This window comes from Saccopteryx bilineata, chromosome 4, assembly GCF_036850765.1.
Source record: "Saccopteryx bilineata isolate mSacBil1 chromosome 4, mSacBil1_pri_phased_curated, whole genome shotgun sequence".
NCBI lineage: Eukaryota > Metazoa > Chordata > Mammalia > Chiroptera > Emballonuridae > Saccopteryx > Saccopteryx bilineata.
In genome coordinates, this window is record NC_089493.1 from 268,667,389 (window position 1) to 268,811,567 (window position 144,179).

Below are 144,179 nucleotides of genomic sequence, written 5' to 3' on the forward strand. Positions count from 1 at the left end.
TGAAAGCCAGATACTTTCGTATCTATTTAGAGAGTAAAGACTAACAGCCAGATCTCATATCCAAGACAGTAATCCTTTTTTTTCTTTTAAAGAGAGAGTCAGAGAGAGGGATAGATAAGGACAGACAGACAGACAGGAACGGAGAGAGATGAGAAGCATCAATCATCAGTTTTTTGTTGCGATACCTTAGTTGTTCATTGATTGCTTTCTCATATGTGCATTGACCGCGGGCCTTCAGCAGTCCGAGTAACCCCTTGCTCGAGCCAGTGACCTTGGATCTAAGCTGGCGAGCTTTTTGCTCAAGTCAGATGAGCCCACGCTCAAACTGGCAACCTCGGGGTCTCGAACCTGGGTCCTCCTCCGCATCCCAGTCCGACACTCTATCCACTGCGCCACTGTCTGGTCAGGCATAGACAGTAATTCTTTAATGGCTATGAAGCATGGACAATAGGGATGCTGGCAAGCCAACAGGCATAGTAAGAACTCTGGTCTTGAAACTAGAAAACCTGCACCTTTCACTCACTTATCATTTGAGTCATTTATTTTCCAAACATCTTTTTCTTTTTTCCAATTGAAAAAAAAAAAAAAATAGCATCAATCCATACTAATCGCTCACATTGTTGGGAGGCTCAAATGGGAAAGTTATTAAACTCTAAGTGCCAAGTGAAAGTAGGGACACCTTACTCTTTAAAAGGAGACCATCTCTATATGGCAATAGCAACTTAAGCATTTACAATCACACAGAAAAATTGTTACCACTCCCTTCCTGATCTTTGACTTTTTTTTTCTTTCTTTTTTTTTTTTTTTTTTTTTTTTTTGTATTTTTCTGAAGCTGAAAACGGGGAGAGACAGTCAGACAGACTCCCGCATGCGCCCGACCGGGATCCACCCGGCACGCCCACCAGGGGCGATGCTCTGCCCACCAGGGGGCGATGCTCTGCCCCTCCAGGGCGTCGCTCTGCCGTGACCAGAGCCACTCTAGTGCCTGGGGCAGAGGCCAAGGAGCCATCCCCAGCGCCCGAGCCATCTTTGCTCCAATGGAGCCTTGGCTGCGGGAGGGGAAGAGAGAGACAGAGAGGAAATGGGGGAGGGGTGGAGAAGCAAATGGGCGCTTCTCCTATGTGCCCTGGCCGGGAATCAAACCCGGGTCCCCTGCACGCCAGGCCGACGCTCTACCGCTGAGCCAATTGACCAGGGCCAGCTTTGACTTTTAATCTGAAGATCATTTTAGACTGAGGGAACAGTTTTGGTATAACCTCAGGCAAGGTCCCCAGTGTTAATATTTTGTATAGCCATTAGCAAAGCTAAGTTAAGAAATTACAATTAGTACAATAGTAATAACTAAACTGCAAACTTTATTCAAAGTTCCCTGGTTTTTGCACCAATGTTCTTTTTCTGTTCCAGGATCTGATTCAGAATACCACATAGCATTTGGTTGTCATGTTTCCTTAGTCCTCTCCAATCTGTGACAAGCTTTTCCTGACCTGCCGACTCAGTTACTTTGTAGCTTGTCCCTCAATTTGGATTTGTCTTACCTTTTCTCAGGTTTGTATCAAGAAGGATATTAGCTAAACTTTATCACTTGTTCAAGGTGATATCTAGGGAATTTCTTCACTGCAAAGTTATATTTTTTTCCTATTCATTTCAGAGATACTACTTTTGGGGGACTTACTTTGAGATTATACAAATATCATGTTTCTTCTTTAACTTTCACACATTAATTCTAGCATTCCTTAGTATATCATTTTCTTTGTAATTGAGATATACACTGCTCACAAAAACTAGGGAATATTTCAAAATGAATATGAAGCAATAAAAAAAAGAAGCATTTGATTTTTTTATTATTGAACAAGAACATCAGAAAAGCAAATGACAAGTCAAGGAAAGTTGTTTGATTATGCAAATGAGATGAAAAACCAAGTTTTATTTCATTGGTGAAAATGCACTGTACAAAAGGCTGAAAGTAAAGGAGTATCTGCATGTTCCCTGATCCCCTAATTTTTGTGAGCAGTGTAATTGATATAAAACATTAGTTTCAGATGTGCAACATAATTGTCTGATATATGTAAATACAGTTGACCCTTGACTAATACAACATAGTTGAAAATCCTTGTATAAGTTTTGACTCCCCAAGAACTCAGTTATTCCTTGGTATCCCCTGAGATTTCAGTTCAGAACTTCTTTCCTCCTTTCTTTCCTTTCCTTTCTTTCCTTTCCTTTCCTTTCCTTTCCTTTCCTTTCCTTTCCTTTCCTTTCCTTTCCTTTCCTTTCCTTTCCTTTCCTTCCTTCCTCCCTCCTTCCTTCTCTCCTTTCTTCCTTTCTTCTGTCTGTCTTTCTACTATAATACATTTATATCAGCACAAACTGAAGGATATTTGCTTTATGCTTGGGTTTTTAAAAATGATTTCACTTACATGTGGCACATAAAGAACAAAATAAACAACAAACAAAAACAACAAACAGAATCATAGAAGCAGAGAAAAAACTGATGGTTGCCAGAGGAGAGGGAGGTTGGGGGGATGGGTGAAAAGGTGAAGGGATTAAGAAGTACAAACTGGTAGTTACAGCATAGTTTCAAGGATGTAAAGTGCAGCATAGGGAACATAGTAAATAATATCATAACTGTGTATGGTGTCAGTTGGGTACTGAAAATATTGGGGGCATCACTTTGTAAATTATATCATTATCTAACCACTATGCTGTACACCTGAAACTAATACAAAATAATATTGAATGTCAACTGCAATAGAAAAATAAAATTTAAAAATATGATATACTTTGGGTTTTAATTTAATCCCAGCTTTGGCTCCTAGGTGCTCTTTCAGAATTGGCTCCTGTGCCCTTTCAACATGCCTGTCTTCTGCAGGTTTGGGTTGCTTGTTTAGTTGGCTGGAGCCACCTTGCGTCTTGCCTGCTCTAGCTGCTTCCCCACAGGCTCTCCATTTCACCAAAACATCAAAAACACGTTGCAAAAAAAAAAAAAAAAAGTAATTTATGTTGTGAAAGACGAAAGGTTCCAGTTTTTCATCAGATTCCCTCCCCTTCACCACTTCCTCCCACCTGGAAAGAAGCACATAGTCTCACAGATAAGGTGTCACTGGACCACCGCTGTGCGGTAGGCACTGGGTCCAGCAGGCGGAGTGTCAGCTAATGCCATTCCCTGAACTAAAGGAGTTATCACTCCTATGGAAATGATTTTAGCAGCTATGCTGCAAGTAAACAGTTTATGATAGCCAGCAATAGAAAGCACATCAGATATATATATATACTTAACCTCGCTCAGTCCATGGAGAAGATCGGCGGACTCTAGATTCTGTCCTCTGAGACAGTAACTAGGCACATGTGGTAGGCTAAATAATGATCCCCAAGGGATGCCCACAGCCACCGAGTAAGATATAGGCTGTGTGTCTGTGTTAGTGTGTCCATACCCACATGCACCTTTAGGTGCTTCCTAAATAATAACCCCTGAACCCTGTAAATATATCACCTTATATGGTTAAAGGAGACTTTGACTTCCAGAACTATAAGAGAATAAATTTACATTGCTTGAAGACACTGCATTTGAATTTGTTACAGAGGCAGTAGGAGACTAATACAGCATATAAGCTTGCTGATGGCCACAAATTATTATTTTTTTTGTCATTTGTTATTATCTGTGAGTCATCAGGCAGATTTAGAATTGTGATTCTGTATGACTGAAAGACGTCTGCCGTGATGTCAGCTTGAGGAAGACAGCTCCATTCACAGTGTTGTCCAATGGAACGGAGCAGGAAATCTTAAAGCGGGGCAGGAGCGGATCCAGGAGAGTATGTAAGCGTTCTGTGAGCAGGAAGCCTCGTGCTGCTCATGATATTGCATCCCCAGTAACTCCTCTCTGACAGCACCCAAGGCCCAAACACAGCATCAAAAAGAGGAGCTTTTCATTGAACACCAGCCAAAACTGGAGGTGAATTATCTGTTCTATTTTCCCCCATCACCCTGATTTCTTCTTTTAACCCTTTGCTGGGCACAGAATGAAACTCTGCATGTGGCTAAGCTAACACAGGAAGGCTTTGGAGGCTCTCTGTCTTTTCCCTCGGTCACCGATCAGCCATGCCACACTGGCGAGGAAGGGAGGGGACAAGACCTTTACACCTTTCTGATGTCCAGACTTCTATGAAATGCCAACTTGCCTCATTGGATATCTGCTGCCACTGAGCTCTGTGTTTTCTTTTGGTTAAAAAAAAAAATCTGGTTTGATATATTGTAATACATAAGTGCCCAAAGTTTCAAGTCCCCTCATCACAAAATCCTTAACCTCAGTAAATAAAAGTAGACAAATCCGTGAGGCTCTCACAGCTGACTCTATAGGCAAGAAATTCTTCAGAGAATGGAAACAGCTTGCCTTCATTTTTGTCCTCATGTTATAGAATTTCTCCTGCCTTTTAAAAAACTGGGGGCTGTTCACCTTTAAAGATCAGATCACCAGTGTGGTTTGATGTGGTTCAGCAGCGTGCTTGTCATCCAGGCTGATGCCCTTTGCCTGTTTCAAAGGCGGAGTGTGGGTAGCTCTAATTCCCATCCTCACACTGAGAGATCAAATGCAACTACTTCCCGAGGAAATGAGAATAAAATAGGCAGCCCACAGATGCTTCTGTGTCCCAATTATATTCCATTTTCAGGTGGTGTTCTACTGCTAGAAATGATAGAAAATCATGGCGTGTTTCCAAATCTTTGCAGTATGGGTCGAATTCATTGTTCCTGAATTGTTTTAAAGTGGGCTTGCGTTATGAAGGGCTTTTTAAAATAGCCACGTAGCTGGTCTGCTTGGTTTGAGACTTGGTCAATTGGGAAATGTTTTGTTTCACCAACAGTGTCACCAAATCAACAGCAACATGCACCAATTTGAGTTCTAAAGAATCATTTCTTTCAAAGGAGAGATGGGAGCAGCAACTATTAAATATCTAAAGTGTTCATGGAATAGTTCATGCATGCGCTGTGCTGGTATTTCACGTGTTTTCTTTTCCAAGTACAAGACAGGCCTGCTCTTCTCCATTTTAAGTGTAAAATAACAGAAATGTACTTTATTTATTTTACTTAAAGAACCTCTTGCTCTTTTCCAGGAGAACTGGAACAAAAGTTCAGGTATGACTAACAGGCAATGTGTCGTGATGAGACAACAACAGATGCTTTGGAATTGGATTAAAATCTTGGCACAACCAGTTATTAGTTCGATGGCTTGTGCAAGTTACATAACCTTTCTGAGATGTTCATTCACTAAAATGGAGATAATAATAACTAACTAAGAGGGCCATTGTATTGTCTGTGTGTGTGTATGTGTATCCATACACACACGTGTTAAATGCCAGATCTCTGTAGGTGTTCCAGAAATGATAACTAATATTCTACAATTAAATAAGTAATTATTGACCACCTCTTACTTGGCAAGAACGATGTCAGGCACTGGTACTCTGTAGGACATAACAGCTGTCATTTTTAATTGTGATTTCTGTCCTAAAGCAATACAATAGATTCTTGCACTGCAGCTTATATTTTCAGAGAACTCTCTATGTGCAAAGACAATGTTTTAGGCACTGTAGGAAATTTAAGTGTCACATTGCTAAACCATAAACCAAACGATCATGGTCCATGATGATCCTATATTACTATACGGATGTAGCAAATATTCCCAGGAAAGCAGCCTGCATTTCAACTATCTGTTTGTTGAGTCTTCAGAGTGCAGGTAATCCTGCGGATGACCAGAGACATTTCAAGGGGTATTTAACAAATACGGTTTTGGAAAATCAGTTTATTATTTTATTCTGCATTCATGTTCTTTGCTAAAACTGTCTTAATTGAGAACTCACTTACAGTTAAGGGAATATGGATCCTCAGTCCCCCCTTCCCTTAAATACTACCTCTCTCACATTTTACAAAAGAAAGACAAATTTCTTGCCCATTCCCACTCATACTATATAAAAGAATTTGCTGGGGGTTTGTACAAAGGAGAATTTTAATTACTCACCTTGGGGTTAAGGAAATATGAGATCTAACAACTGAAAAGCAAGTCCTTTCACAAGGAAGGTCATTTTTGATTCTTTGCTTTCGATTTGAGGACTCAATTACTTTGTAAACAGGAAGATCATTAAAATTAGTTTTTGATGGTATCGAAATGAGTGTTTTGCAGATAACCTGAAAAAAATGGAGTGTCATTGTTTTCATTTATTTTTTTTAAATTCTTCTCCCATCTACTCGTTTATGACACAAGTTTTCTCAGCACTTAAGTAAAAATTGAAAATGGAAATAAAATTTATACCAATTATTTCCATTTAAAGGATGAGCAATATTTATTCATAGACGTATGATCTAAATGAGAGCTTTCCTTATTGAGATGTGATTTCTAATACAATTTTTATGTTGAGTAATGATCACTATATGTTAGATCAGGGGTTCCCAAACTACGGCCCGTGGGCCACATGCGGCCCCCTGAGGCCATTTATCTGGCCCCCGCTGCACTTCCGGAAGGGGCACCTCTTTCATTGGTGTCAGTGAGAGGAGCACATATCACTTGTTATGGCTAACAGTGACAAATATAGAACCGGATATTGACCATCTCATTAGCCAAAAGCAGGCCCATAGTTCCCATTGAAATACTGGTCAGCTTGTTGATTTAAATTTACTTATTCTTTATTTTAAATATTGTATTTGTTCCTGTTTTTTTTTTTAACTTTAAAATAAGATATGTGCAGTGTGCATAGGGATTTGTTCATAGTTTTTTTTTTAATTTTTTTATTTATTCATTTTATAGAGGAGAGAGAAAGAGACAGAGAGAGACAGAGAGGAGAGAGAGACAGGGGGGAGGAGCTGGAAGCATCAACTCCCATATGTCATGTTCACAGTTTTGTTTTATAGTCCGGCCCTCCAACGGTCTGAGGGACAGTGAACTGGCCCCCTGTGTAAAAAGTCTGGGGACCCCTGTGTTAGATATTTATATTATTTGGGTAAATTGGATATAATAACAATTCTTCTGTTTGTAACTCAGTCCACATTAAAAAAAAATAAAACTAGGGCTGTAGAAAATGAAAAACAATTGAAACTTAAATATCAAGGAAGAGAAGAGCAGCTTCTGAGATCCAGGAATTGTAAGTGGCTTGGAGTCAGCAAGAGCCAGTCTTGGGCTGACAGCCAGACCATGGTGGCCTCCTGTTGGGCATCAATAGTCTTACTGCCACGGACATCAGAGTGGGGGTCTGGTGCTCTATGCTCTGTGACAGTGACACAGTGAGACAAAACAACACACACACAAACAAAAGTGTCTTAGTTCAGGATCCTGCAACAAAAAGATAGCATAGCCTGGGAGACTTAAGCAGCAAACATTTCTTTCTCAAGCTCTGGATTCTGGGAAGTCCCAGATCGCAACACTGGCAGACTGGATGTCTATTGAGGACCTTTTTCTTGGTTTTCACGTGGCCATCTTCTTGTTGTACCCTCACAAGGCAGAGAGGCAAGGGTGGCCCCTGGGATCACATTTATAAGGAAAGGAATCCATTCATGGGGGGTCCAGCCTCGTGACCCAATCATCCTTCAGAGGCTCCACCTGTTAACACCATCACACTGGGGTTTCAGAATTTGGGGGAAACTCAGTCTATCTATAACAGAAAGTTACTCTGAAAACCACAGAAATGCCAAACATCATCCTCTCCCATCTAATATGAGTGAGTGCCTGTTGCTTCATTACCAGTTATAGCTTGAGCCATGCTCTCGTCTCCTCTCCTTCTAGATAAGATTTATTTATTAAGACAAGCAATCATAGGCGTGCCCCACTTCCCAACAGGTTTCAGTCCATAATAAATCTCACTTGGTTTAGGCCTCCTCAATTACCGAACCAAAGTCCAAATCCTATGTTAAGTTCTTTTTTACACCCTCTTGCTGAGATACCCAACACACCCCCATTGGGGAAAACGCTCCCATGCTGCAATGAATGAGAAGCCCAGCTTCTTCACCCACTGGTGTGCTCCTGTCCTGTTTGGCTAAAGGGCTTTGCCAGAAAGGAATATGTCACCAAGATTCACTCATCTGAAGGCCTCACTGCCTTGGCTGTGAACCTGTACCCAGCACTAGTGTTCACGCCTGGGACCTTCTGTGTCTCTACCTGTTTGACGCACCCTCTGCACATGATGGGGAGAGAAATCTATGCTAAACTGAGTTCCAGTATTTTGTTAAATATGTCAGCATTGGGTTTATTTTGTTTCCCGGAAATATATTTCCATCTGACTTTTTGTTTATCTGATCAGACTTATAGTGTTCTTTGGTTAAAACTTTTTGTAGTCTTCTAATATTTGCTCCTACAATCTGTCTGCTTATCAACTGCCTGGAGTGTTGTCTGTCTATAACAGGAAACATCTATAGAGAGTTGTATCCATGATGTCAACCAGAGAAACAGAGCGAGTACGAGCTACCCATTTTAAGAGGTTTATTGCAATGAATTGGCTTATGCAACTGTGGTGACCAGCTAGGCAAGTCCAAAATCCAGACTGTGGGCCACCAGGAGGGCCAGAACTCTAGACACATGCTAAAACTTTTGTCCATAGCAGAATTTCTTCTTCAGGGAAGTGTAAGGTTTACTTTTGAGACCTTTCAACTGTTTGAATCATAGGCCATCCAGATTAGCTATGATAATTTCTTTTCTGTAAAATAAGTGGTTGATGATTGTTAATTATAGCTACAAATTATGGACTTGAATCGTATCTACAAAACATCTTCACAGCAATATCTGGCTTAGTGTCTGACTGAAATAACTGGGGGACTAGAGTATAGACTAGCCAAGGCGACACATCATATCAACCATCATAAGCAGAAGATAGGACTAGGTCTGAGAGATTTATCCCCAAGCCTGGTCCCAGGGGTGAGGAGTTCATTGTGTCTCCTGAAACTGGCCTCCTTTTGGACCAGCTTTGATGTGGATCAACATTTGAAGACCTTTTAAGGATGTATCCTCAGTCTTGTCTTGGTGTCCCTGAGAACTTTGTTTACTTTTGTCTGTCTGGAGTGGAGAGGTTTTGTCTGCTCTCTGCCGATGGCTGGGTGATGACTAGCCTCTGGCCAGGACCCAGAGCCACAAAGCTACACAAGCACCTTCCGAAGGACCTCAGCAGTTCTCCCAGGCCCTCGTCCGACTCTGCTGGGCCTTTCCCAGGCCAGCTCCCGCTCGCCCCTGTGTTCTCACTGTCGGGCTGACACATGCGCTTATCTCATAAACGGGCACAGTTTCGCCAGGGCCAATTCCAAATTGCAGTGGCCACTTAGAGGAGCTTTGGACAAGAATGAGAGCGTTTTTATGAAAGGTAACTTCGAATAAAAAGTGAAGCTATCCTCAAGAGAAGATGATCTGTCTTATTTGTCTAAAAGAGAGGGCACTTTGTTGAACCCAGGAGTTGTCCTCTCCTTCCTTTTAGTACTGGGGAATGAATAGTTGCTGACTTTTTCATTGTTTGGGCTGATCAAACTGTCAAGTGTGTACAAATCCTGTCAAAAGCAGCTGCATGCCACTTTCCTCAGTGAGTGTCTATGTCAAAATCTGTTTCTCCACATCTAAGCTGTTTCCTTTCTGTAGAGAAATCATAATTAGCCCTTTAGAGTGATCATTTCATATTTGTCTAAAGCCCACTGTCTCTTCTCTCTCTCTCTCTCTCTCTCTCTCTCTCTCTCTCATTTTCTCCCCCTGCCTCCTCTACCCTGCCTCCCCTTTCTTGGGGGGAAAAAAAAGGTTAAAAAAATTTTTAAAGTGTCCAGTTGTTATGTCAGTACTCTACAAATATGTTGTCCAGAGAAAATTATTAAATGGTGTTGGTTTTTCTGGGTCCTGGGAAGTATGTATATAACAACCTCAGCTACAAAGGCCATGAGGTAAGAAGAAATGGCTTTAACTCCAAGATACAATAAGAGCTTCAGGACCTGGCCGGCTGGCTCAGTAGTAGAGCGTCGGCCTGGCGTGCAGAAGTCCCAGGTTCGATTCCCGGCCAGGGCACACAGGAGAAGCACCCATCTGCTTCTTCACCCCTCCCCCTCTCCTTCCTATCTGTCTCTCTCTTCCCCTCCCGCAGCCAAGGCTCCATTGGAGCAAAGATGGCCCGGGCGCTGGGGATTGCTCTGTGGCCTCTGCCTCAGGCGCTAGAGTGGCTCTGGTTGCAACATAGCGACGCCCCGGATGGGCAGAGCATCGCCCCTTGGTGGGCAGAGCGTCGCCCCCTGATGGGCGTGCCGGTGGATCCTGGTCGGGCGCATACGGGAGTCTGACTGTCTCTCCTCATTTCCAGCTTCAGAAAAATACAAAAAAAAAAAAAAAAAAAAAAAAGAGAGCTTCGGACATGATTCAGTCTTTAAAATTTAGTTTACCCTATCAAAATACTGAACACAACTTTATTTGTATAAGTACAGGACTAAATGTCTCATTTAAAAATTTCTCAACGGCCTACATTGGTTTTATGAGTTACTTAAGTTACCACTGTCTCCATGGCTTATTTAAAATACAAAAATTATGAATATAAAATTATATTCCCTTAAATGAAATGATAATCATGAACATGTCTTTAAAGTGTTTAATTTTATGGAACTCTTACAATGTTACAAATCTTAAGCACTTAACGTATTTGCACAATTATTATTTTTAGAACCACAATTAACTTTAAGAACTTAAACAAATATTTAAATTAATAAATAATCATTGGATGCCTGAAGAGCTTCTAAATAAGAAACAATATAAAACACTGGTCATTCGCCCTGGCGGGAGAGCTCAGTTGGTTAGAGCATCATCCTGATATGCTAAGGTTGCAGGTTTGATCCCTGATCAGGTCTCAAACAAAAATCAACCAATGAATGCAGGAATAAGTGGAACAGCAAATAGATGTTTTTCTCTCTTCCTTCATCTCTTTCTCTAAAAAAAACAAATAAAAATAAAAATCAATAAACAACAGAAAACAACTATTGGTCATTAAACATAATTTATCCTTACTTCTTAAAATGTCAGTAGAGTAACAAATTGCAATTTTTCTAGGTGATATGTATTTACTTTCTTCATTATGTTTTTCTTTTAAAATTACTAAAATGTTATAAGTGTTCATAGAAAACAATGCTGAACAGTTTTTAGTTTTCTATAATTTAGTTTCCTCCTTTTTCTGAAGAAATTAAACCTCTTTTAGAGAACTATTCATGTCTTTTTCAGAACTTTTAGAGACTTCTTTAGATATCCCTGATTTTTCCTCCCCTTTGTTTCCAAGTGAGAGGAGGGGACATAGAGAGACAGACTCCCACATGCTCCTTACTGGGATCCACCCAGCAACCCCTGTCTGGGGCTGATGCTCTGTCCATCTGGGGCCATGCTCACAACTGAACTATTTTTATCACCTGAGGCAAGGGCTCCACAGAGCCATCCTCAGCGCCTGGGCCAATGTGCTTGAACCAATCAAGCCATGGCTGCAGGAGGGAAAGAAAGAGAAAGAGAGGGAAGGGGAAAGGGTATGGGTGGAGAAGCAGATGATTGCTTCTCCTGTGCGCCCTGACTGGGAATCGAACCTGGGATATCCATATGCCAACACTCTACCATTGAACCAACTGGCCAGGGCTGGATATCCCTAACTTAATACTGTTTATTGATGCTTCATACTTATAAAGAAAAATTTGTGAGAGACTGTTATATAGACTTATATTTACCCTTAAAATGCAAGCTTCTCACAGAAATTAAATCAGTTTAGATGCCTAAATTAATTGCCCTTGCTCAAATTCCTACTAATTCACAAATTATAAAAGAACAGATATGTATACCATAAGAAGTAAATGGCTTGGATTTAATCCATGACTTTTAAATGACTTACAAACAAAAAACCTTCCTGCCACTACAGAAACCCCTATGAAATGGATATAAAATTGGCTCACTGCTATTGTGGTCAGTAATAATTACATTCCTAATCAACCTTGTACCCCACTAGGATTCCTCTGAGTGAATATCAGGTTTATACTAGCCTCCTTCACATTAGCATACCCAGTGAGTATGGAGGGTAATCCATAGAGATGACTAGATATTTAAAACTAACGCGGCTCCCAGGATCCTCAGGAATGAAGCAAGTAGTGAAGACTCCAGCATGGAGAAACGAAGCCCTTTTCATGCATTTCCTAAGCTTTAATTCCCACAGTGACCTGAACCTTGTGGTGGACCTTAGCAAATGTCATAAATAGTACAACATCTGCTCCAGAGGCCCAATAAATGAGTCTAAAGTAGTTAGCTGGGTTTGCCTGGGACAATCACACAGAACTTGGTTTCTTCTAAGCATGCAACACCTATGTAAATACTACAGAGAAAGCAAAAAACTCTAAGCCTAGGGAAATGAAAAGGCCACCTGGGTGTCAGAAACAGGCCCTATGGAATTCTGGGATATATTTACATTGCCTGGGTTTTATAATCTAAGCTTCTTGCTTTGAGACCTGTTACAAGGACTAATAATCATGTGGGTTCTGGTAATTGTCTGTGTTACAATAGGTCGATGAATCCAGTCTAGAGTCTGAAATGCTCCTGTGTGCAGTCACTGTCACATTAGATGACCCAACAATTCATTCTATAACAGAAGGAGAAGAAGAATTGACCTTAGAATAACTACAGACCAGATTCAGGGGACACCCTTGTGATCTTGATGGACAAAATCTCACCAATCTAGATGTCATGAATTAATATCCTGTGGTCTTTAAACCACAGGGAACCAGGAAAGAGAAAAGCATTCCCGACATGCAGGGACAGGTCTGCCGCTTAAGCTAAGCCCTGGCGTTGTTAGGCAGACGCTGGCTGTGTTCACAGTTAGGTCACAGTGCTCACCTCTGGATATCAAGTCTCATGAGGCACCAACATCAGATAAAGTTTTCTGCAATCATGAGGAAGTGAAACAATAACCAAGATCATCTCATAATTTTGTCTAAGCATAAAAGAAAAGTCACTGCACAAATCACAAAAACACAACCCCTGATCCCTCCCAGCTAATATAAATGACAAGCTGGTTCTTTACCATTAAGCTTTCCCCTCGCCCTTGTCTTTACTTCTCCTACAGAACACCAAGATAAAGAATTATAGACTTCCCCCACTGCCTGATAACATCCAAATTCAGAGCAAAACCGAGCTTCCGTATACTGTCCCCAAAATTACCTAAGCAAAGCCCAAATCATAGAATAAATCCTTCCTAACATTCTCTCGCCGAGGGGCTCATGGCTCCCCAAGGTGCGCGTCCTCCCTCACTGCAATAAGCAGTAAGCCCACCTCGCTCAGCTCAACTCCAGGTGCATTCTGGCTGGCCTTTGGTTCCAAGGCATTTACAGTTCAAATTTTTGCTGCAGAGAGAAATATTTTGTAGTAAGATGATTAATAAAAGCCTTTCGAGCTCAAAACCGTTCTATTAGGATAAAATCCTGTGCGCGGGGCAGAGGATAAAACCGAAATGCAGAAACAGTCAACGTTCTTACTGGTAATGAAGAACTTGCTGGTGCATTTTTTTAAGTGGGTGATGTTATGTATCATAATGTTCTGATAAGCAGATTCTATTGGATCCTTTTGAAAGAAGGTAGGAGCTTCATTTTTTAAAATGACAATATTTTTATAGTTCACTAGAAATAATGATTCTGCAGCTATTTATAGCCATGATGAAAATATTTAGATATTAACTTAAAAATGTATAAAAGATGATAAAGAAATCAACCTATCTGCAGTCAATCAGTTGAGCATCAGTAATTTAAGAAAGTTAGCACAACAAAAAACTTTACGTCTCTGCATATTGACAGATACTCAGTGGGTCTTATTGGAAATACTTTGAAATCCACATTATCAGCGTCCATTTCAATCAGTCTTGTGAAGCTGGCTCACTTATGATTACAAGGACTGTCTGTATCCCCTCTGCTGATTGTCATAAGGTCTCCTGTCCCTTATGTTAGTTTCACAAGGCCCTGCCTCCCCAGCCGGTCATGAAAACGTCCTGGAGTGTAAAAGAAAGTCTATAATCTTGATGAATTAGGGAACTTGGTTATGTTGGTCCCCAGGTTGCATTTGGTTGGGCTCACCTCTTCTTCCTTCCGACGAGGACTTTTAACACACAATATCTGATTTTAAAATTGCAGTCCAGTTAACAGGGGCATTGGTTTTTCAAATAATTGTCTTAGGAGATTCATAAACAGAAAGGTTTAAAGACCTCCGTGCTACTTTGTAAGCTGTTTTATTTGCCACTTGGGCCCGGATCCAGCAGAACGCCTGGATGTCGGAGACCCTCCACAGAGAGCCAGCGCAGGACCAGCGGGCGGAATGAATGAGGGATTAACACGGGGCTGGCGCTGAAGCTCTGCCTGTGGGGGGGAGGGGTGAACAGGAGACCTAGGGGGTGGGGTGGGGGGGTGAGGACAGATGCCAAACCAGAGGGGTACAAGGGAGGTGTACAAAAGTGTGACTAGAGCAGGAGAAAAGAATCATTTCCTTTTCCCACCAAATGAAATCTGAGGGTGTTTTATTGGCTAGTGAATTCTTTGAAAAAGTTGTTTCAGCTTACTCTTTCTGAATTCTCAGCCCCCCGCCCCTTCAATTCGCCCTTGAATACAGTCACAATAAGACTTTTGTCTCCTTCGTGTCGTTGAAACAGCTCTTGTCAGGGATATTCACGGTCTCCACATTCCTAGATCGGGGTCAGTTCTCACTTCCTTTCTCACTGGGCCTATCAGCAATGTTGAGGCAGATCTTCTGCCTTCTTGCTCCTAGAACATTCTCTCTCTAGTCTGCTCCCACCTGATTCAGCTCCACTTCTAAGCCTCTTAGGCTCATTCCTCCTCACTTCCCCACCGGTAGACGTTGGGATGTCAGAGTTCAGCTGTGATACCTGATGGTCTTCTATACACAATCATTGCTTTAGTGATCTCATCTGTTTTCTCATGGCTGACGATATGTCCAAACACTGATGACTCTTAAATTTTATCTCCAGCCCAGACATCTCTTCTGAATGACAAGTTTGATGTCTATCTGTCCCCTTGGCAACTCTACTTAAAGGGCCAGTTCAATACTTCTGTCTGAAACAGAACTCCTGATTTCTTTCTCTCTTCTGTCCCTCAAACATGCTTTCCTCCCGATCTTCATTGAAGTAAATGTCAACTCCGTTCTTCCCATAGCCAAGGCCAACAATCTTCAAGTCCTCACTGAGGCTTCTTCTTCCTTTGTAACCCCCCCCCCCCACACACACACACACACACACTGAATCCATCAAATACTATTGGCTGTCTTTTCATAACACATTCAAATCAAACATTTTGATCACTTCTGATGCTACCATCTTCTTCTGGCCACATTCCCCTCCAGATGACATTATTGCAAAACGCCCCTCTAATTTGATTCACTGCTTCTGCCTTGATGTCACAGATTATTCAGGAAGAACTAATGCTCACTGATGATTCAAATATGTCATCCTCAAATGGTCAGGGGCTGAACATACACATGACATTTTTTTTTTTTTTTTTTTGCTCAATTCTCAGTCTAATGCAGATAGCACAGCTCCTTGATTTTCATTTAAGGCTCCATTCCTCTCTTATTCCCCAGTAGATGTGAAAAGAGAAGTAAAGTCCTAGGATCACATGTCACCAGCTATGACAGCAGTTTTTCCTAATGGCATGTGGAAGATTCCTGTTGGCCTCAGCGAAGGGGACCTCTATTACACTTTGCTAGGTCAGCACCTGCTTTCCTTTGTTCTGGCAACAGGTCCTGATTTTGCCTCAGGAAATACCTTCTCCCATTGTCTCAGTCAGTTCAGGCTGCTGTCACAAAATGGCATAGACTGGATGGTTCATAAAAAAGAGAATTTAGGCCCTGGCCGGTTGGCTCAGCGGTAGAGCGTCGGCCTGGCGTGCGGGGGACCTGGGTTCGATTCCCGGCCAGGGCACACAGGAGAAGTGCCCATTTGCTTCTCCACCCCACCCCCTCCTTCCTCCCTGTCTCTCTCTTCCCCTCCCGCAGCCAAGGCTCCATTGGAGCAAAGATGGCCCGGGCGCTAGGGATGGCTCCTTGGCCTCTGCCCCAGGCGCTAGAGTGGCTCTGGTCACAGCAGAGCGACGCCCCGGAAGGGCAGAGCATCGCCCCCTGGTGGGCAGAGCGTCGCCCCTGGTGGGTGTGCTGGGTGGATCCCGGTCAGGCGCATGCGGGAGTCTGTCTGACTGTCTCTCCCCATTTCCAGCTTCAGAAAAATACAAAAAAAAAAAACAAAAAAAACCCAGAATTTACTTTTCCCAGTTCTGGAGGTTGCAAAGTCTAAACTCAGGCCGCCAACAGGTTCATTGTCTGGTTCTTCTATAGAGGATCCATTTCCTGGTCCTTTTTACAATATCCTCACATGGTGGAAGTGGGAAGGGAGCTCTGAGTCCTCAGGGCATCAATCAGAGTCAAAAGATGACTGCATGACCAAATACCACCCCATTGGGAGAAGTCGGTTTCAACATATGAATTTGGGGGGACACACACATTCAGTCCATAGCACACATATTTAGTCACATGAATTAGCTAGAGCTGACTCCGACCCTGGGCTCTAAGATTGGGCATGCCAGCCAAGGATAACCATTTTTTCATTTATTCAATAAATATTATTGAGCATCTACTATATCCCCTAAGTTCTAGGGTAGTAGTAATAAACAGCAAAAACAAAACCCCAGCTCACGGGAGAATCCAGTCAATGTTTTACCTGTATGTGTGGGTTATTTCTTCCCTCAGAGGAAAGCCTACCTAAAACTGGGTCAACATATGGGAAAGTCCAGCTGAGATTTGCAGCCATGCAAATGTTTTTGAGCACCAGATTCCAGCAAGGCTAAAGCCAAGTCTACCTCTAAGAGTTTTCCACTATGGGAGCCACAAATGCCTTTTTACTCAAATCAATTTGAGCTTATTTTTGTCCCTTGCAGCAGGAAGAAATTCTGGCGGCACTGCCCATTAGGGATGTTGTAAAAATACATGAGGTAATGCCTATCAAGCAGGCCATATATGCTAGCTACAGTGAGAGCACTCATTTTCACATCAGCTCAAATATGTAGAAATTAAGTAAAAATTATTCTCACTGGATAGGATCAGGAGGAAGTGGGAACAGGACCTTCTTTGAATTTTAACTGTAGATTTTTCACATACTTCCAACCCTACCATGTTACAGAATGACAAGGAAGACCTTAATCACCTTCAACACAGAACAGAGAACTGGACTATAAATACCACAAAATAGAGATGACCTCTTTTATTGCAGGAAGCTCCCTAGAAGATAATGTTGCTGAGTAACTCTTAAGTGGGTCCATGTTTAAGAGAGACTAAAACATACCTGTGAATCTGCATAAAATGTTTTAAAACACTTGTCATAATATATTCATTTATATATGGAAGGTAATCGTTTACTGATTGGACCTAGCAAATGGGAAGAGATTAAAATTTTCATTCATATATTTAATTATTTATCAACCTACTTTTTTCTTCAGAATTTAGAGCATCTGAGTGGATACCAGCCCAGGAGAGAAACTCATGCAAGATACATAGGAACTTCGGTTATATTTAAAATGCTCTTGATCAAGTTATTTGTTAAGACAGTCCTTAAATTTTAACTACTAGTTAATTAAAATAAGTATAGCTCTCATAAGAATTGATATTATTTCTCAGACTCACTCTCAGCAAATATATGTCCCTATTCCAACCACTGTTATCAAGAAAGTTGCATTTAAGTATCCTGATATCGAAAGACCACGAGGAGACATAATTTAAATATTTACCCAGTTCTGCCCTGGCTGGGTAGCTCAGTTGTTGGAACATCATCCCAACATATCAAGGTTGCAGGTTTGATCCCTGGTCAGGGCACATACAAGTCACCCTGTTAAATTTAATTTTCTAAAAAAATAAAGGAAAAAAATATGAACCAATGAATGCATAAATAAGTGGAATAACAAATCAATATTTCTCTTTTTCTCTCTCTCTTCCTCTCTCTCTCTCGGTCTCAAATTAATTTTTCAAACAGCATTTAAATATTTACTCAGTTCTTTTCTAACTCTTGATATATTAGAATCCCAGCATTGTGTTCACTAAAGACAAAACGGATGTCAGTCTGCTCTATTCCCCTTTACCAGGGCAAATTCAGCTGTATTCACCCCAAGCCATGAAGTAAATATAATGAGTACACATAGACCGGATAATAAATAATTACTGGTCAGAAAAGGAATCGATACAGAAGGCATTAAAATGTTTTAGCACTGAAGACTCCAATCATGACTTCTGAAAAACAAAAAAATCTAACAGAAACAAAGAGCAGAAACAAAGAGCAGGAAAACGGACAGTGTAGATCTTTGGAGCTGCCCTCCTAGCACAGATGTGAAATTGCTCAGAAAAAGGCACAGCTGGAAATGTGGGAAGGCCAAAGCTTCTCCCAAGTATTACATAATTATAAGCATGCTAATATGCAAGGTTAGGCGCCAGCGAGCCGGGGCATCATTCCTCATCACAGAGAGAAATGAGTTTTGCCATGTTGGCATCCTTTGTGCCCTGCGAAGGATTGTTGTAGCGGCACCTTTTGTGGCCCGCCTGGGCCCCCATAATTAAAAGGTTGAATTAGTCATGTAAACAAATTATCTTCAACAAAGGGGTTTACAAATGCTCGCTAATTAGTTTAAATTCCCCGAAGCTTTCCACTGTTTTTAATTCAATACCACAGTGTAAATTCTCCAGTTAGGAAAAGTCTAATAGGAATTGGCAGAAAACTAAATAATTGATACTGTCAGCAAGTGCAGCAGCAAGCACTCCAAGTGTTATTGTCTGCCTGCCGGTAAGCGGGATGGCAGTGATTTCCAGAGAGGATAAAGCATGAAGTTTAATGAATTAACAATACGAACCGTAGACAGCAGCACTCCACAGCCTCTCCATGGGCTCAGCCTCTAGCTGAGAAAAATTTTAAAGTACAGATAAATAGACATACCTCAGGCTTGGAGTGTAATAGAGCATCATAGAATCCAGCGCTTTAATGACCGGCTTAGAAACGGTAATGAACTAGCGATATGACATCAGCAGCTTGTTAACTATCCCTGAGCCTTGCTCTTCTTATTAAAAGTACAAACAAGGTAATGAGACCAACTCTAGGGTCTCCAGAGTCTTACCGGCCATCCCTGGAACCGTTAATACAGAGGACACAAAAACATCTTAGCACTGAAGAAGATTCTGAGAAAGCAGAAGTGGGGCTCTCCAGCCATTGTGTTTCAAAAAGTCGGATGGAAACCATATACCTAGCCATCCTGAGAGAGTCTAGACCAAATTTTCTAAAAGGGGGTACATAGACCCCCCCAAAGGGATCTGGTCATGTGCCATCAAGGCGGGTAAATATGCAGAATAAATGTGGCAAGTATTCCTGGAGCACAAATTTTACCCGACAGTTTAGATACACAGTTCACCCTGGAACAATGTGGCTTTGAACTGTGTCGGTCACCTGAACAGCCTGGGTCAACTGAGAAAGGTCCATGTATAAGTGGACCCAAGCAGTTCGAACTCATATTGTTCAAGGGGCAACTGTACGCTTATTTACTACCATTTTGTTTAAGTTCTTAAAAACATTCTCGAGTAATAACTAAGGCATGACTTTAAAAAATCATGAAATTAAAAGGCTTATATTAAAAACGGTAGATGGTAGATTGCTATCCAACCCTTTCTCCTACTCCAATCGAAGCAACCATTTTAAAACAGTTTTACTATTTCTTTTCCATTACTTCCATTTTTTAAAATAAGATATATCTATCACTTTTTATTAATTTATATTAAAACATAATGCAGTAACTTCCAATGCTGATAGATAAGAATTTCGTTATCTCTCTTTTCTCTTTTTATCTTTCCAGTGCCTTATAGAGCAATGTTTTATTAAATCCAAATCCGTATTCAGTATTTTTATTATTGTGGCTATAATTATCATTGCTGAGCTCAGCAGTATACTCTAACCACTTTTTTTTTCTTGTAACAATACTCCTCTTTCATATTTAATCCTTCTTTTGCCATTGGCTTAGTTTTCCTTGAGCCTGAGGCCAAGCCTTTTCATACTCTACCACACCTCTGAGATAATCTCTCAAGCAAGTGTTTACAGTTCTCTGCCAGTTTCATTTGTTCTGGGGGTGGGGGGGAGGATAGCCCTTCTGGAGCGCCTCCAGCTCTAGACTGAACTCATTTTTCCTTAGACTTTCCACATCACTGTCATTGTGGACCTATTCTTGCTTGTGTTCCTGGTATCCTTTACCTCTCTCTTGTGTGGAATACTCTGTTACCCACTTTGAATAATAGTTTGGCTACACACAGAATTCTAGGTGAGATATAATTTTCTATTTGGTTTTTGAAGGCATAGTACCATTCATTGCCTTTTAGTTTCCAAGGTGCCATTTTAGAAGTCTGGTAACTTTGTTCCTCGCCCTTTAATTTGCTTTCTGGAAGCTTAGAAAATATTTCTTTTAATCTTTTTGTTCTGAATTTTGAGGATAATTTGCTTTACATGTCTTTTCTTTCTGAAGATTTGTCGACATTCTTTCTTTAATCATTCCCTCTGCACTGTCTTCTTTACTCTTTCTTTCTTTTTTTTTTTTTTTTTTTTTTTTTTTTTTTTGTATTTTTCTGAAGCTGGAAACGGGGAGAGACAGTCAGACAGACTCCCGCATGCGCCTGACCGGGATCCACCCAGCACACCCACCAGGGGCGAGGCTCTGCCCACCAGGGGGCGATGCTCTGCCCCTCCGGGGTGTCACTCTGCTGTGACCAGAGCCACTCTAGTGCCTGGGGCAGAGGCCAAGGAGCCATCCCCAGCACCCGGGCCATCTTTGCTCCAATGGAGCCTTGGCTGCGGGAGGGGAAGAGAGAGACAGAGAGGAAGGAGGGGATGGGGGGTGGAGAAGCAAATGGGCGCTTCTCCTATGTGCCCTGGCCGGGAATCGAACCCGGGTCCCCTGCATGCCAGGCCTACGCTCTACCGCTGAGCCAACCAGCCAGGGCTACTCTTTCTTTCTTGATCACCTTGAATATCTCATCTCCTATTTGATTCTCTCATTTTCTTATATTTTGTTTCTTATTTTACTTCTTTTTATCTTTTCTTTTTTCTCATTTCTGAAATTCTCTAAAGTATGTAGCCCAACTCTTTTTTAAAACTGAATTTTAAAATCTACTTTTAATTTCTATGAGCTCCTTATTGGTTCTCCAATTGTTCCTTATTAGAGCACTCTTGTAAAGCCTCAAGCTTCCTGTATCTTGTCATCTCATTGTTGAAATTTAGTACAGTCTTTTTGGTGTTTTCCCCTGTTTGTTTGTTTTTTTCCAGTTTGCTTTTTGCATATAGGAAACGTCCCCTAAAAGTCTATTGATTGTTGATCATCTGTTCTTCTTTAAGAATGAAACATTGAAAAGCAGGTGATTGGAAGGTCCACAAACATGGGTGAGACTTTTCAATTAATTTACTTTGATATTGAGTGGTCAGCTGATACTTTTGTTCAAAATATCCTCCTATACCCATATTGGTATTTGTATGCCTTTACTCTGAGAAAATTCAATTTCGCTGGATGAACAGCCCTAGTCTTTTATTTGGGGGTTATATGTCTGGCCACTAGCCTCCTGAAGATTGTTGAAAGGTAATAATTGGACTTATTTGGAGAGGCTTACTCAGTTCTCCGGATGCTTCCAGTCCTAGAGCTTCTCTAGCTCAGTTTCTCCAGAGAATATGGCTCTCCTGTCCCACAGTATGAGGAACACGATTCTCTCCCAGCACACTGGGGCTCTTGAGGCACCTATTAACTTCGTATTCCAAGGTCCTGTGGGTTCATCAGTAAGAATCAGCTTGCTTTTATAGGTCCGTCACCCCTCTGTCCTCACAGGTGTTTCTTTCTACAAGAAGGTAGGCTTAACAATTCCTCCATTCTGTTAGTCAGGAATGGTGATTCCTCCCTCTGTTTTCATGTCTCTATATCTTGTGATCATAAAACCCATGTATCTTTATGTCCTTGCTAGCATTTACCCCATATAAACACACACTGGACCATATAGAGACAAGTTATTTAAGTATTTGGTTGAAATATAAGTTAACTTGATGATGCAAGACAATGCAATTTTGATAGGAGAAAATACAGTGAAGTTTGGAGACATTTTTGCAAAGATGTGTATCCATGGCTTTTAATATATTTATGTAACCATTAAACCCTACCTGAAATATTGAGGAAAGCTTGGAATTTCTCCCAATGTTTGTGACACTTTTCTCTATTAGCAAAATTAAAAGTAGAGATGACTTACTATTAAATTTATGAAAAGAAGAGATGGTTTTATGCAATGAGCTGAGTCAGTTTTCCTCGTCTTTAAACAATGCTTGGGCTGTCTTTAAGGGTGCCTGCATCATTGAACTGTACTGCCTTCAGAACCAGACCAAAAAAGAACTATCGTCAGTTGATGGGTCAACAGAATGGACACCTGCTCAATCAATAGCCAGGTGCCACTTAGCCATTCACTTTGTCTAAATTCAACCAGTGGTTTTGCAGATAGCAGGCAGGTTGACATAGTTAAATGACCCCACCCAACTCTGTCTCCAAAGGCTTTTTGTGTTGACTCAGGGGGAAAAAAAAAAGGGGGGGGGCATGTCTTGCTTTTTTAAAGGGGAAAACACTAAGAAGAAAGAATTAAAGGAAGCCTCATTGTTTAAACACTCATTTTAGTTTAAATGTCTAATTAAAATTGTGGTGTCTTAATGATTTATCAAATTTAAAAGCAGTGGTTTTTTCTTTTCTTTTTTTTTACCGCAAGTGATCGCAGTTCAAGGCCTGCTAGCCAAGCATGAAGTTTCGTTAATGAGAAATATAAGCTGATAGTCAGGCCTCTGGATACTGCTATTAAAATGTACCTAATCATGTTCTTTAAGCAGAATTGGATAATCACAATGAACTGACTTTTTCACTCTGAAGACGAGCCTTTCTACTTGATAGATTTGTTCATAAGTAATTTAACTTGGAGTTAATTGATACAAACATCACTGTCACAAAACTTTAAAGTAAAATAATAAAAAAAAACAGCCTCTAGTCATTAAGTATTTTTTCTTTGGCCTTGGCTCCGCATAAACTGAAGTTTTTTCTGTTCTGCGATAGACGGTTACGTGTAGATCTCCCTGTGAAATGCGTCCCAGGCTGCTCCCGCTTAGAGTCGAGCTGGCTGCATTGTTGCATCCTGTTCTTGCGCCCCGTTGAGCCTGTGTTTCCACGGGAGAACTCACCTGGCACCCCTTCCCCGTGTGAACAGTGGGCTCTCACGTTCTAAGTGAGTAAGAAATGAAACAGTGTGAAGGGATATGTAGATGACAGATCCCATGGCTCCGCCATGACTCCCTGCCCCTTCGAAGGACAACAGCCGGAGAACCGGAAGTTTTCAATCCAGCTACAACATGAGGGTTAGGACACGGGGATACAGTGGAAGAAGGACAGTGGTCATTTTGGTTTTACCTTCAGCATCACCAGCTGGGGCTCCCTTTAAAATGTTCTGTAACTTAGAGGGTATTTACAACTACGTAACAAGCCAAGTCAAATTATTAGAACTCCAAGATAGATGTGAGAAATAAGTACGAGCAATATTGTTTACCAATCAAAATTGTGTCCTAATTAAAGGAGAGCAGATTAAGTATATAAAATTTAACTTATATAGTATATTTTACTCTATTAAAATTGTGTTTAAGACCCTTTTCCCTGAAATAATCTGTGGTTTCATCGATCCATTCCACAAGCAGTGATTGAAAATCTGTTCTACGCCAGTCCCTGTGCACAGGCTGGAAGTGCAGGATGCCTGAGACACAGGTCCTGCCCGAAAGGAAGTGCAGTTGCTCTGGTCAGAGCGCCGCTGAGCCAGGAAGGCCGGTGGGACCCTGTGTCCAGCATTGTATTAGCCAACATTTACTATAGTGCTTGCTGTCTGGCAGGGACTACCCTAAGCACTTTAAATACACACCTCCCTTCATCCCCAGGATAGTTCTGGAAGGAAGGCATTTTAATTATCTTCATATTACAAATTAAAAAAAAAAAACTGAGGTCAAAAAAGAAAAAAAAAAGGAGATTGAGGACCTTGCCCAGAGTTACCCTAATTCTGCTCAGAATTTGAACCCAAGGCTTCTGGCTGCAGAGTTTTTTTTCTCTTAATCAGCACGCTTGGCTTCTGGAAGCTGTAGGAGCTCCGGAGTAGGGCATCCAAATTAGAGGGGCGGGGGTCAAAATAAATGTGAGGGAGAAACAGCAGCAGGAGTGAACTGGAAGAATTAACTATGTCTAATTACAACGCAATTTCTCCTTGTAGAGCTCAGAAGATGCAGTCAGAGTACTCTCATTGAGAAAAAGATATATGTTAAAGAGTCAGTTGGAAGCTAGAAGGGAAGGGCGGTAGCATGGAGGGCAGGAGCACACATCATCAATTCAGTGGTGAGAGAGTTAAGGGTGTGAGCAACTTACACCTGAACCTTGGGCCCACCTGTCCCAGCTTTCCCTGGTGATGGGAGGGTCCGAGAGGGGGCTTGTATGGCTAGATGTCCACAGCTCCAGCATCTTCTGACCTGTTCTAGGAGAGAGCTAAGGATCAGTAAGACTACGGGAGAGAAGGGGCAATGAGTGGAGACAACTCCTGGGCACCTCTGGGAAGCCTTTTTCAGTGACCCAGACTCAAATCAAGATACACATGCTGAAGTTAGATTCCTGCTCATGGGGTCTACATGATACAGCTTCTCAGAGGACATAGTCACTCTCCGAGGGCACAAGACCTCACTCACAGATGCTCGAAGGAGAATTACTGCTGTAGTAGAAGCCGTGGCTTACCAAGGTTCAAGTACATTCAGTTCCAGAAGGAACTGTGTGTTTCCCAGGGGTGGGCTGCTCCAGGGTGGAGGTGTGGGGGGAGAAGGAGAAAATGACTAAAGCCAAGCAGTGGATTACCAAGGGGCACGTGCCCAGTCCTGTCCTATGGAATATGTATGAGCCCAGTAAGGTGACCCTGGGGGAGCATCGACCTCATTCATTTGCACTGTGACCCCCTTACCTGGGAGCCAGCTGGGGATTTGGGCCCACACCTCCTGGCCTCTTCTCTTCAGAAGCAACCTCAAGTGTTCCTGCTTCTGCTCTTGGGTTGGACCTTGTCCTGGATATGTTTTCCTATTCACTCAGTAAGGACATAAAAGCCTTTATGGCTGAAATACTTAATTTCAGAAACAAAGTAAATAAAGACAGGGACCTCTTTATACCTATGGAAGGTGACTATTAATCTCAAGTTTCAAACTATTTGATGCTAAATTAAGTGTTTTAATTTTCAGACAGAGTGTATCAGGTGAGGCTTGAATTATCCTGTTGAGCCCCTGGGGCCTTGCTTCCCCCCAGTTGCACTGTCCTGATCCAGTCACCTGTCCTCAGAGGACGAGGCACTTGGCAGTCAAGCCTCAGATATTTTTCGTGTTGGATTTTAGGTCACCCAGTGTAATTTCTGGCTTTCTCGGGAGGAATCTAAAAGCCCAGGCCCTGGAAACCCTATACTTATGTAGACCTATTTCTTTTCTCTTTTTTTCTTCTGATTCATATTCATTAAGGCACCATTAAAATGAGTTTTACCCCTTAGTAAATTTAGTAACTTTACTTATTGTTCTAGCACAGGGGTCTCTGAAATGAGGTATACATTTTGCATCCTAAGGTACACATGACAATCCACTGGGCTATGTCAGTAGAATATTATTTTATTTATTTTAGTTCACCCTTCCTTAAGTTATTTCTGTGTTTGTTTTAAAATGCACGTAAGATATTAATACAACATATGTGTGGGTACATATGCATATGATACATGCTCAGGTTTGTAGAAGGGTTACACAAACCAAAAAGTTCATAGATTATTGTGACAGCCCACAAGTTGTGGCCTTATCACTCATCCGTCCATCTGTTCTTTTATTTATTCATTTGCTTTACAAATATTTATTGAGTATCTTGTATGTGGCAAGCCCCTGCCGGGTGCTAAAGACATGTAGATAAAAGAGTGTGACATTAGCCCTTGAATAGCTAACCATCTAGTGGGAAAGGCAGAAATTCAAATACATAAGTGCCATACAAAATGATAAGTGTCAAAAGCAAGTCTGTCCATGCTGCTGTATGAGCAAAGAGGAAGGCACCACTAATGCTGAATTGAACAAGGTCAGGAAAGTATTTATCACCGTGGCATCTGGATAATAGGGACCTTTCAAGCAGAAGGAGAAGGTTAAAAGCATAGATGCACAAAAGCACATACATGGTGGAATAACAGCACAAGCAGTTTGAAGTATGCATGAATCACTATGCACCTGGGGTGACGGGTGGCATAGGACAAGGGTAGGACTGGCAGGCAGTACGTGGCAGAAAACGGAAGCTGACTTGGGTGACCTAAATACATGTGTACAAATATAAGCTTGGATTTCATCTTCTAGATCACTTCTACTTACAAGTGTGATCCATGAGCAGCACCATGAACCTCATCCAGAAGCTTGTTAGAAAGGCAGGAGCTAAATCTCAGAATGCAGCATCTCCACACACACACACAAATCTATATCTTAACAAACATTAAAAACAACATTTGCTATTTTAACAAGATCCCCAGGTAATTCATCTTCATGTTCAGTTTGAGAAGCCAAGGGCAGGTATAGTGAATGACAAGCATGGGCTCAAGAGCGCAAGGATCTGGATTTACACCTGGTACCACCTGCTGCTGTGTGATCTCAGGCAAGTTTTCTTAAACTCTCTGTTTCTCATTTTCTTCATTTATAAAATTACTCTAATAGAATATTCTACCTCATAGCATTGTGGTAAAGATTAAATGAGCAATCCATTGAAAGACAAACAGCCAAATAATCCTTGGTACAGCACCTGACCCACAGTAAATGATTGGTGAGTGTTAAATATTATTTCTCATTGCTCAGATAGTCAGAGTTCTTCTCACTGGTTGGCGCTTGAGTGATACCTACTGTGTTCTGTCTGTTGAAGAGCAAAGATAAATGAATGATTCTGAGCTTCATATATAATCCAGCTGATGCTGAGTACACCTAGCTCACTTTCAGAGAATGTATTACTTATTGCTAAAAAGCAGTTTGCAATTTTTGAGCACCTGTGATGGGCTGGTGTGTTAGTCAATTTACAAACATTCTGATTTTCACAATGGAACTATTATTGTCCCCATTTTTCTGACGAGGACATTGAGTCTCTAGGGATGAAGTAAACTGCCTACGGTCATGTAGTTAATAAGTAGCAGATCTGAACTTCTGCCAGATGCATTTTGCCACCCAGATCTGTCATCTTTTCAACAAGCTAATCCATCTTAGAACAGAAAAGAACTCCCCACTAAGGAACCTGGTAGCTAATGACTTATAATACCAACATAGGAGAGACTTTTTTAATTTTTTAAAAAAATGTTCATTTTAAACTTACAGAAAAGTTGTATGAATATTGGAATTAATAACCATATGCTTTCCACCTAGGTTGACCAACCGTTAACACTTGGCCACATTAGCTTTACCCCCTGCCCCAGTCTCTGTCCTCAGCAGCAGTGACCCTACTTCTCCTGCATAATTAGGTTCATTCACCTTGTTATGCGAGGGACTGTCCCCCAGACAGTGTCACACGGAATCTTTGATAGGCCATCCCACTGTTCCGGAAGGCTTCCTACTTGTGAGTCCACAACACGACCAGCGAGTGCCATGGCCTCCAGGACATTCTCGTTCTTCTTTTGTTGTCAGGTCAGTTACTGGCTCAGGAGCCAGCTGTGGATTGGGCAACCGTGTCAGCATGTAAGGCAATCAGGAAGTCCACAGGAGTTATTACTGGCAAAGCATAATGGACAAGGGGGAAAATCATCTAAATCTAAACTAAGTGTCTTTTTAATGAGGAGAGATTGCACTTCAGTCCAGGATGAAAAGAAGTCTAATAAAATCAAACCAGCATAATATTGGCTGTTGTTCATCATCTGGTGTGTTGCCACACTGGGACCCCATATTGGTCCCTGACTATGGACAAATTGAAAACAGAGCAGCAGCCCAAGCAAAGTCAGGTTCCAAGAGGTGAAGTTCAAGTCCTTAAGCAGAGTATAGCTTATATTGCTACCTCTGTACACAGTTTGCTCTTGAGCTCAGTAAGCAAATGCTGAGGGAAGAGATGACTGGCATGTTCCTGCTCGTTGAGGACAAAAAGCAGCAAGGCCTTTGACAGGATTTCACATGGGACACAGATATTCTTCACATTTTGGGCCCATTCTGAGAGACCCATTCACGGTACTTCCCCTAAATATCTTGATATTGATATTCTAATCTTGTTCTTATAAAGTCCTAAATTACCTTGACAAGTCATTTTCCAATTTTTCTTTTCTTTTTTTTTTATTAAGTGAGAGGCAGGAGGCAGAGACAGACTCCTCCATGTGCCCAGACCGGGGTCCACTTGGCAAACCTCTACCAGGGAGGCCGTGGCTATGCCACTGCTTCAGTCCTTGGCAACCGAGCTATTTTAGCACTTGAGATGAGGCTATGGAGCCATCCTCAGTGCCTGGGACCAACTTTGCTCTAACCATTTGAGCCATGGCTGCAAGGGGGGAAGAGAGAGAGAGAGGGAGAGAGAGAGAGAAAGAGAGAGAGATAAAGGTGGGGGGAGGAGTGGAGAAGCAGATGAACACTTCTTTTGTGTGCCCTGACCAGGAATTGAAACTGGGATTTCCACACACCAGGCTGATGATGTGGTTGGCTCTACCACTGAGCCAACCGGCCAGAGCCTTCAAATTTAATAATAAGAAGTATTGGTGCTCTATTCTCTATGGCGATTTCCCTTCTACCACAGAAAGTGCTGAACAGACACATGGACTTGGGCATTGGTTCAGGTCACAGGATCTCAGGAGCATTATAAAGTCAATCACTGTAGTGACCGCTACAGCCAAGCGAGCATCTAAAGCCATATGACACACAGGCAATCTAAAGGGCTGCCTCCCCCCGAGGCTGGCCCTCTTCTCTGAAAGTCCTGTTTTCTTCCTAGAACACTTCGGATCTGTGCTGACACTTTCCTTCGGGGCTTTCCAGAGGTTCCTCACCGGATCCCCATTTATCCCAGGAATCTCCAACACCATCGGTTCCACTGGATCAAAGAGAGACCATTCATTCAAATGACGTGTCAACTTGGACTGCAATCTCCTGCACTTCTGTTCTTTGCCCCACCCCAAACTGGCAGTATTTTAGGTCACATAATAAGTGGATTAGAGTATTATTAACCAGTGTGGTTTATGTGGCCTCCAAAATCCAGAGGCCTGCCAGGCACTGTGGCTCTTTCTTACTTCTAGGAAGAGCGGGGACAGCAGCCTGTCCTCTATCTTAAAAGGAATCTGTGCTTCAAATCACTGAATCTCCAGCTACAGTCGTGTTACAGGCACCTTTATATTTATGGGGATTATCTTATTATTTTCTCACTCTGGCATGCATATACCTTGTCCTTGCCACTAACCACTAACTGATGTAACAGTATGATGTAAAAAATACAGTGGGCCAGTGTCATCTTTCATAGAAATTTCAAGATGATCCAAATCTCTACATATTCCAATATGACAGAAAACAAGACAGTTTTTTTTTTTTTTTATGCCCAGGATACATAGGAAAAGGTGTGCAGCTCTCCTTGCTAGGTAAGTGCACACTGCTTTTGATCCTCTTCCGAATGGGTATCAAGAAGACAGCATTCACTATATTGACAGCCACTTACCAAGATCCAGAAACTGGGTTGATCTGTCCAATAAACAAACTATCTCCAGCGGCTGTATTAGGGGTTATCACCTTGTTAAGTTTATAGAGTCCATTACTATCTGTAAAGGTCTATCTTCTTTCCTCAAGGCCAGAATGTCTCACTGAGAGGGGAAATGGTAAGGACTACCACCCCTGCATTAGTCAAATATTTGATGCTGACACTAATTTCTGCAATTCCTCCAGAAATTAAGTATGTATTCATTCTGAATGTGTCGTAGGGCTCAATTTGGCCCTTCCTGGTAGAATGACCTCTAATCCACAGGTAAGAAAACAAAGAATTCTACCAGTTGCTAAATATGTTAATTGCAATTATACCTTTGGGAATTGATGAATTAAGCACATGTAGATTGGAGGACCTAGGGAATCCAATTTTATTTAGGCAAAAACTCCATTTGTCTCTTGGCCTCTATAAGCTCCTACTTTAAATTTAAATATGGCAATAGGATGGCTGATCAGGTCCCCCAGTATCAATTTCACTCTGTGTCTAGCAGACCTCAAAAAATCTAAGTAATTTAAGTATTCTTAAAGATTCATTTCAGGAAGGATTTGGGGAAAGAACATATCTACATCTATCTATCTCTCTATCTCTATCTCTGTATCTCTATCTATATCATTTACAGTGATGTTGTATGTTGTTTTTGAAGGGGACCCAACCTCCCCTCCGACCAATAGGCTGGAGATCTATGAACTGACTTAGATCTGGACACTGTTGCGTCTTCTATTCACCAAATGTCACTTTTTCTGGTTATATGAATCAAGCAACACCTTAGCCAGCTGCCCATCTATTTCACCCTTAGGAGCACCAGGTGAAGCACCAGCATAGATACCTGCAGGTCAAGGCACCTTACTTGTTAGTTCAGCCTTCTTGCTTATTTCAGCAATTATGTCAGCCTTGCCTCTGCTGCTTAAGTGCTACCACCTGTTTCTGCTTTCCCCCAATCAGAGTGTCCCTTTTTGTAGTAAGAAGTCAGGTTCCCCTCCCACCATCCGTGGCCTACAAAGCAGTCACTATCAAGCATCTCAAAGACCCTCGAACCCCCTACCAATGAGTTTTTATTGCCTTAGTGAATTAACTGTCCCTGTATTTAATTTTCCATCGATCTCAATTCATCAGAGTAGTGAACCAGTTGGTAAGATAATTAATACATTTGAAGAATAAATTGTGTAGCACAGATTCAGATAGATGATTTAAACCCAAGGTAAGATTATGAAGATATACTAATAACTCTAAGAGGAGGAAGAAAAGTGCTTCTGATATTCTTAATGAAGTAGAGACCAAACATTTGCCAGACCAATAGCCAGTTCACTAAGAAAGCTCCATTAGAGTCAGCAACTACAATAGGAATGAATATATGATACTTAATTTATGATAATCCCATGCTTTGAAACCCATCCATCCTTGGTGGATACCAAACCTCTACTGTTTTATGTCATTGATATTGACACTATTCTTTTTTTTTTTTAATGATTTGCTCTTTGGTTAGATAAGAGAAACTTTAGGTACATTTAATTGCTGAAGATAATTATTTCTTTTTTTTTTTTTAGATTCCATTTATTCATTTTTAGAGAGAGGGGGGAATGGGGGAGGAGCAGGAAGCGTCAACTCCCATATGTGCCTTGACCAGGCAAGCCCAGGGTTTTGAACCAGCGACCTCAGTGTTCCAGGTCGATGCTTTATCCACTGCGCCACCACAGGTCAGTGAAGATAATTGTTTCAACATGTATGGATAACTATCCCAACACATAAGGATTAGAAAAATAGCTTCAGTAAAGTTATAGGAGCCAAGTGGGCATTTGTGAGGGGAAGGTGGATTAAAATTTCACTGTAACTGCTGGAACACAATGGCATCCTATGTCCCCAGGATTAGTACTAACTCAGAGCTCCTGTTTAATAACACCCAGACAGCTAATACATTTACCCTGGTAAATGGTCGCAGGTCTCTTTGGGGAAGGCTAGGAGTACGATTTCTCTTGCTTGTGATATCATTAGGGAGTTAGTTGGAAGCCATATGATAAACTCACTGCAAAATGCCTATGCCCTGAAGTCCTTTACATTGTATCCGGTAGTTTTTCACCTCTACACCTCACTCACAGTGGGCAAATATTGAGTCCACATTTCAGTCAACCAACAAAAACAAGAAAAAAAATTAGAACTATGACTAGTTTTTAAAGTAACAAATTGAATCCAAGATCTCTGATATGTTCACTTGTGTCAGTACATTCTGATTGATTTAATGTCATACTTTTGCTCTGTGACCATTCTCCTTACAGTGTTGACATTGTTAATTGGTGCCTTAGGGCACAGTGGGATCTGACTCTATTCTGGAAACTGATAGCAGAAGAAGGAATTACAGGGTCATAATGAAAGGATAAACAGCTTCTTCAAACTTAAGGGAAGGGGCCCCTTAGTTTTATTATTTGGGGGGGGGGGGAGGAAGAGGCCTCTTTGGCTGCCAGGGACATTAAGCATGGGTCTGGAGTTTGCCTAATCTCAGAGTACTCTGAATCCTCCAATAAATTTATATTCTAGTTTTTGGCTTGCCTCAAACTTCACATAAGCAATGCCTCAACTTTTATATAAGAAACCTAGGAAGACTTCATTCAAATGTCATTGACTTTCAGCAACTGTAGAATTAACCTCTTTATCTAGTTTTTGAGTATGTTAGATCTACAGCTGCAGGAGTTTAGAGGTTTTGTGTGTGTTTTTCATTTGTTTGTTTGTTTGTTTGTTTTTCTATAACTCAGCCATTATGGAGTCTTTGTTTAGTCTGTCCTTGAACCAAGAATTTAGGGACTTGAGCTTATTATCCTTTTTGAGGAACAAGTTGCTGTTAGAAGCAGCTATCCATCCCAAAGACATTGACTTTCTCAACATACTAATCTGCTGTAGCAGTTGCTTAGTCATCCAAAAATCCTAGGCTAGGTGACCATAGGTGATAATCGTGCATTGCCATTGCCTGTCACAAATAGCTAAATCTTTATTTCTAAACACTAATCAGTATCATTCTAGTCAAGATTCTTTATTGCAAAGTACAGAAACTGACACTGAACAACCTAAGGAGAAAGAAAAATTGTGACAAGGTATTGGATAGTTCAGAGAATTATGAGAAGGCTGGAGGACTAGGCTTGGAAAAATTAGCAGAGATTAGAAAGTAAGGGTAGCCAAGGTCTACTAAGGTCTGCTTCAGTCTACACTACTGTCTGTGCCTCTAGACACTCGCCACCACTACTGGGAACAGCCCCGCCACCCACTGGGCATACCAGCGATGCTCTCTCAACTCTACTCTCTCATCTTCTGAGAACATATTTACTGTCTCTGTTTCTGTGTGACTTCCTTAGGATTCACAGCTTCAGGCTGGACAAAATCTCTGTTTTGCTTTCTAATACTTTTAGATACTCTTGGAAGTAAGGAGTTTATAGTACACATAAATTAACACAATTCCTGAATCAATTCAGTCAGCCTGTTAGCAGAGGAAAAATGGCACCAGGCATAGGCGACTAGTTAGGTTGAACCTCGGTGCAGCAACCTCGGTACTTGGGTTGGGCTTAAAAGAATTCAGAGCCAAGGAACCCAAATTATAAAGGAAAGTTTCTTTAGAAAGTTAAAGAGATAGTATAAGAGCCCTTGGAGCTTAGAAGAAAGCAGGAGAGAGATGCAGGCATGCCCAGAAAGATAGCCAGCACGCCCTGGGGAAAGATGGGGTGGGAAAGGCCCTGGCACTCTCCACAGAGAGAGCCAAGCAGGGTTCTGGTACCCAGGGCTTTTATCTGGGGGCCTTCGGGGAGAATCCCAATGGGACATTCATCATTTTTCCAGGTGTGCCCCCTCATGGTCTCCACTGATTGGTCAGCACCAGGGGGTCATAAGTCAATGCAGCTGGTTCTGATGTCAGCCATGGAGTCACTCTGTCTAATTTTGCTGCTTCTCTGGGCCTGGAGCTGGAACATATTCTCTTTTGGAGGTTAATGCTTAAGGCAGTGGTTGTACAAAGGCTTATAGTTTTGCCAGTTGCTAGATACCTGGGGCTCTCTATGCTGGTGACTCTGCACCTGGCCCACCGTTCCTGCCCTGCTCGTGCCTGACTGCCTACTGCAAGCCCACCTTAGGTGGTGTTGTGCTAGCAAGAATGGGAAACCATTCCTGGCTTCCAGCCATTATATTGATGATCTAACCATTGAAGTTGCCCAGCCAGGCTCAATTGCTTTAAAATTTGCCCCCAGCTCAGTAAAGTGCCCTGAGCCAGGCATAAAAGGAACATTTATAAGTATTTTCCCCAGTTCTACCTCTTTGAGTAGAGTTCTTTGCTCTGTGAAGCAGAACTTCTTTCTGTGTCTGTGGTCCTAAAGTTTCCACACTGAAATTTCAAAGGCACGTCCCTCGCTCTTGTATTTTCGGAGTGCTGTTTGTGGGGCTGTGGCAATCACAGTGGGATCACAGCTCACTGAAGACTGCAGCGTGGGAGTGACCAGAGGTCAGACTAAATGATACAATCTGTGAAGGGCTGAGCAAGGGACTGGGACGTGGTGAAGCCTTTATTCATCCCATCCTCTCCATGGGACATGGATTTAAATGACATTTCCTCTCACCTTTTATTCCCTCTAGGACTTTTCTGTTTGTTCACCACAAGTTACCAAAACATCACTAAGAAAATGACCTATAGCCTGTCTAGTGCTATTGAAGAATTTTCTTTTTTTTTTTTTTTTTTTGTCATCTGCGTCCTTACCTTCCTGAAATAACCGAATAGCTGGAGAGAAGAGTTGCAGCAGGACTCTGAAACTCTAAAAGGGCCATGTCATTCCCAACTTCCCATGGGGACACTGAGAAACTCTGACCTGTTATTTCCCTCCCAGCAAGAACTGAAGTCTTTCTCGACTGCAGAGAGAACCTGGGCCAGATTAGAAAACCAGGTTGAAAAGAGCTCTTTGACTAAACATTGAGTACTTTGTGAGAGTAATTTCTACACTAGAAATAGAGTTGGCACACAGATCTGATATGGAACATTACACTTTGACTATTTCAGATACAAATGTAAAATGCCATAAAAAAAAGGAAAGAATTTTACTTTGAGTTATACACGCAGGAAGAGGAAATGCACCTTGGTCTCATTAATAAAATAATCTCCATATTTATTCACCTTCTCCAAAGAGAAAGTGTTGTTCTCTGAGAATGCAGCATCTGTTCCCTGCAATACATAGAGGGGAAAAAAAAAATTCCACGCAGATGTTCTTCATATACAATGTTGGTTGGAGAGAACCTGCATTCACATTTCAATCATTCAACGTTTTTACATGATATTAAAATGGATTCAAGTGACGTCACGGAAATGGCGCCGTGAGCAGCGCGTCCGACAGCTCTCCCCTAAATCACAACAAATTTATCAACTAGAAACAGAAAAATTTATCCTCGGAGCATTCCGGAGTTCCACACAAACTGATAGCGAAAGGACTGTTGTCACTTGAATCTGAGAGACGAGGGTGTGGAGGAATCTACCACAGGGACGTTCTTTCAAACCGCAAGGAAGTGCGCCTGTGTGCTATCAATAAGACCACCCTCAGATGCCGATAAGAAAGAGGAAATAGAATATTATGGATACAAAAGAAAGAGAGGTAACACAAATAGATGTGGAAAAATCTATGGAGAAAAGACTTAACATATTGGAAGCCTTGGAGCTAAATGACAGAGAATTTAAAATAGAAATCTTAAAAATACTCAGAGATATACAAGAAAACACAGAAAGGCAATATAGGGAGATCAGAAAACAACTCAATGAACACAAAGAATATATTACCAAGGAAATTGAAACTATAAAAACAAATCAAACAGAAATGAAAAACTCAATTCACGAGCTGAAAAATGAGGTAACAAGCTTAGCTAACAGAACAGCCCAGATTGAAGATAGGATTAGTGAAATAGAATAGAAGACAAACAACTTGAGGCACAACAGAGAGAAGAAGAAAGAGACTCAAAAATAATAAAAAACGAGAAAGCCCTACAGGAATTGTCTGACTCCATCAGAAAGAATAACATAAGAATAATAGGTATATCAGAGGGAGAAGAGAAAGAAAATGGAATGGAGAATATACTCAAACAAATAATAGACGAGAACTTCCCAAGCCTGTGGAAGGAACTAAAGCCTCAAATTCAAGAAGCAAACAGAACACCAAGTTTTCTTAACCCCAACAAACCCACTCCAAGGCACATCATAATAAAGATGACACAAACCAATGACAAAGAAAAAATTCTCAAGGCAGCCAGGGAAAAGAAGAGTACAACATATAAAGGAAGGCCTATTAGATTATCATCAGATTTCTCAGCAGAAACTCTACAAGCTAGAAGAGAGTGGACCCCAATATTTAAAGCCCTGAAAGAGAGGAACTTTCAGCCAAGAATACTATACCCATCAAAGCTATCCTTCAAGTATGAAGGAGATATAAAAACATTCACAAATACAGAAAAGATGAGAGAATTTATCAACAGAAAGCCCCCACTCCAGGAAATACTAAAGGGGGTTTTCCAACCAGATTCAAAGAACAAAAGAAAACAACACCACAAGTAACAGCTCCACCAAGAACACAATAAAACCAAACTTAAACTGTGACAACAAAGGAAAAAAAGGGGGGAGAGGATGGAGATTAACAGTAGCAAAGGACGATGAAGTGCAGAAATACTTATAAGATAGGGTACTACAATGAATATGGTAGGTACCCTTTTCATTACTTAATGGTAACCACCCTTAAAAAAACCACCACAAAAACACTTGACTTAAAAAAGGTAGCAACAGAGGAAAGAAGTATGGAACACAAACAAACAAAAACAAATGATAGAAAAATAAAATGGATTCCGTTTCCCTTCGTGGAAGACAGAGCACTGAATCACGTGTTCGGTACCACATCAACGATAGATTGGGACGCGTTCAGTTCCAAGAGGCAAGTCACCCACTTCACTGGTGAGTGCTTTCCCCGGCTCCCTTTCCAAGTCAGCATAGCAGCATAGGGTAGGCAGAAAAATATTAGGTCTGCTTACTGTGAGCTGAAGTGTAGCCAGATAGCATCCTTCCAGGGTACATCCTGGCATGCTGGCACTCTGAAAGATGCAGGTCCTCCATTGCCAAAACTGAACAATTTTTCAACTGCATAGCATCATTCTACTGAAACGCTGGCATTTTATTCGTCTCTTCCCGAAGTGCCATACTTTTATTTCTGTAGGCATCTCTAAATCACATCAAGTCACAAAAGACCAATTTCTTGCTGCTAAAGTCAAATCAGATGTTACATGTACCTCCACACACACCATGGGTGGTGGTTGTTCTGTTTGGGGGTTTTGTTTTTGTTTTTGTCTTTCTTTTGCTAGTTAGTCCTAGATGAGAAATTTGTAGTCTGAGTCATAAAGCTCCGTTAGTCAGGGAATAGGGCTAATGAATGCGTGGTACGTCTCCAGCATCTATGGTCCTCTCAGGGCTCAGATTGCTTCCCTTCGCCCCGTTTCCCAGCTCCCCACTCACACTGCCTCTTCTCCAGGGAACGCTGCCTTTGTTACAGCAACCCTATCTCATCTATGTAATTATTATTGTCAGAGCTTACACAAATGGGATGGTGCTGATATCATCAAAACAAACAGATTTCAAATATAACTCTCTTTCCTATTTCATGTAAAATCTGAGAACTGAAGGGATCTCAGGGACTGTAGTTCAACCAGCTCATTTTGCATATGGGAAATCTGAGGCTCCAAATACCTAAGTCAGTACATATAAAACCCAGGTCTCACACTATGGATTGCGTGATCTTTCCTCTGCTTTTGGCTTTAAGTACACGTTTTTATTTAAAGGGCCAGATAGCAAATATTTTAGGCTTCATGGGCCATACACAGTATCTTTCTCTTTTTTAAAAAATAACCTTTAAAAATGTAAAAATTATGCTTAGCTTTATGGCCTTACAAAACCAGAGAGCTAACTGGATTTGGTTTAGGTGCTATGGTTTGCCAAGCATTATTCTATTTTATTATATATACATCAGTTATCAAGTCTAAGGGCAGTGTATTAGTAAACAGTTACTATAATAATGTGTATAATAAATGACTCTGAAACTCAATGACATGCAACAATGGGTACATGATTTCATGTTCACTGGACTGTGGGTTGGCTAAGGTGGCTTGATTCACCTTGTTCATTTTGGGACCCCAGCCAAGAAGCAGTGACTTACTTGGGATATGTTCTCACAGTGAAGGTCAGAGAATTCTGAAGGAGTGACGAAAAGCATGCAATGTCTGTTAAACTGCCATAAATGTAAAGTTACTCAGAATCCCCAGTTCATGGCTTTACTCACATTGCACTGGTCAAGCCCAACATCAACAGAGCAAGACAGTGATCTTATCCCATGGAGTCAATAAAAGTAGAAGTGACTCTCTGTGGAGTGATAATCTAAAGCCATGGACAGATTCTGAGAAGATGGTGGTGGTGGTGACATAGGTTTTAATTTTTCAGAGTCCTACCACCCCCATAAAAAACAGACAGAACAGCTAGGATGGCTAATCAAAGACCTGTTCATAAGGAACTCCCAAAGATCCCCAAACACAAGCAAGGGCAACCATCAGAATAATCTAATTTAAGCATCCTTGTGAAAGGAAGCAGCAGTAGGGCAACAAACCTTCTGACGGCTCCAAAGGAGAAACTAAAAATACCAAACAATTACACACTGAAAATCACCACAGACTAGTCTCAAAGCATCACTTGTAACTAGAGAGATTTTTGCAAGGATCCAATTCATGAGTGCATGAAAGAAGCTTATGATTAGGTCTGCATCTACTGGAGCAGCTTGGCCTTATAAACTCTTAAAACTAACCCCCTTCCCAGGCAAAACTCCTTATGGATGGAAAATTTCTGGGAGTAGAACCCAATTTAATCAGGGCAGAAGTAACTGGGGCAAAGAACAAGAAGGTCCAGATAACACTGGGGAACAGGAGATCTCAAAAAGAACAAGATTTCTTTCTCTTTTTTTTTTTAATTAAAAGATGTGTATAAGTTTTAGAAAAGGCTATTATTCCAACTCCAGTTCCACTATCTGGGAGGAACCATCTTGTACCATTCCCTTGGGTTGTATATCCAATCTGGTAATACATTACCACAAATTCAGTGGCTTAAACCAACAGAAATTTATCCTCTCACAGTTCTAAAAGTGACAAGTCTGAAATTAACATATTAACAGGACCTTATACCCACTGAAAACTGGGAGAAATAATCCTCCTACCTCTTCTTGGCTTCCAGTGGCTCCCAGCACTCCTCTGTGCTCCATAGCTTGTGCCAACATCACTCCAGTCTTGTCCTCCATGTTCACATGGTCTTCCTCTCTTTTTTTTTTTTTTTGTATTTTTCTGAAGCTGGAAACGGGGAGAGACAGTCAGACAGACTCCCGCATGCGCCCGACCAGGATCCACCCGGCACGCCCACCAGGGGCGACGCTCTGCCCACCAGGGGGCGTCGCTCTGCCGCGACCAGAGCCACTCTAGCGCCTGGGGTAGAGGCCAAGGAGCCATCCCCAGTGCCCGGGCCATCTTTGCTCCAATGGAGCCTTGGCTGCGGGAGGGGAAGAGAGAGACAGAAAGGAAGGAGGGGTGGAGAAGCAAATGGGCGCTTCTCCCATGTGCCCTGGCCGGGAATCGAACCCGGGTCCCCCGCACGCCAGGCCGATGCTCCACCGCTGAGCCAACCGGCCAGGGCTGGTCTTCCTCTCTTTCTGTGCGTCCTGTGTGTCTTTGTCTCTTAGTCCTATTCTCTTCTGATACAGACACCCGTCATTGGATTTACAGCTTGTCCTTATCCAGGATGACCTTCTCTTAACTGGACTATATCCTCTTAACTTGACTGTTTCCACCTAACGTTGCACTAACGTTCCAGTTGTTAAGACTTGGATATATTTATTTTGGAGGTGATACACGTCAAAACCCACCACGCAACTAACTATGTATCCCCTGCTTGTTCTCTCTAGGAGTCTCTTTTTTTTTTGTCTCTTACCCTCTGAGGCTTCAATAGAAGTGGGGATTGAAAGCATTTATTGCTGAACAAGGCTTCAGACAGTGAAGAAAATTCCCTGAGGAGCACAGCAGGCAGCTCCTTTTATCAAATGTTTTGAGCGAACACATTGTGGAGTGCAGCCTGGGAGGTTGCTGTTTCCTTAGTAGAAGAATAGCATCAAGACTTCAACTAGGCAGATTTCTTAGATCACAGAAAAACACAACAATAGAAAAATTTTATAAAATAAGTGTGCCAAAATAAAAAAAAAGTAAACTCAGCAAAAGACACTATTAAGAAAAATGAAATAAAAACAAGCTATGGACTGGTATCGACTATTTGCAAAACATGTATCTGACAAGCTACTCAGACCCAAAATACAAATCAACCAAAAAGGGAAAACAATGCAATAGAAGACTTGAATAGATATTTTATAAGGAAGACATAAGAATGACCAATTGATCTATTAGTCATCAGGGAAATGCCAATTAAAAACACAAAGCTACTTCACACATGCTAGAGTGACTAAAATTTAACAAAAGGATGGGCCTTATCAATACTGAATTTCAAACAACTAGAGTTGTTACTAGTATATTCATGTCTAAGAACGGTTTAGCTAATTCTTACATAAAAGTCAAACATTTGTTGGCCGTGACTCAACAGTTTCCCTCCAAGATATTACCCAAGAGATATGAAAACATGTGACCACAAAAAAGACTTATACCAAAGATTTCTTATCAGCTTTATTTATTATTTATGATACTTCAAATGGTGGGGGAGAGGGACAAGTGTCTACCCACAGCAGAACTGTGGAATAATACCTAGCAGTAAACAAACAATTGATACAAGCAATGACCTGAATGAATTGCAATAGCATTGTGTTGAGTATGAGAAGGCACAGGGAGTATATTGTGTGATTTCGTTTCTGCGGCATCCAGTAACAAGGAAATGGAATCTGTAGGAGGTCAACAAGTAGCTGGCTCTAGGCAGGGGCATGCTGAGGGGTAACGAATAGACTAGAATGGGGATCAAGGGAGTTTCCTGGCACGATAAAAACGTTATGGATCTTGTTTAGGGTGACATAAAATGATCAAACTGAACATTTAAGGTCTGTACATTGCACATTAGGTAAATTATACCTTAATTAAAAATAAATAAAGCCCAAGTTTCTTTTATTTAATCCTCGACTTCATCTTTCATTTAAACTCTGGGTACAAGTCCAGGTCTGATTTGTTTACTTCGCAAATGTCCAAAATTCAAATTCGAATTTTGTTCTGTTTTATTCCTTTCTTCCTTCCTTCCTTCATTTATTTATTTATTCAATAGACATTATTGTAGGCATGAATATACAGAGACAAACAAGCTAGACAGGTCCTGCTTCTTAGTAGTACATACTCTATGTGGAGGAACAGATAAGAAACAAGTAATAGTAGTTCCCTTATCTGCAGAGAACCTGTTTCAAAGACCCGCAGTAGATGCCAAAAACCGCAGGTAGTACCGAACCCTATATATACTGTGCTATGCTTTTTCTTATACATAGCTATCTATGATATAGTTTAAGCTAATAATGGGGCATTGGGGCCATTATTAAGTAAACTAGGCTACTTGAATACAATCACAGTGACACTATGACCGTCAATCTGATAACCTAAACCACTAATGGCTAACAAGCAGGGAGTGTCCACAGTGTGGACATGCTAGGTGTCAGGCAAAGGGCTGATGCACATTCGGGCTGGACAGAGTGCAGCAGCACGAGATGTCATCACACTACTCAGAACCGCACACAATTTAAAACTTATGAGTTGTTTATTTCTGAAATGTTTTACTTAATATTTTCGGACCGTGGTCTGCTGCAGGTAACCGAAAGCATGGAAAGCAAACCTGTAGAGATGTGGCGACTCCCTCGAATACTTCCAGAGAGGGATGAGTGACATGAAGAAACCAAAGCCAGGGTACAGGATAGCAAGTAACTAGTTCTCAGGCAGGGGGGGGGCAGTTAATTAGATATGGAGTTGAGGAAGGACATTCAGAGGACGGGGGAACCGAGACTGATGTTGGAGGAGGGGGAATTGGCAATGTAGAAATCGAGGGGAAGAATAGTCCAAGAATAGCGAAAAGGAAGGGTAAATTTCCCAGGAGGAAGCTGCTTTGGCATGCGAGGAAAGGAATTGAGAACAGGAAGCCAAAGGCCCGTAGCTGAGGGAAAGAAGGGAACCAATCAGGTAAGTGAACATCAGGAGAGGGAGGTGGAAACCAGATTATGCAGGAGTCTGGATTTCATTCATTTTTTGGAGGCTTTAAGCAGAGAAGTGTCATGATCCGCTTTAGATTTTAAATGATCATTTTGGCAGTTGTGAGGCAAGCCTGTCGTAAGGGGGCCGGCGTGGAAGCGAGTAGGTGGGGTAGGAGGCTCTCGTGGAAGTCCAGGTGAGAGGTGATGACTCTTCAGACCGGGACACAGCCATAGAGGTGAACACTTGTGCGCAGAGGAACCAGATTGAGAGAACCCTGGTCAGGCCTGTACCAAAGGCAAGCCGGACTCCAGACACCCCAATTACAGACCCAACCTTACTGCTTACTTTTTCTGAAATCCCCCATCGAATCAGTCACCTAGGGTTATGTCTCAGTTCATTCAGCCCACTCTAACATGCCACAGACTGGGTGGCTTATAAACAGCGAACGTTCACTTCTCACAGTTTTCGAGGCCGGGAAGTCCAAGGTCAAGGCTCCAGCAGGTTCAGTGTATGATGAAGGCCCACTTTCTGGGTCGTAGATAGCTGTTTTGTGGGTCCTCATGTAGTGGTAGGATCAGGGGAGTTCTCTGGGGTCTCTTTTATAAGAGTTCTAATCCCATTCACGAAGGCTCTGCCCTCCTGACTGAATACCCCCCAAGTCCCCATCTCCTAACCCCACCACATTGGGATAAGATCTAACATAGGAATTTGGGGGAAGGAGGGGACATAAACACTGATTGATTTTTGAGAGAGAGGAAGGAAGATAAAGAGATAAAAGAAGAGAGAAACAAACCTCATCAATTTGTTGTTCCATTTATTTATGTACTTTTTGGGTGATTCTTATATGTGCCATGACCGGGAATCAAACCCACAACTTTAGTATACAAATATTGATTGACTTACGACCTATGCAACTTACAACCATTCGACTTTACGACCACAATCGCTAGCCATGACTGCTCCGCGTCTGGCAGGGCAAGCGTTGCCCATCTGGGCGTAGGACAGTGCGGACCAGCTTCCGGCAGCACTACCATCTCCGCGTGCACCATTTCAACTGTTATCCCAGACTCAGTACAGCAATTTGTGTTTTGTGTCTTGGATATTTTTCATCAAACCCCTCCCAAGATGTCTACCAAGAGGAAATTGTCTTTGCAAATATTAAACCAGTTGTACTGGTAATGCAGTGTTTTACTTAAACCTGAAGAATGTAAAAATAAGAAACAAAATGGTGTAGAGATTATACAAATGGCATAAAATGAACAAAGAAAATTATGATATATAACAATAATGAAAGAAAATTATAATAAAATATGACTTAAGGATTTTAATAACATCATTTCACAGTACTGTACATATAGCCTACTCAACTTATGACCAAATTGTGTTATGACCGGTCTGTTGGAACCCATCATGGTTGTAAGTCGAGTACTAGCTGTACCTGGAAAATGCTCTAACCAACTGACTACCAGGCTAGGGCACACAGGCACAGTTTATTTTTTAATTTTAATTTATTGTGTTTACATAGATTCAAGTTTCCCATTGAATATATCCCCCCACCCCCGTGTTCCCCTCAACATCACCCTTGCCCCCCTACCCAAACGCCCTTCCCCCTTCCCTCTAGGATTTGCTTTTCTGCTCTCTATAACGCTGTGTTATATATATATAAAATTTCATCAATCTCTTTTCCTTCTCTGATCCCATCCTCTCATCCCCTTTCCCTCTCTCCACTTTCCCACTGGTCCCCACAGGCACGTTTTTAAAGCCTCCTCTTGCATCATATATGCCAACATCCTATTGGCCAAAGTAAGGCTCAATCTAAACCAGGAGTCAAGCGGCCAGGAATAGATTAAGCCTCTTTATGGAACAAACTGGAAAGTCACATGGCAAAGGGCATGGATATAGGGAAGGGTAAAGACTGGTCCCATGCATGCAATCTGCCACACTCATACTCAGGTCCACGTCTTTGGCCACAGGAGCGATCAGCTACATATGCAGTGGCTGTTCCAGTATAACTGGTCTCTCCTTGCTGCTGTGGAGCTAGCTCAAGGCGTGAGTGTTAGTAAGGCAGGTTGAAGCAGCCATTGCTGCTCAGTAAAAAAGATGTCACTGCTGCAGCAGCTGCCTCACAGCCTCTAAGGAAAGGTTCCAACTGTGATAGTTTATTAATATTAAGGAAAACAGTCACTGTGACGAGGAAGAAGGATGGAGCATTCCACAGGAAAAATAAGTGGGCCTCCTAGAGAAGGTTGCATGACAGACTGATGCAAGCTAAGAACACGGAAGGGGCTTCCTGGAACAACTCTACAAAGTTAATATTTTAAGCAACGCTGTCAACTTCAAATCTTACACACTAATGAGCCATGACGTCCAGGAGCTACATGACTCCTGCAGCTTATCTGTCCCCAGGCCGGCGAGGCTGAAGCTTCAGACTGCCATTTCATTGCCCAAGAGTGACAAACAGCTGCAGCCTTTTCACCTGGCAGCCACCCTCCATCAGGAGAATGAAAAGCCACCTCCAGGTGAGGGTGAAAATGACAATGGGAGGATATTGTGGAAAATTTCTGAACATGTAGAAAGAAGGGGGAAAAAAAGTCAGTTCTCTGCTTTGGGGAAGGAGCTGTCCCAGATCTTTATTTGTTTTGATAGCAAAGTTATGCATAAAATAATGTATAAAATGAGTGCTACACAAATGATCTTCAGCGGTGCTAAGCTCACTAGTGTGACGCACACTGGATCAGCCAAACGGCACACACACTTCCTGTCGGGCTAAACCAGTTGGAGGGAGAGGCCCTGCAACTGTGGCCTTTGTGTGCATGTGCGAGAATGCTGATGCGTGTGTTTTATGTTCATTCCACAAACATTTGTTATATACTTGTGCTTTAGAAACGTGCAAGAGCCGGAGCTGGGAAGATGTAAGAAAAGGACAGCTTCTGCTCTCATGGGCTTATTACCTTGCACATGAGGAAGAAAATGAGTAAACAGGTCATTGTAGGTGTCCGTTTGTTCATCTATGTATGCCTCTGTGTTCGTCTGCATGGGCTCCTGCCTTATAAACACATTGGCAATCCTCAAGGTCCAAAGCCACTCTTACAACCCACTTAGTATACATCATTGTCCCAAGCATCGTAAGTAGGACAAGCCGGGATTCTAAAAAGGGTGGCTGGTCTCCATGCAGGCCAATGGAAGGTGCAGAGGGAGAAAAGGACAGTGAGCTGGAAGGACAAGAGGCTGTGGTCCTGAAGTTAGAATGCTGGGTTGCTGGAGAACGCTCCAGGGACTCCATCAAATGAAAGAGCCGTGCGGGACTTCTGGAAACTTCCTCAAAAGCTACTGAGTATCTTTCTCTAGCCCCATTTTTCTATACCTGTCATTCTCTCTCTTTTAAACCCTCTGTTTCTGTCTCATTTTTTTGATAAATTTAGTATTGTAAAGTAAAACAAACACAGAGTACTCAAAAGGTAAATGTATGACTCAATCAATTATCTCAAAGAAAAAACCCATGTAAACAGCACTCAGTTCAGGAAATAGATCATTGCCGTGACAGAAGTCCCTCCTGTGCCCTGCCAATCCATCTCTCTCTCCCCCGAGGTAGCCTCCCTTCCGGCTCCCAACGTGTTCCTTGTGTGTCTGTTATTTCTCTTTCCTGTTTCCTTCCTCTGCGTGTCTCCATCTTCTTTGTCCTCCTTCCACTAGATTCCTTGAACTACTTCTCAGACCCTCTGAGTGAGTCAGGGTTTCCCAGAGAAACAGGGCCAGGAGTGTAGAGATAAAGAGATACTGACATAGATATAGATATAGATATAAATATACGGATATAGATATAGACATAAACATCGACATAAAATAGAGATAGAGCAGCGGTTCTCAACCTGTGGGTCGAATGACCAAAACACAGGGGGTCACCTAAAGCCATCGGAATCCGCCAGGGTCGCAACCCACAGGTTGAGAACCGCTGAGATAGAGGATATACAGTGTGTCCATAAAGTCATGGTGCACTTGCACATTTCACCGGTTACAGGAAAGCAATAAAATACAAAAGAAATGTGAAATCTGCACCAAATAAAAGGAAAACCCTCCCAGTTTCTGTAGGATGATGTGGCAGCATGTGCACATGTGCAGATGATGACGTAACACCATGTATACAGCGGAGCAGCCCACGGCCATGCCAGTCGAGATGTGGATGGTACAGAGGAAAGTTCAGTGTGTTCTGTCGCTCCCTAAATTCAAATCTATGACCAAAGTGCAACGTGAATATTGGCGCATTTATAACGAAGTGCCACCACATAGGAATAACATTACTCGGTGGGATAAGCAGTTGAAGGAAACTGGCAGTTTGGTGGAGAAACCCCGTTCTGGTAGGCCATCAGTCAGTGACGAGTCTGTAGAGGCTATACGGGATAGCTACCTAAGGAGCCCTAAAAAATCTGTGCGTGAGCCCACATCGAACTGCACCGAATAGGTATGAAACTGGGAGAGTTTTCCTTTTATTTGGTGCAGATTTCACATTTCTATCGTCTTTTGTTGCTTTCCTGTGACCGGTCCAAAGTGCACCATGACTTTATGGACACACTGTATATAGAGAGAATATAAATATAGGGTATAGAGAATATAAATGTAGATTAGATATTATATATGTGTGTGTGTCTATATATATATATATAGAGAGAGAGAGAGAGAGAGAGAGAGAGATTATAAAGCATTGGCCCATGCGATTATGAAGGCTGAGAATTCCAGAATATGCAGTCAGCAAGCTGGAGACTCAGGGGAGTCAGTAGTGTAGTTCAGCCCAGCCTGACAGCAAAAGACCGGTGTCTCAGCTCAAAGAGACAGAGGGGCAGAGGGAGGGAGGGAGATGGGGAAACTCTCCCTTATTTCTGCATTTTCTATTCAGGCCTCCAAAGGGTTAAATGAGGCCCACGCATATTGGAGAGGACCATCTGCTTTACTCAGTCCACCAACCCCAGTGTTTCCTCCTCCCAAAGCGCCCTCCCAGACACTCCCAGGAAAGGTTTAAGCATGTATCACCACCCCATGGCCCAGTCAGGTCGTCACATACGGTTCACCATCACACCCTCTTTCTTTTACTTCCACCACTGTCCCCTCTTGATTGGTCACCAGATGGGATGGAAAGTTTAATACCCAAGGAATAAAACTCTCTGCTCTTAAATTTAAAAGCTAATGTAACAAACATTTTAAAATCTTTCTTTCTAGAAGACAAAAGGTCTAAATAAAACTGCTCTTTGTATACATTATTAATAATCACCTGCATTTCTGGTCCACCCAGACCTTCTGTTCATCGCATGCTCACGGCCACCTGTGTCTAAAACTGGGTCTCCAGTTTGAGCCAGAACTCTCCTTCTCTGGATCAGCTGAACCTGTCAAACATGGGATTCCTGAAACCCTATGATTAGCTGCCTTGCTTTTCATGGGAAGGAACAATTAACTAACAGTGGAGTTATCTTTTGTTCAGTTATCAGTTTTGAAGACAGTGATTTTTCTCATTTCAAGTACTTGATCTGTCCACAGGTAAGAAAACTGGAGCAAAAATGTCATGATTTTCTTACAATCACTCACCCAATGAATGGCAATTCCATGCTATCATCTCCTTCTTTGCACCCCTGGTTATCTGAGGGGTCCATCCTTACTGGTGTCCCTGCTCCCATTGACAATAATCTATTCTTCATAATATGACTGTAATGGTTACTTTGTATATACATCTAACTATTTCACTTCCCTACGCAAATCCTCCACTGGCTTCCCGTATTGCTTCAAATGAAATTCAGATCGTCAACATGGTCTACGAGGCCCTGTGTGATCTGACCCTGCCTTCCTCTTAGATCTCATCTTCTACCTCTTCCCCTTACACACCTGTCTGACACTCCTGCCTTTCTATAAAGACACAGCAAGATCACCCCTGCCTTAGTGCTATTGTACCTGCTACCCTAAGAAAGCACTTAGTTTTGAGAACCAAACTTTATTTTAAAGCCGTGCATTAAATGATTATCTAATATAGTTAAAAATTAGAATAAACCCAGCTATTTGGCATTAAAATGATACAGTGGAATATTGATGAGTCATTACTCTTTTTTTTTAAGTGTCCCACTAGGATCCACCTGGTAACCCCCATCTGGGGCCGATGCTCAAATCAACCAAGCCACTGGCTTTGAGAGAGGAAGAGGAAGAGAAGGGGGAGAAGGAGGGGGAAGAAAAGCAGATGGTCACTTCTCATGCGTGCCGTGACCCGGGACATCTTCATGCCGGGCCGATGCTCTATCCACTGAAGTCAACCACCAGGACCATAAACTTAATGTCATAAAAATATATAAATAGCTAAAACTGTGAATTTACCCACAGAATACTCACAATCCAGTGGATGATATAGGCTAATAAACAACTAGTATAGTATAATAAATACCACTATAAAATAATTTACACCATGGAGGTAGCGGACAAGAACTTAAGGAAGATGGTATACTATACCAACATTAAAGTTGGGCCTTAAAGGTTGAATAAGAGCTTGTTATGCAAATAGGGTAGAAGCATTATAACATCGGAGGAACCAGCAAGTGTGAAGGCCTAGAGGCCTAAAACAGCATAGTGTTCTCAGGGAGCAACAGGCATTTCCACCCGAGCGAGCACTGGGTACAGGGTGGAAGGGGGAACCAGGTGCTGCATGGCACTCTCTGGAGGGAGCCTCCTGAAGGCTGAACTGTGTGTCTGCAGATGGATCATGGCAAACATTTGACCAAGAGACAAAAAGGGGGAGAACCTGTCCCCAAACCAGACCACATGATTAACCAATCAGGCGTGAGAACCTCTGCTTCCAAGAAAGCCACAGGCCCACAAGCTAGCTTCACAAATGCTGCAATAGTTCAATTGTAGCGTTTTATTTTCTTAAAGTTTCCATATCTCTCCTAAAAGTACCCATCTGATCTTGCAGGGCGTCTACTTTTTCCATCAGAATCCTTCAGATATTTATCATCGGCATTTTACATTCCCTGACAGTTTCAGTATCTTTATCACCTCTGCCTGGTTCTGATGGCTGCTTTGTCTCTCCCGAGTTCTTGTTTTTTCTATATGCCCGTGACTGTTGAAACCCAGATCTGTTAGGTAGGACAACAGATGCAGAGATGAACGGTTTTTATGCTTAGAGATGATGGCTTTCTTTCTGCTGAGCCTTCATGGTCGGGGTTTGTGTTCTTCTAGGTGGGAGTTGGGCTGAGTCTGAAGTTTGTCATTGCTGTGGTTACTCAAAACGGGCCACAGGTTTCTAATTCCCTAACAATACCTTGTGTATAGAATATGGGTTTGTTTTCCAGGAGACCTTCTCTCAGTGTCTACTCCCTGTGTGGCTCCAGGTCACCTGCTTGCCTGGGGTCTGCCCCTAGAGAACTGGTCTCTTATAGCTCTCCCAGCTGCAATCCACTGTTCGATTTCTTCCACTATAAATTCTACTCCATGCTTGTTAGCATGGTGGGTGGTCAGGCACTTTCTGTTCTGATTAAGATTCTGATTGGGACAGGCCGGAGCCCCAGGGGTGTGGCCTTCATTAATGTTTCTGGTCCTCCTCCAGATGTAATGAGCCTGCTTCTACGGCCAGTCTCCCAGGGACTGAGCCTTTTTTTTTTTTTTTTTTTTTAATTTTTCTGTTCCTTTCCCTGACTATAATGGTTTGACATCAGTGCCGTCGGACTATAGTTTTTTCTTGTTCTACTCAGCTGCAGATGAAGACTTTGGTTCCTTAGAGGAGGTGAGGTAGGTCTGAAGGGTGGGTCTGGGTGGAGTTTGGTGGTGGCTGCTATTTCCTCCCTCAGCCAACACACCACGAGGAAGAATTCTCAGGGTCCTCCCTGTTTCCTCTATGAGCACCTGGTGGAATTATTAAAGAAAAACCTGCAAGCTGGTATAAACCTCCATGTGTCTATAGTTCTCAGGGGTGACCCATTAACACACTAGCCTGAACTAAGTTTTCTCAAGTTGTGAACAATTTCTAGCTGAATCTTCTCACCCATTTATGTGACGTCTGCCCAGGTCAGCAAGTGCTCAGACCCTATTTCTTCCTACGACATCCATCTCTCTGCAGATTTCAGCTTAGTTGTTTTGCCCTGCAACCTTGGTTTTCTGATAGGTTCAAGAAAAGCCATTAATTTTCAGCTTGTCTGAATTTCTTTCTTTTGTAAGCGAGAGCAGCCCCCTTTTCAGCCCTCCGCCTCTCTGAGTTCAGCTGCTGTTATATTTGGTCAGTGTCTTCCTTCAGTTGCTTCCTATTTATATCCAGGGATTTGATTCAGTAACAAGGCCTTTTTGTATGCCCCACTTCTCTCTTCTAGCCAGAACTTGTATTTGGAATTTCTACCTGCCTTCCTCAAATAGCGTACACTATGTGATGGCAATTTTTTAGGATGCGCCGTGCTGTGACCCTATCACAGACGCTGCTGGGGCAGAGAAGTAACGCGCTACCAGATTCCTCTGAGCATCTGAAATCAGCTCTTAGAAATGTCAGACATCCCTTTGGTGCCCTGCTGCTCCTGCGTGAACATTATCATTTTCCTCTGAGGCAGTTAGAAGGCATAAAATTAGTGTTGTTCTTTATCCACATAAAATGAGGCATTTATTAAACACCTACTATGCGCCGAGGGTAGTTTGAAACTCTGTGGAGGGCTATGGAACATGGCTCTTGTCCTCAAACTTTTCAACAAGGAAAGGTAATAATTCAGGCATCTGCTTACATGAATTTAAGTGCCCATTTATGAGTGGGGAGATTCTTAGTCCTATAAATGTAGCCCAAGCCAGAGCCCCGATAGTCACCAGCAGTCATAGGCTGCCCCTCGCTTGCTTCTGATATCCCTCCTCATTTCCCAGTTACTAATCCCACTTAACAGCACTGGCTTCTGGTGTCCTTCGTGGGACATATTATAGCTTTTCCTCTTCATTCTGTCTCCTTCCTCTAAGATAAAAACTAATGTTGTCACTTCTCCAATCATGATCTCCCTACATCCACTTTTATTATCCCTATAATCTCTGCTTCTCTTTGGCATGTTTTTACTAAGTTGCATCATCCCAGGGCAGACGGCTGTCGAAAGGTAGCCTTCTGCCATCCCTCAGTGGCGCATGGGTAGTTGGCATCCCTGAAACCCCAGACATCCTTTATCTTGTGCCCCCTCCCCCATGCCAGCCATACAGTGGCATCTGGATGCCTGGGGAGCAAACAAGTGCAAGTGTTGCAGATGGAGCCCTGGGTGCTGGTACCAGAGAAATGAAACACTGAGAGATGGGAAAGGCAACCTCCGGGAACCTAGGACCCTAAGCAGACACTCAACATGAGAACAAAGCCAGAACGGGATGAGTAACACGTGGTTAGAGGCACGGGGTTTGCAGCCATACCGATGTGGGTTCTAATCCAGGCTTCACTGGTGAGCCTAGTGGGTGACCTAGAGTATAAGACTCAATACCTGTGAGTCTCAGTCACACGGAGGCATGTGAGGATTACACGGCATATTTCATATAAAGCACCTGGCACTTCATCTGGATCATAAAATATACTCAATAAATTCAAACAGCTCTTATAATTACAAATGATGCTGAAAAGTGGCCCTTGGCCACAGTAGAACAGGAAGGATCCCAGCTCTGGGCATAGTAGAGCTACCGTTGGAAAAATAAGAGAGACAAAATTAGATTTCTGCCCAGATGAGTGTCTAATACAGGCTCTGGCTGCAGCAAGATGTGGTCCGGGTGAGGTGTTCCAATGGCCTGCTGTTGTCCCTTGCTGGCTCATTCCCCCTGCCAACGTGGGAGGAAAAGGCACACTACCATTTCCTGACACCTCCGGTACCCCAGCCTGGTGGCTGGGGACTTCTTTACATTCACTTTTCTTAGTTATCAACTGATTTTCACTTCACACACCACAACCTCCCCATCAGTCAATGAAGGCATAGAGCCCTGGGATCATAAGGCCCTTTCCAAATAGTCAAGCCAGCAGTCCGCACTGCTCTGCAGACGCCTGTTAACCTGGGGATCCTGCTGTGTGGATGTGGGCAGTCACCCTCCCAGGGTTCCCGTGAGTGAGTCAGCTCTCAAGACACTTTGCCTTAAGGCATTTCTATTGTGGTCACACACTAGCATGACAAGTATTCTAAATAGGCTTTCTCCCAGGTGCAGTATTTATGGTGCAGTTTGAAACAAAAACCAGTCAGAGGCAATGGGTGAAAACTAATTTGCTGTACTGTCACCCTGGATATATAGCAAATAGCTATAAACAAGTATGTACAATATAATTAAAACTATGATAACATTATAAAATAGGATGATGGCTAGTTAGAGAGGAAGATCTATCAAGTAAGAATACGCATATATCACTTGAAATATTGCCTCAATTACTTGAAGTCATCAGCTACGGGCTTCTCATCTCAAAAACAATTCTTCCAAATGCAGACTTCACATGCCAAGCACTGTTTCTCTCTGTACGGGTATCCTCTCAATTCATCTGTCCAGGGGAATTTTCCTTCGGTGCCTGTTGAGCCAAGGGGGCTACCTGACAAGGACAATACTAATCTTGAACCCTATCCTGTCTCATTCCTGACTCTTCTGTGGGTCCTAGCATGAGAGCTGAGCTAGAAAAAGCACCTGTAAATTCCTCAGAACAACGCCTGGGAAAACTCGTGCACTAAAGCAAGTAGGGAGAAATAAAAGTGGAATGGTTCGTTAATAAACACAATTAATATACCAAAGCCATTCCAACTGGTGAACCAATTCTTCCGTTGCAAGATAGGTCTGGCCATCACTAGGTAGTGTGAAAATATGTGGCTTCCTCGGGATACCACATGAACAGTAACATGGGTCCTTAGCGGCTGTTTCTGTGGATTTCCAGCCCTGACACCCTTCTCAGTAGGAGTGCATTCATGCACTCCAACAGTCCTGCAAATGGTGTTGAAGAAAGAGGTACAGATGTTGAGTAACCACTTAGGGAATGAGAGGGAAAGCTGAACAGACATTGAGAAAGATGTGGAATGATGTTCACACCTCCGCTGAGGTTAAAAGCAATACATTTTTAGACATGAACAGGTGCAGTTGTGCACTTGAATTGAACAGGATTTGGTATCCTACCTACCTGGCTTTGTATTCTGGGTCTATCACTTCTTAGCTCAATGGACATTTGAGCAAATCATTTCATCTCCCTATTAAGCTTTTCATCTCTAAAGTGTAGATTTTAATAAATAGGCTGAAGCCTTTTAATGCTGAAACACAAATTCTTCTTTGACCTTGACTCTCTCTCCAGCTATAGTTCAATATTGCTTCTCCTTTCTCTAGGGCCTCGCTTTTGAAATGGCACTTTCTGCTTTCATTTCTTTCTCTTTCATTTACTCTAAAACAGCTACAATCTAAGGTCACTAATAGCTCGCTCAAATGCCACCTTTTCAGCAAGACCTTCCCTAATCCCTCAATTTATAATACCCATCTGCTCCAATTGAAAATGGCGAGCTGCTTCATCCCCCTGGGCACTCTCATCCCTCTCTTCTGATTCGTCTTCATAGCACTTACCAAATTCTAACACGCCAGGCAATTCACTTTTCCCTTCTATCCTGTGCATCCTCCAATGAGAACACAAGTTCCGTGAGGGCTGGGATCTTCGATGTTAGTATAATATATGTGCCGTGAGTCCATGAGCATGCGCTATTCAGGTCTTAACTTGCTAAACCTCTGAGATACTTGATGCTGTTTCTGCTTTCTTAATCTTCCAATTTTTCTCTAGCTCTTTAACTTCTGTGAACCCTCTCCTAGGTTTTCACCATGTCTTTGATGGTCACTTGCTCACAGTCTAGGAGGTTGCCCCTTCCTTCATCCACAGGTTAAGAACCAAGATAACTTCGATTCCCGGCCAGGGCACATGGGAGAAGCGCCCATTTGCTTCTCCACCCCTCCGCCGCGCCTTCCTCTCTGTCTCTCTCTTCCCCTCCCGCAGCCAAGGCTCCATTGGAGCAAAGATGGCCCGGGCGCTGGGGATGGCTCTGTGGCCTCTGCCCCAGGCGCTAGAGTGGCTCTGGTCGCAACATGGCGACGCCCAGGATGGGCAGAGCATCGCCCCCTGGTGGGCAGAGCGTCGCCCCTGGTGGGCGTGCCGGGTGGATCCCGGTCGGGCGCATGCGGGAGTCTGTCTGACTGTCTCTCCCTGTTTCCAGCTTCAGAAAAATGCAAAAAAAAAAAAAAAAAAAAAAAAAAAAAAAAAAAAAAAAAAAAAAAAAGAACCAAGATACCTGCCATGTTTCATATTTGATCTTTCTTTCATCTCTTTCTTTCCTTAACTTTGATGACATGTAAGAGACTATTCTAAAAGCTTTTTGTGCATTATCTCATATAACCTTCAACCCGAGAAGTACCTATCTACTATCGCTATCTCATTTTTATAAACTGAGAAAATGGAGGCACAGAGAGATTCGTAGTTTGTCCGAAGCCATGAAGCGAGTAAGTGGTGGGTCAAAGATCATTCCTGGGCAGTGTGGGTTCAAGACCTTCCATCTCTTAACTCTTTGGCAATGCTCACCCTCCAGATATACTCTGAATGCTTCTATTTCTATATCTCTCAGCTTGAATTATTCCCTGAGCTCCAGACCTGTGCTGATCTCAAATTTACTAGAACTCCATATAGTGAAGGATTTTTTAGCTCATCGTCTGTTCTTCCCTTCCATCCTTCTCTGTACTCTTCTTAGAAATACATTTGGGCCCTGGCCGGTTGGCTCAGTGGTAGAGCATTGGCCTGGTGTGCAGAAGTCCCGGGTTCGATTCCCGGCCAGGGCACACAGGAGAGGCGCCCATCTACTTCTCCACCCCTCCCCCTCTCCTTCCTCTCTGTCTCTCTCTTCCCCTCCCCTCCATTGGAGCAAAGATGGCCCTGGCGCTGGGGATGGCTCCTTGGCCTCTGCCCCAGGCACTAGAGTGGCTCTGATCACAACAGAGCGATGCCCCGGAGGGGCAGAGCATCGCCCCTGGTGGGCGTGCTGGGTGGATCCCGGTCGGGCGCATGCGAGAGTCTGTCTGACTGCCTCCCCGTTTCCAGCTTCAGAAAAATTAAAAAAAAAAAAAAGAAATACATTTGACAGGGAGGGACTGATCATGGATGTTCATCATTTGATGCATCTGGTCCTCTCAGCCTAGACTTTTCAGACTCACAGACCAATAGCTGATGGTTGATATTCTCTGTGTCATTCTTTCTGAAAGCAAATAAGTGAAGGATATTGTAGCTGACTCTGTGAGAGAAAGGGGTCTCTAAGACCATCCCGAGGCTCCGTGATTTGCTAGGAGCATTGATAGGACTCAGTACACAGTCACACTTATGCCTATGATTTCTTATAATGAAATGGTATGATATGAAGCAAAAGGTACCTGGCGTGAAGTCCAAAGAAATCAGGAGCAAGTTTCCAGGAGCCCTCTCCCACTGGAGTACACAGGATGTGCTTAACCCCACAACACTGCGTTGGGACAACATGTGAAGGGTTATCCACCAGGGAAGCTCATTAAAGACTCAGTGCCAAAAAGAAAAAGGAGGCGGGTGGATACGGTATGGTCATGTAGGCACTCTTTGCCTTGCATGTTCCAAAATCCCAGACTCTCAGCCAGAAAGCAGACGGTCAGCATAAACCACCTTGTTTGTACAGACAGTGTAGGGACACTGAGCCATTCTTTTCGGTTAGGGTGGTAGAAACCTCCCCAAATCCAAGTGACCAAATGACAGCCAAGGGCCAGCGCTGGAAGCAGGCCATGGTAGTCAGGCCTGCTATGCTGACCCTTTTATGGACACTAACTAAATGGGGAAGGGCCAGCAGTCCAGGGAAATGTAAGTTTGGGTGTGAGGAGGGTAGGGGGAAGGCCAGGGGATACACCTCAGTTCACACTTCAAAATAATGTATCACCACTGACTTGCTTCCAGTTTATGGATGCAAATAGAAGAGAAGTTAAAACGCTACTAAAAAAATATAAATAAAGCTGTAAAGCTCAGGTTCAAATCATGGCCTGTCTGATTCCAAAGTCCGCACACCTAATTGTTTACCATCCCCACCTCTGTTTCACTCCCCTTACCTGATCTTACCCTATGTTCCATGTTACATTAACTTTACTGTCTTGTGTTTTAATCATTGTTTTAAATCATCTTCAACCTTGTTTGTAGAAAATGTACTAAACTACTTGACTTCTTCCTTTCAGTCTTCTTCCCTCAACTGCCTCCCCCCCCCATAAGCTCCTTGAGGGTAAGGGTTGTCATCTTGCTCATCCTCATAACCCAAATGAATGGCAGATACCATTTGTAAATGACAGAATTCAAGATTGGAAACACAGGGCACTTGAAAACACTGGCAACATGGAGGAGCACATCTGGATGGCTTCAGGGACTGGTGACAGCTGGCGATGTCACTTTCTTCACCTGACCCTTCAACCGCAGTCCATCTTCTCATGTGCATGGGGCTCAGCAAGACTGCCAGCAAGTTGTCCACTCATCTGAGGGACCTGTCTCCTTAACTGAGAGAACCCTTCCAAACTTACCCACATTGACAGCGATCTCCATCCAGGACAAGGTAAAAAAGAGGAGACCCAGCTAAAGGAGCCAGAGTTAGTAAAAGACTCCTATAAATAGTGAGTTGCCAGTGAATGTTCTTCCTGGCTTGACTGGGAAGCCACTGCCTTCGGGCACCTTCTGTACTGGCACTACACTTCCAAGGGTTCCTCACCAGTCTATGTATCTTAACCTGCGCCACACCCTTGCACACGAGTAACACGCAGGGGCCCCGAGAAACTGGGAGGCAAGGTTTACCTTCACAAACGGTAGGCAGTTACACACAATGACACATGACTTGAGGAATATGTAAGCAGTAGATTTAAAGAAAACATCAGTAATGTATGTAGCATATACCCAGGAGAGGGAGCAAATTGTTGGCTGGAGGATTTTGTTTTTAATTAAACAGGTAATGTATGCCTGCGTTTAGTCCTATAAATGAAAATGTATTCACCACAGAGGCATGAATCTTATTAGGCCCTTCCTGTACATAAACTGTATGGGTGATTACCACTGATTACCGTACTATTAGAGGCCTGTGTGCCGAGTGGCTTTGATTGTAGCATGTCTGGCTCCTGAAAGGGCTCCCATGTGCTTTGCCTGAATTGTGGGGAATCAGCAGGGCTTCAGATTGCCTGGCAATTCAATTGTCAATTTGAGTGGCTGAGGGGAGGGGGAGGAAATGCACACAGTGGAATGGTATGCTTTCTTTATGCAGGCCAGAGTCAGAGAAGAGAGGGCCGGGCGGGAGGAGGGCTATCAAGCCTCGTACCTTGAGCACAGAGCCTGTGGAGGTGCAGACCCATCCTGGCAGGTACCTGCCCATATCACTGAATGACCCCATCCTCAGTGGACTCAGAGACTGTGGTCACTTTAATTTGTAGTATTCATAAAAATCATACCTGCAGCATAGGATGTTCACTCTAGACATTTGTATCTTGTTTTGGAAATCATAAACAGAGGTAGACTAATGTTGTAGACTAAGTTCACTTGGACTTTCCCCACCATGTCCATCCTTCCTCAGCTACAAAGGGGCCCTGCAGGCTGCCTCTGACCACACTGTGTCCTCCTAACTCATTCACCACTTCTTGGCTCTTCCTCCAACACGGATTCTGGCTCATCGACCCTTACATTTCCTTCCATCAGAAACTCTGTTCTACATAACAGGCCACATATTTACATGAAATACCCAGAACAGGCAAATCTATAATGTCTTGGCTCAGGCTGCTATAACAGAATGCCCTAGATTGGGTAAATAACAATCACTTATTTGTTACAGTTCTGGAGGCTGGGAAGTTCAGGATCAGGGTGTCGACAAATTTGTTGCCTGGTGGGCACCCACTTCCCAGCTTATAGAGAGCTGCCTTCTCCCCCCACCTTTCTGCCCTCATCTAAACTTAACTACATCCCCAAAATCTCACCTCCAACACCATTGCATTGGAGGTTAGGGTTTCACCATATGAATTTTAGGGAACACAAAAAACAGTCTACAATACACAGAAACAGAAAACAAATTAGTTGTTGCTGGGGGCAGGGGAAGGGAGAAATGGGGAGTGACTCATTAATGGGTAAAAGGTTTCCTTGTGGGGTAGTGAAAATGTTCTGGAATGAGTTAGAGGGAAAGATTGCCCAATGTTGTGAATGTACTTAATGCCATTGAATTGCATACTTAGAAATGGTTAGAATAATACATTTTGTTACGTGTATTTTACCACCACAACAAACACTTGTCCTAATATGTGGTTAGTTTACACAATAAAAACATTTAAGATTTCCCTGTGAATGGTTGATAAATACCATGCTTTTAATAAAGTTGGTCAAAGCCTGAAGCTAAAGGAACAACTAGTAGTGGGAACAGGCATTGGATTAGATAGTCTTAAATATCTCTTGCCCTTGCCCTTCAGTTACACCACTGTCACTGTACTATGGTGGAAGGTTCACTATTTGGTTTACATGAAAATTGTGTAAGAGGCTTCTCTCTCTCTCTCTCTCTCTCTATCTCATATTTCTGAATTGGTAGGAAGGGCATTTTTATGGAAAATTGTTGCTTGTTAATTCAACACACTCAGATTCTCAGCAAGCCCTGTCTTTCCCTCTGAATTGCTAAATCCAAAATCTATTTTCAGCCAGCCTACTCTGTCTCTCTTTGACTGAAATATACCCCATTTCTACCCAAATGCCCACTCCATTTTCTCTCTCCCCCTCCCCTCATAGTCTCCTTCCTACTCAACCATCCCTATTCTTTCTTTTTTACAGAGACAGAGAGAGGGATAGATAGGGACAGAGAGACAGGAATGGAGAGAGATGAGAAGCATCATTAGTTTTTTGTTGCGACACCTTAGTTGTTCATTGATTGCTTTCTCATATGTGCCTTGACCGTGGGGCTACGGCAGACCGAGTAACCCCTTGCTCGAGCCAGTGACCTTGGGTCCAAGCTGGTGAGCTTTTGCTCAAACCAGAAGAGCCCACGCTCAAGCTGGCGACCTCAGGGTCTCAAACCTGGGTCCTCTGGATCCCAGTCCGATACTCTATCCACTGTGCCACCGCCTGGTCAGGCCCAACCAGCTCTATTCTTACTTTTGCCTCCTTTCTGAATCTATCAGAGCATGATTGTAAAATCATTAAAAACATAATTTTCAGGCCCTGGCTGGTTTGCTCAGTGGTAGAGCCAACATCTGTCCAGCATGTGGATGTCCCAGTTCGATTCCCAGTCAGAGCACACAGGAGGGCACCATCTTCTCTACCCCTCCTGCTCCCCTTCCTCCCCTCTCTCTCTCTTTCTCTCTTCCCCTCTGGTAGCCATGTCCCAATTGGTTTAAACTCATCAGCCCTAGGCACCGAGTATGGCTCTGTGGAGCCTCTACCACAGGCGCTAAAAATAGCTCAGTTGCAAGCATGATCCCAGATAGGCAGAGCATCAGCCCCAGATGGGGGTTGCCAGGTGGATCCTGATCAGGGCACATGTGGGAGTCTGTCTCTCTATCTCCCCTCCTCTTGCTTGGAAAAGAAAAAAAAAACACATTATTTTTATACAAATAGATAATGAATACATGTCAGAGTTTTATTTAACTCTTTAATAAGGCAGCCAGCAGAACAACAGAGCTGTTTTTATGGAATATGAGAAACCAGGATTTATATAATCCCAGAGGAAAAGAAGACTAGAGACTGTCAAGTTACCTGCAAAACTATTTGCTATGCTAGAAGGCAATTACACCTTTGAGGTTATCTTCTTTCCCAAGCAGAAAAACAGAAAATCATCACACCTCACCAGTGTTCTACAAATTCACCTCTAACTTTACGTGACTATGTCCTCTGGATCCGAATGAGTTGTTGGTCAAACCCAGTTACAACCCCGAGAGCATCAGAGGACGTCCTGTGGGCATTTCATAAAATGCCTTAATATGGAATCATCTTTTTGCCTTATGTCCAAGTTTTGCATTTTCTTTAAGCAAAGCTTTACTGGATGTGATTTTTTTTTTTTTCTTTTAATGTGCCAACCTAGCTCAACTGTACTCCTCAGTCATTTAATCAAGCACTAATCTAGGTGCTGGTGTGAAGGTATTTTGCAGGTGTAATTAAGGCCCCTCTTCAGTTGACTTTAAGTAAGGCAGGTTATTTTAGACAATGTGGGTGGGCCTGATTCAATCAATGGGAAGGCCATAAAAGCAGAGCTGGGGCTTCCCCAGGAGAGGAAAAATGTCTCCTTTGAACAACGGTATCAGCCTGTCCGTAACCTTCCCTTCCCAATGGCCAGCTCAGTGGATTTGGGGTTTAGTGAGGCCCCACAATAAGCCAATTCTTTGTAACAAATAAATTAATACAGATCCACCTGACTTGTGGTGGCGTAGTGGATAAAGCATGAACCTGGAACGCTGAGGTCGCCAATTCAAAACCCTGGGCTTGCCTGGGCAAGGCACATATGGGAGTTGATGCTTCCTGCTCCTCTCTACTTCTCTTTCTTTTCTCTCTAAAATAAATAAATAAAGTCTTTAGAAGTTAATATAGATTCTCTCTACTGGTTATTTTTCTGTTGACTCCTGACTGAGGTACTGTCTCTTTTTGTGACATAAGTCCATTGTTCTGCTGAAAACCAACTCCTCTCTTCACGAAATGAAATCAAATATCTTCCATGAAGTGGGTCCTCTTTCCAGGTCTATTGGCTCACACCATCCCGAAATACCCTCTACTACCAAGTTTCACCACATGGTTCTGCTTTTCCCCAATACACAAAGGATGGCCAAATAAGAAATGGACAAATTGGCCAGAGGAAAGAATAATGACTTCTCTTTCCTTGAATAAAGGGAGGGACTGACACAGACTTTGTTCCTGAGTAAGCTTTAACCAGGCTCCCTTCAGCCCTCTTTCTGACCTAGTCCTTGGTCCAGTAAGCCCAGTTTAGCAAAGAATTCTGTTAAACCAGTGTTGTCTAGAACCGCCCACCTTTGGTTTCCAGTCATGTTTTTCTTCCTCCATCATTGACATATAATCAAGTTCTTCTCCCCCTCCCAACTCTTGATACCTAAGTTCCTGTTAATAATTTCCCATCTACCCCCTCACCCAGCCCACTGTCTGGACATCTCCATTTATTCCTGTTGTAATTGGAGTTTAGTTTAATCTCTCTCCCCTGTTGCGATAGTTTTAAGTATTTAAATAAAGTCTTTCTTATCATTTTAAACTAGTGTCAGGATGATTTTTCTTTAATAGTATTCAAAAGTATTTTCCCTTACCTGTCTCAATGCTGTTCCCTTATGTGTCCATCAGAACAAGAGGTGTGACTTCTTCTAGCGTCACTACCATATTGGCAGAGAAGGGCATATTCCTTAATCTTGACAACACTTGAATGTAATGAATGCTCCCTTTTGTCAGGTTCTGTCCTAAGTACTTGACAAGGATGATCTCCTTGCCCATACTTCTACCCAGACTTTTAGTCCCATACTTCTAGTCCCTGCCTATACCTTACACTCTGAGCTCAATATCTTCATTGTCCTCTCTTGACATTGATACTCAGGGAATGTAACACAATTTCTTGCTAGCACTGTCAGCAAAGTGAATGAATATCCATGTCCATGATGTCACAGTACTTGGACTTCTTCAACTTGAAGTGGGTCATGTTGTCTTTGGTCCCTTCAGCCATACCGGCAGGTTTCTATTCTCGATTCTAAGTATCATTGTTCCCAGAATCTCCAGCCTTCACGATCTCATTACTGTTAAACTGCGACTAAAGGATAAGTTTCACATCTGCATTGATGTAAGTGTGAATCTCAACCCCAGGGGGTTTACATTTGAAACCACCTCTCTCATGGATGGTATTGAAGTTTGGTTTTCTTCTTTAGGAATTCCAAGCAGCAGATGAGAGATTCAGGGAAGGTATTGTTTGAAAGGAGAGAATGGCTTTGTCAGGGCCTTTGAGAGCCCACTCCATAGTGATAACCTGATCTCTAAAAGCTGACAATTCCTGAAGAGCTTAGAAGTCATAGTTGGACTAGTTGAGCTGTGAACACATTAGGAAAAATGGAGTCACTATGTACTGTGCCAAAGTGGTTAGGTATGAACAAGAGCTGATTTATGTTAAAATTTTTACCCTGGAACTATCCTAATGCCATGCCCTTGGTACATGACATCAGCCTGAGCACAGCTGACTTGGAAAAAGAAATAAATGAAGAAGCAAGAGCCTTTTTGTCACTTTCCTGTACTCTGAAGTGCTCAGGGAAAATAACCATGGAGACATTCGGGGTCCCGATGATGATGACTGCAGCCAAGTGCTAAGAGGACTCAAGCCCCACACACCAATCCCTGGCACAGACCATCTGTAAACCAAGCAGAAGGTCAAACTGGAAATATAATTTAAACCCACACCCATAAAGATCATAATCAGCAGTGCCTCTTGCTGACCAGACAAAGCCCTGGGTCCCACACTGAAGAGCTCAGTAAAGAGTCCAAGATGAACCAGCACTTGCTAGCAGGTGATCCCAGAAAGCTTTCCTTCTTGGCGTTGGAATGCTCCCAGTAGTACAACCATAGCTGTTCATCCTGCTTTCTAACAAAGGCTGCTGAGGGGGCGATCAAGCCAGGTGGGCCTGTCCAACCTACTTAGCCCAGGTGGGGTAGGCACTGGGCATGTCAAGTTTCCATAATTAACCATTTACCGTTGCCTTTCACAAGCGAAAGCTGTAATTTCCCAGGACTAACCAAGGTGACACAGGCTCCTCTGCTAAAAGCATTAATTAGGAATGTTTCATTCCCTGTGGCAGGGGTGGAGCAGATCTTCCCAACTGTAGTGTGTATTTATTTAGAGCTATTACCACATAATATTTACAAGATACTTAACATGCATTAATTACCCTGTAATGAACTCTATAGCTATAATATCCATGTTCTGTCAGGACTGTAAAATGCACCCCCCCCAACATACACACATATTTTTTTATCACCTTGAGGGGAAAAAAGAAAAATTAAAATTAATTGCATGCCCATTAAATGCTTATTTTTAATAGAAAACTTGCAAATGATGTGAAAATGCAAAACAGGGCACACAGGAAATCAAAAGCAGATAACACACACTTCTAGACACACTCTACTGTTTTTATGAGCATGTTTTACCATCTATTCATTACGCTGTCTGTCCTTTTGAAAGCTGGTTATTATACCGCTCATACAAAGAAACATGTGGATGGCTGTGCAACAAGCCATGAACATTGGAACAAAACTGAACATTTCTGCTGCTATTTGAATCCACCTCCCTCAACTCTCTGCCTGGAGAATCCTTATAAGAGACACATCCCTGTCACACCCACACAAAGCCATCTATGAGAGAGAACGGGGAAGACTTGCCAGAGTAGCTCATGATTCAAAATGGCGGTTATCCAAAGAATGGTCAGCAGCCTTCCTATATTTCCAGGAGGCAACATTTTCTCTGAAAACAAAGCAATGAGGTAAGGAGACCAGGATTGTACAGCATGACCTGCCTCCTAAAATCCCAGGTCACCCCTATATATTCCTCCCAAATAGAACTTATCTTTCCATCACCCGTGGATAATCAATGTCCAGGCTATCTTTCAATCAGAGGGACATCCTAACTCACAGACTACAGTTGAACTGATTTAGTTTTCAGAAAAATCTTCCTAATTTAAGCCAAAAGCTTATCTCTTAATAAATGCCTCTCATTTGTTTTAAGGTTGACCTCTGGGCTCAAGATAGTCCTAAAAGACTTTATCCCTTTTTTTACTTGATCACATTTTAAGCATTTGGTGTCAGGAATCAAATGCCCGAGAGAGTTCCACTTACTGGTGGTATGAAGAATGAAGTTACCTTGTTAGAGGTCACGCACCAAGCAGGCATGTATACTTGGAAGTTCACCTAGAGATAAATACAGATTGTTACAGATTGGGGTCTTCCGTGCTCGTTCGCCGTGGCCCAGGTTTGCTAGGAGCCCTCTACCTATTTATAAGATGTAAATATCTGTCTGCTTTCAGACAGAAAGAGCCCTCAGGCTCTCGGTCTGCCTCTTGGTGGTTGTACCTTCCTGGAGTTTATCCCGGTACACGGGTCCATTTCCTAATCACAGCTTCCAGTGTTGTGATAAATGCAGGGAGCTTCTTTTATAGAGCTTACAACTTGTGACAAGCTATGCAATAAAAGTATAAAATGAACATCTTATTCCAAGAAGGAGGATTATAGACAAGAGGACTAGTTGACACAAATACATGCTGGAAATGATCCAGACAAGAGGAAAATTGAATACATTTCCTAGGTAATGCCCAAACATTGCTTATTTTATGCTATGGAAAAATGTGAAAATTATATATTGAATTGTCTCTTACTTACACAAAGAAATATTCATGGCATAATATTGACATCCCTTTGGGTTGTATTTCTTGAAGCATGAAATTGAAAGCGTCCCTTCAACAAACATGTATCGACATCCACTCTGTGCCAGATACTATGCTAGATGCCAGGGATGGGACCTTCGCGAGCACTGCCCTGCAGGTATTCATAAAGGATAGTCAAGCCACTTCTGATTTGTCAAGAAACCACAGAAGGGAGAATATCCGAGTCAACCTATCATAGTGAAGGAAGCCTTCATAAAGGCAGTGATAAGCCAGTTGGGTATGGAAGGGGGAAGAAGATTTATGGTGCAGATAAGGGTAGGAAAGACATTTCATGCAGAAAAAGCAACTAGTCAAGGCCAGTAGAGTAAAAAAAAAAAAAAAAAGAGGCAAATTTAGTGGCGAGTTAGTTCATTATGATTGAAATTTAGGGGCATGTGAGTGAGAAGGGGAAGAAGAGGCTAATAAAATAGATTGGATTTGTGTCAGGCAAAGTTTTGGATTTCTTATGAAGGAAATATGGAAAGATTTTTACATTTTTGAGATGGAAAAGTTAAAATTATGTTTCTATGATGGATCTAGTAATTATGTGGCAGCTATAGAAGACAGAGTGCTGGGGTAACTCTGGAAGCTGAGAGGTTATTTCGGTCATCTGGGAAGGCGCTGGAAAGGCACTGGGAAGAGCCTAAGTGCCAGGTATGGCTGTGGAATTGGAGAAGAGGAGGCCGAGGTGAGAGATCGTCAAGTCGTAGAGTTATCGGGGTCAGGAGAAATGGTGGATGGGACAGAATGAGCAAGAAGGCAGAATCCAGAAGGATGCTTAGCATTTCCTCTGGGGCAATTTGGTAGATAAACTGACCGTTTACTAAGATCCACTGGAGGTTCAACATTTTTAATGTTGAACGTTACATTAATGTTGAACTCTAATGTACGTTAAAGTATTGGCGCCTATAGGAAATATATTTGAAGAATTTAGAAAAACAACTGTTCTGAAGTTCAAGAGAGAGGTTACCGGTAGGTGATCATTAAAAACAAAGTAAACAAGATGGCTCAGAAAGGCTGATGATTTAAACGATGAAACATCTATGTTTAGGGAATGGATAGAAAAGAATAAACTTGGAAACAAGACTGAGACGGTAACATCCCAGCTATAGCCAATCGAGAAAGCAGAATATTGTGGTGTTACAAGGGAGGTGGGTGGTGGTGTTCAACAAAGAGGGTTGAATGCCTGCAGCTCTGCTAAGTTCCCCACGTGACCACCTCCCACATCTCGCTGCAGAGAGCGGTTTAGACTTCTAGATTTCCTTTCACTGAAGTCCATCTTCTCTTGGGCCAAGATAGTCCAGACCCCTTTAGGCTTGTTACTTCGCCTCTAAACTTCGGACTTTTGCCAAAACCTTAGTAAAGACGTCTGCAGACTTTCCCACCGTAAAGACTCTACCTTCCCAAGTACTCTTGATTTTTCTGTTTCCCATCAAGGTCCTCGCCCAGCAGTCACATCACTGGAAACCATTGTTCTCAAAGTTTGGTCCCAGGACCAGCAGCTTCTGCATCTCTGATTGGAAATACACTGATTCTTAGGATCCATCCCAAGCCCATGGAAACAGGAACTCTGGGATAGGGAACAGCAATCTGTGTCTTAATAGCCCTCCACGTGATTCTGATGCCCACTCAAGTTTGAAAGACACAAAAGGAGCCGATGGTTGTATCCTGCTAAACATTGCAGACTCCCTGAAAAAAAAAAATGCTAAGAATCATGCCTTTGATAATGAACAGATGGAGTTGCACGTGACTTAAGATGATATCTGGAGTCTAATCTATACAATGAATATTTCCTAGTCTTTGAGTCCTTATTAACAGTTAAATTGAGGAAAATTGGCAAAAGGAAGACGGTTGGCTCTTCAATTATCAGTGATCGTTAAAGGAATAGTAACTAAATGCCAAGTTTGTGTAATGGGAATCTTTCTTTTCATCTTTGGACATGATGATGACTATAATAGGCTTTAATGTTTCTGTGTTTTGCACTAAAGCATTTAATATATTTGAAATAATTGGACAAACAATAAATTTTTTATTCATTTATCAGTATACAACCCAAACCTGCAAGGGACTTGAAGCAGCATAAAGAAAATGCAGATGAAAATAGTCGACTAAAATGTAATGTGCAGAGAAGATGCTACTTTTAACACAGGAAGAGGCCCCAGAAGTTTCTTCCTGTGCCAGACATTACCTTTTAACAGCTAGAGGGACTGTAGCTGGCAGGCGGACCTGGGAGGGACCATAGAAACAGAAAGGCACTTGGCAAGGGCAGTGACTATCAATCACACGGCCAATTCCCATGCTACCTGAAAGGAGCATTAAGATTATCATAATTCCCTGACATTAAGGTTGTCATAATTCATTAAGAATAGATCATTCACTCTGTGCCATTTGTACGCACGTGATTAACCTCACCATGACTCCCTTCCCGTCCTCTGTACAGAAGACGCCCTGCCTAAACACAACCAGCTTGGCCCAACAACCTTAACGTCTTCGTCTGGCGTGGACTCTTATTTTATCAAATATGGATTATTTAACCATCTATCGCTAATATACTTTTTTTTTTTTAATTCTGATTTTTCCATTCTCACAAATCAGTCTCCAAGTCCTTGTAGCTGGCACCTACTATGCAACATTTATATTTACCGAAAGCGTGGGAGCATGGCACAGCGGGAGGCGGAACTAAGTGGTCTGAGTGGTGGTCGCACAGCCGCAGTAACAGGTTTTTTTTCATTTTGAGTGAGTTACTTCATTTCCCTAAGCCTCCATTTTCTCACCTCTGAAATACAAATATATAAAAAGCCTCATTGTTCTCAGCCTTCACGGGCATGGATTAGAGAAAAAAGAAAAAGAAGCAGAAAACTAACAATCTGTCTGGAAATTTCACAGGCCTAATCAGAATGTCTGCTACACTCCTCAGACATTTCTGGAAGATCTAGGTGGCGGCTCCATTTCAAGTGAGCAGAAGTTGATTTCTGATTTAGTCCAAGGGCCCTGAGAAATGCAAGGGCCTTCAGATCATTCCGTTCCGGTGAACTCAGATGGAATGAGCCCACAGCAGGCTCCTACAGATTCCCCGGGGAAACAGAACTGCTGATGCCCATGAGACTCCTGCATGTCCTGGTAAATCTGCTGATACCGCCTACCTACAGCCTCACACAAGGTCACCGAGGGCCCCTCGCACCAGGAAGCCAGGAACGAAGGTGTGCCGGAGAATCCTGACCTACATTCTGGGAGCTACCTCAGCTCATTTTTCCATCAGTCTTTGAAAGAGACCTACCTAGAGCCTGTTGTCACACCCTGTGTCAACCTTCTCAAAGTGACAACTGAAACATCAGGGCTTAGAATATAGTGTATGACTTCTAGCGAGTTTCCAATGATGCCAAACAGTCAAGGGTATTTTAAGACCTCCCAGAGAAGGGGTGGGGGGCAGGTTGTCCTTAGAGGAGTGATTAGTAATAATCAGCATTTCATTAGAACTCACTGTCCTGCACTGGCTGTACTTCACCCGTGACATCTCATTTAAACCCACACTCAAAGTGACTCCTTTACAGTTGAGGAAACAGGCACAGAGAAAACTCAAAATGCCCACCTTCTGAAAGCCTCAACTGACTAAAATCAAGAGCAGATGCTACGTAGGCAGACAAGAAAGCAGTCAGGTTTAAACTGTAAGTGACGTTTTGGTCTATCCTTTCTTTTCTGATAGGTAAGGTCATATTTTGCAAACTCTTCAACAGAGGTTAGCAACATTTTAGGAGCGTGTGCCAACCATCTAGAATATTGTTCAGAGGGAATGAAGGGAGACGCGGAGGGTTCCCGACGCCCTGTGAACTCTCAGGAGAAGCGGGGAGTAGGAGAACGGACTTTCAGGAAAAAGGAAGCGCAGCGGGGATGTTATCGCAAGCAGGGGGTAGTGGTAAAAATTGTAAAATCGCCAGGAAATAGGTATTAAATAGACATGTCCTTGGAAAGCTTGGCTTTTGACAGTCCTGTCTTTTTACATCTGGGGGATACCTGGAGGAAAAATAACACAGTGATGGAATATTAAGATCAGGACTTTGCCACCTACAAAGCAGAAAAAGTAGCCCTCCACTTACTGAGAATGCCTTATAAGAGGGGTGTGATGCCTCTGTGGTGGGCCACACTCGTTGGTGACATGCCACACATGTCTGGTCCATGAATCGGGAGAGGGGCTTCCACAAGGTTTAGGAGAAGAGATGTCCCTCCTGGTGAGAAGAGGCGATTCTCCGCTCTTCTTGAAAGGATTGAGCCAACCCTGAGAGGGAGGCTTCTAAGCTGCTCAGGAGGTTGCCCTTGGACAGTGCTAGTATAGATTCTAACTATATCTCCCAGTTCCCTGGCATGCTGAAAAGAACTTCAGCTGTGACAACTAGAGGCAGCTTGGAGACAGCTCAAAGAATGCCTTGTGAGATGCCAATACTAGTCTTAGACCAACTCGGAGTAAGAGAAGAACAAGGACAAGGAGAAGGGAGAGGGGCAGGAGGAGAGGGAGGGGGAGCAAAGGGGAAAAGAGCAGTTATGTCAGCTGTGCTAAGTTAGCACAAGGTTGAAACCCGAGGAATAGCAGAAGGACCTGCACAGGATATCAAAATCAGGTTTCTGATTTTGGAAGAGAGGCATATGCCAGGTTTATGAATGAACCTGGCAAATAGGAGGCACCCAATCAGAGCACAGTATGTTTGCAAGCTCAATTTAGTGACCAAATCCAAAGTCTGAACAAAACTGACACTTTGCCCTCGACCTTTATTCTGCAGAAAAGCACATCCTTAGGATCTAGTAAATAAATAGCCAGACGTTTATCTCTACCACTGACTCTAATAATTGCCCATCCACCTATAATCATCCCTTTCTTGTTTTCATGTTTTTGATTATCTATCCCTGCATAGTGACCCATGCCAAAATATTGTGTTATAAAATAACTATTTTATTATGATTACAGATTCTGTGGGTCACAAATATAGCAGGGCACAGTGGCAGTGGTGTGTGTGTCTACACAGTGATGTCTAGGGCAGGGGTCCCCAAACTACGGCCCGCAGGCCACATGCGGCCCCCTGAGGCCATTTATCCGGCCCCCATCGCACTTCCGGAAGGGGCACCTCTTTCACTGGTGGTCAGTGAGAGGAGCATAGTTCCAATTGAAATACTGGTCAGTTTGTTGATTTAAATTTACTTGTTCTTTATTTTAAATGTTATATTTGTTCCCGTTTTGTTTTTTTACTTTAAAATAAGATATGTGCAGTGTGCATAGGGATTTGTTCATAGTTTTTTTTATAGTCTGGCCCTCCAATGGTCTGAGGGACAGTGAACTGGCCCCCTGTGTAAAAAGTTTGGGGACCCCTGGTCTAGGGTCTCCTTGGGGAAGCCTGCATTGTCCCCATGGGCCTGGACCGGATGGATGACTCCAACAGGCCTCAGTGGGGACTGCTTGTCCACAGGGGGCCTCTCATGCACTCGAACTTCCTCACAGCATGGTGACCTCAGAGTAGCCAGTAGTAGGAGCTCAGAAATTTAAAAGTGAGTGTTTTCAGCGAACAAAATAGAAGCTACTTGGCCTCACATTAAAGCGACACAGTATCATTCCATTGTACTCGGTGGATTAAAGCAGACACAGGTCTTCCCAGATTCAAGAGGAGGGAACAGGCTCTGGGAGAATTTGTGGCTACGTTGTAAAATCGCCCCTCCCCTCCTTTCAGCCATCTCTCTCCTGCCTTGCCACTTTGTGGCAATGTTTTAACTTTTCCCTGGAAAATATGTCCTCCTGGATGTATATAGATATGCATCTCCTGCATTCTTTCTCGGACACAGTTTTGGTTATTGTATTTCCCAAGGCTATGGACAAATAATTTCTGGGTATGCAGGACTTCAGCTGCCCTCGTGCTTATCTATGCTGTTTATTTAGCTAAGTTCTGCGCATGTGTCATCTTACTGGATACTTATAACAACAACATGGATTAAGGTATAATTATTTCCCCACTTAAAAAGTGAGGAAGTGAAGTTTGGGAGATTCAGCAGTTTGTGGAAGGTTCCACAGTAAACTAAGTGGTAGAACCACAGTTGAAACCCAGTCTTAATCACCGTGCCATGCACTTCTCTCACCAGGGCTGTTCAGTGAATACTTCCAGTTCTCTGAAGTTGGACATGGAGATTATGGTTGCATTTTCTAACCATCTATCCCACCCCTACCCACATTATGATTGACTGGGGCCCTGTTACCAATACTGGCCAATGAATTGTAAGCAGAAGTATTACATGTCATTTGGGGGCAAGGGTTGAACTGCTGGTGTGAGACCCTCCCACCGATGCCCCCAGCAGTGATACTGGTGTTATGAGAGATGGCTGCTCAGTCAGCCTAAGTTTCCAGGTGACTACAATAAGCAGAGGCCCCTGCCAACACATGATGGACAGGACCCATGAGTAAAGCATAAATGTTTGTGGTTTTAAACCACAGAGTATTGAGTCATTACATAGTATAATCTGGACTATATTATCTGACTGACCATATTATCACTTTGATCTTCAGTTTCCCTGACTGTAAAATGGGAGAATTGCTACTATCCAGAAGGACTATTGAAATGAGCGGCAATAGTGTGTGTGTGTGTGTGTGTGTGTATGTATGTGTGTGTATGTGTGTGTGTGTGTAAAATATCTCATTCAGAGTTTAACTTAAAGGAGAGTGTATTATTGTAGGACGTTATCACTATCCTATAGAAGGATGGCGCATGGCTCTGAGTACAGTGGGACTAGGATGGCTCAGCCCCATTCATATGGACAGCCCAGAGGCTCACCCCAGCAGGGACCCCTGCCTTAGCACCTTGTCTGACAGCTGTAGGATGCCAGCAGTATGACCTGTGGCTGTAGAGACATCAGAGAGGAGAAAAAGCAGAGAACTGGGGAGAGGCAGAGTTGCTATGGCTTACTACGAATGTGATGTTTGCCAGGACCAGACGAAGGTGGTGAGTGAGACTTAAGCAAGTAGGTGAAGTACAGAAACACTTCTCTACTATTCTACCCAATTTTGATCACAAGAAAAACTTTATGGAGCTGAGGTTCCCAAAATAGATTTCTTTCATAACCAAATAACAACCAGGTAGGATAATCCTGCTTCAAAAGCTGAGCTTCATTTCCCCCTAGATGAGAAATTTTGAACACTTCTCCTGGTGGGAACTGAGGAAGAGCCTCTTATTCAAATGGATGCCAATCTATGATTGTCCAATTATTCACTGCATTCTGCCTTTGATGGCCCAGATGTTCTCAATTTCTCGTAATAAATTCTTTCATCTGAAAAGTCGTTCTACTCAGAAATGCAAAATCCTCTTCAGCGTGCCAGTTTTTTTTGATGAGCTGGTATAATTGGCCTTCAATTTGCTTATTGTTTTGCAATAGAAAGCCCAAGTTTAATTTCATTTCTGTAAACCTGTAGACAAGAGCCGACCATTCTACCATTTAAGTCATTCTCCTCATTACAATCCACTTTGGCTCTCCCTACCCCACCCTGTAATCAGGATGAAATTTGTGGAAAAAATCTTTTTTTTCCTTCCTATTTCTCTGCTTAACAAAAGAAGTAATTTTTCCTATTGTAAAATATTTAAATTTGACTCAGTAACTATTTATTGAATACCTTCTCTATACCCTTTTGTTCTTAATAAAATAATGGATATATTTATTAGCATATGAGTGATTAACCAGTTCATTAATGCTTTTAGTCAGCAATCTAACCATGTGAACCAATATTTACTGAGCTCCTTCCATGATCCCATACACCAGGTAAGTCTGTGAGAAATACAGACAAGTATGAGATAGGTTCCTATCCCCCAGGTCATCAATTTGTGGAAATTGGGGGCATATTCATAATAAAAATATGCCCAATTATTACCAATAATAATTCATTAAATTTACTCATTCAAAAAGCATTAATTAACAAAGATTGATAAGCAGTTTGCCATAGTTAAATACTAGTAGATCGTTTCTTTCTCTATCTTTATACTACATATTTTTATGGTGTTAATAAAGCCTTTCCTCTTTTTCTAGGTGGTTTTGTTTCCAATTCCATGTTCTGTATGGAGGAGATTTCACTTTTCAGGGGTGAGGGAACTGAACTGTCTGATTTGTCTCTGAAATGTTCTAGACTATGGCAAAGAGACAAATGCTCATAGTAGTTAAAGCATCAGTTCTGGAGTCAGACAGCTTGGGTTTAAATATGTAGTTATGTGCTTGCCATGTGACCTTACTCTGGTTACATATCCCCCTGTGCCCCAGTTTCCCTGTCTGTGATGGTTACATTTATGCATCAACTTGACTGAGCCTGACACTGAATTGTTCTGTGTGTGTCAGTGAGGACATTTCTGGATGAAATTACCTTTTGAACCAGTACACAGAGTAGAGCTGATTGCTTTCCCCCAATGTGACTGGGCCTCATCCAATCAGTTGAAGGTCCAGATAGAACAAAAGGCTGAGTAAGGGAGACTTCACTTCTCTCTGCCTGTCTTCAAGCTCGGACGCCGGTTTTCTGACTTCAGACTGAAACTATCCAATCAACTGTCCTGGGGCTCCAGCTTGCCAGCTATAGATCCTGGGATTTCTCATCTGCCATAATCACATGATTCAATTCCTTATAATATATCAAATCCTGCTTCTCTAGAGAACCCCAATGGTTAGTTCCATTTCTCTAAAGATCCCCAACTAGTGCTGTTTATTAATTTGAGATAAAAAGGCCTGACCTGTGGTGGCGCAGTGGGATAAAGCGTCGACCTGGAACACTGAGGTTGCCGGTTCGAAACCCTGGGCTTGCCTGGTCAAGGCACATATGGGAGTTGATGCTTCCTGCTCCTCCCCTTTCTCTCTCTCTCTCTCTTTCTCCCCTCTCTCTAAAAAAAAAAAAAAAAAATCAATAAATAAAATATAAAAAAAAAAAAATTAAAAAAAAAAATAATTTGAGATAAAAAGATCTAAATTATTAAACTGCAAATATAGAGTAATGAGAGCAGTGGATAGCACAAGTTAATGCCTCTGTAAATATGCATTGCTATTCATCTCAAAGCTACAGGACATAGAGATTTCTGGTCATTTATATCTCAAGATTATCTTTCCATGGCCCCTGCCCTCATCCTGGCCTGCCCTTTCCAAGGGCAGAACTGATGCTTCTTTGAAGCACTTAGCTGATGTATTCATTTCCCCCTTTTGTTATCTCATTGGAAATCACATCATCTCCAGTCCGTGGAAAATGATTTTGTTGGGTCACACACTGATTGGAACAGAGAGACGAGAAATCATCAGGAATTACTTATACCAGTGAATGTCAGGTGAGTCTGCGTGGGCCATTCTTCCAAGAACATTTTCTGGTAATTCTGTAGATAAAAGAGAATTGTGAAGGTTTTGTGAGTCTTTTCTTTTTTTTTTCTCTTCCCCTTCTTTTCCCAGATGAGAAGAGCCCTAAACAGACCTTTGTCGAAGAATAAATTTCCAAGGATAGCAATTTGGATCTCAAAAACCCAGATTCAAAGGAACCCTCTGTTCATGATAGGCATGCTATCTAAAATAAATGCCTGAGTAGCTGTCAGTTAAAGCATACACTGAGCAGATAGGAAATAGATAGCTACATTGATAGATTGCTCTGTGAATTCAGGAGGTCTTTGTTTGAGGACAATAGTAATATGAACAAATATTCAGGTTCTAAATTATGGGCCAGCCAGAGGATCAAGCAAAAAAAATCAAATTAAATCTAAATTGACTCAGTGATGCCTGCACCATTAGTATGGAAAGCATGCGTCACCAGATAGCCTTCCTCAGGTCTCCTGGCTCAACTCTTGGAAATGGGGCTGAAATTATACCCAGTCTAATTCTTCCAGGTATTCTTCTGGTCAAGTACAATGAGGTTTTATTGTTCATAATTAAATAGGTTTGATTCACAACAATGAAATGTTTCCCCTGTGCCTTTCACCAAATGAGAATTCTCTCAAGACCCTAGACATGCCATCAATAGGAAATGTACTCTATTAGTTATTTGACTGTTACTCAATTTAAGCTCTATTAGCAGGATGACCAGGAAAATAACCATCTCTCATCCATAATTGTGCTGTTAATCAATTTAAACAATATAACAGTAAGGTTTGGTTTTACCACAACTGCTGATGGCTGTATTTTACTCAATGGGGGGGGGGATCTATGTGTATCTATCTATTATCTTTTTGGTCTGACCTGCTCCTTCCCCATAGGTCTTATTGCAGGTAAAAGGGCCAACTGTCACCTGATCTGTCATCCTAGACACTTCCCTCTCACGTCCATGTCCAATCAATCACAAATCCTGATAATTCCATCACCTACATGCCTTTCATATGCATGTTCACCCTTTCCTCTGCCATTTCTTCTATTCAATCAGGAACCATCATGGGTGTGTAGCCCCCACAGAAGAGCATCCTGGGCGTTTCCAGTGGAGAGGAAAGAACAAGTTGTGGGCAATGGAGTGGTGGCTTCAGAAACTCATTAAAAAAAAAAAATTGCAGCGATGAGGTGCTTGCTAGATTTAAGTCACTAAAAGTCACAGATATGAGATCAATGAACCCAAACCAGAGTATTTATCTGAATGGTCTAATTCAGGGTGAGTGGACCAAAAAAGAAAGCTTGATCCTAGGGTTAGTAGTCATATGCAGCACTGAGTGGAAGTCAAAATTCTGGTTCAGAGGTCCCTGTTTGGATTCAGGTAAGACTAAACAGGCAAAGCAGAATCAGGTAGGGTTAAACCAAACAAGTAAGACAGGGGTCCCCAAACTACGACCTGCATGTGGCCCCCTGAGGCCATTTATCTGGCCCCTGCCGCACTTCCGGAAGGGGCACCTCTTTCATTGGTGGACAGTGAGAGAAGCATAGTTCCCATTGAAATACTGGTCAGTTTGTTGATTTAAATTTACTTGTTCTTTATTGAAATATTGTATTTGTTCCCATTTTGTTTTTCTACTTTAAAATAAGATATGTGCAGTGTGCATAGGGATTTGTTCATAGTTTTGTTGTTGTTGTTGTTGTTGGGGTTTTTTTTTGTATTTTTCTGAAGCTGGAAATGGGGATAGACAGTCAGACAGACTCCCGCATGTGCCTGACTGGGATCCACCCGGCACCCACCAGGGGGCGATGCTCTGCCCCTCTGGGGCATTGCTCTGTTGCGACCAGAGCCACTCTAGCACCTGGGGCAGAGGCCAAGGAGCCATCCCCAGCACCCGGCCATCCCTGCCCCAATGGAGCCTCGGATGCAGGAGGGGAAGAGAAAGACAGAGAGGAAGGAGAGGGGGAGGGGTGGAGAAGCAAATGGGCGCCTCTCCTGTGTGCCCTGGCCGGGAATCAAACTTGGGACTTTCACACGCCAGGCTGATGCTCTACCACTGAGCCAACCAGCCAGGGCCCATAGTTTTTTTTATAGTCCAGCCCTCCAACAGTCTGAGGGACAGTGAGCTGGCCCCCTGTGTAAAAAATTTGGGGACCCCTGAAGTAAGAACTCAATATCAAACTCAGATCTAACAGTCTCTCCTCCAAGACCACACCCTTTGAAATATTTATGTACATTATAACCTCCTGGTAAAGATCAGACTGGTCACCTTCCCCAAGGGAGAAACAATCAGGAAATGTATGAATTATCCTTCTACTTTCACTTCCAACTTGACTGAAGCGAGGCCCTGGGCTTTGGTTTGGACAATTATTGAGTCCATGTAACTGGAATTGTACTGATATATCTCATCTCACTTTTCTTCTCAGAAATGTATTTGACTAACACTTTCAGTGCTGATAGCTAGAGTCAAACTATCACAGTAATAATAATTATAATAGTGGTAATAACAATGTACTTCTATCACTCTTTACAGTTTATAAAATGCACTCCATAATGCTTTCACATATATTATCTCACACACAAAAGGGCATTTTCTGCATTAGCAGAAGTTGGTCTTGAGAATAAGAAGGATAAACAGAGCAAGCCATGATTTGTGAATTGGCACTGGAGGGTCTAGATGGCAGGCCCTGTCTGTGCCTGTCCTATATCCCCTCAGATCCCACAGCCATGCCTGGGCATCCCATTCTGACTTCTGAGAGCCAGAACCTCATCTTTGTTGGCTGGCTGGCCTTAGGTTCCCAGGATCCCTCTTGGCCCATGAGCATGGCAGAATAGAAATGACTGGAAATTAACATCTTCCCAGGATGGTTACATCCCTTAAGCAATGACCGATGAGAGTGGGAATATAACCAACTGGAAATTAACATCTTCCCAGGATGGTTACATCCCTTAAGCAATGACCGATGAGAGTGGGAATATAACCAACCCAGCTTCTTTGGCTAGGATCATTGGCTAGGATCATTCTGAAGTATGTATTTTATGGCATTTCCTGACGCCTACCTGCAGAAATAGCTGGGTTGTCCTTGGTGGTTGCTGGGGTTTTGGCTATTTCTTTCCCCTCTGTATTACTTACCCATTATCCAACATGTCACTGCAACTCCCAGCTAAACTATGCATCCCCAACCCTCCTCTCAGAAACTGCTTCTTGGATGAACCCTATTCAGTTAGTGTCAAAAGTAATGGTGAATACTCTAAATCAACGGATAGCATGGGACATACAAATGATAAAGTTCAGTTAAACTGAACAACATAGACAAGTCATCATATTCTTTTAAAAGTCTCTCATCTGTCCATAATAAGGTAGTGACTGCTATTATGCATTTGTCAAAAACAATTTAAGTATTGAGTCCTGAGTGGACAAAATGCTGAACATGATGAGTAAAAATTGAGTCATTGACCTTGACCTCCCAAACTTCATGGCCTGGAGATTAGAAACAGACACCAAAACAAATCATTGACCCACAGGAGAACAGTGACCATGAGCTGAGGTTGTGCAGAGGACTGAGAGACTGACTGATCACTCTCCAATAATCACATTAAGGCATAATCCGACTCGGAAGCACACAGAAACAGCAGAGCCAGGGAAATAGCCACCCCTGATTGCTCCACAACCAAATCAGAGAGGCCTACTGATTGCGGGTTCCGTTCCCCAGCAGAAGAACAGGTGTTAGTCAGACATCATCTAACAGTCTTAAAACAAAGGGACAAAACCAAAAATAGCAATCTTAGCAAATCCTTAGGGATCTCAGCATTTATCACAAACCTTGTTTGTCGCAGCAGAAAAATAGATGTGCACAACCAGTTCTTGTGCAGCCTGTCTCTGAAGACAGAGTGGAAACAGACCAAGTTACCAGTGTGTTCTGTTGGAAGAAAACAAACACACTGCACAACAATGCATCAGAGAACAAAGAAGAAGGCACTTCCTCCAATCTCAGTATCAGCCTCGCAGAATGAGTGCCGAGATGTTCACCTAAGCTACCCCAACCCCTTCCTAACATTTTCAAATGTGAGCAAGAAAACCTTAGGCCAAAGAAATAAGCCCAGTACTTTTTTATCCAGTCACTAATAAACAGCTGCAACTTGTTTCTCTAAAAAAGCTGTAGAAAATGAATACATGATTTCTCAGAAAGACTGTGATAAATTCAATAGATTCAACACTGATTACTAATAGGTTTGTACAAGATCAGTCAATCATGTAGGATAAGAGCGCTTATTTAAATGGCAGGCTGCTATTTACTTAGAAAGCTACCTGCTTGCTTTATAGACAGCAGCACTCAGTAAGCCTCCTGTTATGTAGTATGATTTCTCTCAGTTCTCAGAATGGTTTCTATTATAGATACACAGACAGCAAGAGCCCAGAGAAGGAATAGCTAGCTGCAGGATACTGCCGAGCATCCAGGGCTTAGGGAACCCCATTGAATTTCCTTAGACCTGGTAGAATGGTGTCCATGTGCCCACATGTGACCCAGAACAAGCACAGAGAAGCAGGAACCCAAAATACGCACAACTGCGAGTTCTCTTCCCAAAATTATGCCCTAGAAAGTTGACCTTACTTCATGTCCGCAACTCCTCACCACCAGTTCTCTCTTTATACCTGTTCCAGTTGGGCTTTCATTTCTCTTCTTCTGCAGAAACTTGTCAAATTCATTAACAGTTTCCATGTTGCTAAATCCAGTGGTCCATCCTCAGTCTACATGGTACTTATTCAGTTAACAGCATGTATCATTATTCACTTGGTCCTCATCAGTTCACTTTCTTCAGTTGGTTTTCCAGACACCAGACTCTCTAAATACCTTTGTTTTGAATTCTTCTTCTTCCAAAACTCTTGAGATTAGAGTGTCCTTGGTCTCTTCTCTCTACATCTTTTCACAGCCTCGGAGCTTTAAATATCATCTATTTACCAATAATTTCAAAATCTATTCCACTTGTCTAAACCTCTCTCCAGAACTCCACACTTGAACTCAACATTTCTACTTGAGTATAGTCATACATTCACGCTGGACTCTGAGTGCACGACCTCCACCACTCTACCTGTATTCTTCTTCCATTCCAGTTGGTAGCATTCACACAGGTCAAAAACCTGGACGATGTATTTATTAGATTTCTCTCCCATCCCACAATCACCCCATCTGCCAATCCTGTTGGATCTACGCCGTCATTTATGTCCAGAATCTGACCTTTTGGCATGTCCAGAATTCTGTCCAGAATTCTGAACCACTGCTGTCACCTCTGCACTGTAATTGGTCTTCCTGCTTCCATTTTTTGCCCCTTCATTCATTTTACATTCTAAACAGAGCTAGAGTTATCCTTTTCAAGTGTATGTCATATCATGTTCATAGTTTGAGTTAAACTCTCCACTGGCCCCCATTTCATGAGATGAGAAGCCAAAGTCTTTTCAGTGTCTGCTTTATCCGAGGCCCCACGGCACCTCCCTGTTCTCTTGACCCGTTATTCTACATCTCTCACTCCAGTCTGCCTACATAGGCCTCCTTTATGTTTCTTGAATTTACCTGGCCAAGTTTCTGCCTTAAGTCCATCAAATTTGCCTTTGTCTAGAATTCTCTTCCCCTTGATTTCTGTGTAGAGCTTTACTCCCCACCCCACCACCACTTTCCAGCCTTAGCTCAAATGTTACCTTTTCTATGGGGCCTATGTTGACCAACTGAATTAAAAACTCCACTTACTAACTAAGTTTGACATTCCCTATATCTGTCTCCCTGCTCCGTGCTGTCCATATCACCTTCTGGTGTGCTATACAATAGGGCTATTTATGATGTCTGTTGCTCATTGTCTTTATCCCCTCTGCTGAAATATGCACTTCACAAGGACAGGACTTCCATCTTTGCAATTCACAGCTCTATCTAGTGCCAACTCTGGAACTCAACAGACATTAGTTGATTTAATTACATAAGTACTGGTAAATGGAAATAGCTTATCAATATAGAGAGGGGAAAACAAACCAAGGGAATTAGATAGAGGTGAGACCGTGGTCCAGGGTGACCTCTATCTTGCCCTTGCTTGAATTCTTAGTTTTCAGGGTTTTATTTCCAACTTCCCCTTTATGAAGATCTTGTAAAATTATTTAAACAATTCCTGTCATAATTTGAGAGAGTACCATTTCCTAACACCAAAACATTTACATTAGAATAATTGTCATATTTCTCTCCTCCCTAGGAATCCATAGACCCTGCTAATGATGGATTAGATTAAGTTCAAAGACAGCATCTGAATTGAAGGCTCTGTGCGGTGTGGGAGAATCTCTCAATGATCTAAATCCTATTCAACCTTCAAGGGCAACTTCTTTTAAGAAAATTTTCCTGATACCACTAGAACATTTATTTGCTCCATTAGATTTTTTGAAATTTGATTTTATTAAGTTTATTGAATGATATAGTTGTGTTTCTTCTTAGTTGTGAAATTTTGGCTCTCTGCAATAAATTCATAAGCAACTTGAAAAGATGCACAATAACTGATATTTACTGAAACCTTATTAGATGCCCTTACATATATTGTGAAAGTCTTACATATATTAGAAACTCTTACATATATTGTGTCATTAATCATCACACCAATCTCATTAAGAGATATGTACTACTACCTTCATTTAACCAATAAGGATACTGAATCCCAGCGTGTTTTACTATCTTGTCCAATAGCACAAAGCTAGTCAGCAGACGAGCTTGGGTTTAAACATAATGCAGTCAAGCCCTGGTTCCCACACTCCTCACGCTAGGCTGTATCAGAGCTTTCCCACTGGTGTCTTTGTAGAACATTCAGAGGTGGTATTCAAAATAGGTCCCTGTTCTTCAAAGAGTGGTTCGCAGACCAGCAGCTTCAGTATCACCGGAAGCTTGTTAAAAATGCAGAATCTGGCTTGACCTGTGGTGGCGCAGTGGATAAAGCATCAACCTGGAAATGCTGAGGTCGCCGGTTCGAAACCCTGGGCTTGCCTGGTCAAGGCACATATGGGAGTTGATGCTTCCAGCTCCTCCCCTCTGTCTTTCTCTCTCTTTGTCTCTCTCTCTCCCTCTCTCTCTCCTCTCTAAAATGAATAAATAAAATAAATAAATAAATAAATAAATAAAAACGCAGAATCTGTTCTTCACTCCCCCAACCTCCCAGTCAGAATAATATATTTTTTAACAAGATCCCAAAAGATTAGTATGCACATCAAATTTGAGAAACAGCAAAAGATTGAACAGCTCAAATTGTATTAGTAATAAGCATGCAGAAGGAGGGTGAGGAAGGGGTGCCAGAAGAGCACTGGGAAGTCAGGGGATGGGCAGAATGTTGGATGAAAAAAAATTGTGTTATTTTTTTTTCTATTTACTGTAAAAGTATTCCACTATTTCAACAACAGTGTCAAGTGTAAGTACTTACCAACTGAACATTAACCTCTGAGTATACTAAAATATCATGAATGGGTTTTAGGTATGTTATATCTTGACACAAACCCACTTGGCCTTCTTAGCATCCACAAGTGCAGCTTGGAGTCAGCAAGACCCAAACCCAAAGCTGATGTACAGAGAAGTATGAATAGCTTAATCTAGGGTTTCGTAGAAGGTGAGCTGAGCAGACGTCAGTCTGACAGTAGATCCCAATATCTCAGCAAGTATTGTTCATTTTAACGATCCCTGTTCTAGCCACAATTCCCTAAGAGCTGCCAAAGAGTTTGTCTATAGCTTAGACACCTAAGTTGCAGCCAGCTGTGTAGTATACCTCAATCCACTAATAATTAGGGGTCCATAGACCCACTAGGGTGGTTTGTATTACAAATATACTGCTCACAAAAATTAGGGGATATTTCAAAATGAATATGAAGTGATTAAAAAAAAGAAGCATTTTATTTTTTTTTATTATTAAACAAGAACATCAGAAAAGCAAATGACAAGTTAAAGAAAGTTGTTCGATTATGCAAATGAGATGCAAAACCAACTTTTATTTCATTGGTGAAAATGCACTATACAAAAAGCTGAAAGTACTGGAGTATCTGCATGTTCCCTGATCCCCTAATTTTTGTGAGCAGTATACTTAAGCAGTCAGGTACACAGACAAAAGAGCAGGAGTTGGGGATGAAGAGGCTGAGCTATCACCAGGTGTTCCTGGCAGAGCAGCACCAAGGAGTCTTGAATCTCTCTGCCTTCACACATCAAATGCTTTTGCAGCTAATCTGCCCTTTCAGTGGCACCCAGGCTAGCTGCGGGGAGACTGCTCTAACAATGCATGTGTTTTCTACTAATTAGAGCATCATCATTATTTTGAAATACTTGAAACGAAAACATTATGTTGGATTTGAAACCCATTTGTATTACCACAAGAAATTTCAACATCACGTTTGTCAGTACAAAAAAAGAAAAGCTGTTAGCTCCTTTAAATACGCTTCTACCTACTGCAAAATTTCCTAGCCAATGGTGAGTATCAAGTTTGAAAAAAAAAAATCATCATTATAATGTCATTATCAGGAACTGAGGATAACCTGATATGAAAAATTATGTTCATGGAAGGTAATGGCTGAGTAAGATGCAACCAGACAAGCCCACCTGCAGATAATAAGTATAAACTGTGGGTCGCATACAAAACAACTAGCCACCTGGAGGCATCAAAGACTGCACAGAAGCAGGCTTACTCCATTGAGCGATCAGTGCCCAGAGGAGATTTGTACAGAGTTATTTTCTAATTTCGCAACATTTAGCCTGAGGTCAAACATGGTTGGCAATCCAAATGGAGCAATAAGGGTGCTGATGGAGAAATCACATCTTTCTTCAAGGGAAACCACTGAATCTGGGCCACTGTAACCACTGGAGAAAAAGGCAAAGTATGAGAGATGGACCTCCCAAAATTTGTCTTCCCACAACTCTGGCTAACTCCCAAATAATTTATGCATGGAAAACAATCAAAGCAACTGAGTTAAAAAAAAAATCTGAACTGCAATCAGAGCTACCAATCAAGAAACAGGGTTTTCAGTTCAAAACCAACTAAGTTAATTAACCCACCAAAACAAAACCAACACACTTATCAGAGAAAAATAAAAGAATTCAAAGTCTTCACAGTGCAATAATGTCTGGGATATAATACATTTATTCAAAATATGAAGAAAAAAAAAACAGAAAAATGAAACATTCTCAAGAGAAAATTGACCTTAACCAGCTCCGATATAGCTCAGATATTAGAATTAGCAAAATAAATTTTGAAACAGCTATTATAACTATCCTCAAAGAAGTAAAAGGAGACCTGCTGGTGAGGATCAAAAAAAAAAAGAAACAAACAAAAAACAAACCCAAAAAACAGGAAGTGACAGCAGGCAAATAGAATAATAAAAGAGAACCAAATGGCAAGCCTATAACTGAAAAATATAATCTCTGTAGTTTGAATAGTAATAGGATAGATTTAAGAGAATGCCAGTGACACAGGAAAGAGTCACTAGGAGGAAAAAATCAATAAAAATTATTCAGTGTTAAAAACAAATGAAAAAATGACTGAAAGAAGACTAGTATATCTTCTGGAAGCTATTAAGTAATATTAACCAATCTAACACATGTTTGATTGCAATCCCAAAATGAGAGCACACAACAAATGGAGCAGGAAAAGTTTATAGAACTAATAGACAAATATTTTATTTTATTTTAATTTATATATTGATCTTAGATATAGAAGAAGAGAGAGAGAGAGAGAGAGAGAGAGAGGAATATTGATCTGTTTCTGTATGTGCCCTGACCAGGGATTAAACCAGCAACCTCTGCATATTGTGATGATGCTCTACCCAACTGAGCTATCTGGCCAGGCCTGGGCAAATATTTTAAATTTGCTGAAAGATATACATTTACAGATTCAAAATGCTCAGAAAACACTAATAAAAATAAAAATATGATACATAGTATAGTTAAATAGTTGAAAGTTAATGATAAAAAGCTTATATTGAAATTAGCAAGAAAAAAATAAACTCACACACACAAATAGCTGACTTCTTGTCACAAACCATAGAGACCAGAGAAAGTAGAACAGTATCTTATTTAAATGCTAAAAGAAAAATCTGTCAACACAAAATTCTATACCTACTGAAAATTTTCTTTTAAAAGGAAAGAAAAATACAGTCACAATAAGGTAAATGGAGACTAAGACAATTTGTTGAAAACAGACCTACTAGAACAAGAACGCTAAAGGGAACTCTTCAGTCAGAGGGAAATTATACCAGATTGATACTCAAATACTCAGAAAGCAATAAAGAACATTAGAAATTTTAAGTGTTTTGGTAAATATTAAACTATTTAATCTTTTTTCCATATAACTTTATTATAATATGTATGACTCTTTAAAGGAAAAAAATTATAAACTTGTGGTTTTGTAATATATGTGGATAGAATGAACATGACGCCAAATGAACCTTGAGGGGAGCAAAGTTAACATTTTCCATGAAATGCAACAATATTAACTGTAAATGTTAAAACTTAGGGATTTACATTGTAATCTCTAAATGGATCACTACAATATAATGCAAAAAATAAATCTAAAAGAAAATAGAAAAATGTAAATAGAATTCTAAAAATAACCATATTATATTGCTCCCCTCAAAAAAGACAGGAAAGGAATAATAAAGAAACAAATGGCCTGACGAGGCAGTGGCACAGTGGATAAAGCATCAGACTGGGATGCGGAGGACCCAGGTTCAAGACCCCGAGGTCGCCAGCTTGAGCGCGGGCTCATCTGGTTTGAGCAAAGCTCACCAGCTTGGACCCAAGGTCGCTGGCTCAAGCAAGGGGTCACTCGGTCTGCTGAAGGCCCATGGTCAAGGCACATATGAGAAAGCAATCAATGAACAACTAAGGTGTTGCAAAAAAACCTGATGATTGATGCTTCTCATCTATCTCCATTCCTGTCTGCCTGTCTGTCCCTTTCTATCGCTCTCTCTGACTCTCTCTCTGTCTCTGTTAAAAAAAGAAAAAGAAACAAATGAAAAAATCTAAAGAAACAAGAAATTGAAAGTAAAATGGCATACTAATAGCTAAGCATATCAATAATTAAAGCACTACTATCAACCACCTTGATCTAGTTGATATCAATAGAGCACTCTACCCAACAACCTCAGAATGCACATTCTATACAAAGCATAAGGATCACTTATCAGACTGCATGCTGGGTTGTAAAACAATCCTCAAAAAAAATGATTTTAAAAAGTAAAATGATAAGCCACACTCTAGAAGAATATAGTACATACAATATCTATTGTATTTATACATGTATCGTATACTTATTATATATTTAAACTGTGTCAGAGTCTATTCACAGCAGGACCACAGTCAGTCCCAGATGCCACTGTTACACACTTGAAGGACCCAAGGGACTCTAGAGATGGCACTACACACTAAAACTTCGAGCATTATTGTCCCAGCTAAATGGGCAAGGAGCTAGGGCTCCAGGCTCTTTACACACCTGTGCAGACAGAGCAACTGAGGCAGAATAGAGTGTAATAGAAATGGTATAAAGTGGGAATGGCAGTACCATGGGCCCTGAAATCAGGCAGGCCAGGGTTTTACTCTCAGCTCTTCCTTTTCCAAGCTGTGCAAACTTCACAGACTCGTTTAGTCACTCTGTGATGTATGTTACCATTTTACTATGAGTAACAAGAATTGCATGGTGATGGAAGTAGTAAAAAGAAAAGATACTAGAGACTAGAACTCATCTCAGAAGCACAAGTAATTTTAATTTCAGACCCGCCATCTGGTGTTTTCCACGTCCTAGTCAAACAACTCAGAGATGAGGTCAAGTTGAGGCACTTTTTTTTTCTTTTTTGTGGCAGAGACAGAGAGATTCAGAGAGAGGGACAGATAGGGACAGACAGGAAGGGAGAGAGATGAGAAACATCAGTTCTTCATTGTGGCTCCTTAGTTGTTCATTGATTGATTTCTCATATGTACCTTGACCGGGGGGCGGGGGGGGGGGTGAGGGCTACAGCAGACCGAGTGACCCCTTGCTCGAGCCAGCGACCTTGGGCTCAAGCTGGTGAGCCTTGCTCAAACCAGATGAGCCCGCGCTCAAGCTGGCGACCTCGGGGTTTCGAATCTGAGTCCTCCGCATCCCAGTCAGATGCTCTATCCACTGTGCCACCGCCTGGTCAGGCGCAATGTTTATTTTTAAAAAGATGTATCTTCCAACATAATGATGTGTGTAAGAGAAGGCACATTGCTGTCCAAATCTATCCTCTTTCTTCTCATTGACACGACATAAAATCACCACCTCGGTGACAGTGTCAGTAATTATGTAATGTGTGTGGGACCCATCGCCTTCATTGGGAAGGCAGCAGAGAGCTGTCCCTGGCCATGACAAACAGCCCACACCTCACAGGTGTAGTAATGCAGCTGACTGGCCGTGCTGTAGGCACAGAACACGAACCACTCACGGGTGGCAGACAAGTAGGATAGAGTACGATTCAATGACTGCACCTTGCACTGTGTGTTGCTAAATAGAGCCTTAATAGGGATTAAGGGATTAATTAAAAGGAGGCAAAGTCCAAAAGAAAAGAAGGAGTGAGCACTAGGGGAAGGAAGAAAAGAAGGGAGCATTTATGGAGAAACCGTTTACTTTTTAATGTCATAAACACAAGAAATTCTCTTTGGTGGATATATATATATATATATATATATATATATATATATGGTGAAAAAATAAATTACTTAAATGTACGATGCTTAGTAGATAAAATTTTTCAAGACATAATTTCCACAGCAGAAAACAACCAAATAGTATTCTTGATGGCGTGTAGGATAGGGATCAGTGGTGCAGATCTAAGGCGGAACAATAAATCAGAAAACTCACTTTTTCGAAAAGCTTGCTATAGTCTTGTCTTGCTCCTTTAGGCTCCCATTCTTCTCGTTCATCTCTGACTTGCTGACAAGTGCCCAGCAGGTTCAGGTCATCTCCAATGATCAAGGGGACCCCTGACAGTTTGCTCCTTGTGATCCCCATTCTACACACTTTTCATCTTCAATACTGACCACTCCAGGGGGCCACAGCCTTTGAGTCCTGTGCTCTGCTAGTTACTCTCGTAAACACAACCAAGATATCAGGAGGATACAATAAAATTTAATCTCTTAGATCAGATATCTTCATTCGAAATATTCCAGGAACCACGGGAAACCTGAAATGAACTGAAGGCATTATCCCATAAGGAAGGCCCTTGGTAAATGCTCAAGAGATTAACTGCTGTTAACGCCGAGCACTGGCTATGTTCCAAGATGACCATGGGTGCTTTTTTACTTGACCTCTTACACAATAGCATGAAAGAAGATGCCCGCTGGGCTGGGAACGAAACCAAGACTCTTAGAGATTAAGCAACTGGGTCAAGAGCAGGTAGAATAAATTGGCAGAATTAGTATTTAGTTTCAAATTACTAATTTCAAAATATGTTTTCTTTCCCCACTACACTTTCTTTCAAACAAGACATTTTACAGAAAGTGAACTTTAGCTTAGGAAACTGTAATACATGCATGAATGGCTTACTTAGGAGCCAAATAGACATGGACATGAATTCAAATTTATAGGTAGAAGTCATGATCTTTCTTGACAGATATTTTCTTTAAAGTGTGTTTACATTTGGATTTAAAATCATAATTGCCATCATTTTAATATTTAACCTTTCCTAATGAATAATAATAGCAACAAGAAAGCCATACATACAGATACCTTTTTTATACTTTCAAAGTATACTGGTGGCATTATTTTAAGCACTTCAACTTCTTTTAAGGCATAAAAGAAAAATATGGTTATGCCATGTTGCCGATAAATCAACTAGGACTCTAGGCACAAAATGAATTCAAAAGACACAATTTAAAGAAGATTTTCATCTGGTAGTAAGTGTTTTTAAAGCTAACCATGTACACCTTGTCAGAAGAAAATATTTAGTGAAAACTTAATGTTAAATAGAATAGTAGATAGAGTCTGTTAGAACCGGAGAAGGATATAGTGGTCTCCTTTATCCCATCTCTTAAGCTTTCACATAATTCTTCTGTATTTTCAAAATAATAAACTCACATTAAACAAAAATATTCAAACCTAAGTAATATATTATATGGTTGGGCAAAAGTTGTGAGGTCACAAAATAGGGTTTATTCTTGTATACTTATTTACTAATTATTATATTATTTTTCCATATGAATAACTATAAACCTAAACTTACTCTGCCCCACTCAGAATGTATTATCTAAAAGAGATGTTTGTTTTATAAATGATTAAAAATAGAAATTGAAAATATATTTTATTTTTTCATTTATTTTACAAATTTTTAGTAACTGAAACTAGGCCAGAGGCCGCACAGTATTACAGTGTTACCTATGTATGTTATCAGTGTAACAGTACAAAAACAGAAGAGAAGATAGAACTACGTAAGAGTAACATTTCCATATAGCACTGGAATTGTTATATAAATCTGAATTAGATTCTGATACGTTAAAATGTATAGTTAACATATACTGTTAGAGAAACTACTAAAAGATATATTGTTTTAAAAAATGGAGGAATTAAAATGTTACACTAGAAAATATTGACTTAATGGAAATGAAAACATCAAAAAAGAAAGAATAAAAAAGAGACACGAGACATATAAAAAACAGAAACTACAATGGCAGACATAAATCAAACTGTCAATAACAACATTAAGCATGACGATTAAATAATTCAATGTAAAAACAAAGATCATCAGATTAAATAAACAAACAAGATCGAATAATATGTTGCCTATAGGCAACATTTTTTAAATTCAAAGATACAAAAAGTTTAAAAGGAGAGGAATGGAAAGAAGTATCATTTAAACAACAATGGTAGACAAGTATTTAAATATCAGACAAAATTAAATTCATCAGGAAGATATGACTATTACAAACACATACGTACCAAACAAATGAGCCCTAAAATACATGAAGCAAAGACTGGCAAAATTAAAGGGAGAGTAATAGTAGGACTTTGAGATAGCAATATTTCTCTTTTCGGTATTGAACAGAACAATTAGGCAGAATATCAACAAGGAAATAAAAAGACTCAAGCAGCACTATAAATCAAGTAGCCTTAGGGGACATATGCAAGACACCCTGCCCACCAACTGCAGAATATACTTAAGTGCACAGGGAACATGCTTGAAGAGGGACCATATGCAAGGTCATAAATCAAGCCTCAATCAATTTAGAGGGATCGAAATTGTAGAAAGTGTGTTTTCTAATCATAGTTAAATTAGAAGTTAATGACCTAAAGAAATTTGAGAAGTTTATAAATATGTGTAAAGTAAACAACACTCTCCTAAATACCAATGTGTCAAAGAAGAAATCACAGGGGAAATTACAGAATACTATGAGATGAATGAAAATGAAGACATGTGTACCAAAATTTATTAGATGAAGATAAAGCTGTGCTTAGTCTGAGAGAAATGTATAGCTATAAATGTGTACATTACAAAGGGAAACAAATCTCAAAACAATAAACCTGATCTCTAACTTATGACACCAGACCAAAAAAAAAAAAAAATACTCAACTAAACTCAAAGGAAGCAGCAATAGGAAATAAAGAGATTAGAATGAAAAAAATTTAAATGGAGAATAGAAAAACTAGAGAAAATAAATAAGACCAAAAGTTGGTTCTTAAGAAATCAACAAAATTGAAGTCTTTAGCTATAGTGACCAAGAAAAAATACAGAAAATTCACTTTCCAAAAATCAAAAAATGAAGGAGGAGGTCATAGATCTTAAAGACATAAAAAAAAATTACAATGGAATACTGTGAATTTGTACATGACAACAAATTAGATAACTTAGGTGAAACGTAAAAAAAAAAAAAAAAAAAAGACCTAGAAAGAAACTGTCTAGCAATATTAACTTAAGAAGAAGTAGAAAATCTTAATAGTTTTATAACAAGTGAAGAGAACTGAGTAATTAGACAACTTCCCACAAATAAAGTTCAAAGTACCTGGTGGATTCTATTAAATGTTTAAAGTAGAACTAACACTGATTCTTCACAAACTCTTCCAAAAAATCAAAGAGGAGAGAATACTTTCTAACTTATTCTATGATGTCAATATTAACCTGATATCAAAACCAAAGACAGTACATTCAAAGAAAACTACAGACCGATATCTGCCATAAACTTAGATGCAGACATTCTCAACAAAATCTTCCTAAGTTGAATCTAATAATGTATAATACTAATTATTCAACACAGCCATTTTATTGATGTAAAATATTTTATTGATGTAAAATAATTTTACCATCAAGAATGTAAAAATGACAACCTGCAAATAGGAGAAATATTTGCAAAGTCTGATAAGGAACTTGTCTCTCAAATATTAAGAACTTCTACAACAAGAGAATAAGATAAATAACTCAATGAAAAAGTAGGCAAAAGCTTGAATACACAATTTTCCAAAGAGGATATAAAATGGTCAATAAGAACATGAAAAGATGTGTAGCAATGTTCACCATCAAGAACAGGCAACCCAAAACCACAAAGAGATATCATCAATTCATACACACAAAGCTGGCTGTAAGCAAAAAGAAAGATAATAACAGGTGTTGGTAAGGATGTGGCGAGACTGGAATCAGAGTTTGATAAAACTCTACTGGTGCGAATGTAAGTGATGGCCACGTTATGGAAAACAGTCTGGCAGTTTCTCAAAAGGCTAAGCGTAGACTTACCATATATTAATTCAGGAATCCCACTTCTAAGTTCATACTCAAAAGATACAAGAATTTATATCTACACAAAAACTTGTTCATGAATGTTCATAACGGTATTATTTACAATAATCAAAAAATGAAAACAGCCTAAATGCCCATCAGCTGATGAATGTAAAATGTGCTATATTTATACAATGAAATATTATTTAACAATCGTAAGAAATGAAGTGCTGATGTATACTACAACATGGATGAACCTTCAGTACATTATGTTAAATTAAAGAGGCCAATCACCAAAAAACATGTTTTGTGATTCCATTCATATTAAATCTGTAGAGATACCAAACAGATTAATCGTTGGTTAAGGCTAAGGGACTTGGGGTGAAAAGGGAGTGACAGCAAAGACATTTAGGGTTTCTTTTTGGAGAAATTATAATATTCTAAAGTTGAATATGGGGGCTGGGTGGAAAAGTGAAGGGATTACTGAAATAAAAATAACTCAGAGACACAGAAAACAATATGGTGACTGCCAGAGAGGAAGGGTGGGTGAGGGACGTAGAAGAAGGTGGAGAGGGGTAAATGCTGATGGAAGGAGAACACTGGGGTGGTGAACACAGTACAATATACAGATGATACATTACAGAATTATACACCTGAAACCTATATTCTTTTATTAATCAAGGTTACCTGAATAAGTTAAATTTAAAAATAAATTTTAAAAATTAAAATAGCCTGTGATGGTATAATGGATAAAGCGTTCACCTGGAATGCTGAGGTTGCTGGTTGGAAACTCCAGGCTTGCCTTAACAAGGCATATATGGGAGTTGATGCTTCCTGCTCCTCTACCCTCTCTCTCCCTTCTTTCTCTCTCTCTCTCTCTCTCTCTCTCTCTCTCTCTCTCTCTCTCTCTCTCCCCTCCTCTCTAAAATGAATAAATAAAATCTTTAAAATATTAAAATAAAGTTGATTGTTGGTGATTGTTGCATAACACTTTGAATATAATAAAAAACACTTGAGTTGTGCACTTCAAATCAATGAATTGGATAGCCTATGAATTATAGCCCAATAAAGCTGTCTTTTGAATTGAAATTAAAGAATCCAACATCAATTTCTCACATTTCTCATGTATTTTTCATTGGATATGTCATTCACATCATCATAATCAGAATCTGCTTGATATTTCAGATATGAATGTGCACGTCTGTCTTCCTTCATAAACTCTGTCCTTGAAAGTAGCTATCCTGTCTGATTCATCTCTACCAAATCTCTGAATCCTTAGAGCTCAGCCCCGAGTGTGGTATCTGATACTTGCACCAAACACATTGTTGCATCCTGGCTCTGTAGCAGGTCCTACTCTTAGGAAGCACATTGCATTAATAATCTCTTAGTTGCAGGCAAAGCAACCAGAGGCGCTAGCCCCAGAATAGCCGTTGGACAGTTTCAGAGGTTCAGCCTTCATCTCTAGGTCCTGATATTTTCTCCCCCACCTTGTCTGTGTTGGGAGAAATCAAACACTGAAGGTGGGGAGAGTAAGGAAAGGCTGGTTCTAAAAAACTCTATTTTTTTTTGTATTTTTCTGAAGCTGGAAACGGGGAGAGACAGACTCCCGCATGCGCCAGACCAGGATCCACCCGGCACGCCCACCAGGGGCGACACTCTGCCCACCAGGGGGCAATGTTCTGCCCCTCCGGGGCGTCGCTCTGCCGCAACCAGAGCCACTCTAGCGCCTGGGGCAGAGGCCAAGGAGCCATCCCCAGCGCCCGGGCCATCTTTGCTCCAATGGAGCCTTGGCTGCAGGAGGGGAAGAGAGAGACAGAGAGGAAGGAGGGGGGGGGTGGAGAAGCAAATGGGCGCTTCTCCTATGTGCCCTGGCCGGGAATCGAACCCGGGTCCCCCGCACACCAGGCCGATGCTCTACTGCTGAGCCAACCGGCCAGGGCTAAAAACTCTATTTTTTAATTACAATTTTCCTGGGTTATAGTTCAATATCTGTAGTGTCTTTCAGCTTGGAAGTATAAGATTAACAGGCTTTCCTGATGATTTCTAGGTTTCTAGCCCATGGGGAAATTTCCTTATTATGAATAGAACTTGAGTTAGCACAATAGTTTCGAGAAAGATTTTATGATTACAAATTATACCTAGTTACAAAAGGAACTACCTAGACCCTATGTTGCTAACATACAGAAGAATATTTGCTGACTGAGACTTCCCCTACCAGACAGGAAGACTCTTTCTATAAAGAACTTATACTGAGTGGGTATACAAACCCAAATGCTCAACATCTATAAAAGCTAGAATCAGTATGACAAATCTTACGTCAAAGTCAGGATTGATGTACCCTACTCTATTTAACTTGATTACCGCTGTAAAAGTTATAACATGATTATTGAAACATAACTTGCTAAGTTTTATTTAGTTGTATATAATGGTTCTCAAACTGTAAACCGTTGTGTACTACAAACAACTGTTTCATTAAATTACTCAACAAATATTATTCAAAAATCCCCTAACTTACATAAATATTAACTCAAAATATTACCTCAAAAAAATGAGGTAGATCATGGGAATTAATCAAGTGTAAGGCTCAATCAGTTAAAAACAACCAAGAAAGAAAACCAAGTAGGATATGTAAGGGTGTTTCCTAGCTTATAGAATGTAGGCTTGGATGGTAGACAGGTGAATATTCTAGGACGCAGAGAATTATGGAAGAAACTAAGCTTCAGAATGAATGAATTGGCATTCTCACTGCAGTTGTTGCTGGCACGAGTAAAGGAATAAAATAGAAGGGTAGGAAGTGGTGATCAGAGGGAGGGATGCTTGAGATGGAGATTTCAGAGGTGGTATGTTGTCATTAGAAAGGAAATAAACATACAGGTGGTGAAGAAAAGAATCATCGCTAGTGAGGAAAGAAGCTCGCAAGATGCCAAGTAGTTAGACCACCCACCATCCAGGGGGACATTGAGAGCCTGATAACAATGACAAGAACAAGAATGAGAGGAAGACAGGGAATCAGATGCTCAAGAATGCTGAGAGGGAGGAAGGAAGGGAGGGAGGGAAAGAGGGAAAGAGGGAGGGAGGGAACACATAGTGAGTAGACTTGGATGGAAGCAATCGGATCAGACAGCAGGAGCTTCCCAGGAGAAATGGTGTGGAGGTGGCCATGTGGCAAAAGGGAGACACGTTCACCCCGAGGGTAAGAGAGAGCTCAGCCTTCGCTGGAATGTGTGATCCAGAGCACACCTCAGAACAGGTCGGGTGGCGTGGGAACAGGGCGGGAGTTATGAGTTGCATAGGGAGATATGGAAATGAGAACCAAGAGGTGATGGGTGCTGGGGAGCTCGGGTTTCCAGGAGCCACAGGGACACGGGGCAGGGTGAGAATCCTCCCCAGAGCTTCTTAAACACGGAGGCAACCAACACAGGCCATAGTCCAGTGTTCAGAGGTCACCTCCAGTGAGAGGCTAAGCATGCCACCGTGTTCTTATCAAAAGGTACAATTTATTTTTTTCCACAAGTGACTTTGTGAACCAGCACAGTAATCTTTCAGAGAGAACATGGATCTGAACACAGAGTTTGACGCTGGGCGTAGCAGAGTACAACCTTACGTGAGTAAAGGTTTCTAGTCAATGGTGATAAAGATGAAAGTTAAGTTTCCCAATCTATCTCCAGTGCCTAGAAGAGAGTCTGACACATGGTAAAAGCTCAAGAATAAACAAACAAGTGAATGAACAAATGAATGAATGAATGAAAAAGGTTGCAGGGGCGCTGGAGTATGTGAAAACTTTACCACAAGAGAGAGGTTGGAAGAATAAATTCTCATCATAAAGTCACCCAGTAGGGAAGGGCCACCAGCTATGCAGTGGAGCAACTGTGGATAATTTTATAGCCCAGAGGGATAGAGTGGTTTTCTCAGGATGAAAGTATTATAATTACTGCTAATTTGTTTGGTGTCATTTTTAGTCTTTTGATCCTTTCGAGTGTACCCCCACCCCTCTCCCAAAAATCTTTCCAGTATTCAAAGGTATGGCTCAAAGACAGAAAGCTTGAGATTTGATACAGGGTATGAGGCTTGTGATTAGAATAATCCTCCATTGACAATTCATATATTCAGCGTGAGGTACACTCAGGGCCATCCGCTTTCCATATGCCAAGTATTTCTTTCCTAGGGAAAATAAAATTTGCAATCCTAAATTGATATCACTTTCCATTCCCTTCTCTTCTTTTAGTTACGTGGCATTGAGCTCTCAGAAAAACAAGCTCCGTTTTCATCCCGTTGAATTAAGAAATACCAGCCATGCCGATCTGCTAGGAAGAAGGTAGGTTGCACAAAATCAAGTGGCAATATATTGCCACTTCTCTAAAAAAGAATTGCTACTCTAGAGAATACTCCCTTCCTAAATGGCTATAAAGGCCCCACGCTCCAGAAGAGTCAGAAGAAAAATTACCTCCCAGCTTGTGCATTTATTTTTATGGCTCTAGTTGATTGTTCCCTCCCACTCCAGCCTACAACACACCCCGGGGCCTGTCAATTCCCAGGCCTAATCCTACACCAGTTTCCAAAGTCCCAACTGGGCCAGTTGGCTGAAACGACATGATCCGCTCGGCTTTCGCATCCAAGTCAAGAACTAGAAAGTGAATGAGTCTATCTGTCTTTATAAGTGCATTGTGAACTTTATAGTTTAATATTAAACTTGCATCATAAAAAATGGCTCATAAATGGCTAATAAAAGCCTAGTTTACAGCTTATAAAGTGCATCAGTACTTCACACGGGTTTGCTTAGGAAGATTTATGCGCGAGCTCTTTGTCTCTCGCTTAGAGATTATTTCCCCCCCAAAAAACCATTAAAAGTAACTACTGAAAAATGGCCTTTTGGTTGAACTTGGTGTGGTAACCAAATGCAAGGCATCCAAAAAATTCAAACCCGGCATGCTGGTGCTTATTAATGTCACAGGAAATGCCCGGGGCTTCCGGGGACATCCAGGGTGGGAGATGCCATCGGGTCTCCTTGGGAGGCACAGCAAGCTCAGACCAGGTGGCAGTAACCCAGACATCAAGTAATGTCTACACAAGTCTTCGTATAAAACCGGGTGTTTGTCTTCGTCTTGAGGGCACAAAGAGCTTTGTGCAAGCAGCAGAAAGGCCAGCCTGCCAAGCCTTAAACCACCGTCAGTCAGTCGGCCGACTCCCGCCAAGAACACCTGGAAACTCCTTTAATGAGTTCTCAGCGATGGCCCCTCTCCCTCCTCCTGCCTCCCTGGCTGTCTCCTCCGCTTAAGGCACTGGTGATATATGTGACTGCGATCCGCTCACCCCCTCCACCCTATTTCACTTTTTATTACCCACTGCTCTGCTCTACCCAGGTTTATATACTTCATTATGTTCTCTGCTGTCACTTCTCCTATTTCATTTTTGGTTTTTTAACTCAGCGGCTGGCAGCCGAGTTGCCACCGTCACCCTCCTGCCTCCCTGTGCCCCTGTGCACTGCCAGAGATAAAGGTCTTTAAGTGGGTATCGACTTCTAACTGTGGAGATGTTGGCCATGAGGCAGCTGTGTTCTGTGATGTGGTGCCCTGGATAGGGGGGGGGGGGGAGATAAAAACCTGCATTTCTGCATCAATTTTGCCCTTAGGTAGCTGTGGCACTCTGGGACATTTAGATACCTTTTCAGCAGGTCAGATGTAAAGGGGAAGGGATAACACTAAATGATCTACAAGGTGCCAAGCAATTCTTACATGCTGCTTTGTCCATAAAATGTGGATACAAGCTTCTCTACTCTCCACCAACATTGTTATTCACACATTGAGGTTCCTGCAAAGATCTTCAAATACAATAACACTGCCCTGGCCAGTTGGCTCAGTGGTAGAGCATCGGCCTGGCGTGCAGGAGTCCTGGGTTCGATTCCCGGCCAGGACACACAGGAGAAATGCCCATCTGCTTCTCCACCCCTGCCCCTCTCCTTCCTCTCTGTCTCTCTCTTCCCCTCCCGCAGCCAAGGCTCCATTGGAGCAAAGTTGGCCTGGGCGCTGAGGATGGCCCTATGGCCTCTGTCTCAGGCACTAGAGTGGCTCTGGTTGCAGCAGAGCGATGCCCCAGATGGGCAGAGCATCGCCCCCTAGTGAGCATGCCGGGTGGATCCCAGTCGGGCACATGCAGGAGTCTGTCTGACTGCCTCCCCGTTTCCAACTTCAGAAAAATACAAAAAAAAAAAAAATTACAATAACACTCCTTCTTGACCTATAAGATTACACTGGTTATTAAAGAGTGATTTCAGCACCTTTCTTATCAATAGACTATGTTTTTTATCTCAAGATCAAGTAATCAAGAATTATGTCACTCTTGCTTTTTTTTTATAGACGCCGTCTCATGTTTTCTCAAGAGAGGCATTCCATCATGCTTGTATTTACACACCCGGGTGCCAGAGAGATCAAACAAAGGGCACAAATTCTGCCCTCCCTCAGCTTTCTGAGAAGACAAAGCTATTACATAAGAAATAGCACGCACTAGTGTTGCCGGAGAAATGGGATTCTTTCATGGTATCGCAGGGAAAGCATGTTGGGGATACACGCATAGGAGGATTTGAACAATAGTGGCGAGACTTAATGGGAGGGCACACATGACACAGATGCCCCTGAAGAGACTTTCGTACTACCTCATCCATGACCAGGTGGCTCAGCTCAGTCTCTCTGTAGAAGTCCAGCTTCTGTGGGCCCTGGCCGGTTAGCTAAGTCTGTTGAGAGGGTTGTCCCGAAACAACAAGGGTGCAGGTTTGATCCCTGGTCAGGGCACACATGGGAAGCAACCAAAAATACATGACTGAGTGGAACAACAAATGCTTCCCTTTCCCCTTCCCCCTCTCTCCCTTCACCAATCTTTTCCTTGACAATCTTTCTGTCAAAAAAAAAAAAAAAAAAATCAATAAAATTAAGCCCTGGCCAGATAGCTCGGTTGGTTGGAGTATTGCCCCAGAGCACAGTTTTCTGGTTCGATTCCCTGGTCAGGGCACATACAGAAACAGCTAGATGTTCCTGTCTCTCTCTCCCTCTGCCTCTCTCAATATAAATAAATAAATAAATAAATAAATAAATAAATAAATAAATAAATAAATAAAATTAAAATATAAAAGCCCAGCCTCTGAGGCCGTCAGCCCGCACTAGTCCCCCCCAAGCCCAAGGGGAGGGCCAGGACCCAGGGCTTCCATGGCATTAGCGGGGCCTCCGAGGTCTCAGGGGTCCAGCTCAGTCTCGGTTCTTTGTCCAGCCCCTGGTTGGTGTCACCGTTAGGTCTGCATGGCCACTGAAGGGAGAGAGCCTGCAGAGTGACCCAGGTGGGTCTTTGTTAGGCTTTGATTATATTTCCTTGGGTTTAGGAAGGGGTAAGCTTTCTTTCAAACAAACCAATCTTTTCCTTGGACCTTCCAGGGATTGGGGGTTTTGTGCCCTTACCTATCTGGTATTTTCCCAGGATAGACTCCTCCCTTAATGGTCGCAATTTTGGCTTTTACTGCACTTGCCTCATAGTTTGGCTTCCTTATCTGGCTTCTATGGTGTATGCCCCAGCAAAGGAACTTGCCCCTCACTCTTTATCCTGGGAAAGAGGGCCAGTTATTTCCTGGGGAGGTTGAAAAGCCGTCTTTCCTGTCCACTCAAATGCTGGATGCCCCAAAGTGACTGTGAAGCCACTCCTTCCTAGTTATTCCAGCTTAATTAGATGCCTGGCTCCTTTCTCTTTCATTAATATCTAACTAGCCGCCTATTGTAACACTAGGGCGGAAGATTTTTTTTTTGAGATTTCTTGAAGGAGAAAGGCTTAAGCTACATCCTGGAGGCAGAAGTGTTCCTCCATAATACTAAAATAATACCAAATGGCTTTTAATTGTAGTGATTTGGAAACCAAGGAGCTTATCTTTAATGAATTGCTTCATCTTTGTCAAATATTGGCGTCTAGAGCTGCTAGGGTCCCCTAGGCAGCAGTGAGAATTTAGGGCCATCTGTATCTTCATTTCAAAACATTGAAGGAAAGCTAAATTATTCATCATCAATTGTAGCATAAACAACATTAGGGTACTTCATGGGTTGCATTATTTGTTCTCTTTAACTTGAGGAACTTCTTCCTCCAACAAAAATCTGGGCCCAAATAAAAGTTTCATGACCCAGCCCCTGAACAATGGCCAAAGGGAAAGGTCCAGAGTCATTTCTTTCCCTGTGACTTGTTTACCTGAATCTGGGACAAGACAGAGTTTTTAACTGATGGCAATAAAGTTGAGAAACTGATATGAATTGGAGAGAGGCCCTGGCCAGTTAGCTAAGTGGCAGAGCATCAGCCCAGCATATGGATGTCCTGGGTTTGATTCCTGGTCAAAGCACATAAGAGAAGCACCCCCATCTGCTTCTCCACCCATCACCCTCTTGCTTCTTTCTCTCAATCTCTCTCTCTCTCTCTCCCTCTCTCCCTCTCTCCCTCTCTCCCTCCTTCTCCTAAAGCCATGGCTTGATTGGAGCATGTTGGCCCCAAGTTCTGAAGATGGCTTCATGGCCTCTACCTCAGACTCTAGGAAGAGCTTGGTTGCTGAGCAATGCCCCACATGGATAGAGCATCACACCCTGGTGGGCTTACTGGGTGGATCCCTATCGAGGCACATGCAGGCGTCTGTCTCTGCTTCCCCTCCTCTCACTGAATTAAAAAAATAAAATAAAATAAAGAATTGGAGAAGGACTTTGGTGACCTGGAGTCCTGAAATCCAGATATTTCTGTTATTCTCCAGCGATTCCAGATGATAGGGGCAAGTAACTTTTTATTTCAGTTCAGCCAGGTGCCTTGGCTTTCTGGTACTGTGCTGAAAAGCATCCTCACTAATTATCATCGTGTCACAGTTTATCAGAAGCAGCCTTCATACAACCAGTAGTGTGCTCGAGCTGGCTCACACAGCTGATTGTGTTCATCTCTTTCCAACTCTGTGATCAGTAACATCATATAGGTAACTTCATACTAGTTGTGGTGGGAATATTTACACCACAGAGATTGGCAAACTCAGATGTTGTTCTCCCAGATAGTCAGTTGTTAAATATTTACAGCTCTTTTGAAAATCTGGCTATAAATGTAAGAAAAATAGTGATGTTGTATAAGTCCTTAAATAATTGTAAGGTAAGGTTTAAGACAGTCAGGTGAAAAGGGGAAGAGGAGAAACACATATGATTTTGAGGTATGTTTGATATACATGGACATCCAGTTTCATGGAAAGTGTAATGGCAGTATTTATTCACATTTCTAGGTTAAGCATTGGTTCCTTGAAGGGAAACATGAAAGAAGGAAAGAAGGAAGGAAGGAAGGAAGGAAGGAAGGAAGGAAGGAAGGAAGGAAGGAAAGAAAGGAGGGAGGGAGGGAGGGAGGGAGGGAGGGAGGGAGGGAGGAAGGAGAAGAGAAGAGAAGAGAAGAGAAGGAAAGGAAAGGAAAGGAAAGGAAAGGAAAGGAAAGGAAAGGAAAGGAAAGGAAAGGAAAGGAAAGGAAAGGAAAGGAAAGGAAAGGAAAGGAAAGGAAAGGAAAGAAAGAAAAGGCTTCAGTCTCCTCCTAACTCATCTCTGGTCAGTGCCTTACCTGCCACCTAAGCTCTGGTCATGGGGGTGGTCCTTGTGTTTTCCTCAACCCCACCATGCCCGTTCACACCTCCACGAGTTTACATATTCTTTTTCCTCTATCTGGAACATTCTCCCCTGATTTGACTCTCTGGAAACCTTCGATTCTTCCCTCAAGGATATATATGCTCAACCACTGTGGCCACTCTGAAACCTCCCGCTATGCCATCAATCAGAGGTTTATTTGCACTGAAAACCCAATTGTTTAAGTGTCCAGTGGAACACTGTTGGTCTAATTGGCACTGAGTTAGACCCAGAGGGGAATGCCAACAGATACCGCTTCTGCCATCAAAGAGTTAACTGCTTCATTGAGGAGGCAGATTAATTCCGTGAAACAATATGAGAGAATGTACAATCAAGCCCCAATTTTGGCAGTACAGATTGCAAATGCCAAAGGAGTTGAGAGAAGGAGAAAATTCATCACAGCTGATTCTGCAGAACTCGTGGCTCACATATAGACAGCAGCTGAAAATAGTGTGCTCTCACCAATTGTACTGCCACCGGCGAGTTATTGAGATTTTTCTCCCCACCAAAGGTGAGGGCCGGGGCAGGAGGAAGCCAAGGAAAGAGAAGAAAGTACAGGATTATAAACATTCACACTTAAGAGGAGAAGCAGGGTAGAAATGCAAACGAGGTTGTCAAAATTTGCTTTACCCCTTTCACCAAGCAGCTCCACTTCTGAGTGTTTATCCTAGAGAAATATTCTGAATGCACACACAATCAGCATTGTTAGTAATGGAGAAAAATCGCAAACGAGTCCATCAGTAGGAAACGGGTGGAACACATTTTGTTACAGCTGGACTGCGGGATCCTATTGCAGCCATTAAAAGAGAATAGTGTGTTTCTTTATGTACTGTCATGGAAAGATCATCAAATCTATTATTAAACAGTAAAAAAAAAAGCAAGTTGTATAGAAGCATCTCTAGAACATGATTGAGTTCATATGAAACACAGGGGCAGGAAATACTGTTCCTCTGTGCAATCATTCACTTATTCAACCATCCATTTAACAATTGTCTATCGGGCTGCTATTCTGTGCCAGGCAATGTTCCCAGCGTTTGAGCATCCAGAGTGAACAAAAGAGCAAAAACCCTTATCCTCCCAGAGGTTCCCTGTAGCAGGTTGGGACAGACATGAAGCAAATAAGCCATACAGCAGATGACTATGCAAGGCAGGGAGAAAAATACGGCAGTGTCCGGGGGAAAGGAGCGCCCGGTGAGGGGACATTGCCAGTTGAAGAGGGTGACAGAGAAAATGAAGACCTGAAGAAAGTGAGGGTGGGTGGCATGGCTATTTGGGGAAGAGAATTCCATGCAAGGGGAGCAGCCCGTGTCACAGGTACTGTGCCTGGGATGGTGCAGAGTGAATCAAGAAGGGAGCGAACAAAGAGATTCTAGGGGCCATGCCAGCTTTCGTCCTGCATGGGACGATGCACCATGGAGTGTTGGGCAGAGACACGATGAGATCGGGTTCCGTTTCCCCTGGGCCACTCTGGCTGCTGTGTTGAGAACACATGATTGAGGAGTGGAAGTGGAAGCAGGGAAGTCACTTAGGAAGCAAAGAAAATGATCCAGCGAAGAATGCAGGTGACAGCAGGGGAACTGGGGTGATGGCTGACTGAGTTCCGGATGCGTGTTAAAGGCAGAGTTAATAGGATTTAGCTGTGGAGTGAGTGTGGCGTGTGGAAAAAGGCGGTTGTCCTTTTTTTTTTTTTTTTTTTTTTTTCCCAAGGCAAATCAAAGAATGAAGTGGCTTTTACCTGAGATGTGGGAAACTATGGGAGGAACGAGTTGTTCAGGGGAGGGCGTGTTGATGTAAAATGAGAACACACTGGGTCATTTATACGTGTTTTCCCTCTATGCCCTCATCTCTTGTTCTTCATAAGCCACACTAGTGGCTAAGCTCTGCAGAGCCCAGAGCCAGGGATTTGGGTAGGGCAGAAACGGAAGTAGCCCGCAGTCCAAGAATTATTCTTATTGTGTAGAAGATGTTCCCACCTCGTGGAGGAAAGGCATAGGGTCTTTGAGCAGAGGAACAAGAGAAGCTGTTTGAGGATAAAAAAGCAAAACAAACTAACAATAAAACTAGAAAAAGACAGTTCCCCAGGCTGGGTGCAAGGGGAACAGGCTGAAGTTTCCAGATTAAGGACAGGGCCCCGCTCTCCTGAAATGCCGTAAGGGAGGCCACAGAACCTGGGCAAGCCAGCAAGGTAAATGGGCCCGTAGGCTCTGGGTCTGTGGCCTTGGCAAAATGTCCTGCCCTGTGCAGAGTGGGGGTCAGCAGAGGGAGCCGTACTTTAGGAATACCATGCAGGCAGGGACAAGGGACATCTGAGGAGAAACCTGTGGGGATCAATAACCAAAATCCCGTGGGCACCTGGCATGACTGCATAAGACTCTCCACTTGGCCCAATGCAATGGCAGAACTCCAAATGTCTGCACTTAAGCTTTCTGCCGGCTTGACAGTGAAGGGTTGGAATCAGATATTATTGCTGAGTTATAGAAAATGAAACACATGATATTTCTGGAACATCTCAATTTGTGCACTCATCAGATTGGAAAATACCTATCAAATGGCCTAAAAGAAGACATCCTCAACTGCTTTACTCCAGGAGTTCTGTGTTGTTCAGCTATTTCCCACAAAAAATCCACCTGCGGCATACTTGTGGAATTAGTCTTTTTTTTTCCTCACCTCATTTTGAAGCCCAGCTGTTAAGTCCTGGTAAAAAAAAAAACAAAAAACCCTTTTTGACAAGTAGTAACTCTTCTGTCACCACATTTTCTCATACCATAAATTTTATCATATGCAGTAATAAAAGGTTTTCCAAAATGGAGAACATCAATTTATTTTATTTTATTTATTATTATTTTTTTCTGTATTTTTCTGAAGCCGGAAACGGGGAGAGACAGTCAGACTCCCGCATGCGCCCAACCAGGATCCACCCGGCACGTCCACCAGGGGGCGACGCTCTGCCCACCAGGGGGCGATGCTCTGCCCCTCCGGGGCATCGCTCTGCCGCGACCAGAGCCACTCTAGCACCTGGGGCAGAGGCCAAGGAGCCATCCCCAGCACCCGGGCCATCTTTGCTCCAGTGGAGCCTTGGCTGTGGGAGAGGAAGAGAGAGACAGAGAGGAAGGAGAGGGGGAGGGGTGGAGAAGCAGATGGGCGCTTCTCCTGTGTGTCCTGGCCGGAAATTGAACCCGGTACTTCTGCACACCAGGCCGACGCTCTACCACTGAGCCAACCGGCCAGGGCCAATTTATTTGTTAATAAATGAAACTATATTTTAACATACCAGATAAAGTAACTCAGTAACGACATTTCACTGAAGCAGCCTGTTGAGAGAACAGCACCCTGAGCACCGCGCGTCCCCCACGAGACCCCCCTGAAAGGTCTAGGCTCGGCGTAGCAGACTGCGTGTAAGCACACCGTGCTCTGAGACACAAGAGCTCTATCTCGGCAATAGCTCTCCTGTAGCATCCTCTTGTTCCGGAGGCGAAGAATCCTGAGCAGGAGGGAAAGAATGAGTCATTTGATGACAGACAATTGCATCAGGAATGAAGTCAGTGGTGTATATAAGTCTCCTAAAACAAGGAGGAGTTGCCATAATTGCTGTGCAAGGAGAACCTGTGATCTACGTGGGCCACTCAAGGAGGAAGCAGTCAATAAACTCAGCCTCTCACAGTCTTCAAAGGAAACTTGATGATCCTTGATATGTCTAATGGGCCCAGCGAGTCCTCCCAAGTGCATAGATTCATGTGTAATTGGAATCTGGAGTGTGTACTATTATTATCTGCCAAGACTCCTAGAGCCCCTGTTAATGAACCTACTTCAAGTTCAAATGACCAACCTCCTTTGGCTTCTGTGACAAGTGTTAGGTCTGCAATCTGGCCAAGCTCAGGAAACCATGTGGGCTCTAAGCTGGAAAGCTATTTGTGCCTGAATTGGCATTACTCCCATTTCCCTAAAGGAAGTCTTTCAAGTTGCTCCAAAGAGTGTAGGACAAGGTGTTGTAAACACCTGGCTATCCTAGAAGCTAAGGAATCTACCTTTCTCTGTTGTCCCCAAGGCCCTTCACAGAAGAGCTCTGATCCCATGAGTCTGAACCCCAGAGTGCTCCCCATTATGACTACCAAGGTATGTCTTCCATTGCAGTTTCCAAAGCACCCTTCCCCTCCATTCTCCTGAACTAATGGAGCCCCATGCTTGCACTATCCCAGCAGGGAGAGGTCAATAAATTTGGCATCATCAAGTCTGCACATTGTACCTAACCCAAGATCAGCTCCATAATTTGTGAGGCCCAGTTCAAAATGAAAATGTGGGGCCCTTGTTCAAAATTTATTAAGAATTTAATACACATCAAGAATTATTAAGAGTTTAATGACTGTGTCAATAGAGTCCTAAATCAATTAGGAGTTCTTTCTGGGCCCTGTAGGATTGCATATGTCACATGTCCATGAGGCCAGCCCTGCCTACCCCTTTTACAGAAGGCCCAAGGCCACTTCCCAGTCCCCATTCTAATGAGATAGCAATATTTCCTGGGGTTTCTCCCAAAAGATAGTGGGCCGGGGCCAGAGCAGAGGAAATTAACCCAGGCCTGCCCAGGAAGTAAGAGGTCATAAGGCAGACCAATGGGGCTGTCCTGGAGTCATGGCCATGTGTAGGGAGGGAGAAAGACAAACCACTAGGAGGGGATCTTTCAGGGTCATGTGTGGGGTAATCACTGGGGAATCATTTTCGAAGTGTAAGAGGGAGGGGGACTATTGAATATCCAGAGTAAGAATGGGAACTTCTCATCAGTGAGAGAAAGCATCTTCTTTGTTATATAGTTGAGAAAAACAAGGCTTAGATAGTGTAAGACATTTGGGTGACATTATACAAGTGGCAAGTTGTGAACATGGATTATCACAGTATTTTTGTTTAAAAAAAACCCACTTTGAGACAATTTTTTGGTGTTTTCATTAACACCCTTAAATCTTTCCATTTAAATGTCCCCAGTGAACAAATAACAACAACACAGACTACTCAATATTTGTAAACAGTCATTACAGACCCGTCCTAGGGCTAAGGACTTTTGCGTGGTTCACATTTAAACCTCACCCAAACACTAAGATGTGGGCAGCTATTGTTTCCCTGTGTTGCAGTGACTGAAAAGTTAGGAAAATTGCCCCTGTCTCACTTATCTGGGAAAGGGTCAGCCACATGTTAAGTATGTGGCCAGAAATAGCCGTCTCTAAGACCCCTGACCACTGGGCCCTTCTGCTCTATTTAATGTTTCCAGCAGCAGATCCAGACATGAGTGAAGGTCTATGTACATGCAGGTGAGCCTTCTCTAAGTCTGACTCTGAAAGGGTGGGAAGGATCGTTCTGCCTACATCTCAGGCAGTTACAAAACAGGGCTGCACACGTACAGAATGTTTAATGAGCGTTTCCACTGAGACTTTGGATCTGCGTTAAAAACAAACATGAATGTAAAGATGATAAGGGTTAGTACGTTGTAAAAAACAGGCAGCATTAAAAGCATCTAAAATAGGCAGGAGAGCTGGTCTTGGGTCCAGGAAGCATCACGAATTGGCTGGGTGTCCCTGGGACTCTAGGTTACTTGCATTAGTTAAAATGAGCTTAACTGGAAGAAGTATCGTAAATTCTAAAGGCCTAATTAAACCCTATGATACCTAGAATTCCTATTCTCTACGGAAGTCTCACAGAACTTGCAATATTACTTATTCCTTTCTTTTTTCATTTGTTCAGGTATTTGGTTGGTTTGATTTGAAGGCTTCTGGGCTTCCCTGCCTGGGAAGTTTCTGTGGTCAACTGCTAATGGCAAATAAACCCATCTATGGACTGAAACCCTGGAGAACAGTTAATATATATACAAGGTATCCTATGACTGCTCTGTAGCATCTCAATTTTAAGGACGTAGAAGCCTCGTTTCTATCCTAAATGCTGTCATTGCGATGCCACTCTATCTAGCAAGAGCATTTACACCAGGCAGGACCATCCTCAAAACAAGAACTCAAGACGAAACAGAACAAAACACGGAGAATAAGAAGCTGTGGATACCCTCACACAGCTCTGGCCCAACGTCTGCATGCAGATGACAACAGTCTACCCTTGCTCCTTAGGTCTCTGCCATTCCTGTGCTAGTTTTTGTTTTCTGAACTTCCTTGGCTCCGTAACCCTTACCCAGGCTCTCATTTGCCATTGGTGTTGAGCATACACAAGACCTCTGTATTTCTGGTCCTCAGAGCAGTTTCATACACATAACTTCCACTTGACCTCTTGGCTTCAACTGGCCACTCCAAGGAGGCTCTCAGCCCCTCGAACTTAATCCCATGGGGGATCGCTTGCTCCAGGCCTGATAATCTGACTGGGTCCATTGCAAGAGAGGTGTGGATTTACTGGATCTAAAGAAGACTTGGTTTTGGCCCTGGCCGGTTGGCTCAGCAGTAGAGCGTCGGCCTGGTGTGCGGGGGACCCGGGTTCGATTCCCGGCCAGGGCACATAGGGGAGGCGCCAATTTGCTTCTCCACCCTCACCCCTTCCTTCCTCTCTGTCTCTCTCTTCCCCTCCTGCAGCCAAGGCTCCATTGGAGCAAGGATGGCCCGGGCGCTGGGGATGGCTCCTTGACCTCTGCCCCAGGCGCTGGAGTGGCTCTGGTCACGACAGAGCAACGCCCCGGAGGGGCAGAGCATCGCCCCCTGGTGGGCAGAGCCTCGCCCCTGGTGGGCGTGCCAGGTGGATCCCGGTCGGGCGCATGCGGGAGTCTGTCTGACTGTCTCTCCCCGTTTCCAGCTTCGGAAAAATACACACACAAAAAAAAAGAAGACTTGGTTTTATTTCTTTTTTTAATCTTATTTTTATTCATTTTAATGCAGTGACATTGATAAATCAGGGTACATATGTTCCAAGAAAACATCTCCAGATTATTTTGACATTTGATTATGCTGTATACCCCTCACCCAAAGTCAAATTGTCTTCCGTCACCTTCTATCTGGTTTTCTTTGTGCCCCTCCCCTCCTTGGTTTTATTTCTTAACTTTGCTTTCGTTTCCTCCTAGAAAATTGGAGATTGTCATAGACAATGTTAACTTAGTTTGTTTTAAAGATCAACTCTACTGAGATTTAGAAATCAGAGCTAAAATGCCAGTGAGTGAAGGTGATGGAGAGGAAGAGAGGGAGGTGAGAAGGAAGGAGAGAGATAAACCCTAATAATTAGCATACATCCAGAAAGCCGGTCACCTGTTACCACAGCACCAGATGAGGCAGCTGAGATCAGTTAAATTCACTGAAATTTGAGACCAGTTATTTTACAGAAAATGATTTTGATGAAATTAATTCAATCTGTAATTCTGGTTTTTGAGCAGCAATAATGGTTCCCTTGGCTAAAATGTTGAGCTTTTAAAAGGGGAGGAAAACTTTATTAATACCAAGCGGGGTAATCCCCCAAAGAGTTCTTTCTGACTTAGATCTGTAGCTGAGCCAAGACATCTGGCGATTTCAAAAATTGAACTTGATCTTTAACAAATATAGACACAAATGTGAAGAACAGAAAATCACTCTTCAGAATGAGACTTAATGGGCCGCATTGCCTTTCAGAAACATTTTCTAATGAGCCTTCGGACACGAAGTGATTCTAATTTGCGATGCTTTTGAGGCAAAAGCAAGAGGAGAAATTACATTTGCTTTTTCTCACTGGGCTGTTAAAGGCCCGGTTCGACAAACCGGGCTCAAACACCTGTGGGCAACGCTCTTTTTGGCCAGGCCCCTTGCTTGCTGGGCTGGCACTGGGAACACCCAAGCACGGTGGAGCCCTATGACGCTGTTACAGACCAACCAGCTCCAGACAGCCGGGCAGCGGACAGTCAGGGCGAGCTCACCTGTGACCAGCGCCACACTAAGCACAGGCCGGGGAAAGAGAAGAAGAAAAGGCTACGGAGATGAAACAGACACAACTCATGGGCCGGGATTGAGAGCTACCTACACCCAGCTAAAATCCAGGTCTCCAGTCTCCTAAATTTTTTGGAGAAATGGCTCTTCAGAAGCAGGCCCCTGACTCTGGAACCTTGGCACACCCTGTATCAATATGTCCCCCAGAGGTGTCCTGGCTTTCTCAGGAAGACCCGTCCCCTGACTTGTGATGGCTGTGCATTTGAGTCATGTTTTGCCGAAGCACTGAGTTGGTGCTAGTGTCTTAATAGCTAGCTCCTTCCCTGTCTTGCCGTCAGTTTAACCTGCGTAGAGCGAACTCCAAGCTTACAAGGTGAGCATTTCCACGGGTCACCAAAATTTAGAAAGCTGCAACATATGATAGATTTTCAGAATTCTGGGCAAATTTGAAGTCTCTTTGTTTTTAGTTCTCCCATTATTTCCACAGCTCTAGTTAGGAGTAGTCCATCACTGGCCCAGGCCAGGCACTGAAGCTACTGATAGAGATGGATTGAGCCAAAGAGTCAAGACCGAGGAGAGAGAGTTCACAGGCCTCGGGCCCATTTGTGAGCTCCACTCTCCTCCCTCTGTCTGAGCTGAGGGCTAGTCCATGAGATTCCATTTTGCAAATTGGAAAGTGTGCCTGTCAGGGCAGATGGAGCTCCACGGGTCCACAGCTTGAGGGGCCGCTGGTTCTTTGGACTTCTTTAGGATAGACACACAAGTATATGTCTTGGCGAGCGGAGCCTGGACTGGACTTCAGTCCTTCTCACCCCTAAGTCAAGTGTCCTTCTACAGGTCACAACTTGTTCAACTACGAGCAGCGGCCCTGAACAGGGAACAGCTGCCTCTCTCGGCCCCTTCTGGACTACCTGAGCACTTGCTCTGATGAAGTCCATTGACAGGATGCCTCTGGCTTCCAAAACGACCAGGGTCTCTATTCGGCAGTTACCTAGGGCCTTCCCTGCGCATGCACTCCTGGAGCCCGTCATCAGCCATGCGCAAGCCCCCCGTGCTGCCTCGCTTCCGGTCCCCTGAGGTGCTAATATTCAGGATCCTGGAAAGGTTGTTAATAATTGCTCATAATGAATACCGTGGTCAGGACCCTTGCTTGGCAACCAGACTGTGTATGTTGCAATTCATGTTCCATCCTTTCTGAGCCGTGCAAGCTTGAGCAAGTTTTTTAAGCGATTTGTGCCTCAGTTCCCTCGCCTATAAAGCTAGGATAGTCACAGGGACCTTAACCTCACAGCGTGGTTAGGAGTATTAACAGAGCACAGGAAAAGCTCTTGGAACAGTACCTGCTCCGATTCCATTTTTAGCACTTGTTGTGTGCTTAACGTCCACTATTATTACATTTATCCAATGAAAGATGTTTTCTAATAAGAGATCTTTCAGCCCAAACTGGTCCCACTATGTGCTCTCTGTATTCCTGTACGACTGAAAAATATTCAAAGTGAAGATTTGGGAAGCCACAGAACAGTTTTAATTGAGGACTATGGGTCAGTCCTTCCTACTTTGCCTTAGTGCGGGTGGTGGAGTCACGCATACACAGGATATATCACACACGCGAGTACTAATGCGCGCAGCACGGGACCTGTAAACGGGACCATATCTCACGTGCTATGGAGAGCTCCTTTTAAGCTCTCTGAGCGCTCTCTCCATATTTATGAAACGGAGCAATAGTTCCATGAGACAATACATCTAGTGTGTTTGCCAGCTCTGCCCTCCCACACAAACTCTTGTTCTCCACCACCCTCGCCCTCCTGTTTCCCTTCTTCCTCCCCTTCTCCCCCCAAAGCCTCAGAGCAAAAATAGAAGAAAAAAAAAAAAGTCACCTCTCAGAGCAGGTCAGTAAAAATACTGTGCAGTATTTTCTCTTTGACCTCGGTTCTGTGTCCTATGTCACGGAGATGGAAAGGATCGTGACCACCAGCCAGGAGCGGGGGTGTCTCATGAGTTTTAAATGCGATTATGCAGATCTTAAGCGCCCGGCATTGCATTTAATAAACGTTGGCTCTTCTTTCTAGCTATGGCGCTGCTCAGAAGCTTGATCCAGATCCGTTACATTTTTTTTTTCCCCCGAAAACTCAGCACACGCCCGCCGTGTATAAGCCTTTTCTGTTCGGCGTGATTTTTCTGCCTGGCGTCTCGCCTCTGTCCTTCCCCTACCACCCTGTGATTTGCTGATGGCAAATCAATGGCACATTTTTTTCTTAAACAGCCTGCGCTTGGTATTTTACTACCGACCAGCAGGGTCCCCGCCTTTTAATTACTCCTGCTGAGCCCAGCACTATATATAACACTAATGTTTCTGGGACTGCCAGCAATTAAAACCAAAAATAAATAACGCATTACAAGCCGAAAGCCAGTGAGGCCCGGGGAATGCTACGGATGGATAGAGGCTTTTGTTTTTAATTGCTCAAGTTTCTCCAGGCCCCACAGAATGTAAACACCTGACAAACAGCTGTCTGCCAGGCACTGGGGCTGAGGAGGCCAGGACTTCAATTTCACCTCTTTTCCGATGTTCTTTTCCTTGCTTGGGCCCCAGGGAACTACCGGCCATTCTTCTGCCTCAGTGTTTCGTTCTGCGGAAGGGAGACGTTCAAGGGCAGAGCTGACTGAACACACATACCGTTGACAAACACGCTGCTCTTGGTCACGTATCGGATTGGAGCAGGCCATGAATTGATTCCTGCTGTTGTCATTTTCATAGCTTGAACAGAGGAGTGAAAGGGGGGTGCTGAGGGATACTTCTCTTATTTCATTTATTGAATGAGTGAGTTCCGTACCAGAGATTGTCCGTAATTAGGAAGAACAGTTATGAAATCAAATTGTTAAAGCTCTCTTTGAGTATTTAACTCTTTGTGTTTGGGCTAAGGAAGTCCTCGTGCCATGTGCGCCACCAAAGGCTGGCCCGTGCTGCCCATCGCTCCCGGCTGTGAAGTATAATAGGCCAGTTTGCTGAGAAGGCCCTAAGTCTCAGCCAATCCCTGGCTCTCTCCGCACCTTCGAAGGCGCTCTGATTTTTTTTCTACCCAGTAGATCTAAGATTAGAGGATCAAAGTGTCTTAATGTTGGAAATGTTTCCCGACACATCTTGCAAAATTCTTCTTAGAAAGATTATGCCCGTCAAAACTCTGTTCTACAAGGTCAGGAATGTTGGTGCTGCAGGACGTCCTCTTAATGGTTTCTTCCAGCACCAAAAGCCATGTGGGCTCTGGCCCAGTTTCCTCTCTGTCCCAGCTCTGAGCAGCCTCCTTGGTGTGGCTCAGAGAGGACAGGAAGGGACTGTTTCTGCCCACTGAGGCAAGGGTTGGGCACCGGCCTCGCCAGCATATGGTCACATCGTGGTTGAGTCCCCGACCCCCATCTTACAGCCCTGACTATCAAGAAATGCATGATGTCACATTCAAGCACACCGGGGGTGAATCCGCATGCATTTCCTTTGACCATGGGTGTTGGCAGCTTTGCTGCAGGCAAAGCATCTCTCTCAAAAGCAACAAATAATGAGCCTTGACAGCAGCAGGACTGAACTGGGGCTGACTCAGGAATGTCATCATTGTCCTTTCCTGCGATGGGCATGAGTCCAGGTCCAGCCCTAAGCCAGAATGTGTGCATAGAGAACAAAGCTGATTATCTCAACCACCTCTTTATTCCAGGCCACGTGCTAATTCAGGTAAACAAGTAAGTGCAAGGCTGGGCCGCACTTTGTGGGAAGAATCATCCAGGGACTAGAAACCAAGAGGGTCTACGGTTACATTGTTCGTTTGTTCCCAGTGCCTACTGCTTCCTCTTGATGGTTCTTTCCCAAGGAGTGAGTCCATGAATGGCTTTCAGTTCCATGAGAAGTGTCAGCCTGCCTTGTTCATGAAACTCAAGAATCATCCATGTGTTGACTGCCAACAAGCCAAAAAAAAAAAAAAAAAAAAGCTAGCTCTCCTTCAACTCCAGCTTCGCTTGCCCTTCCCCGGCACCTGTCAGAGCTCTGGGCGCCAACCTCCCTGCCCTGGAGGAGGGCTGAGGGAGAGGACAGGGAACATGCTGTCAGCAGCCCAGCTGTCTGGCACAGCCCAGCTGGAAGCACAGGCTCACTGCTTCTCCCTCTCTTTTCAAGTCACATCCATCAGCATCCTTTTCTCCCCCTGTCAGGTTCTCGGCCCCACTTCCACCCCCAGCCCACTCTGATTGGCCAGGCTTCCTTGAACAAATGTTTTACTTCTCACACTGATGGACAGCTCAGCACTGCAGCCCCAGTTATGTACTGGCTTGGACACCGTGCCCATCTAATATTAGCGATAGTCATTTTTCTCTTGTAAATATGGAGAGTAGATGGTTAAGGCTCTTACCTACTGCCATTGGGGCTGTTAGACTTTGGCTTCTGCGAGAAGTGATAGAAAGGGCCAAGGAGAACAGACGATTCCTCCATCAGCATGCACAGAGGGCCCGGGAGGAAAGGTCTGTGTGACCCTGGAGTGCACATGCAGCGCTTACACACCATGCTCCTCGGAAGACACAGGGGTCCCTTCAGGGCTGGACAGAAAAGACAAATGTGGGAAAATAAACTTCGTAAAATCACAAGGAGTGGTGGGACCCAGAAGTGAGGACTGCAACGCCCCTCCAAAGGACATTCAAATTCAAGTTGAAAAATAATTACTATTCAGAAAAACCCATCCATAGACCATTTTACAGAAGTTGCAGTTTCTGGATAGTGGCAAGCACGTGTTTAGTGTGACAGACACCGGGGGGTCGATGTAAGCTCTTCCACTTACTAGCTATCTGACTTTAGAAACATCTCTCCACCTTCTGAACGTTTGTTCTCCAGTCCTAAAACAGCAGCGACAAGGACTCGTGGCATTGTTGGGAGGTAAGAGGAGCTCTTCTGCAATGAGCCCAGCACAGTTCCGGCTCATACAGGAGTAAAGACGTGTTTGGTCCCTTTGCTCTGACGTCTTCCAGACAGTTCACTTGCAGAAGAGCTCACAGACAGACAACAGTAGTTCAGGAACTGTTCCTTCAACAAATCAGGCAAATGGACCTGTTATAAAGCCTTTGAGTTGTTGCAGTAGGTAATCTGCAAACATCTGGTCAGTGAGGGAGCCTGACTGGTGTCTAATACTCCTCATTGAAAACTTTCGCAAGCAGTATCATTCACTCATTCATTCATTCATTCATTCATTCATTCATTCTCAAACTCTTATTAAGCATCTACCGGTGCAAGACACTGCGACTTTTGGTTTGCACCTTCTAGGTCATTTAACTTTGAGCCTCAGAGCTTATTACAGGAAGTTCATTATTGGTGTTCTGGTTTCACTCAGCACACAGAAATACAAGGAATATCTTTTCTTTATCTAGCTATAAATATTGATTAGATGACTTTTTAAGTCATCGAATTGCTAACTGTGCATCTGCTTAGAAATGTCCTCGGTCTGATTTTCCCTCAAAGCAGCTGCATGGGAACCTGGACTGTAGTTTCCCTAACACATCTGTCAATATCACGCCTAGCTCTATACCACCTACAGAAATGTATGAGGCACTTAAAACCACAGCTGGTTTCCAGCACTCACACTGTAATTCACCAATTACCAAGGCTTAAAAAATCATTCCAGGGTGTACCAGGCATTATGTAAGCCACAGATATAACAGTGATTATGCCTGGCCCTTCTGGGTGGCTCTCACCTCAGCCACAGGAATCGCTTCGCAAATATTAATTAGTTGCATTTGTTCGGGGATGCCCCAGGTGCAACAGAGCAGGCGCTGAGCTGTTCTATCCATCGAACAGGAAGGCCAGTGGCTCAGAGCCCAGGTTCATTGCACGTGGCTTACCAGAGAACAGAATGAGTCAACAGAGGCAGCTCTGGCAAAGGTTGCAAGAACCAAGGGAAAAGGAATGTAGTAATAACAGCCTAAGGGTTCCTAAATTCGCGGAAATGGGAAATTGGAGTTATCACTGGAGTAGTGAGTCAACATCTCCTAACCTGACTGCCGGCACCTGGTTTAAATTTACCAGCACTCTTGACATGAACACCAAGATGGTCATTTAACTGATCTCCTGCCTCTGGCCTCTCTCTTTTCCAAGTGAGCATACTCAACTGTGGTCAATCTTCTTATATCACAGTTTCAATCAAGTAATTTATCTGTTAGGTGTCTCTAACACCCTCTCTAACCCCACCACTGCCTTTTTATAAGGGTCAGGGCGAGGTCCAGCCTGCTGCCAGTTTGTATTATAAAGTTTTATTGGCACACAGCCATTGTCATCCATTTACAGAGGGTCTATGGCTGCTTTAAGTGTTTCAACAACCAACCTGAGCAGCTGCAACAGAGATTGCATGGCCCACAGAGCATACAATACTTCCTATCTGGCTCTTTAGGGAAAAAAAGTTTTCCAATCCCTGGTCTATGGCAATGCTTTAACACTTTTCCGCCAAAGCACTTTGAAACAAAAAGAGTATTCATTGGCTCTTTGCAAGTGCAAAAATACTTTAAAGTCTCCTAGTTTATCTTCAAATCATGTGACTTTTGCACTACACTGTATCCATGTTTGTCTTAATATAAAAATCACAGCTATTTCATTTCTCCCAAATCTACTGGTAAAATCGATGACCCAAGAAAATGTACAATGGTTGGTTTGTGCTCCAAAACAAGAAGGATGGAGTCATGGGTTAAATTCCAAACTTCTCAGGCTTGTATTTGAGGGTCCATGGCATAGACAAACCAGAAGTTGAATGGCAGTTGATTCAGTTAGGGCCCTGTCAGGAAAACAGAAGCCAGTCCAGGTAACATAAAAGGGAATTTTACACAGGGAATGGATTACAAAGAGGATCGAAGAACTAAGATATCAAGAGGGGACAGTGAGATAAGTAAGAGATTGGCACAGCAGGAAGCAGCTCCCCCCCATCACTAACCACCCAGGGCTGGAGACAAAGGGGGGAGCCGGGGGGGAGTCAGGGGCCCAGGAACCCAGGAGCTGAGGTCTATCCTACAAAAGCTTGGAAACCACAGGGGGTCTGTGGTGGTCTTGAGCTGGAGTGATGGAGGAGCAATAATAGGTAGTCAAGGTTTGCTTCTCCTTCCCTCTGCCCTCCAAGCTCCCACTGGTGCCCCCTACTGGCCAAGCCCAGCTAGAAGCCAGGTGGCAAGGGAGCCTGGGAACTGCAGTTTAATTGCATGTTACAGGTGAGAGAAGGGTTAAGTAACGGATCTGAGAGCAAACAAGCAAATGACTGGCACAGACGACCATGAGGAGGGGTTGCTGGCCCTAGAAAAAGTCCAACCAGGTGGCCACCAAAAAACCCACAGTGATAGAGCCTTTGTCAACTCAATCCAATGCAGGATTTGGTCCTTAGATCTATGACCCAGAACTGCCCTCTAACCACAAATTATTGACTCATCTGAACATTCACTCTGATGAAATTCACCTAAAAAGGTGGTGCATAAAACACCCAGCGTCTATGTAGAACCCCGTTGAGCCGATGAGCCATTGAGAGGCCTGAGCATTGTTTCCCTTTATGAAAACTGCATTGGAATCCAAATCTTCCGCAGGCTCTGGAATGGGGAGGCAGACCAGGGTGCACTTGTTTTATAATCAGTACATTTTAAGGCAGCAGGTTCCCATAGGCTTAGCGATCATCCCCACAGTAAGGCCATACATCCCATCAAAACCAGAGCCTTCTCATCTTTGAGTGAAGGCCCCTGTCCATGGAACCGTGCCTTACAAGAGCACTGTGGGCATTAGCTCAGCAACGAACTCATCCTGCTTTCATGACTGGCTAAGGGGCAGCTCTCTCTTTAGATAGGATAACACAATCAATCCCATCTTAATCTGGCCTGGGAGACATTCTTCCTCTTTGAAAAGACACATTCTTGCTTTCACTCATTCCATGTTGCTATCATGACTTAACTGTCAGAAGATAACAATTTCCAGAATCCTGGCACAGCGGGGGTGGGGGGTGGGGATGCAAGGAGGCGTGTTTACGACAGCCCCTCCCATGCCACGTGCAGTGCAGACCCTCTCACCATCGTCTGCCTGGTCCTTGGCCGTAGAAGACAAGTCAGTGTGCCGACCTCATCCTGCCCTTTCCCACCCGCCCGCCTTTGCTAGTCTGTTTCCCCCAGGGAACGGCCATTCCCCAACTCCCTCCAGTGTTCAAGGCCCGACACGGTGCCCAGTTTTCATCTGTTCATCCTGAGCTGCAACTTAAGATACTACAACTGCTACACTCCTCCAACGCCTTGGAGTACCTTGCTTAAATCCTTCTTTCTGTAAAATACTCTGCCATAGATCTTGTCTGATGGACAAAGTTACATACCCAGAACAGGAATTAGGTTTTCCTAGGAATGCAGGCAACTTCCAGAAGCTGAGCCTTCTCATGCCCCGCCTCTATCCCTGGCGACTGCCTAAATCAGGGGTCCCCAAACTATGGCCCGCGGGCTGCATGCGGCCCCCTGAGGCCATTTATCCGGCCCCCGCCGCACTTCTGGAAGGGGCACCTCTTTCATTGGTGGTCAGTGAGAGGAGCACATTGACCATCTCATTAGCCAAAAGCAGGCCCATCGTTCCCATTGAAATACTGATCAGATTGTTGATTTAAATTTACTTGTTCTTTATTTTAAATATTGTTCCTGTTTTGTTTTTTTACTTTAAAATAAGATATGTGCAGTGTGCATAGGGATTTGTTCATAGTTTTTTTTATAGTCCGGCCCTCCAATGGTCTGAGGGACAGTGAACTGGCCCCCTGTGTAAAAAGTTTGGGGACCCCTGGCCTAAATCCTGGGAGCTCAGAGGGCCTAAGCAGCCCCCGTGACACCTGAGCTACTATTCGTGAGTGGTGGTAGGGCAACAGTTGGAGCCCATGCCTTCTAGGTCCCTGTCCCATGTTCTGTGCTCTACCCACCTGTCTCCCTAACTGCAGGTCGGAAAGGTCAGGATGCTTCAGGGCTCTAGCTAGAGAGAAAAAGAAAAGTGACCTTTACTAAAAATCTGCCAACCAGAGGGACCCAATGTATTTCCATCTGCAAATTCCACTCAAATGTATTCCAGAGCTTGTCTTCTCTCCCCCCCGTTGCAGGCCAAAGCTTGCCTGGCATGTGTCCTAATTTCTCTCTGCCTCAAAGGAGCCCCCCTGACCTAAAGGGGCCGGTTCTCCTATTCAAAGAAGTGCAAACTCCCTGCCTCAGCAAATGACATGACATTTGCATAAAGCCTGAATTGAGATGCTCCGGAGCTGGTGTTGCATTCAGAAAGGCCCTTGCTCTGTTCCTGTCCATCAGCCTCGCTGGAGATCATCTGGCCCACGCCTCTGTTTCCGCACAGCCAGCCTCAGAGCCAGCGCAGGGAAGCAGGAATCGGGCCAGCTGCCTGACGACTTTAATGTTAAAATGTGTTGAACATTCACAGGCCACAGAACTCTGCTAAGTGAACCAAATGGGCCTCCCTAAAGCCATATGCTCACTCTATCACGTCCCAGCTGCAGCCCTCCTGCAAACAGGGAGCAGACTTGCTAGGGAAGCTTTGTTTTTTTTTTTTTTCCTTCCTGTTGAACTGCTAATACCAGATGCTGATGTCACCATCCAAGAACTGGAAGAGAAAAGTCAGCAGCAAGCAGAGCATCCTCAGAGAGTAAGAACCTACCCTTTCCTAACGAGTACTTTTTAGAGGCATCTGTAGAGTGTTGCATCCCCTGTGCATAGTTAAAGAATGAGATCCTTGCTGAGTGATTTCGAGCTGAGACAGCGACTGGCTAGCTCATCGCCAAGACACTTCGCTCTTTCTCTTGGCACACAGCTGGACCACATTTGCGTCAGCCCTCCCTGTAGAAAGGAGTAGCCAATAGCTGAGTTTGGGCCAATGGAATGGACGATGTGCACTTCCATAAAAATGGAGTCGTCCCTGATCTAAGGTGACCAATCATTCCAATTTGCCCAAGACGGTTCCCATTTTAGTATGAAAAGCCCTGCGTCCTGGAAAATCTTTCAGTCCCTGGCAAACAAGAATGTTTAGTCACCCCGGCAGTCTCCCGGACCCCACGGCCACCTGCCAGCTCTATAGAGAGGCTCCTGGGTCCTAACCACGGTCCTCAAACTCAGCCAAGTGTCAGCGCCACGTGCAGGGCTTGCTAAAACACGGATCACAGGGCCCCAGCCCGAGGTTTCTGATTGAAATGGTCTTGGGTGGGCCTAGGAATTGACATTTTCAGCAAGTTTCCCAGTGAGACTGGTGCTGCTGGAACAGGGGCCACACTTTGAGAACCCTGACCCCAGATCAGCGATTCTCAAACTTTGCAATGTATCAAAGTTACCCAGCGCGTTAAAAAACTCCCATTACCTAGGCTGCCCCCCAGATCAACCACACCAGACTCTGGGAGTGCATCCTAGTCAGCAGTAATCTTTAAAGCTCCGTTTTCGGCCAAGTTGGAGAAGCCAAAAGCAGGGTTTTCAGGTGTTAATGTCCATGTAAATCTCCTGGAGATATTAAAATACAGACTCTTGTTCAGTCAGTCTGGGAAAAGGGCCTGACAATCTGCATTTCTAAGACGTTCCTCGGTACTAAGCAACCACTCCTGAAGAAGGAGCACCTCAGCTCAGCTGGTCTAAGACCCCGAGGGCACCAGAATCACTGGAAACCTGGGTTGTGATTGCTGGGCCCCGCCCCCCAAACTGCTGACACAGTAGGCCCAGGGCGAGGACTAAGCGCTTGCATTTTTAACAAGCTCTTAAAGAAAGTTCTGGCTACTCTTACCAAAAGAAGAGAAAGGATTGGATTTTGAGAAACCAGCAACAGATGTTCACTACCTTGATACAGATTGTGATCCATCTTGGGGAAGCATTCGCACTCCTGAAGTTAACAAACACCGCATCTGCCCAGAGTTCCTCCCTTGGGCCCTAGGAAACAAGTTACCATGATAAAAATCTACTGTAATCTTAATATTAACTATGTAGCTTCTGACAGAGGCAAAAGTGGGTCGGGTTAGCAGTATCTCGTCGTCGTCAATACTGTTACTCGCACAAAGACAACAGCGATGACCTTGGCTGCCACTGGTACTGTTGTGCCTACTGCTGCTTAACATTTACAGACTGCATTCTATGTACCAGATGCTGTCATAGGCACTGGAAATGTTCTTACAACAGGCCTAGGAGAGACGTACCATTGTCACTTTCGCATTGTGTTTGAGGAAACTGGGACATAGAGAAGCTAAGTGACATTTCCAAGGTCATGAAATGGAACCAGGATTTGAAATCAGACAGTCTGACTCCAATGTTCATTGTCATAATCATTGCCCTGTACAGTCTCCTTGGAAACCAGGGGAAAAAAAGTGACCGGAAAAGAAACAGCCAGACATTTTTTTTTTTTTTAAGTAAGAGGAGGGGAGGCAGAGAGACAGACTCCCGCATGCGCCCTGGCCAGGATCCACCTGGCAAGCCCCCCAGAAGCCTAGGGGGTAATGTTTTGCCCATCTAGAGCTGTTGTTCTATTGCTCGGCAGCTGAGCTATTTTTATCACCTGAGGTGGAGGCCAGGGAGCCATCCTCAGCACCCTGGCCCAACTCCCTTGAATCAGTTGAGCCATGGCTGTGGGAGAGGGAAAGAGAGAGAGAGAGAGAGAGAGAGAGAGAGAGAGAGAGAAAAGAAGAAGGAGGAGGAGGAGGAGAAGGAGAAGGAGGAGGAGGAGGAAAAATAGAGAAGCAGATTGTTGCTTCCCCTGTATGCCCTGATCAGGAATAGAACCTGGGAAATCCACATGCTGGACTGATGCTCTACCACTGAGCTACCCAGCCAGGGCCACTAGACATTCTTATTTAAAATAATTATCACTAATATTCTTGTCTCCTTTCCAAGTCTTAAACTTCTGGTATTCACTAAGGCTTTAATTGTTTACAGAAAAAATGTAAAACCACAGGAAAAGAAAGGACATGAAATAATCCACCCAAACCCTAAAGGATCACTGAAGGTCCCTGCATGCTTTCTTCATGGAAATTTGTTGGCAAAATGTTTCCAGCCCCATCCTACAACTATATTACGCTTGCAGAAAATCAAAAGCATTTTCCAAGCCATCTGTAATTTTGGATAAGTCATTAAACCTCATTTAGCTTCAGTTTCCTCATCTGGAGAAGCAGAGCTAAGAACCAAATCTGCCTCATAAAACTGGAATGAGAATTAAACAAGGTATTACATGTCGAGCACTTAGTTTAGTGTCTGCCCCACAGTAGGCTTTAAAGAAGTGTTAACTGTTACAGTTTATTATTATCAGAAGTTTGAGCAATCTACTTTGAAGTATTATTATGAGGATTAAAAATCATATTTATGTCACTCCTGGTACTAAATAAACATGAAAATGCTGGCTGTTATTAATACCCCCACCATGCATCACATTACCTTTAAGTGGATCTGTATTTATGGAGCACTTATGCCTCTGGCATCCATTAATTCAACAATTATTATTGAGAAAGGTCACATTCTGCATATATTTTGATGGTGAAGCCAATAGAATATATGGATGAATCAGTTGTGGGGTGTGAAAGATAGAAGTCAAGGCTGGTCATGAGCACTGTCCTATTCACTACAGGATAGAAAAAGAAGGGCATGAAAATACAGGTCACGGGGAAACCTGGGTATGATCACTTTTTCCTTCACTCCGAGGGCAACGGGGAGCCTTTGAAGGGCTCAGAGCAGAGGAGTGGCAACTTGTGGGTGAGCCCAAATACGGTGGCACCAGTAGAAATTCTTACATAATGCAATAGTTTGGGTGAAACACAATGGGACTAAGGCGAGTACAGTAGGAATAGATAGAAGGGGAGACATGTGAGTGACATGTTGGTGTGCCGGAGTGAAATGCTGGTTGCTTGAAGGTACTTCTTCATTCTCCTCTTCTTCATTCCCATCAGAACCCCAGTGACTTCGTGCTCATCTTAAAATAAACCCCCAGAATTCCTTGCAGATAAAGGCAACCCTGCAACACTATTCTAGACAATGAGAGATGTGTTGAATGAAACTTTCTGGGAAGCTCCTTAGAGGAGACACACCATCAGCTGAGACACACCATCTCATCTCACCCTTCTTCTTTATTTCTTCCTGGAGCATGACCAAAGAAGTAGGCTGGGAGGGAGGGGGCATGCCAAGCCATATTGAAAGCATAGGGTGGGGAAGGAGCCTATGCAAATGACACCTAAACAAACGTACTTGCTTCCTGGTGATCTCACCCAACCATGGTGCTAGCCTCAAGCAGCTGAAGTGGCCACTGAATGAGAAGAAGTTTGAGGAAAGAGCTGACACTGTGATTTTCATAACACCAAGGACTGTTGTCTTCCATTCTCATAGAGAGTCATGTGTATTATTTTCCTTTGGCTGTTATCACTTGCCACTGAATAGAACCGTAGAACCATAGAACTGAGCATTGACGGTGCTCACTTTGACATCACTCTTGTCTTCCAGGGGAAATGAACTGGTGCTAGCAACTGACCCATCGGTCCAGGAAGACAGTCCTCTCTGAGGTGGTGGCTGAGCCTTGCTTCCAGAGTTTGCCTTCATCCATCCCCAGGCGTCACTGAACCACCTTAATGGGGGGGTTAGGCATCAATTTAATAAGTTCCTTAGCACTTTTAACATGCATTTCACTAGAGTTGTTCCTTCAAAGATTATCTGTGGGTATATTCCTATTAGGCAATGCTTTGAAAGGTAAAAGATGTCTCACTCTTGGCCTCAAATGGAATGAGTTGGAATATGCTTCTTCCCACAGAAGCAAAGATGGTTCTCCTCCATGAAGTGCCCCAGGATGTGACTGTCCGGACCTCGTTTCACACACCATCCACCGTCTGCCTCTGCCCTGCCTCCCCACTCCCCAGGAATGTGATATTGTTAGTTCATGTAGAGCATGCCCCTCTCTCAGGGAAAAACTCACATTTACCAAACTTGCAGGCTTGATGTCCAAAACCAAACAGTGGTTTCTCAATTTACAATGAGAAGAAACAGTATTTGAGGAACATATCATCAGAGCAAAAAAAAAAAAAAAAATCTGTTTGATAAATTAAGTATTTGACAAGCTTGTAATTAAGCACTCAGCAATGGGACCAAATTAGTTGGTGTTGTTTAGCCACTCCTTTCACATCTGTCCCGTGTTGGTGGTGACCAGGTCTCCAGCCCTGGAAACACTTAAAGACCTTTGCTAAAGGTCCTTCCCTCTGAGCCGGCCTACATCTGCTGTAGGCATTCTTCTGATTGCTGGGGTCTTTCTTTGAATATCTCTGAATGGCTATAAGGTGGAGGTCTAGTCTTACGGTCTCTTTAAGGTGACTTTGTAGTCTTCTGCTCTGATCTATTATGTATCCATATTAAAGTTTAACGCTCAGAAGGCATCCTGATTTCCCTCATTTCTCAGTTCTTAAGCAATGACTCACTTTAGACCCCAGGGACTGACAAAAGCAATGAAACGAGATGGAGCAGCGCCTGTGGCAAAGGAGCCCTTCTCTGTGACTTCACAGCAAATGTTATGTTTAGTTCCAGCGAGACTTTAAATTCCGGGCCGCGGGGAAAATGACGAGGAAGGCCCCATGTAGCCCTTCTGCTGAGAAAGGAAGCCGGCATTTCCCTAGAAAGGGCCTTTAGAGCAGAGTGCCTCTGGAATCCCAGCGCTGACTGGGCATAACGACGCCTCTGTCAGTAGGGGCCGGTGCAGCGCTTCATTCATATTTGAATTTTATAGGGCAATCATTGGCATGGTAATATAACAATTCCCCTAACGGTTGTCACTTCCTATGGTTCTAACTCTCTCTTTTCTCCCTAGCAGGCCAGATTAATCACACTGTATTTGGACAGCTGAATGGTGAGCCCACGTATAAATGGGGATTTTTGGCACCAGAGGTGGGTGCTGAACGCATTACTGATGAGCTAGTCGATTTCTCTGGCGCTGTCATGATGGAAACAACTTGCTGTTGACTTACAGCTCACCATATGCAAAGAATATATCATTCCAAGAGGCAATTTTTGTATGGGTGAGTGCAATAGTGAAAAACACAGTAGGGGAAAAGGTGTCTGTTGGCTCCTTCCTCCCTCCGAGCTGGCATCTGTCTCCAAACACACAGCCCCGAATCAGCCAACACTCCCTCCACCCTTGGCTGTCCGGGCCACAGATGTGAAGGGGACTGGGAGCAGCACAGGGCTGTCTGCTCCAACCTGCTTGCAACTGCTCCCTGGGCACACACCCTCTGCACCCCGTCCACAAAACGAGCTGGTAGAACTAGTCAGGTTCCCAAGCCTCCTCCAATCCCCTTATTCTATTTTCATTGGGGCTTCATTTATCATAAAATCACAGCTCTTCAGGAACATAGGGATCAATTCGCTTTATAATAGGAAAAAGGAGAAGTAATTCGTTTGGCAAGTGCGAATGAGCCTCTTCGGCACGGAAGGCAGGCTGTGCTCTGCCAGGGGAGACAGGGATACCAGGCAGGTGCTGCTTGGATGCTACCGTTTCGTCTTGGCAGCTCTTGGATGCCGTTGGAACAAGAAGCCATTACAGTTGACAAAGTTTTATTTTCTTATTTCTTTCCTATGTTCTGTGCATGCCAGTTTCGCTCACTCTACACCTCAACTTTTTCTCTTCCCACCTGTTCTAGCCCCTCAGAACTGCCCGCAGACTCAGGCATAGGGTGGCGTCAGGGCGGGGGCAGGGAGCTGGCTAAGAGTCAAGATGGGCTGCAACTGAGGATGGTGGTGGCGGCGGCGGCGGCCAGTGAGGCGCGGGCCCCTTCCTCGGTACGTCTGCTAGCACAGTCCCTCCTGCTTGGGATGCCCTTGCCTTTCCTGTCCTCTCCACTTCTTTCAGGGACGTGCTCACAGCGGCTACCTCCATAAAGTCTGCTCGGACCACTGCACACACAAGCCCCGCCTTTCCCTGGGGATGCGTTTGCCGCGGGCTGCACAGGGCTGGTGTGGACATACTGCCCTTTCACTTCTAGCTGACATTTCTTAAGTTCATGAAAATTTGACATTACCATATTTTATTGGGAATATGCTAAGGGCAAGCAGGATACTGTGCTATCCCTACCTTCCCTGCAGAGATTTGAAGATGGAATCCCACCCCTCAAGGAGTTCTTAACATGTTGAGGAAGAGACACAGATGTGCCATCAGACAGAACGGAGCAGCTGCTCCGGAGATGCATGAGTACCGTGTGTGGGGGCTAAGCACAAGGACTTCTGACACTGCCTCTTAGACCAGCCTGGAACTGTTACTAATAAACTGAACACAAACCCACAGCATCTCCAGAGGCCACTGTCAAGTCAGCTGAAGTCCGTTCTATGAGTACAGACACTTACTGTTTTTCTTTAGAAACCATCTGCTTGGAAGGCACAGATATGTCTCCCCAAGGGGATCTGGTCCAGGGTGGCCTCATTCGTGTGGAGTGAGAAGGGCCGGGAAGATGGAAACTGACACCTGGAAATGGGTAGACGGAGGAGCTCCGTAAAGCACCATCCAGGGAGGGAAGAAGGTGGGTTCTGAGGCAGGTGGTTACATTCCTGTCATAAATTGGCCTGGGATTGAGCACTCTGGTGTAAGAGCAACCCAGTGTAAGAGTTTCTCCAGGGTGACAGCAGACAGGAGAGGTGTCCAGGAGTCCAGGGCTCCCAGCAAGACTGGAAGGGTGAGGCAGATGTCAGAGGTAGGAGCAGCAAAAGCCAGTGTTGGGGGTCAGACAATGAAGTCTTGGAGGTCAAGGCAGCAGGGTCTCAAATACAGTAGCTGGTGAGGGTCAGCCAAAGGGCACAGGGTGAAGCCACTCGCCCGCATGCGAAGTCTGCCTGCATCCCCAGGGCTTCCTTCCCGGGTTAGTTCCTCTGGGTGCAGTGTCGTGCTTCTGTAGCCAGCGGAGAATCTCCGTCTTTATCCTTTCTGTACAGTATTTTATCAGTACAATGATTCCTGCCCAAGTCCCAACAATGCTTCCTTTCGTGAACACTGAGCACCCCCCAACTTTAACAGAAATAAATACACTGAATAATCAGATGCCTTCAGTCCCTGACCTGCAGTGATCAGAGTGGGGTAATTTGCAGCAATAGTTCAGTAGATTAGCTGCAGGTCCTCCCGAGTGTCTTCAAAAATTAGTTTCTATCTAACCCTAGCATCCAAACCCATCATCCCTAGACAGTATGGTCCTCATGATCACTTTCCCATAGGATTCAAAGACCCAACCCCACCAATACACACAGAGATGTCCTTTTTATGTCTCTGCTAAGCACATGCCCCTGAGAAGCAGAGATAGACTCTGTCTACTCTCCTAGGAGCAGCAGCATCACGGTGATGGTATTATTGCTGTGTGTCTTTGCACAAGTCACTTCACTTCTCTGTGCATTTTCCCCATCAACAAAATAATAACGACAATACTAGCACCCACTTTCTAAGTTTGTTATACAGATTGGATTAAACGTATATAAAATTCTTATAAGTGCTGAATATATTGGCAATACTTTGTCCAAAGAAGTGAGTTTTCCAGAGTTAAAAATCCATGCACTGAAACAACTGCGTTTCTGCTGTGTTGGGCAGAAATACAAACCCCAGAGCTCTCCGTTCCCATCGTGCAGAAATTCACACACATCCCTGGGTAGCAGAGTTCTACGCCTGCCTTCTTCATCTCTATTGTTCTTTACGGTCACATGCTGCCTCTCCTCTTTCCCTCTAGATGAATATCATTTCTGCTTTCTGTATTTACTACTCAGATTGGAGCATTATACCACAAGATGTACATTTGTTTTCATTTGGAAAGAGTAATAGTTTTTGGATGTGTCTGTAATTCAATAATTTGTTTTTCTATACAAAGCAGTTCAAGTTTCCATTCCTGAGGGAAAGGAAAAAAAAACAACAACAAACAAACAAAGCAAATAGGACTACCTCAGTCTACAGAAGGGAAAAAAGCCCCGCAGAGAGACACAGTTTGATGCAGAAACCCTGAGGGTGAACGAGCGTGCAATTTCACAGGGACAAATTACCCTCTCACACACGGGAGGTCTTTCACACCATTTGAATCCCGCACAACTATTGCTGGCAGGGGCTGGTTAGGGCACAAAGACAGTTAACAGGTTTGAACAGGGTGCTGTAAACCAGCCAAGAGGGCTCATTTTCAGATGCTCACAGAAGCCAGGAAAAAAAAAAAAAAAAAGCTGTCTGAAATTTGTATCAGCAGTTGGAGGGCACCCAGCAGAGACGAGGACAATGACACACAGACGACCAGGAGGAAATCATCACTCTCTCGGCTTGATGGATGAGGTGAACCTGCCCTCTTCTCCAGCCTTACTCCGCGGAGTGGAATTCCAGTCTGAGCCTACCAGACAGGACCTCGCTCGTAGAGACCGCTGGCCTCAAGTCCGTGCTGTCACTTCCCAGCTGTGTGCCATCAGGCAGATAGCCGCTCGGAGCCTGCTTCCTCACGCACACGACAGACAGGGCAGCGGTACCTGCCTCGGGGGCCGCGCGGTGGTGTGGGGACGGAGTGCAGCAGTCTGAGTCGCATGCTTAGCTTGGGCCCTGGCGTATGGTAAGCACTCAGTATACGTGAGCTATTTATTATAGACGACAACTTGGTTCACTTCCCAGTTCACTGCCAGCTACCGATACAACAACCTTGATAAACTTGACGTCATTCCTATGAATCTGACTGCAGTTGATTCATGCCCCACAAGCCACCCCGAGAATTATTTCATGTCTGGTCTGTTTTCTTTGGGCTACAGGGTAGGCTGCTTTTAAAGCCACACCCTTAGGATTCCTAGCAGCCCAGCCTGACCAGGCGGTGGCACAGTGGATAGAGCATCGGACTGGGATGCGGAGGACCCAGGTTCAAAACCTCGAGGTTGCGGGCTTAAGCGCGGGCTCATCTGGTTTGAGCAAGGCTCACCAGCTTGACCCCAAGGTCACTAGCTTGAGCAAGGGGCCATTCGCTCTGCTGTAGCCCCCCTCCCCCCCCAGTCAAGGCACATATGAGAAAGCAATCAATGAACAACTAAGGTGCCACAACGAAGAACTGATGATTCTCATCTCTCTCCTTTCCTGTCTGTCTGTCCCTATTTGTTCCTCTCTCTGTCTCTGTCACCAAAACAAAACAAAAAGATTCCTAGCAGCCCTTTTGTCAAAACAAGGCTCTACAAGACAGCATCAGCATCTTAGGTCTTTCTGAACTCCTTTTTGTCCCAGTTCTATTGATACTTAATTAGCATATAACACTGTATACATTTAAGGTATACAACATAATGATTTGATATCTTTATATATTATGGAATGATTACTGCAGTAAGTTTAATTAACATCTATCTCCTCACACTGCTATGTTTTTTTCCTTGTGATAACTTATAAAGTCTACTCTTCTAGCAAATTTTAAATATACATACAATCCTGTATTGTTAACTACAGTCACCATGCTTGGGATTACATCCTAAGAACATACTCTTATAAAGTTTGTAATTTTTTGGCCACTTTCACTCATTTCCCCACTTCCCACCCCCACTTCCTGCTCTGACATCCACCAATCTGTTTTCCCGTTTCTATGAGTTTGATTTTTTTTAGACTTCATATGTACATGAGATCATGCAGTAGTTGTCTTTCTCAGTCTGATTTATTTCACTTAACATAATGTCCTCAAGGTCCATTCATGTTGTTGCAGATGGCAGAATTCCCTTCTTATTTATGGCTGAATAATATTGCACTGTGTACATATACTGCATTTTCTTTATCGGTTCATCCACCAGTGGATGCTTAGGTTGTTTGAATGTCTCTGAGATTGTAAATCATGCTGCAATGAGTATAGGGGAGGGGGAAGTCATATATCTCTTGGGGAGAGTGATTTTATTTCCTTCCAATAAATACCCAGAAGTGAGACTGCTGGATCATATGGTAAATTTGTATTTAATTTGTTAAGGACCCTCCATACTGTTTTCCATAGTGGCTGCACCAGTTTACATTCCCACTAACAGTGCGCTGTTGAGAAAAGGTCCTTTGATTTGGTTTTATCTTGAGGCCTTTTTGTACTTTGAGACTCTTTTGCTATAGCACACCATGGATAAAAATAATGTTATTTTTATAACCCAGTGCATTCTGGGTCTTCACACTCCCTCCAAACTCTTCAGAAGAGTTCTTTCTGCCATTCCTCTCTCTCTTCTTATATCTCGTTATATGCCGATAAAACCAAGTAAAGTAATTTGACCAACGTTGATACTGTAGGTAGAAATCTCCCTAGCCAGGATCTCAAGTTCATGGTACTTTTTCTAGCTCCCAGACACATCACTGTGCAATTTTACTAGTTGTTCCACCACTCAGTACCATGGCTGCCCATTGTCCAGCCTTTAATAGCCCTTCCAGCCTAGCCGACAGCCTCCCCTCTCCTCCCCCCCCCCCCCCCCCCCCCCCCCCGCAGCTTTCACACACCAGCTGGTCCCAGAGCCAATGCCACACAGTTACGTTTTTGTTATGGCAGTCCTCCATGTCTGTTTCAATTATCCACTGTCCCAAACTTAGAGGCTTAACACTCCAGCAGTTTATTCTGTCTCAGCACTTCACAGAATCATGGTGAGCTTGGTTGTGCTGTTCCTCTGCTGCTTTCTCTTGGGCTCCCTGGCTGGCTCTGTGACTGCATTCGGCTGCAAGGTTAGCTGGCTGGAGACCATCCCCGCCATCCACCCCACAGTTATTACTGCTTTGGGCGGGGCTGCTTCTGTTCTCCTGGATTCGGCTCCTCCAGTATGTCGGACTGGGCTTTCTCAGGGCACCGTGATCTCAGTATTCAGAAGGACTGAAGGCAGAAGCTTCAAGGCCTAGCCTTGAAGAGCTAGCCTCGGATGTCACCAGTGTCATTCCATCATACTCTAATAGTCAGAGTCAGTCATGAGGCCAGACCAGATTCAAGGAGAGAGAAAATAGGTTGCTCTTCTTAATGCAGAGGGGAATGTGAGATGGAACTGTTTGCACCTAATCTGCCACAAGTCTTCCCAGCAGTCAGACATACATTGATTCCCATGTGGGATGGGAATGGTTGGCAGAATCCTGCATTCCGCATGTCTCAGGATGATGATGAAATTAAGTGCTCACAGATAGGGCCCACTTTTGCTCACTAAAAAAGAATTGGGTCCCCTACATCCAGATACCTCCCTCTTTTTCTTCCTTAAAACATTCTGTAACGGGTCTTTTAAGCCCTACCTGGCCGTCACCCAAGCCACCCCCTACCAGGCCTAGGTTTTATAGAAAGGAATGTGTTCAGATGCTTTAAAATGCATGAGAGTTTGTGGGGGCGGCATGGGGTAGATTACATCCAGTGCTGCTCCCTAGATGAATGACATCGGGCAAGTTACTCTGCAAGTCGTAATTGTTTTATGATAATAAAATACTACTCTGAAGGTTGAGGTATGACTTCAATGAGATACTGTAAAAGACCGTACTACATAAACTTTTAAAGTCTTATATTAATATAATTTAACTTATTATTAATAATAGTAACATGGAAGTGTCCTTTGACACTCAGGCCACAAATTTATTTGGTACAGCTCTCACTTCAGAGACCAACTTCATCCTCAGATAACAAAAGAAACGTCTTACTTGGTAGAGTCGGATCAGTCGAGTTAGGGGTATTTGTGTGACATTTGTACAAGCTCTCACCTGTCCCTCTGCCATCCCTGGAAACTGGTTCCGGCGCTCTCACAACTGGGATGGGAAGGGGGCGGTCAGAAATGCCTGCTAGTCTGGCATCTCCTGATGAGCAAACAGCTCCTGGAGCTCAGGTCTGAACAAGGCCTGAGGGCTGTGCCTAGGTAAAAAGCAGCTTCAGACAAGCAACCTGGGCTTCCATGTCCCAAGTGACTGAGGGGCCATCCTCAGAGCCCAGAGTCGGCGTCAGACGTTGGGAGTAAGAGTCTTGCTGAAGCAGCCTCAGGAAGGATGGGGTCGGGAGGGGGGAAGGGGACTGTGTTGGCAGTGGGGACAGGGGCGGTCACTGCGGTCCTACTCCACAGAGGACAAAGTCCCAGCTCTGGTAGATCCCACAGTTCCATGTTTGTGCAGGGTTACATTGCCAGCCCCTGGGCAATTGAAAGGACCTTCCCCAAAACTTGAAAAGCAAGATGAGGCCTTGGCCAGTTTGCTCCAGTGGTAGAGTGTCTTCCCAGCTTGTGGATGTCCTGGGTTTGATTCCCAGTCAGGGCACACAAGAGAAGCAACCATCTGCTTCTCCACTCCTCACACTCTGCTTTCTCTCTATCTCTCTTTTCTCCTGCAGCCATGGCTCAGTTAGAGCAAGTTGGCCCTGGGTGCTGAGGATGACTCCATGACCTTGCCTCAGGCACTAAAACAGTTCAGTTGCTAAGCAACAGAGCCACGGCCCTAGATGGGCAGAGCATCTGGGGGGGGGGCTTGATGTGTGGATCCCCAGTCGGCATGCATGCAGGAGTCTCTCTCTGCCTCCCCACTTCTCACTTAATAAAAATAAAAAAAGAAAGGCAAGATGAATCAAGTGTCTTTAATTCATTAAAAGGACCTTTTTTTTTCTTTTTGGTGGGGGTTTTCTTTGTCTATGTCTATATATAGGACACTGGGTCAGCCCTGAGAAGACAGTAAATTGAATACTATAATATAAGCTCTGTACACTGGAAAAATATAAAGTGTAGGTTTCCCTGTGATTTATACAGTGTGAATTTCAGCTCTTTGGTTTAGTCATCCAATTGATGTTTATTGAGCATATGCCAACCCTGTGCTGGGCACTGGGAACCCTAAAGTGAACCAGGCAGGCGCTGCCCCTGCCTCATGGTGCTTCCTTTCCCAAGGATGCGAGTGACAACCAAATCAATGGACAAAGTGGTAAACGGCTGTTGCAAGCAGCAATAAGCACTCTGGAGGAAATAAACAGACACTGGCATACAGGGTGTGCAGCAGGCAGGGGTGAGGAAGGCTCTGGAGAGCGCTCTTGGGAGGGAGGGCATTTGAAAACTGCAGAGGACGTGCAAGTCAGGACATGGGGAAAAGCAAATCAGGCAAAGAGACAGAGCAGGCCAACAGCCTGAGTAGGGACAGCCCACTGGGCAGGGGAGATGGCTCCCTGGCCGTGATGTCAAGGTCCTCTAAGATCCAGCCCCCGTCTCGCCGGCTGGTCCTCAGCTGTAGCCTTGTACCTCCTACACCCTGCAGTAGGCACCAGGTACCCTGACCTGTTCTGTCCTCTATTCCTCCCAGCCCCAGTGCCTTTGACCCTGTATTTTTAACCTGAAGGAACCCAGCCTGGTATTCCCATCTCTCCAAATCCAGCACCTGTTCCTCTTTTAAAGTCCACATAAGAGCCTGTCACTCAGCAACCTCAAGTCTAATCTACACACTCTAGTCCTCTACTGTGTCAGTGCTGAAATGTGTATATATACCTGTGTAAATGTATCACATGTATATCATCTGTACAGGGGTCCTCGGGTTACAACGGTCTTGACATACGACCTTCTGAGTTTACGTCACGCACTCCCATAAAAGCTTTAAAAAACTGAGATATTAGTGTTTCAGCTTACGCCATTAGCATCGTACTTACAGACTACACGGACAAACTAGTTTGGTGCGTGCAGCGGAAGAACAGGCAGTATTTATTCTCTTTCTGTGGCTTAGTTGTGGTTTTAGGTTCTATATTATGATTTCACAACTGTGTTAGGATGGGTTAAGTGACTTAGGCTAGGGTGTGTTTCGACTTACACCCAAATTTGGGTTATAACACTGTCGTAGGAATGAAACTGTGTCGTAACCCGAGCACCTCCTGTATGTTCTATTTTGAGTACGTACGTGTGTGGGTTTATCTACAGCTCTAAATTATACTTTTTTGTGTTGAAGAAACTTTATGAATGATCTGTTCAGCCCCCTCCTTTTACATAAAAGGGGAATAATCCCGAAGCTCTAAGAGTCTTGCCTAAGGTTACATCGTTGGGATTTGAACCCAACAAAACATGGGCATTTGATCCTTCAGGGTGGATGTTACAAGAGGGAAAAGACTTTGTTCTACAAGATGAGCATGTCCACTGCGAGCTCTGAAGAGGCCTGAATACTTACTCGACTGAGGGATCCCACTCAAAGCCTTGTTGCTTTTCTACACCTTCACGCCTGCTGCCTGAACACTCATGTCCCCTCCTCAGTGTATACACCGTTGTACCCCCCACCGTACTTAGAAATGAAAACAGCTCAATAAACTTTGTTTATGCGTTTGTGGACGAATGCATGACGGTTGAGTAGGACACGGATCACAGGACTTCGCAGGGGGGTCTGGGGCGGGGAGGGGGGAATAAAGATTTTTCCTAACAATTTATGTTGCTTCTGACATGCCATGCTTTTTTCCTTGCCCAGGAGGCCAATAGCACAAATACATGCCTTGCCATGGAAAATTTACAATTGTGCGTTAGTCACGTACCCTGGTGGCATGACGTGCGAACTTGGAAAGCCAAGGTCACAGCAACAGCTGCCGTAAATCAAACGTGCCTTAAAACAACACAGCAGCCTGTTGGGAAATCTACCCCTGTCCTGTGTTTCCCCCAGGAGAAAGGCTACTTAGGATACCCCCTGCTCAAAGCAAGAGAAGGCCCGCCACTCAGATATGTGTGACTCCAGCTGCCGCCGGCTCCCAGCAGCCAGCTCCTCCCCACCCAGCAACTCAGAGCACAGCTTACCTTCTACACGGGGCACTTGGCAATTGCAGGAGAAGATAGGAAAGGCTTTCAGACAGCATTTCCCAAACTGTTCCGCATGACACTCTTAGGTGTTGTGCAGATAAAAGCCTTCCACGGTCAAACACGTTAGAGAAGCTGTGTCTACCATATCGTATTCTTGAGAGTGTTACAAAGGGTTTGGAGGAAATCCCGTAGGGGAGAGAAGCAGAGCTAACCTTGCTTACCTGGGATCCCCAGTCATTTTGACAAGCCTTTTGGTACCTGCAGCAGCGGCACTGTGGAGCTTTGCGTCCTACATAGCTCTCTGTACAATGATAGAGGCCATTCAAATTCCTTGTGCCAACTTCCCCTCCTACATCTATAGCTCCTTTGGGGACGGGATAGAAGAGTCATAGGAGAGCACTGGCCACATGGCAGACCAGGGACTCAGCTTTCCTTCGCAACTGAGGCAAAGAGAAATCTGCCTCCAGCCTTCTCGGGGGCCTGTTTAATGCCCCCATATTCGGGGGCTGCCCAACAATAGCAAATCTGGACTTAGTAAAGAGAGACTTTAATTCCAAAGGATTATTGCAAAGTGGTGTGGGACTACTACAATAGGGGGAGGACATTCTGACCCTAAAATCTGCCAGAGCTCGGAGTTAAGCAGAATGAGGCTTTTCTTTGACAGAGAAGAGTGAACCAGGCTAGAAAGAACCAGGCGCGGGGGAGTGGGAAGAGCAGGTGGCGTGACTGCATAGTAAATCAGAAAATGTTCTGCCTGGAGGCCAGCCTCGTCTCAGGAGGCGCTGTCTGCTGGCTCAGGCTGAGGGCCGGCCAAAGGCCAGGGCCCCGGAGGAAGGGGAGAAGCTCAGCCAAGTTTGGGTAACGTGCATCTTGTTCCAATTGATCGGGCGTGGAAAATACAGTTTAGCTAACCAGTTATGGGGCAAAGAACGGGAATTTGGAAAGTCTGTGTCCGGTCTGGTCACGGGTAAATGAGGAGGGCATGTGAGGGTCACGTCTAAGGCGTGTGGAGACAGGTGGGTCGTTGCAAGTAGAACACAAAAGCTGAGGCGAATTCCTTAGCCCTTGCTGTGTCCCGGGAGCACAGGGCTGAGGTACATCCTGACATTTTCAGGGTCTGCTCACAGCTATACTAATCCAGCACCAGCAGCAGCACCTGAGGGACTCGCCTCACCCCACCCTTCCCTGGGGTCTTGGCATGGTAGAGGTGGTTCTTTTAAACCTTCAGGACTTGTAGTGAAAGGAGGGAGGTAGGTATGGTCACAGGGAGAGTTTGGGCTCTAATACCACGTGGTGCGGATGCAGGTAAAAAGAGTGTGATAGAGACACCTGGATGCCTAACCAATAGCGACTGTTCCCTGCCCCCCTTCGTACAGAGCCCCCATACTCAGCTTCTCTTGCAGCGAGGTGCAACTATGTTCTGATTAACAGGAGGCTGTGGAAATTATCGGGCAGGATTTCTAGGAGTGTTCCTTAAACCGGGACCCCCTCCCCCCAAGAACTGGAGCACTGTTTTTGCCATCTGCTTTTTTGTCCTGGCCTCAGCCAGGGTTTGAAGGGGGTGGTAAGAAGTCCAGTTGTCACCTTGAAGATGGAACCCAATCACTAAGAATAATAGGAAAGAAAAAGAGATGAAAAATAGCTTCCTGAAGATGAGGTAAGCTGGCAGCTAGCCCCGGATGATCCACCTCCTTATTTCTATTTCTTAGGGGGGAAAATATATATATATAGGTATATTTTTATTAAGCCACGGTTAACTTCTAGTCTCTGTTGGATCAGCCCCATAAAATTCCTGAGACACAGAGCGAGGGAAACAGGAAAAGTACAGATCAGTAATACTAAGAATACTTCCCACTTCTATCTTTAAAAAAATAAATCCCTCTCTGCATCCCTGTGCCAAGCTCACTAAATATAAAATTTTCTAAAAGTCAAATTCTACCAGGAAACCACTTACATACTTTATAGTGGTCCACAGGGCACAGGTAGAGCCACGGGCTGTAATGTCCTTCATACTTCTCTTCCTGAAAGACCAGGGTCAGGTGTGACGGCCGCCGGCGTGAGCTTGTGTTTCCACGGGCTGTGTCCTGCTGATGCCACTCGGTGCCAAATTCTCAGGATGTGCTGCTCACGGTCACTGCTCCTGGGGAAAACAAAGAGACATGCGGTAGAGAAAAGATTTGTAACTGGGATTCCCTAGCTCAGGCTGAAGATGATGGATTTCCTCAATAAAGCCAGCCTCAAAATCAGCCTCATAATAATAACACAAGCCAGCGTCTCCACCCACACTTCCGCTGAAATAGTCCTGCACACCGAGGCTGCAGCCTGGTGGGCTGTGACCCATGTTCCATCACCAGGTTGGCGTGATAATGTCTAATGGGAGAGCAGAGCTCTGAGAAACGGCATCTGACAGGCATGAGGAGGATGAAGAGTGATTTATGAAGGTTGAGAGCTCTCACCTCTCCCCACAATGGATTGTTCAGGCACTCCTTCTCAGCTATGCACAGAAAGCACTTTGGTGATCATCAGCAGACCTGGGTTTGCTGTCGATGTTGGTATTAACCTATTGCATGACCTTGAACAACCCAACTATTTTCGAGCTCATGCTTTCTTCACCTGTGTTTTAGTGAGTGCCCTGTTGCTACTGTAACAAAATACCACATACTTACTTGGCTTAGAAGATGAAGATTGATTATCTTGCAATGCTAGAGTTCAGAAGGGCAAGGAGGTTGGTAGGACTGTGTGTTCTCTGGAAGCTCTAGGAGAGAATCCGCTTTCTCCCTTTTCCAGCTTCGAGAGGCTCTTCCTTTCGTGGCCCATGGACCCTCCTTCCTCCATCTGCACAGCGTCCCTCTCTGATCCTGACCCTCCTGCCTCCTTCTTATAAGGACTTTTGCCATTATCATATTTCCCCATGAATAAGATGAACCTTTTATCGAAAAATTTGGGATCTAAGAACTGGGTGTGTCTTGTACAGTGTTTGTAGTTTTTTTTCCTTGCATTTAAGAAGTGTGGCATTTCAAATGCCACAGATAGAGCTGAGGAAGAGGCACTATATGGAAACAGTGATTCGTCATCAGACACAGATGAAGACAAGCTAATGGATGGGAGTTTTGACAGTGATGAGGAGTTGTATGAATTTTATGATGAATAAAACTTGAGTTCAATAACTTTACGTAATACATTTTATTTCAAATTTCGGGCCCCAAAATTAAGGTGTGTCATATACATGGGGAAATTGAATTGGATCTACCCAGAGAATCCAGAATAATCACATCTCAAAATTCTTAGCTTAATTATGGCAAAGTTCTTTTTGCCATGTCAGAAATGTACTCTTGGGCTCCAGGGGTTGGGGTGTGAGTATCTCAAGGTTTGAGCCATTATTTTGCTTAACACAATGTGGAAGGTTAGGAGACACCCTAAAGTCCCTTCCATCCATTTGCACCTTATTCACCATCGTTATTTCTGTGTGGTTCCAATCCATCTGATCTTCAAAATCTGTTATAGTGCCGCAGTACTGACCCCAGTGACCAAACGGACTAGAGAAGCCTCGAGGAACTTGCTCATTTATTCAGTGCTTCGGCAAACACTTTCACGGCACCGGCTGTGTGCCAGGCGCTCCGCCCTGCCATACGGGAATACACAGTCAAACGAGGCATGGGCACAGCCCTCCGTAGATCTCAGTAGAGCAGTTGTTGAGGAATTAGGAGTGCTGTCCCCTGCCTATCTGTTCATTACTTCAGAGGTTTGCGTTTATCAGGCAAGCGTGAATGGGGCTTGTGTTTCATTCTAGCACTAGGCTTGCAATTTGGCTAAGGTTATCTGGTGTTCTCAACAGTGTGACATCTTTGACAAAATAATTCGTTCTCTTGGGCTGTACTGTGCATTACAGGACATTGAGCATCTGTGGTCTCACCTAACAAACGCCATTAATGCTTCCCAGTCATCATGACCCACACACATATACACACACATGCACACACAATTCGAATGCCCGCGGGGGTGGCACAGCTCCTGGTTGAGATGTGCTGGGTGAAAAGTTGTGCACAAAACAGATGGGCCTTCCTTAGGCTTTCTGTTTTTAATTTTTAGACGTCAGCACAATTCTAGTGATCTCGGTGTTTTCTAGTATTTTAAGATGTCTAATGAACACATTGAAATTATTTCTTTTATGATTAAATATTAATGGTTTAGTCCATGATGGCCATAATAGCCATCGTATCGCTCTTTTGTGGTCTTAGAGCAAGAGTTAATTATGTCCTGCTCACAGTGGTGGGATCGCTGAGTGCCAAGATACACCACAAAAGTTTTATTGGGGACAGTGGTCCAAGGAGAGAATGTGCAGCTATCATATATTTTACTTGGAAGGGAGTATGAGTTAAATGTTTGACAATACCAAAAGCTCTATTTTTCAACAATATCGGTTCAGTTCCTCACCCCTCCTCCTTTTCGCTCTATGTAAGGATTACTTGCAAAGATTCTGGGGTGTTTTGTTTGTTTTAGTATCTCTATTTAAAACGGGCTCCAGGGCTGGAGTCTAACACTGGGAAGCAGACTGGATTTCTTCGTAAGGCTTGATACAGCTATGAGCAATGTTACCACGTCACCTGCTAGGCTTACTGGTTTTTTTGTTTGTTGTTGTTATTGTTTTTTACTCAGTCTATTATTGGCTCCCATCCTTTACCTTTCTTCAAAAGCTTCACCCTATCTCTATGGTGCATCTTCCTATTTCATCCCTAGAAAATACCCTTACGCGGCGGTGTCTTTGCAGAGTTCTGAGTGCCTGCCTGGCCCCTTCAACTACCTGAGTCTCATTCTGTTGCTCTTCACTGAATCATTCAGCTTGCTTTCTTCCTCTAACGCTTACCTGTGACCAGCCCAAAAGGTATAGCTTTCGATTCCTCCTTCTCTGGCTCTCGCTGCAGATGCCCACTATGCCCACCATGCTCCATGCGCCCTCCACAGGCAACACAGAAATGCAAGCCGGGGCGGACCGTCCTGCCCCGTAGTAGCCAGGACTTACCTCCCGCTGACTTCTTCGGCCGCTGCCCAAGGTCCTCCTCTTTCTACTCTGCACCCTCTCACTCGATTCTGACAGGACAGATCCATGTCTGGTCATCCCCACTGTTTCTGGCCCACGGCCCACTGGAACTTCATTTATTGGCAAACAACTCACCCCTCTGTCTGCCTGACTTTTGACGCTTGTGTTACTTTTTTTTTTTAAATACACCTATGCATTTCTGTTGTGTATATATTTGGAATCATTTTAGTAGATACTGCCAGACAGATTTTCAAAGTGAATGAATGTACATTCCTACCAGCAACGTGTGTGATTTTTCAGTCGCGCTAAATCCTTGCCAAAATGCAGTCTTTTCATTTTAGCCAGTTCTGATGGATGGATAGTGAAATTACAAACTAGTTTTAGTTTGAATTACCCTGATCACTAATAAGTGTCTGCACCTGTATATTGGCCACTTGAATTCTCCCTTTTAGAAAGTTCCAGTTCAAGTCTGTGTCCATTTTTTAAATTGTCTTTTTAAATTATTTTGTATGAGTTTGTACGACCTTGTGCTACTTTGATCTAATGTCACTCTGAACTTGGGTGACTCTCTGCCCACATGGCTACCTCCCCTCCAGCCTCCCAGCCAGGCCTGCTGATGGGGCAGGATGTGGAGGAAACAAGTCCCTATGGAGATGATGTCCAGACGGTCTAGACACAGTGTTCTAAGCCTGATCTCTTCCTCTGTGAGCTGACCTTCCACACAGCAACCCTATGTCATGGTTGAGCATAAGCCCACCTCTGAGCCTTCATGAGTGACCTGTGCAGTTGACTTAACCCTCTGGGCACTGTGTAGTTCATCTGGAAAATGAGGATTATAGTGGATCCACCTCACATATGATGAAATGAGTTATTTAACGTAAGACATTGAGAACAGTGTCCTCAATACACGCCGGTTCTTATTACTCAGACACAGCTCGCTGACCTCATTTGCTAATGGCACAGTCTAACTTGTTTGCTTCTCCCGATTAACAGAACTGTAAGAAAATCAAAAGGCACCAAGTTCTAGGTCTGTCTCTGTTGCCATCTCTCTAGGTAAGTCACTTAGGGGTGAGTCTGTGGGCTTTGGTTGTCTTACCTGTGTAACAAAGGAGGTGGCCTAGATCATCATCGCAGAAACCTTGCAGCTTACACTTCCCCCCGTTGCTCGATATTACCGTAGCCAGGGATGGGAGGGAAAAGGCCAGAGCGTGCACACAAATGCTCCACCTGGCTCCTTCGCAGCAGATCCTGTACCTGCTGTGTTCTCCCAGGTGCACAGGAAAAAGGTAGGTCATCAAGAAAGGAAGTGAATGTGCCAGAAGAATGTTGCATCTCTGTCACACACACACACACACACACACACACTCACACTTGTCCACGTGAGCTCCGTACAACTTGCTTTCTTCAATAATAAGCTCCATACATGTAGAACCATTCCTGGTTTGTCTACCCTGCTAGCCCAGGGGCCTGGCACCAAGCCTAGCCTAGCACAATGCAGGGGAGGCGGGGAAGAGAGGCCACCTCCCCTTCATAGCCGTTTGCAAAGCTCCGACAGCCTGCAGGTCCAGCAGCTTCAGGAGAGGACCTGGGCCTCCTTGCTGTCGCTCCCCTTCAGGCCCGGCCTGCAGGCCCTGCCGCCCATCGTCTCCAGGGGGTTCTGGGTGAGCCTCTCTGCAGCCTGGCTGGACAGAAAGGACACCAGACGGGGATCTAGGAGACCGTTCTTAGTCTTTGCACCACAATGTGCTCGCTGTGTGTCCTTAGCCTTCTGGCTGTCACCCAATCCCTCTGTCAGATAGGGTGATGTTGTATCCCCCCCCCACAGACATTAAAGAAAGACATTAATGTATTAACAGTGTTTATCTCTTAATGACAAAATTCCAAGGGACGTGTCATTTCTCCTTTATACTTTTTCTGTATTCCTAAAATGTCTAACAATGGAAAACTGTCTTCATAATAATCAGAAACAATGCATGCTATTAAAATGTGAGATAATGCTAGGCCCTATGTTTGGCATATTTAGAATACTAATATCATTTTGAGCACTTTGTTCCTTTTATTGCTAAACCTAACCACATAGTCACACATCCAGAGAGGGATCTTCTGCTGATGGTGTAAAACTGAGCTGTGGCGTGTTGGAAACATTGCCCCCTAACCAGAGCAACGCTAGCTCAGGTGTTGGGCCTCTCAAGTGCTTCCTCTCCTCCTTTATAAAGTGAAGGGACTAGATTAATAGTCCCCAGTTCTAAATCTCGATCTCTGCTTCCTTATACAAGCAGCCTGACATACTTGGAAGGCGGCCCCAGGGAACTGAGATATATATATTTTTGGAACAAGGGCAGCGATGTCACGGAGCCCGGTTTGTCATTACTGCTGGAGAAACTTCGGTGTCTTGCCAAGCATCAAACCCACTGAAAAGTAAAAGCAATAGAGGTCTCTGTAACAAGCTGGTTTTATGAGGGCAACTGGGGACTGGTGTCAGGCCCTTAGGTCCTCATCAGACCGCCTTGGTCATGGCAGGAACAGAATCTCCTGAAATAAATCGGTAGTTGGCACTTTCCAGGCAAATTTCTGGAGTCGGCAGTTTGAATTATTCCCAAGTCACGGATCAGTGACATAACCATCAAATGTGTACCTAGCTCTCTCTCTCTCGGCCACCAGGCCCCCCCTTCCTCGCCAAAGAGGGAAGAAAACATTTATGAGGAGGGAGAAAGCGTCCTTTCTTTCTCTGTCCCTCTCTTTATCTGTCTCTGTCTGTCCCTCCAGTTGGCAGTCACAAAGGGGAAGTTGGCTTGCAGTCAGTCTGATAATGAACAGCCAGTTCTTGTTGGCAAGCACCACGTTCTTCGTGGCGACTTCTAAAATCGTGAGCAATAGCACACAGCCTCGGCTCTGCCTTCTTCCCACTGAGCCCCTCCGGTCAGCCAGGCTCCACAACGGAAGCGACACCAGCCATCGGGATCCTTTCTTAGATAGTAAGGATGAAACATTCTTCAAAAGCAAAGTTCACCTTGGGTGATGCTGGGCTTCCCCTTTCTTGTCCTACTTCTAGAAGTTAAGGATGATTGCATGATCTATTTATCCTCGATGAAAACGGCAGTCCAGCCATGAAGAATCCAGGAATATAGCCGAGGCCCAAGAAGCACGGGAAGTTCCTTGTAATCCAAGAATCTTTCAAGGATTCACACGACTGAAGTAGCTGCTCTTTACAGGGAGGCCTGCTGTTCAGGGAAATCTGGTTGGCTCCCTCCTAGCACTCCCTAAACTAATAGATCATTAATCAAGGCTCGTAACCAAACTTGGATGAGCCTGAACGGCTAAGAGAAGCTTTCACACATCCTCGTGGAAGGATGAGTGGGCCCTGCCTCTCTCTCCCTCAGGCCCAGAGTGCAGCGCGGAGGCTCACAGGGGATCCCCCCCTCCTCTGGCCTTCACTACTCAGCATCGGCATGGACCACCTCCTATTTCATTGCATTGAATCTGTCAGACACTGACGCAGCACTCACCACGTTCCAGACATCGGGCAGGACCCAGAGGAATCAGCAAAATAAGGTTGTTTATGCCCTGAGCGAGCGTAAAGCCCGTCACACAAAGACACCGACAGCAACGTCTTCCCCGCCGTCGTTTGCGCAGAGCCAGGGATGGGACTGAGAAGCGCAGCCGCAGAGTCAACAACAGAAGAAAATAAGTGTCATTCAGGGCAACGGGGGGTTCTATGGAGGCTGAGTACGAGGGACCTTGAAGACTCCCGGGAAAAAGTGACCAGCTCAACCTGGGAAGGTCACTTCCAGTACTGTGACAGCAGCAGGACGATGGCAGGAGAGACAGCTGTTAGTGGACAGGCACGGCCATATGCGTTTGTTTGTTTATGTTAGCATCACTTGTTGATAGTTTGCAGATGGAGCGAGAGGGACAGGAAGGCGTTACGACTAACCCATGAGTTCCCAGTTTTCGCAGCTGATTGGTGGTGGCGCCACTCTCCGCAAAGGAAGGCCCAGGATTAAAGGGCTCTGTCATATGTGTGCCACTAGCACTGCCCAGCACCCCAGACATGTGCCAACGAACCTCAGTATCCTACTGTGACTGTGGCCCTTGTGGAAGTGTTTGAGGTCCGGGACGGGTGCCCTGGAGGAGGCACCACGGGAGTTTCAGCGCCCAGCTCTGTGCTCTCGCTGAGCAGACATGCTCCCCCTCAAAGCTCCTATGATGATGTCAGCTCTCAGTCGGGCTCCTCCAGCCCCCACTGGAGGCCCAGTAGGGGATCACTTCCTTAGTCAATCCTTAGAAAGGCATGCCACTGACATCAACAACGACAGGAAAACGAGGAGGAGCCAGCAGACCTCACTCCTCCCGCGGAGGTTTCCCATCTCCCTGCACTGCCCCCTACTGGCAGACACAACATGGAACCAGGTAGCAAAGAAATGTGGTATGGCAGAGTCGCCACCGCAATGTGGCAAAACAGAGCACAGTGCGGATTTGGAGGTGAACAACAAGAAATTATCACCACGCTCTTCAGGATTTCCACTTACACCCGCTGATACCTTGATACCTAACCTGCAGAGACACAGGTTTTTACAGCTATGAGGTACGAATGGCAGGATGAGCATTGAGAATGGTGCTCAGCAGACAATGAAGCTGAGATGAGTTAACCAAGACACAGCTCGAGGCTCTTGAGGCTGATACATACCATCAATAATTCAGTGTCTCCCATCCAGGGCCTTCTCTCCGCACATCCTCACCCAGACCTCCCTGGCCTTCACCTAAAGCTCCCCAGCAGTGTCAGGTGCTGAGCGGTACTTGTGTAATAAAAACAGCCTCTGGAAGAAGGAACCCCACAGAAAGAGCTGGTTAACTCTCTCTGGAATAATCTTACATTCTTGGCATAATATGCTAGAGTAGCTCCTACTTCTCAATGCTTGGCCTCCTCATAGTCACCCTGGTTTCCCTTCCAGTAACTGCTCTTAATATTATCCTTGATTTTGCACTTAGATGGTGGAATGAATGTCTCTGAATGGATGGATAACTGGTCCTGACCCTGTGACCTTTTAACTTTGAACTCTTACTGATATCCATACCGTGTTGAATCTCAAAAGCTTAAGAAAAATTGGGGCAAATACACAGCTGTGACCACAGCCAAGCAGACATGGAATTGGTATGACTGCTAACTTCAGCCTCAACCTCTAGTCCATACCAACCATATTCACTACTCTCTGAGAGAACAATCGGACCCATTTTTTTTTTAATACTGTATACTAATGCCTGGAGTTCTCTAAAGAGAATAGTCCCAATCCATCAGTACAAACACAGATAAATATTGAGTACACAGAGACCTGTAAACTGGGTGTAGTAATGCCTACTGCACAGACTTCTCTGACGTAAGATGAGTTGAAAGCACAGATGCCTGTGAACAGGATAATATATAACGTGGGTGGGAGGGCTGTTTGTACTACTCCTGCTTTTCTTCCAAGGCCAATTCCACGTTTAGAGAGATGTCAATAAGGGGGAGATCTTGGAAGCAAATCTGCTTGGCCTCCTTTTCCATCCTTGTGCTTTCTCAGCAACTTCGTTCCTCTTCTGTAGAACAAACCTCGCCCGGCTCTGGAGGTGGCAGGTGAACTGTGTATGCGATTCAGAAGCTCCTAGGCTGATTCCAGAATGCCCTGAGAACCAGCCCCATTTTATCCAAGTGAATAATACGGTTTCCCTTCTGTAAGCAAAACCGTGATATATAGGCAAACTCCACGCTAATTGGATAAACCAGTGGTAAAGCCCCAAAAGAACAATTAACTTGCATGTGAAATACTCCCTGATGAAATCTTGGAAAACTTGCATGTAATTAGTACTCTCTTCCAGCTCTCCGAAGTATAAAATACAATACATTAGGGCTTGTAACACTAATATAGCCGAGAACACAGCTAACGTGGGAAGTTTAATTTGCCACTAATATGCAGATGGCGGGCTAGTTGGTGCTTTCACCTGTTCTGGCTAATTGTTTTCAATGTGATTTAGAAACTCCACGGCCTGTGAGACACTGCTCACAATGCCTCAAAGCCCCAGTGCTGGCCTGTGCTCCTGAAATCCAGATTTTAAATTCAGAAGCGACCTTAGGGGTCATTTGGTCCAGTCCCTATGCAATGGCTCCTGGGCTTATGGTGTTATAATCAGCTCAGAAGAGTTTACAAATGATAGCTTCCTCAGAGATTCTGACTCAGCAGGTCATAGCTGGACCTCTGAAGTCTCCATTGAAAATAAATAAACGTACACCTTTCTGAATGCCACCAGGAGATTTGATGGTACACCCATGCTTGGGAACCACGGATATCCTGAACCTTCTACTCAGTGCACAAATTCCCATGCTATCTTGAGTGATCAGTGGGCATTCAGTCTCTGCTTGAGCACTCCCAGAAATAAGACAGCGGCTCAGCCCCAGTCAGCAGTGGCTGCC